This window comes from Danio rerio, chromosome 11 (assembly GCF_052040795.2).
Source record: "Danio rerio strain M-AB ecotype USA chromosome 11, GRCz13ab, whole genome shotgun sequence".
NCBI classification, from domain to species: domain Eukaryota; kingdom Metazoa; phylum Chordata; class Actinopteri; order Cypriniformes; family Danionidae; genus Danio; species Danio rerio.
In genome coordinates this window covers 8,608,666-8,752,844 of record NC_141031.1, presented here as the reverse complement: position 1 = coordinate 8,752,844, position 144,179 = coordinate 8,608,666, and the positions used below count along the sequence as shown (strand labels likewise).

Here is a 144,179-nt window from a genome sequence, read left to right as displayed (position 1 = left end):
CATTTAGTTGTGAGTGCAGTTGCTGAAATGAAGAGATTGGTTTTGAAATTAAAAAAAATTCTGTTGTTTTGCATCGCGTTTGGTGCAGACGACCAAATTATATGTATAATTAAATCAATTATGTTATATATGTATTCTCTTTTTTGTCATGTAAAATAGCACCAAAAGGGAAGTAAACTTAACATATATATATTTGTTTTACGTAATATTTGATGCTAAATTGAACTATTTCGTTAAATACACTATTGCTTGTTTCTGAGACATACTGTCCAATCATTTTGTCGTAAACTAACAAATTAATCTAGTGATTAAATATTTTGCTGCCATCAACAACAAAGCCACGCATGGATTAATTTTGGCGTTATGAGTGTTCCCATAGCAACAAATCATTTCTGAGTTCAGCTCCGAGTAGAATCTCATAATTACATTAATTCAAGACACGAACGGAGCATTAATCCTTGGTTATCTGCTATATGAGGTGGGGGAGGGGGCATGGATTCCTCTGAAACAAATGCTAAATGTCATGATTATATAATTATTTAATTAATCACATGACCATGTGTAAAAAAAAAAATTATTTGGTTGCCATAGCAATCATGTTGGCCGAGTCCAAAAAATGCTGCTTTTCTTGGCAGCAAACTAAGGTAGAAATTCGAGTAGCTTTCATCTGCTTGGTTTTTGAAGGCAAGGCAACTGTATGGCTTCGGTGGTTAATGGAATGAATAAAAATATGCATATCAGTGTTCTATCACCTTAAATGTCATTACATATTTTACTGGACATTGCTAACGCTCATTTGAATTTGCAAAGCTGTCTGTTGAGTCATTGACTGACTGGTTTCAAATCCAACCACTGTGTTCTTTTTCCTGTTCTCATTCATTTCAGACTCTCCTTCTGTGTCCTGGACAATCGCGGCGTTAGGGGTGGAGGGTTTGTGTCTGTTTGGCTGTAATCTTATCAAACCTCGAAGTGTGTAAAAGCCTTGAACAGAAGGACACTCCTCCCACCTTCTCTTGTCCTCTCATCTTTCCACTTGAACATCTGTTTATTCGGTTCTGCATCTCGAAGCAAAATCACTAGAAGAGGAAAACAGGTTATTTAGATTAATCGTCAACTAAAAATATTGATTCCAGCCATGAGAATATCGATATAGTAGCATGAGGTAAAATATTGCAATACATTTAAATATTGATTTCCCCTGATGCCTACTAAATACCAAACTAATTTCTTTTCTTTTTAAAGGGTCAGATCATTTCATTCATTTGTCTATAAGATGCTATAAATAACACAAAGATAATTGGAGTATGGTTTACAAAATAAACACTAATTAAGTGTTTTTGCTGTTCATTTACACAACAATACCATATTTTGGCATACTTTGTGTTAATTATGAGTATTTAATTGCCAAAATATTAATGGCTAATTATAGGACCTTATGCTTAATCATTACTTTATCCTTATTAATAGCCCTTTTCACACAGTGATACTGTTAAATATCCTGAAAATTTCAGGAACAACTTTACCGGTAATTTTAAAAAAGCGCTGTTCGCACAGGCAAGGACGCTACGGAATTTTTCCGGAAAAGACTATTCACACATCCATTCCAAAATACTGGTAAATTCTGACATCATAAACCAGAAGTGACCTTTAAACGGCTGCGCTTGTATTTGACTACAAACTCTGTGAATGGATAAGTATTGTGAACAACTTCGATGAAAACATAGTGGAACACTTTCACATGTCGAGATGTACATGATATGTGTGTGTGTGTGTGTGTGTGTAATGGTGCTCATCAGCTGCTTCATGTGCACACACGTCAAGCAACTGAAGCAGAGCTTGAAGGCTTATCATAAGCATTTTATCAATTTTACACAGTTGGCATTAATAAGGACATTATCTGACAAATATCTAGCAGCTAAATGTGTCTGAAAAAATATTCAAAGGCTTTTATTTTCATAAACAGCATGGATGTGAATGTGTCTGAATGTTCTGATTGGCTGGAGTACACATCTCACGTCAGCGTGTTCTAAGCGTGAACGCGCTCTTTCCAGCAAGTTTTTCTTCTGCGTTCACACAGCGCAGCATTCCGGCAAATTACCGGTAATGTTAAAACTTTTCTTTCCGGAAAGTAGCCAGAACTAATTTCCCGGTATTTTTAAAAATGGCCAGCTCACACATACAGACCTTTCCGGATAGTTCCAGAAAGGTCTGTATGTGTGAAAGGTACTAAAGTCTACCTAAATCCCTAAACCTACCTCTCATGAAAATGTTAAGAAATAGTAATTATTGTACATAAAAATCATGCCATATTAATGTGTGCATGCCGCAACTGTATGTCTTCTAGATTTTACCCATATTCATGCAGATCTGTAGTATTTAATTTTATTATTATTTCATAGAATACATCACCACCTACTGGCCTGGCATGCATAATACAGCTTTTTTTTGTCGTTTTCATGAATCTGTAAGAAAGGGGTAGGATTTTAACAATGTTTTTATCTGCATAAGCAGTGGAAAAAAATTTTGTTTTTATGTTCCCATCCAAAAATCCAGATTAACTGCATAAAAGATTTGCAAATAAAGCAGCGTTTCCATCCAACAAGTCAAAGAGAACAAAATCGTCACTTCCTGATTAATTGGCGCCAAATATCAACAGTAAAAACGGAATTTGCTGCACTCAGACAAGCTGCGTGAATCTTTTCTGACACGCAATGAATGTTTGGTGGCGTTTCAAGGCTTGAGACGCGAAGCACAGTAGCTCTCGACAGTTCTGGAGGTAATTAATAATATAATACACATATACTGAAATGGTTACAGCGATTTAGAATGACCAAAACAACATTGCAGTTGTTTTACAATGTGCTCAACCTGCTGGTTTGCCCATTCACACACATTTTTATCACCACATGGTCTCTTATAACAAAATCACATGACCTTTTTGTTCGGTAAAAGTGTTTCCACTGTAGTTTATGCACATTTTTTCTTATAGAATAAAAAGTTTATCCTACCCAGTTATGCGCATGTTTATGCGGATTTTCAAAATTTATGTGCATCTTGGCGTTTCCATCAGGGAATGTTTACGCGCATATTAAAAATGCGCATAAAAATACATGGATGAAAATGTAGCTACTGTCCTGCTAAGTAGAAATTGATTTGTTTTATTTAGTGCATAAAGAAAATCAAAATTAAAAATTTTTTGCTTGAACAATTCGTTTTCAACTTCAAAAACAAATCCTTTACTTGAAATGTTTTAGTAAACTCAATTAATGTAATAAATAAAACCAAAAGTAGCCACAATAACAATTAAGTTATATAGTTGTCCAAAAACATCGTGATTAGTTCCGCACTAACACTATATGCTATGTGATACCAAAACCTACATATTCGTCATCATAAAAAAATTAATTAGTCAGTCATGGATCCAGTCGTGGAGCTGCAGACAACAAGATGGAGACTGGGAGTCTCTCCCATGGCTAAGGTTTCAATGGCTATGCTAACAAACAAAGCTGCATCCGAAGCCTTGAAAACAAGAGCAGGGCAGCCATCTGGTCCTCCCTCACAAGGGACGCTGATAAATTTCAGCGGATTCAGAAGGAGAGAAAGACAGGGAGACCGGATCAAGCTCAATTGTTCAGAGCAGGGCACAAAAGAAACTCCTCGGTGAGCTGTTGGAAACAAAGCCGGGAGAGGATGGGTGTCAGTGTTTAGTGTAGGGCTCTGGCTCAGGGACTGCAAGCTTCAGTGGCCATTAGTGTATACAACGTGGGAGGCAAAGGCAGGAGAGATTAGTGCATATTAAACAAATCTGTGTGTGGGTGTGCAGCCCAGGAGCATCTATAATTAAAATGCATGTTTGGACCAGAAAGGCTGTTTTGGTTAAAGGTGTGCATATGCGTGTGTCTGTGTGTGTGTGCGCATGGTGTGTTCTATCCCCCGCAATCTAGTCGTTGCCCAGTGGAAATGCGAAAAACAGTGAATGGATGTCAGTGTGGGACAAAAGGGCTCCTTGAATAAGCCTGATTAGGGATTAGGGGAAAGTGCCAAAAGTCAGATTTTAGCAATTGTTTGTAGTCTGTCCAGGCCTCATGAGCACACTGACAGGTTTATTAAAGAATTCATTACAGGTATACATTAGAAAAAGTTTAACTCTGTTTGCTGAATAAAAAAATGTAGGAACATACTTTTAAAAGTGCAGCAAAATCTAAATGAAAAGATAAAAAAACATGTAATAAAAGTCATTAAAAAAAATAATACAAAAAAAAATCCCTCTGAAGAAATTTGGAAATTTAGATGTTGGACAATTTATATATTAGACAGTCTTTGACTAAAAATATTAATTCTTGCCATGTGGGTATTGATAGAGATGTATGAGGTAAAATAATGCAACACATTTAAATTAAAATATTGATTTCCCTTCTAAATACCAAACAAATTTTTTTTAACACATCATTTCATTTGTTCATCTATCTACCCTAGTAAGACGCTGTAAATAAGATATTTGATTATGTTCTACAAGAAAATTCTTTTAATTTTGCTGGTCATTCACACAACAATACCGTATTTTGTGTAAAAAAAAAAAAGGGTTTCAAAAGTGATTCAAAGTGTAAGTTTTGAAAATGACACCATTATTGTCTCACTTTGAGCTTATTGAGCTTATTGTGCTATGTGTTATGTGTAATGGATAGCCAATATAATATTGGTGAATTATAGGACCTTATCCTTAACCATTACTATATGCTTATTAATGTTTTCCCCATCCCTAAACGTACCCCTCACGATAACATAAAGAAATAGTATTGTACAGTTTCATAAAACTGTATCCCTTCTAGACTTCACATATATCCGTGCAGATCCACAGTATTATTAAATAAAAAAAGTATTTATTAAAAAGAAAAAGTATTATTGTTTTATTAATATTGTACAAATTACATCGCCACCTATTGGCCGGGCATGCATGAGACAGCATTTTTTTGGTGTTGTTGTTTTCCTGAATCTGTGGTGTAGAATCGGTAAGTAGAATTTTAACAAGGTTTTCATCTGTATGCTATGGAAAAAAATTTCTGCTTTTAGTGCAACAGTAGCATCTAAAAATGCAAACTTTACGCGTAAAACTGGAATGATGTGCAAATAGGGTATATGCCGAGCTAGTGTTTTTCATTTAGTTGCTTAAGCGTAAAACGACACAAAAAGCCATTTACTCGCATGCGCTCGCCAGAATCGGCAGGCTAGCCCAGAAGCTCCATTGAATATATTGGGTTAAAATAAATGCTCATATTATAAAGACATGACGAGGAAAATGTAATTTAATGCAGTGCTTCTTGTACAATATGAGACCCACTTTATATCAGATATCACTGACCTTAAAGAAAACTGACCTTAAACACGACGATTTTACATTGGCCTACAGTTAACCGGAAGCGATTAACCCAGATTACTGGCAAATTAAAAGTCCTATTAGCATGTTTCTCCATATACCCTATAAAGCAATGTTTCCATCCAACGAGTCAAAAAGAGCAAAATAGTCACTTGCTGATTAACTGGCGCCAAATATCAACAGTAAAAACGAAAGTTGCTGCGGTAGGACAAGCTGCGTGAATCTTTTCCTTATTTAATAAATGACTTGTGCCTCGGAAGACAATATGCCGACACGCAATGAACACGAAATATGGATTTCCACTCACCCCTACTAAATACAATTTTATTTTTAGAAAGGGCCAGTCAATCCATCCCTATCAAATGAAACAGTAAATACCAAACATTTTGAGGTATTCCTACTTTAAAAATGTCTTATGAAATTCAATGCATTATCTCCACTTAAATTTTTGTTGCACATCTTTTGGATCTTTACACCTGATTTAAAAATAATTGTTAAATTTTTGTTTTTTATGCAACAATGGGTTTCTGAAGGCCTGAAAATGGAAGATTCTTGAAAGAGATATTGTTATAGGTTCATTTTTAAAAAGTGTGCCTATAGTGGCATTACAATACGTCGCTTCTTTCGTGTTAGTTTAAAAGTTAAATGTTGTTAAAATAGATCTTTATATGTAATTGTGCCAACATTTTCAACAACATTTGCCAACATTGGTCCAGGGATGTATCAAGCAGTTCATAAATCAAATCACCAATTATGCTAAAAGGTTAATGCTTTATTGCATATCACAAAAAGCAGCTGCATCTTACCCTAAACGTAACCGACATTGTTAGCCTTCCTGTCATTATTGGGTCAAATCTGACCAATTTACAGCTTAAAACACTTACAAATATTGTGTTTTACTTCTGATTGCCTCAAGGCCTTATGATATTCTCCACAGTTTGCACTTAAACATAATAAAGTTATGATCACCTCTTATTGAGTGTTTTAATCAACTGTGTTACTCCTCCGGTGTTCCCGGTTAAAAGTGAATGAGGATCCAGACTATATCCAACCATCAAACAGAAAACATCCCTATACACACCCCAAGCTCACTCACTCAGACACATTTAAGACTGAACAACGTCTTTTGTGGGTATACATCTCTTCCCCAGGCTTATGTGCTGATCCTCCCATATGATTATCTCCATTATATGACATGTTCATTTTGTAATACATTTTCAGTGCCTATTTCAATTTTCACTGCAGTTATTTTATGTCTGACTTTATAAATCCATGTTAAACACTAGTTTGAGACTTTGTTGACAGCTAAAGAATTTTGAAGAAAGATTTGGTGGTGAAAAATGCTTTTTGAGCAATTTATGAGCAGTTACATACACTCTAAAAAACATTGTTTAGATAAAACAAAACAAAAATTAATGCAACAGTTTGCATTAATATATTGAAGTTAAGACAACATCTAACAAAATTAAGTTGAGTACTCAAAAAAAAAGTTGTTTATTTTTATTAAAATTGAAAACAAATCCAGTTGTTTTTAAATTTACTGTACATGCTTGTAAAAAATACATCTAACAACAACATTTTTGTTTTTCGTTAGTTTTTTATTTGTATTAAACCACAGGTTTTCATTGTTTTACAAAACAAAATCTTGTACTGTCCCATATTATCAGTATAAAAAAAAAAAAAAAAACATCATTGTGTGGACTTTAAAATTCAAAACAACTCCATTAGTGTGAGTTATCAACCCAATTTCTTTGAGTTGCTAAAAATATTGTTTTAAAGTAACTGACAGATATATTTACCTTTAAATTAGCTGCATTTTTAAATTGATGTAATTTTCAATATCTTCCTGATTTGAAAGCTTAATAAAATTATTCTGGCAACTTAAAAGTTTTGATCTTATCAGCATTTTTTAATTTTTAGGTTACAATAATGTATTAAACTATGTAGTGGTGACAGACCTTGTGAGTTATTTTTAGAGTGTTGAGCGGTCAATTTTGACCGGGAACACTAAAGTAAGAGGAGAGAGGTGATCACGACAGGAGAGTCACAGGAACACTACTCATTTTATAAGTCACCAAGAGTTGAGTTTTACAATTTTAAATTCATTGAGCCAATCTCCGTTTCTGACGAGAGCACTTTTAGCTTAGCATTATTCATTGAATTGGATCATGCCAGAATGTGTTAGTTCCTAGCATACTGGCCTAGAAATAGAAACTTTTCACTTTTCATTTCTGCAAGCCTAAGTACACAATCTAACTACAGAAGGGAAGGGTCAAGTTTTAAATAAGAAAATTATCAGATTTTTGGCAAATGATCTAATCCGATTCAATGATTTATGCTAAGCTAAGCTAAAAGTGCTCCTGCCAGATCTGTAAATCAGCTGAATAGTTTCAAAAAGGGTAAAACTCAACTGTTTATCTCTAGTTGACTTGTAAAATTAAAAAAGAAAAAAAATACAGGTTCCCAGGGTTTAATGGTTTTTTCTATAGAAAAAACTTGACCTTAAAAAATGTTTTTTTTTTAATTAAAAACTGCTTTTATTCTTGCTGAAATAAACCAATAAGACTTTCTCCAGAAGAAAAAATATAATCAGACATACTGTGAAAATTTCCTTGCTCTGTTAAACATCATTTATGAAATATTTAAAAAAGAAATTTTAAAAGGGAAAAGGTTTAAAATAAATAAATAAATAAATAAATAAATAAATAAATGACTTTAACTGTCTGTCTGTATGTATGTATGTATGTCTGTCTGTCTGTCTGTCTGTATGTATGTATGTATGTATGTATGTACGTGTGTGTATGTGTGTATGTATGTATGTGTATGTATATATACATATGTGTATATATATATATATATATATATATATATATATATTTTTTTTTTTTTTTTTTTCTGAAGCAGCCATGTCATTTTTAAGCACATCTTCAAGCTATTATGTTAACTTTTTTTGTTGAAAGGTGTAGCCTACTATGTGAGCTACTTAGCAAGTTTATGTGGTATCAGCAATAGTACCATGCAATAACATGAGGTGAGGTGATAATATTGTATTGTGCAAGGAATTGCATAATCTAAATTAACTAAAAGAAGTATTTCATAGCACTTAATGTTCTTTTTAGCTGAAATCTGCAGCAAATGGTAGACATAGCATAAAACAGTTGCATGCCGATTAAAACAAAAAACATGCTGGGAATTAGATAGCATATGCTATTATTTTGAGAATTGTGGTTCATTATCATGGAGACAAAACACCAACAAAGATAAGATTATAATAGACTCAAGCACCACTTTCTAGTAGTTCTCCAGCACACTGAACACCTCTGGTGGGTAAAAGGCAATTACTTTTTAATGAAACTAATGTAGAGAAATTGACAGTATGAAGTGTTTATATGCACCTTAATGCCGTAGTGCTCAACTGGAGGATACTGACTTTACAGAGGACAAACAGTGATTCAATATTGTAGCAAAGTCATTTATTGCAAACAAAAAGGTCTAAGTATTTATTATTATTATTATTATTATTATTATTATTATTATTATTATTAATGTTATGATTATTATTAATGTTATTATTAATGTTATTATTAATGTTATTATTATTATTATTATTATTATTATTATTATTATTATTATTATTATAAATGTTATGATTATTATTAATGTTATTATTATTATTATTGTTATTATTATTATTATTATTATTATTATTAATGTTATTATTATTATTAATGTTATTATTATTATTATTATTATTATTAGTGTTATTATTAGTGTGCAAACAGAACAGCACGTTCTACTTAAAACAACTTAAATAAATAAATAAATCAATCAAATACAATTCATAATAAAAACAACATTAAATCAAGCATGTTTTGTGGTGCAAAAGTATATTTACATGATTTTACTTTGACAAGAAATGAATGCAGACTTCTGAAAAAGGGGAGGCATATGACACACAATAACCATTTTATCTCGATTGTTGTTCCTTCATAATCGGAATGGAGGCTAAAATCGAAACAAATATTTCATTAACTGCCCATTCACATTTACTAATATGGTGGACTTGTATCGAACTTGACTTCAAGTGACAGACACTTTTCTTTGAAATGTAGCTGATTATGTCCATGTCTCACCTGAGTCTTGCACAGTAAAGCCTGGTTTATACTTTTAAGTGAAGTGATTGGCGTGACTCACGGGGCATGCCTTGTTCGGTGTCGTACATTTATACTTCTGCACGCTGTTTGTGTTGCTCTGCTATAACACTTCCGAAACGCTAGCTGGCAGTTAGGCTTTTATCTTCCTCTGGGTCGAGTTTCTTCACTGGTTTTTTGTTTTTTTGAACGCTACCTTAATGTAGAAGTAGCTCAAATTCACTCATTTTAAGGTGGGGAATGGGGGACGTGCAACAACTTTAATCATAAGGTAAACACAAAACAAAACTTTACATTTGTACCTCCTTTATGGGACGCAACACTTTAAATACTCGCTCCAAGGGGTTCGTGCAGCTATCTGTCTCACCCACACTTGTCATCAATGCCAAGCTGACCAATCACAGGGCTTGCGCTAAGCGGTGCTTCTACGTGTAGTTACATGTTTTGAGAGGTGCGCATCAGCGACAGCCACGGCGAGGGCTTTGTGTCCACGCATACGCATTTAATCTCTAAAAACGTCGTGAACGTCAATGCCTTTTTGTTGATAAGAAAAAGAGAAGATATGAGCACTTTATGTTGCTAGGCAATGACTAAATTAGCTGGGTATAGTGCAGGAATGTTGCTTTTAATTTTATAATATTTTTAATAATTAATAATATTGTGATATTCAAGATTTGACAAGTCATAAAGGTCCAGATAACTCAATTCAGCAACCACAAGTCTCTCCTCCATCTTCAAATGTCTCTGCTGTTGTCTTGACAACACAAACACTGCTGGCACATCAATGGAAGCCCCGCCTCTGCTTTCATTTAATTGAATAATGAAAAAGACGCGACTGACGTGACATGCTTTTTCTGCTCAGAGTTGACTTTTTTCAACTGCGAGCACATGGCGGGCAAGGGCAAAAACGCGAGGCACAGCAGGCGGTTAAGACTTGAAAAGACGCACGCAAAACACTCTCGACCGTTAGTAAATCATTCAAAAAAGGTGCCTCTCAATGCAGAAATTGCATTTAGTGCCTTAAACCTGACTGGAAAATTTTGACAAAGCATTCATTTATTTTGAAGGTGATTAAATTATTGTTGGGGACATTTAATAATCTGTGGATTCATGCTTATTCCTTGCACAATACACAATGTGGTCAACATAAAGAAAGCTATTCTTACTGAAAAGCTGGACTTTAATCTAAAAGTTGATCTATAGCCCTGTCGTTGCAGTCGACGAAGCACCTCTCAAAAAATTTAACATTTCGCAACGATGTGCTGCGCAAGCTCTGTGATTGGTCAGCTTGATAGCGCTGATGAGTGTGGGCAGAGTTGGGCAGAGCCCATTGGAGCGAATGTTTACAAGTGACAAGTCCCGTGAAGGAGATTTAGATGGAAACTGTTTATTTGTGTTTGCCTCATGGTTAAAGTTGTTGCATGTCTGCCGATTCCCACCTCAAAATGAAACAGTTTGAGCTACTTTAACATTAAGTTAGCGTTCAGAAAAAAACAGCAAAGAAACTCAACACAAAGGAACATAAACACCTACTGCCAGCTAGTGTTTCTGAAGTGTTATTGCAGAGAAACAGAAACAATGCGCAAAAATATAAATGCACAGCTACGTGCATTGCATGCTTCATGGGTCACGCCGATCACTCAATGCAGAAGTATAAACCAGGCTTAAGTTGTACTTTCCTTAAATATAGATATATACTATAGCCCATGTTGCACAGATTGTCTTTTTTTTTTTTTTAAAGTGTGAAAATACAGTCTGATTGGACAAATACTTTAACAACAAAATATATGGAAAGCCTTGCTTCATATAAAATTTATATCAGTTGTTTTATAAACATGGATACATGCTAAATTAAAGTCAAATGTCTACTTTGTTTTCTTGCTGACAAAGAGGTAAAGAACAATAATGTCAATGTATTTTTGATTGTTTAATTATAAATTATTATCATTTTAATATGCCATCAAATGGTTCAAGTTGCACCTTTTTGACAAACTATTATTAAACTGAATGACATTAAACTGGGTTTTTATTTGATTGCTTAGAAAATATAAAACTAAGAAGTTCTAATGTTATTTTTAAAAACACTTTTGTTTTGATGTCAAAAAACATCTTTATCCTAATTTTATTTAGCAAATAGTTGAGAATTTGGATTAACAGTGCTAGTAACGTATCATACCTGAACTACAAGTTGTAATATTTAATTTCTATTTGCCCTCTAACTGATATTTGGAATGTTTTAGCACATGCTGTTACTGCAGTATTCGCTGTAGTCATTTCCCCTCAAAATGGCAAACATCAAGTCATAAAAAGAAAATCCACTTAAACACTCACTCGTCCCATTTCTGAGATATATTACATTAATATTACAGTAAGAATTACACCCCTATCAGCCATAAGTTACTCATAATGGCTGGTATGTGTAATATTTTACACAGACCTATTAATCGAGGGGAATGCTTAATTCTGTGTATGTATGTGTGTGTGTGTGGGTGTGTGATGGGGGCAGGGCACAAATTTAAAATCTTCCCCACACCCCTTCCCTCCTGTTATTTATACAGTCTAAGGCAGGCCTGTGGTTTTGGCAGAAACAGAAAAGTATTTCCTGTAAAAAAAAAAAAAGAACCCTTGCGTAACTCGCCACTTTTCAAATCCAGATTTTGCCCCTTCCCCCTATTTTCAAACAATAGAGTCAAAACGTACTTCCATCTTAGCAAATGCAAAAACTAGCGACCGTAGACTGCGATATCCGCCCCTCCTCGTCGTCCTAATTGAGTTTACATCAGAAAAATGGGGCGAGAGCGTTGTAAACTGAAGAAAAGCAGCACAGCCACAGTTTCGAGATGATGTCTGGGGCTGTGAGACTCTGCAGAATCCCACCCTTCCCCCACACTGGCTTGTCAACTCATTTTTGCCTGGCTGGGCATCGCCTGCAATAGATTCCACCCCACCCCCTCTCCTTTGCTCAGTCATTCAGACTTGGAAAGTCAATAACAAGCTGACATCATCATTGGTTTGTATATTACTCTGGTGCTCTCAGACCAGCTATCTACTAAAAAGCAGATCACCTTTGTTTAAGGAACAGGTATGGATGAGAAAAGCAGGAAAGCTTTTGTTTCAGGGAGCCATTTGTGGATGTACTTTCTGACCTTCACTTTTTAGATGAAGCATTAGTTTGACTGGCCCAATAATCCAGTTGCCTTGGGGCGCAAGATCAGTTGCTTTATTGCAGTCATAATTTGCTGATAAAAAAGGCAGTATTTTATTTTATTACATATTTTTTTCTCAGACCCCATGGGAGGGTTTAGTTGCAGTCGGGATTGTGAAGTTTCACAAAACTGCATTGCATCACTTTGAAATACGACGAGACGTTACCAGAGGAACTGTACGCATCAATAAACAATGTTTCTGTGATATATTCTTGGCTTCAGCTAGCGTTATCATGGCCACAGGAAATATGTCGTGTCATAACAGAGCAAGATTATCGCTGACCTACTTTTATGATCATGGCCAGAACTGAACTGGGAAGCTTGTTTATGTAACGCTGTTACCTAAATGCTGAGATGAAACTGACAGGGAACAAAGGGTAGTCCTTCGATTAGTGAATTATTATCGCTTGACGTTGTTTTTTCTCTTTTCTTTCCTTTTAGTTTTTCTTCACGGCCTGTAACCGCAGACAGTGTGGGGGAGGGGAGAGCAAGTCTATTTTGCTGTGAGACAGAGACATGTCAGTGAAACAGCAGAATTCTCGCTTATGTTTTGTTATTTTGTCAAATACACAAGGAAAGGAATATTTAAGATCAAACATTCTTTCAACAAAGAGACAGCTGACCCAAAAATGACCCATTTACTCATCTTTCACTTGTGTTTTTGAAAACAAAATAGATATTATTAAGAATGTTAAAAACCAGAAGCTATTGAGTTCCCCCGTCAATATAAATATCATATATACATCCTCATAATACCTGCAATAAAATTAAGCAGCACAACTAATTTTTCAACATTGCTAAAAATAAAAAAAAAGTTTTTGGGCTACTAGTCAGTAAATTATGATAATTTCTGAAGCATCTGACACCAACGACTGGAGTAATAAATCATTTAAGGGGTAAATAATGATTTATAATAAATTAGTAAAATAATTGTAATAATATTTCATAGCATAGTTGTAATTTTTTAGCAAAAAAAAAAAAGCTACATTTGGTTGTCAGTTCGTTCATATCAGTGCTTAATTTCGTTCTGTACACACTCAATAGTTTACGTTAGTAAAAAACACTTCCAACAACCAAATAAACTCCAGACAAATGCAGGTAAACCGCATTTACAAAGCATGTACAGAACTCAACTAGTTGCTAATGACATTGTTATGTAAATGTGATCAACAATTACCAAATGCAAAAATTGAATCATGTCAGTTGCCAGATCATTCTGGAGAAAAAAATAGCAAACAATATCAAGCTCAATAAACAATAGCAAAATATATCCAAATACCTTACTTTTTAAGCATATGTATCGGTATATACCGATCGGTATTGGTATTGGCTGTATGTACTGGTGGGAAGTGTGCGTTGGCCTTAGTGCCTTAGTGTCCCAGCCATACTGCACTGCTACAAGTGTAATAATGCTGTTATACAACAGTTCAACGGCATAATCGTGTATATAAAAAAGAAAATCATACACAGAGAGACTAAAAATCCTTTTGTATGAGGAACTACTTTCTTCCTCCACTTTAGAGCTAGTATTTAAATTATTCTCTAGTGTAATGTAACAGCATGAAATGCCATCAGTCTAGAGACATTTCCGTGTACTTCTCTGTTGTAATCGGGACATCACAATAATTAATCCCAAAAAAGCCAAAGCCGCGCAAGCCCTACCAGATTACTGTTTTGTTTGTGATAAGAAATTAATGCCAAACACATGCAGGCATTTCTTCTTTCTTTCTATTTACTGAACTAGTCTGCAGTAACGAAAACAGGAGACGTTTTAAATATGTAAAATAGGCGCTATCCTTATAAATAAACTGCATAGTTGCACTACACTCTTGCCTAAAAAAAGCCTTAATAGTACATGATGTTGCCCAACAGCTGCAATATTTGTCAAACTGTAGTGAGTTTGATCTGCTGTCACTCTATGGGTGGAGTAATACACAAAGGTGAAGAGGCTATGTATAATATCTCACGGCTTTCAGCCAGTCACAGATTCGAGAACCTGACAGAACTGTTATTGTGTGTGTGTGTGTGTGTGTGTGTGTGTGTGTGTGTGTGTGTGTGTGTGTGTGTGTGTGTGTGTGTGTGTTTATACACACACACACACACACACACACACACACACATATGACAGAACTATTATTGTCATACATATACACACACACACACATATATACATACACACACACACAAAACATACATACATACATATATACATACATATGTATATATATATGGCAACATTTGCTATTTGTGAAGCAACCTTTCAAATGTCAACAAAACATGACTGCTCTCATGACCATGGATTAGTTCAAATTGCAAAATACAATGAGGGATTGATGCTGTAAGATTAAAAAAAAGGAAGCCAAGCATGTAATCCAAATGTGTATGGTTACAATTGTGTCAATGATTACCTTTTCAGGAGTGCATCCATGTGAACACTTACTCAAAATAAAAAGGATTCACTCATATTTTTCTTTTTTTTTATCGAGATAACTATATTCCTGTTTTAAATCTGCCATTATGTTGACACATAGCCATTTGTAGCTCCGCCCTTTTTTGAAGAGAGAGAGTGAAGCACAATCTAATTCCAATTTAAAATCCGAGTCACCAAAACGGGACAGTTTGGACAAACGCTAGTAAGGGGCAGTTTCAAAGAGTTATAAAAAGTTATTCATAGGCTATTTTGAACTGAAACCTCCCTTACACTCTCTAGTCACATCTGAGACCAATTTTACATCCTATGAAAAGGAGCATAAAAGGTTAACTTTTAGTCTCAAAATAAAGTAATAGTAAAGTGTGTTGTATTTCAGTGTTTATGGAGCCCTGTTGTTCTCTTATTTGGAATAGTAATGCTCACTTTCGAATGGTTTTGTGCATACTGTAATCATTATATTAGATAATGTAGAGTATAGCATTACAACCTACAGATAATCCCTAACAGCTCACACCTCCCCCCCCTCACGACACATTCATTAGAATGAAGAGCACGTGTAGCAGTAGGCTGATCTAACCGAGGTGCAACAGGGAGCTACAGAAGGTCATTTGTGCCCACTGCTGTAAGACTCTACAACACATCGAGTATGTGCTTGAGCAGAGGAGTCTGTGGAAGACATTTGTGGAAATCAGCCTGAATCCAGGCTTGCTTATGAATACACAACTGCTTTCTTTGTATACTGTATTTACAGTAGGCACACTTTCATTTAATGAAAAGGACTGCCTGTCTATCTGTCCATTTATGACATATGTGGAAACAAATATTTCTATATATCTGTCTATCTGTTTGTATATCCATTTTTAAATATGTATTAACTATCTTTTAATTCATTTATTGCATATTTTTCAGCAGATCTATCCTTCCATGAATATCTATCTATCTATCTATCTATCTATCTATCTATCTATCTATCTATCTATCTATCTATCTATCTATCTATCTATCTATCTATCTATCTATCTATCTATCTATCTATCTATCAACATCCATCCATCCATCTACACACCTTTACACCCATTCATTCATCCATCTGTCTTTACATATATTTATCATCTGTCAATCCATCAATCTATCCATTCAATTATCCATCTATGTATATATCCATTTATCTATCCACCTATACATTTACACCTTTCCATCCATCCATCCATCCATCCATCCATCCATCCATCCATCCATCCATCCATCCATCCATCCATCCGTCTTTACATCCATTTATCAATCCATTCAATTATCCATCTATGTAGTCATCCATTCATCCACCCACACACCCACTTTACATCCAATGATTACCTAGCCGTTTATCCATCCACTTTTATATTCATTGATCATTCATCCATCCATCCATCCATCCATCTATCCACCCACCCACATTTATATCCATCGATCATCCTGCCATCTATTCATCCACTCTTAAATCGATCGATCATCCACCCATCCACACACCATACATCCATCCATCCATCTATTCATCTGTCTTTACATCCATTCATCATCTCTCCATCCATTCATCCATCCATCCAATTATACATCTATCTATTTATCACTTCATCCATCCACTTTCACATCCATCGATCATGCATCCATCTACCTTTACATCCATCGATCAGCTATCCATTTATTCATCTATCTTTCCAAAATCCATCCATCCATCCATCCATCCATCCATCCATCCATCCATCCATCCATCCATCCATCCATCCATCCATCCATCCATCTGTCCATCCACCCATCCATCCATCTATCCGTCTATCCGTTTATCCATCCATCTATTCATTCTTTCATCCATCCATCCATTTACCCCACCCACCTTTACATTCATCAAGCATCCATCCATCCATCCATCCATCCATCCATCCATCCACTTTTACATCCATCCATTTATCTATTCATCAATCCATCTGTCATCTCCATCCATCCACTCACCCATCGACTCACCCATCCATCCATCCATCCATCCATCCATCCATCCATCCATTTATCCTACCTTCTCTCCCTCTATCTTTTCTATTAAATTAAATATCATTGTTGATTAAGAATTTTACAAAAGTATGAATATACAATTGAACTTTTTTAAAACCACTGACAAGACAAGATCTTCCACTGAATCCAAAGAGAATTAGAATGAATTTGTGGCTCCAAAGAATAACAAATCTTTCAGTAGCGTCACAGCCAAAATTGCCGCTGGGTTTTTCAAACAAAAACACACCAAAATCCTTTAGATATGAGCAGTCTATTTACCCTGGCAACACGCACACTTCACCTGTAGTCTCTTTGACATCACCAATTCAGCAGAGCCAATCCACCTTTACACCAGGCCAATCTTATAAGAGGAGTCTCCTCTCTTCTGCTGTTTCCAGATGCTCCAGCCTGTACAAAGCCGAGGGCTGACACAGCGCCTGGAATGTGATTTAACACGGCTTACTTCAGCCGGCCCAGTGTAGACACACATGGTCAACAGAATTCCAATCAATTAGGCACAGTGGGGCTCAACATTCCAGTCTTTTGGGGTTGTTTTCTCACTCGAGCAGCAAGCAGGGGAGTCTTATCCTCTCAGCCCTGCCAGAGCCAGAGACGGCAATACATCAAGAGGCCCTAGTCTTGGGAACACCTGTTTAGGGCTATATTTAATCCTGTGAAAACCAGACCTTTTATTTCATTTTTTTTTCTTTTGAGGCTGAAATGCTGTGACACTCTCTTACCTCTTTGATCTAATTGCTAATTGCAGTTCAAAGCTCACCTCAAAGTCTGTCATACCGGACAGGGCAGATCTGGACAAGGCAGCGCAAAGGTGGTCATTGAAATGCATGAGAAATGGCTGGGAAATGAAAGGAGACATTGAACTAAAAAGCGGGGGGAATGCTCAATGTTTTTCCTTTCTTTTTATTATTAATTTTTTTAAATAGTTAGGAACTTTGCTAAAACGGTACAGTAAGGACAAATATTGAACTGCTGAAAAGTTTATTTATACACATGTAATTAGTTGTAATGAGTTTCCTTTTTAAATTTAGTTAATTAGTTCATCATTGCCGGTGATTACTTTAAATGTATTTAAGTGTATTTTAAATGAAAAAGAAATGATCATCTGTAAAAAATTAGTAATTCCTAATTATTGTTAGTTTGACTCAAAAAAATTAAACTAGTTAATTGAAACTAAAAGTGTATCATTATTACGAGTGATTTTGTTGTTTCAATTGATATTTTGTAAATAATATAATAAAGTATAATATTAATTTAACATTGATTTATGTTATGTTTTAACTTATTATCTACTTATTTTCCAAATCCCAGCGATTTTTGAGACCGATGGGACTGTGATATACAGTAGCAGTGTGGCTTCCTCACCCACTAATGTTGATTGACAGGCGCATATTACCATGTCTCAGTATTAACGCATACACATGACATGTCCACAAACAGGGTTTGCAAAGAAACTGGGATTAAAAGATCTCTTCTAACTGTCTATGATTCAACTTCACCTCAGTAAGAGTCCATCCATTCATTTGTTAAATATTTTTTAACAGATCTATTCATTCATCCATCCACCCTTACAGCCAACATCCATCCACCCATTCATCCATCCATTTAACCTTCTGTCCCTCCCTCCATCTATCCATCAATCCATCTATCCATATTTTCCAATAAATCCCATCGTTGTTAGTAAAGAATTTTAAAGATATTTTAATATACAATTGGTGAATATACAGTATAGTTTCCTTACCCACCAATATTATTTGACAGGTGCATATTACCGTGTCTTAATATTAACGCATACACATGACATGTTCACAAGACAGGATTTGCAAAGAAACTGGGATTAAAAAATCTCTTCCAACTCTCTGATTCAACTGCACTCAGTAAGAGTCCATCCATTCATTTATTAAATACTTTTAAACAGATCCATCCATCCATCCATCCATCCAGGCACGTGCACACATAGGGCTCAACCTGTGCAGTGCACATGCCTTTTTTAGTTTTGGATAGAAAGTGCCCTTCCAAAATGATCAAAAGTGCCCCCGCGACACCTTCCCCCCCACCGCCTTTCAGTAGGCGCGCGACATCACCGCTCGGGTACGCACGCATTCAGATATTCAGATAACCAGATATGTCCTTATTCGGTTTTAATTTGGTATGTGACTCTGGATCTCTGTTTGAGTTGTCTCTGAGTTGTTTTCTGCCATTGTGCTGTTTGAATCCGGTTCTCCTTCTTTCAAGCGACATGCCCGAAGAGTGGGCAGGGATAAGAAGCTCATTTGCAATTACAACCACAAGTGCAAAACAGCTAAAATTCCCTCAGACCCTAAAATGTATATTTTCAACAGGGTGTAATAAACGACCTGGCTATATTGACCTGAAACATCAGAGACACTTTCTGTAGACACAAAAGACTTACTTTACTTCATCATATTTGACTTATTTTACTTTTATCTTGTGAAATATTCAGCATAGGAGCATTTTAAAGTGGAAACACATCTTTACTGTTGTTGTATGGAAATTTTAATTATCAAGCATGTGACACATTTTTCAAAAAATAAATTCACAAATACTAACTTCAGCTTTAAGTGACTGAATCAGGGTCTTGATTGGGGTTTTTGGCTTTGTACAACTACAACAGTCATGGCATTTAGTTCTCACAAGGTACTTATTTAGCCCCAAAATTTGTGTTTTTAAGTCTGTGGACATACTGTAAGCACCTCTATTTTTCTTTAATCCAGTAAAAGACCAACAATTAGCATCTTAGGGTTTTTGTTTGAAAATTGTTACAGCACAATTCTCAAAACATTAATTCTTCACCATTAGGCTACCATTCAGTTTGGAATGGCAATGCTTGAAAAGTAAAATCCAAAACAAAGATCTAAAGCACTTACAGGTCACATTACACAATACAAAGTTTATAATCATATGGTTAATTATGGATTTCAGAATGCTGCATGCATGTATTGAACTCTATTATAAATTTAAACCTTTAAAATGTAAACATAGCAAGCCATGTGTCTTGCCAAACTGCTAAACAATTTCCACAATAATGCTACTCATAAAGCATGAGGAAGTCACATTTCATTGTAGAGCAGGAAAACACACTATTGAATGAGTGGGTCACAGATGACAATCAATAGTTAGAGACCTCTCGGCTAGAGGCCTTTTGTCCCACCTCCACCATTACACACACATATGTCTTCACATTATGAAGTGAATATTGCATACTAATTGGAGAGTATTACAAATATTGATATTGTTTAGCTACTGGATAATTGGCCATATTATCTCAATACGAAGTGCAAACAGAAATGGGAGGGTTCTTTCAAATGTGTTTCAGTAGAAAAACTAATTCATTACTAAAAACCCAATCAGTATCCTAAAAGAAAAACTGATTATCTGACTACGATAAAGTCATCAACTATATTTATTCGGTTGGTTTCTCCTAATGAAGTGGCAAGAGAAAATAATAAAATTCCTACTTTAAAGAAATGCCAACTTATGAAAGTATTTAAAAATAATTTGTGACAAGATTTTATAATATGCTGAAAGCATTATGTAAATAATATATATAATATGTAATCAGTATAACTTATTTCTAAGACAACAACAAACTCTGTACCGCATCAGGGGCCTGTTTTAGTAAGGAGGTTCAACCAACTCAGAGTTTAAACTTGAACTCTGAGTTGATTTACCGAGAGATTAAAAACTCAGAGTTTTCGGTTTCATAATAGCTGATCTGAGTCAGGTTAATAAAATTTGAGCAGACCAACTCAGAGTTAAGCGCGCACACCGTGACTATAAAAAAGCATTATCAATGGAGAGTAGATATTACGCGTGACTATGGCAACATCTTAAAAAAGGAGGTGACCCCAACCAATGTGTGAGCACTTTATTCTTACTTAATTTAAGACAATTTGTTTCACACCAGTAAGCAAAACTTTAAACAAAACTTAAAAGCATCCTATACTCTATAATCATGATCCTTTATGTAACGACAATTGCAGAGTCATCAGAAAACCTCTGTATATGACAATTTTTGGAGCTGTATTAAAAAACTGACGTATAAAACGTAAATAAATATGGAGCTAAAACTCATCACACACAGTTACGCATCCTGACATACTGTGGTTTATCGGAAGTGGTGTCAATCTGAACTAACAACAAATACAAAATGTGCCAATTTCTACATTTTTAAATGAAAATAATCCTCTTAAATGTGCCTTTCAAGATATAACAATATGTATGCATCAGTATGCCTCGCAGGAGTTTAATAACACATGCATAAATAATTATTTAACTTTTCAAGGAGGCACGTCCATGATGAATAACAGTGACCAGACTAAATGATGGCTAGATGTTGTTAAAAAATTACAGACAATGCCTTTCTGAGAGTAAATGAAGATTGCACGAAGATGGATGTCTTCCGTGCGCTCTCTCAAGCGCTATGTATCAAAATGGCTGAACAGCACATTGCTTGATTTAATAAAATAAATCACCACTAGAGGTTGCGTATAGCATATCGAGGAGGGATCAGAACTTACTATGTGTCTGGGACTCTTAATTTGAAAAGCAGACAGGCTTTATTGATGAGTAAAGGAGCAGATGAAACAATCACAATGATTGTTTCATAATTTGCATGATCTCATCTGTTCACAGCGTCTCCGAACCATAGTCAGATTGCAAAAAGCAGAATATACAGGTTACAAAGTTATTCAGCGCCACCCAAAAAGGCATAAGGTCTGTCTAAATGTACCGTTTGTTTTTTTTAAACATGCATGTCATGAAATTTGCCAAATGTTTGTAATGAGGAAACAGACACACGGAAACTAATGAATGTTTAATGTACATTTCAAGAGTTCACACTTAGCTGATGATTGTTTATAAAGCTTGTTTGGCATGCTGTCCCGGGAGAGAGCCCTGAGCTCATACGATCCTCGAGCCCGTGGCTTCCTTCCGTTTGCAAGGCGAGAGGGGAGTTTAAGCTCAGGTAGATTTCGAGAACTCCCTTGCTGTAGTAGCTAATGAACAGATAGTGATTGCTCTTAAGAGAGAACTTTTTACTAGGAGCATGTCTATGGTGCCAATTTGGATTAGTCAGGTGACTTAGGTTGCATGTTTTTTTTTTTTTTTACGGAGGGAGGAAACCAGAGAACCCAGGGAAAAACACGTGAGCAAGGGGAGAACGTGTAAACTTCGCACAGAAACGTCGGGTGGCTTGGAAAGGACATTCTTGCTGTGAGGCAACAGTGCTATCCACTGGGCCACCGTGCCACCCATTTAGGAAAGAAGTAGAAGTAGGTGTGGAAGGGAGGATTCTTGAAAACGAAGTTGGCTGTGATATTTAACTTGGGATACTTATAGTGGCTTAGGAATTGTCTGTTTGGTAAATCATAAATTGAATAATGCGGGGCCGGCTGCAAGCAATCATAAGCACGTGATCCTCTCGAAATTAGTTTAGAAATAAACTTCTTATGAATTGTCTCACATCATTCAGCTCTTACTGTGATTTTCTTTCTGGAGTGACATGATGCTGCTGGAGCACCAGAGGAGAGCTCATTAATATTCACAACCTTTCCAAATATGGTAAAAACCAACCATATCATAATTGGGATAATTCCTAGGACTGAAAATTAACCAGTTAAATCCATTTCTGGAAACTTTTTTTTTTTAATCACTTACCCAAGCCCTATACCTTATGAATAGATATCAGAGAGCAATTTGATATATTGTTTTCATTCATTAATGCAGCTTTACATTTTAAACAAATAAGAAAATATGTACTGATAGAAAAATTGGGCTGAAACCATACAGTATGTGCATACTGGTTTAATGACGGGATACATGTCGCATTGTACATTGAGGGTACATTGACCCTCAGACACACTCAAATTACCTCATAAAACTCATTATAGTTTATAAAAACAAGCATGAAGATGTTTAATTGCTTCGAAGATTGGTAATGAAAAAACACAGACTCTGGAAAAGGTTGATTTTTATTGAATAACTTTGGGTTAATATAAAGTACATTCAAAAGCTGTGTGTGTCCAAAGAAATAATACATTAATTCAGTGCTGCAAAGTAAAGCTCAAATTACTGCAACTGAGAAGTATTTCTCTGGAATTGTAATTGAGTAGTTGTTTAAATGTGTACTTTCACTTTCCCTTGAGTACGTTTTTAGTGCTGTATCCGTACTTTTACTCCACTACAATCCTTCAACCTGCAGTCACTACTTTATTTTTTTGTCTATGGGGGTTAGAAAAATCAGTCCTGTGATTCCTGTCCAATCAAACCGCACATAGAAGGTAAATCGGAAATCACATCATAATGAACTTCCTCAAGTTATGGGTGATTTATGATTGCAGTAAACTGGAAGCATTGAAAGTGACCAAGAAGATGGCCAAAATCTTTACACACATTGATCTAGAGACTGTTTAGATGCATGTCACTGATGAGAAGATGATGAATGTTTCTGTATGATGACCGAAATGGCCTTAAACCCCCAGCAAGCACAAGACATCAACATGATGTTAGATTGATGTTGTACCTCAACGTTGTGGGGACGTTGCATTTTGTTTGGAAATGAAAATCGGGTTGATGTCAGAACCCAACATCAGGTCTACGTCAACATCCAACCTAAAATCAACCAAATAGGTGACCAAATTCAAACGTTGGCCTAATGATGTTACAGCTTGATGTTGTGTGGACGTTACCATTATGACATCAATCAGACGTTAGATTTTGGTTGCCATACCAGACAAATGAATGCCATTTTTTGATGTCAATATGATTTAAGATGTCGGCTCGACATTGAATTTTGGTCACTTTCCAACACGTCGTTATTGATGATCAAAATAACATTGTCCTTAGACACTGGCTAGACATTGAATTTTGGTCGCCTGACTTCAACCTAAATCTAACCTTATATCTTATGGCATCATGTGCCTGCTGAGCTATAACTTACTGTACTACAGGATGTTACGTTTTCACACATCCACAAATTACATGGCAATGCATTAGCTTTTTATAGCGTAATAATCACTTATCGCTAGTCTTGAATATTTTTAAAAGGGCTCATAACCATACTATGAGTAATATTCACAACAGACACTTTTACGCTACCTGCACTACATTTTTAGGCAAATATTGGTACTTTTTCTTAAGTATGATTTTTCAGTACTCTTTCTATCACTTATAACATTAAATAAAAGTTGTGTGTTGAAAGAAATAATACATTTTATTAAAGTTCATTTTTTTGGTCATTATAGTATATCATATTAATGCATTTTATGGGACTATTATGTATACTTGGTAAATTGTCAAGAATGTAAAAAATCTTATTATTTATTTATAAAATATGCATGTAAATGTCTTAGTAATTATATAAAATAGTACTCTGTAGCCCTAAAGCCCTGAGTCTCACTCCCTAAACAAGCAAATGTCGCACACTTCTAGAATTAATGGTATGAAAATACAAACACAGGCAGAAATGTGTGTGACAGGTCATTTGGCAGGAAGAAGCCCATTTTTGCATGTTTAAACAAGGAAACCCAGAGGGGACTTTTGGTGCGATGGGATGTCGCTGACTTGTGGATCAGATTTCATGGATCCCTGTCTAAAGCGCCAAGCGTGGCTGTATGCACCCATACAAAAACTATCAAAGGGATTCTTGCGATTATGCATTGCTGGGGAAGCGTGATGCATGAGCTGTGGGGTTCTTATTCTCCCTCATCCCATCATCCCTGAAATGGGGCAGGGGGGTCAGCCGCCCTCCATGTCCATCACGGAGGAGATGGAGGATGGAGATTGAAAAGGAGCACTCAAATGGCGGGCTGCCAGCTCTGGCCATAATGAGGTGAGGTACCTCTCGTGTGGGTCAATGTGTGTGTGTGTATATCGCACTAGCAAATGGTGCACTCTGCATACTGATAGACCTCTGAAAGGCTTTACATTATAGTAGAGCGTCATTCAGAATTGAATTGAGAAAGTCGTAGAAATGACAGTTCAACTGAGGTTAAATATCCTGTAAAAAACATTGTTTATGAGCCACTATCATGAAACTTTACACACAACTACAAAGTAGTAAAAATGTATATCTGATACAGGTTTCTAAATTCTGGGTGAATGCAGTGCAAAATGGGTCAATGGCTTGCCAGCGCCACCTAGAAAAGTATAAATTCTTTTATTCTTCATACATGTTCGTAATTTGGTTGACATGTCACTTTGCCCTAGAAATGAACAGAAAGTCAGCCATTTTGAATATCCTTTAAACATTTTGTGCAGTTTTTGCCAGTTAAGAAGTTGCACTTTCACAAACTATTATCAGATCAGCAGCTTCTCCACGATGGATGTCCAGCATTTTCCAGCCTCTGGTGCCTAGACTGCAGCTCTGCACAAAAAGTTTGGCCAAAGGAGAAATGGTCGTCCACAACTGAGCCTGGTTACTCTCTAGTTTTTTTTTTCCTTCGCTTCCGTCAATTGGTAAAGTTTGTTCCTCGCCGATGTCACCACTGGCTTGCATGGTTCAGGACTTGTGGAGCTGCACATTGTGGATTTGCTCTTCGGTGTTTGGACTTTCAGCAATGAAAATTACACTGAACTGAACTAAACTGAACTTCAACTCTGAAACCTCCAGTTGGTGTTGATTGTCCTGTCTCTACGGATTTGGTAAGTGAGCTACCAGTGGTTTTTGTTTATTCAGAGGCAAAGTTAGTTCGTATCATCAGCAGTACTCTTTCAGAGTTTAAAGATGGATCTCAGTCAAATGATTTCTAAATTACTAAAGTTTACCGTGCATTAATATCACTACAATATTACGGACTGAAAAATCTGCTGTAAAATCTGCTCTCCAAGTGTAAACATGTATGCTTATAATCACCACAATCAAACTTACCGTCGTGTAGGATTTGCGCCACATTCTGTGACAGGAACAACACATAAGACTTTCTGACACTACCTACCAAGTGGGACGAATTTTTTCTCTCATCCGCCATGCGGTAACAAACATTGCATAAAAAAAAAACGCGCTTCCAGCAGCCGATTTGAATCAAATATTTCGTTTGTCACGAGGGGGCATGAATGAAATTTCTGAATGAAAGAGCCAAACTGCAGTTAAAGTCCACCATTTAATAATTTGTCAAATAATTTAATTACTAATGTCCATGTAAACACAGTCACTGTCTTTCTGCCCTGCTTCTGTGTGTTAGTTGTGCCTCTGTGAAAATCAGTGCGTGCCCAAAACGGCACTTCTATTTTTATGCAAATTTTTACAAACCTTCCCTCTTCCCCTCCTCCGACACTCCCCCTAAACAGAGCTGGACACGCCCACTTTCCTGACTTTTTCCAAAGTAGAGGTGTGGAAAAACCCTGCTGAAACAAGGGGGTTTCATGGCCCTTTAACATTGTAAATTTCTTTGACGTTTTTCTCAACACTTATTGTTTTCTCTTTATCTTTATCGCAGCTTTAATTGTGTTTTGACATGGTTGAGGGAATAATTCAATGACTTATCCTAGCAGGCTCAGGACGTCAATATTACGTCAAATTGACAATTTTCTCCATTGTTGTGGGACATTGCATTTTGTTTGGAAATAAAAATCGGGTTGACGTCAGAACCCAACATCGGGCTCAAGTCAATGTCCAACATCGGACAGATGTTGCATTTTGGTTACTTTTCAACGTAAACTAAAATCAACCAAATATCAATGTCTATTGATAATACAGCTTGACGTCATGTGGACGTTACTACTATAACATCTAGCAGACCTTGGATTTTTATTGCCATACCTGACGAATAAATGTCAGTACTTGACTTCAATATAACTTCGGTTTAAGATGTTGGCTCGACTTTAGATTTTGGTCAGTTCTAACACAAACTAAAATTAACAAATATCAATGTTATTGGACGTCACAATAACATTATACGCGGGCGACCTAAATCTAAACTAACATTAACGTCTTATGATGTTTTGTGTCTGCTGGGATGAAGGGTATATGAACGTATGACTTTTACATTTCTTTGACTTGACCAGTTCTGTAACGTCCCCTTCCTGTCATTCATATTGAAATTCCATTATGACATCCCGCAGAGCGTGAAAAATTTAATCCAAATTCAAACTGAAAGTGATTCTACTCTTAAATTATGTTTGTTTCCGCATTACAGCGCATATAGGCAAAGCCGCTTGGACAGTCTCAACTGCATCTTGCTCTATATTAATAATGATACAGTTTGAGGCCATGTTATTCGATCATGCCGTCATTCATTTTTCATTAAGCCGGGCTGGCAGCTCGCACAATATCTATCGCAACAGTGACCACGGCAGCCTGGCTTTAAAATGAAGCATTTATATTACAGCGCCCACTTTCAGCGAGCTGCTGAGTAAGCTACATGAGGAAGGCTGGTAATTTCATGGTTGAAGGATTCAGACTTCTTGCTGTTTGCATACTTGGGTTTGGAGGCCACAAAAATAAGCCCAGATAAACACTGACTGCTGCAACAGCTCCGGCGGGGATTTGCGAAGACGTCGTGATGACGGCACGGCACGCTCCCAATGTAGAGGAAACCTCAGACAGCAATATGAATACATAATAGGAGTGCCGTGTGAATTCATTGGACCACAATCATTTTCTGCCTAACAGGTCGTAGCGTGCGCCGTTACGTAAAGCTCCCTTTACTCTGTGACAGCAGAACTGTGATGGGACACGACTCGTCTATATGCAAACTGAAATCTCCACAGATGGCATTTCTGCGCTGACCTAGTTAAACAGGATCTGAGAGTGTGTGAGCTCCCATGTGCCTCCTCAATTAAAATCCATCCTCCGACTACTTTACTTCCAAGGCTGCAACTTTTCGTGTGTGTCTGTGTGTGTGTGTGTGTGTGTGTGTGTGTTTATGTGTGTGAGAGAGAGAGTGAGAGAGATTAAGGAAACAATGGTGAGTGAATGAGACAACTATGAAATACATTTTAACTTTTAATGGAATTGAAAAAGATCTAAATGGCTTGCAAACGAATGGTGCTTGAATGGGAATCATCTACAAACTGAGCTTATCATCATGCAAATGTACCATAATATACACATGCTTTTGGTTGTTGAATTGTGTGCACTTATGTTTTTATCTTATCTATTTTTTTTTCTAGCTCTAAAGCATCTTAAGAGAATTTTTTGGCAAAATAATTAACTATTAATTATAATAATTAAAATAAGTGAAGTTGATTTACAAACTAATTTCGAGAGGATCACGTGCTTATGATTGAGTCAAGCTAATATACGAACCACCAATCAGACAATTCCTAACTCAGCATCTTACCTTTAAGGCTGATTTATACTTCTGCGTCAAACACCGGCGTATGCTACGGCGCTGACGCATAGCCCTTCGCCGTGGCTGTCGCCGTCACTGACGTGCACCTCTCAAAAAATGTAACTACACGTCTCAACGACGCGTAGCGTAAGCTCTGTGATTGGTCGGCTTGGTAGCGCTGACGAGTCTGGGCGGGACTGAGAGCCGCGCGAATGGCGCGAGCGATTGTTTACAAGTGTGGAGTACCGTGAAGGAGCTCCGGATGGAAAGTTTTGTTTTGTGTTTACCTCATAGTTAAAGTTGTTGCACGTCCGCCGGTTCCTGCCTCAAAATAAGCGAGTTTGAGCCACTGGTACATCCTGGAAGTGTTCAGGAAAAGCAAAACAACAACGAAGAAACTTGACACAGAGGAACATTTACACCTCACTGCCAACTAGCGTTTCGGAAGTGTTAATGCAGACCAACAGAGACAGCGCGCAGAAGTATAAATGCACAGCCACGCGCGTTGCATGCGCCGTGGGTTACGCCGGTCACCTGACGCAGATGTATAAATCAGGCTTTAGTCATCTTTGTCTTAAAGAATCCCCCCTCCCACCCCCTCTCCTCCTCTCTTTCTCTACAGGGCAGGATGGCGGCCCAGTGGCTTCCTTCTTTCGGATGAGACGTTAAACTGAGGTCCCGACTCTCTGTGGTCGTTAAAAATCCCAGGATGTCCTTTGAAAAAGAGTAGGGGTTTAACCCAGGCATACTGGCCAAATCTGCCCACTCGCCTCTGTCCATCATGGCCTCCTAACCCTTCCCTTATCATAATTGGCTTTATCACTCAGTCTCCTATTCACCAATCTGCTGGTGTGTGGTGTGCGGTCTGGCGCAAAATGCCTGCCGTCGCGTCATCCAGGTGGATGCTGCACACAGGTGGTGGATGAGGAGATTCCCCCCCATTGTGTAAAGAGCTTTGAGTGCCCAGAAAAGCGATATATAAATGTAAGGAATTATTATTTTGATTAGCACTGTGGCCTCACAGCAAGAATGTCTCCGGTTCGGCATTTCTGTGTGGAGTTCATGTTCTCCCCTTGCTCTCGTGGGTTTTTCCCAGGTCCTCTGGTTTCCTGCCACAGTCCAAAACATGAGACATAAGTAAATTGTCTCTAAAAAAACTAAATCAAATCAGCACTATAGACAAATTCCACCAACAACACACCCTCATAGCAATCTTTAAGCAGCAGGAGGGGGGTTCTCGAGATCTACCTGAGCCCAAACTCCCCTCTTGCCCTGCAAACGGGAGCAAGCCCTAGGCTCGAGGATGTCATGAGCTCAGGGCTCTCTTCTGGGACGGCATGCCAAACTAGCTATTACCAGTCATCAGCTAAGTGTGAACTATTGGAACTGTTTTCTTATTCTGAGCAGTTCAAGAATACAAAAAAATTGTATTTTATTCAACATAGTACTAAAAGTAATACTGGTGTATTTGTCTGCGGGCTGCAAGACAGGGACGTAACATGAAGGGGGCGTAACTTGTTGCAAGTTAGTTATCAAGATCCCATTGAACCATGCGGAATGTCACAATGAGATATTGTTTACAAGATTGCGGCAATACCAGAGAACATTTTCAGCAAATGTTTTCATGAGTTTTTTCCAAATTTATCCACAACCAATTCACATAATATAATATTACTGTATATTCATTCATTCCACTCGCTGACTTCTGAAGCTCTTTTGTCATGACAGTTAGCCTACTCGGCGTCGCCTCCTGTGGTTGCAAATAACAGTACATTGGCGAGTGTGTCAAGTATGAAAGCCTCTGCAACTTGCAGCTGTACATTAATAACTGTGAAGCTCGGGTTTAGGGTTGGGGAAGGTGTAGACCAGGGATCACCAAACTTGTTCCTGGAGGGCCAATTTAGCTCCAACCCTAATCAAACACACCTGAACAAGCTAATCAAAATCTTACTAGGTATACATGAAGCACCCAGGCACATGTTGAGGCAAGTTGGAGCTAAACCCTGCAGGGCACCGGACCTCTAGGACCGAGATTGGTGACCCCTGGTCTGGACGTTATTAACTGTAATGTTTGGGTTAAGGGTTGGAGAAGGTGTAGATATTTACTGTGATGGTTGGGATTAGGGTTGGGGAAGGTGTAGACGTTATTAACTGTGATGGTTGGGTTAAGGGTTGGGGTGGGTGTAGACATTAATAATTATGATGATTGGTTTAGGTTAGGGGAAGGTGTAGATATTAAAGGTGCAGTAGGTGATTGTCTTTAGAAACATTTTATGTTGTACTGGTTGAAAGTCTCTTCACATTCAAATAGTAACGATTAAAGTAAATTATATAAATGTATTTATATGTATTTTTTTATTCTGGGTAAGGCATAAAACAAAACAAAAAAATGTTCATCCAATCAAAATTTGTTCTTTTAAAATTCTTTTAGGTAGGCCAGTAGTCTGTCAACAAATGTAGATTTGATCATCTGTGCACTTCTGTTCACTCAGATCTACCGTTTGCATGTACACGTACGCTGAGTTTTTGACGTGCACATGACAGTGACAGTGGTAAATACAAATGCTCAATCATTTGAATGCTGATTCAAAATCTTGAATCAATATTAGAGTTACTTTTGCACACTGGAGGAAAGATGACACCATGGCTGAAGTATTTCTTTTAGACAGGTAATGCTATGCTTTAAAAGTATTTTAGTCCCCCAAAGCTGATGTAGATTTTGTTGTATTACAAATGGGTTATATGCACGGAAGTGTTGTTCAGCCACTGAAATCTTCCACTGAAAGATTGATGTGACTATTTTCATTTTCATAAGGTCCTTTTACAGCATCGATAATGTAGATTTTTATTTAGTTTAACTACAAAACATAAGTAAACAACACTATTCAGCCTAGCCTGCTTTACTGGCTTGAAGTTGGTTTTATATTCAAATTGGTTAATTTTTGAACAATTACGACTTGTGACACATTCCCTGTATTGTTTACCATGCTACTCTGAATATTCGCCTTGAAATAGCATGCAATTATGGCTTAGTAATAAGTGTAATTCCTGCACCCTGCTAGCCCACCACTACGCATACAGTGGTTGCTTTAGGACAAAGCACATGGGAGAGTAACACCAGCGATCCTTGCATGCATAAAATATATCATAGTATGACAAGGTTTTGCTAGTTACACAACTGAAAACGTGTATAATATAGTACAGTTCTTTTTTTTTTGAATTGTAGTATTAAAAAGTATATAAAGTTTTCTAAGTGGTGAATGACATGATCTAGTAGTGGATTGTCTACTGTCATTTTTAAGGTGCACATTTGTGATTTCAGAAGGCGTGGCTTTAGACGGCAGGGGAGGGACTATGTTTTCAAAGAAATTATGCTAAATGGTTAGCATTTTAGCAGATCACCTACTGCACCTTCAATAACTGTGGTTGAGTTTAGGTTTGGGGAAGGTGTAGACGTTTATATCTATGATAGTTTTGATAGGTGGATCTCCATAACTTCAGGTTATGCCTCTACTACAAGTTACGCACATTTCACTATATATACAAATTGAATTGTTGGATTTTTTGATATTTTTACGCCAATTTTAGTCACCAGATGGTTTTTGTAAACTGGATAAAGTAAGTTAGCCATAGTATAGTGTGTGAATGGGAGAGTGTGTGGGTGTTTCCCAGCACTGAGGATTGTATTCTGCAACTGTAACCCCGAACCGAAGACCTTCCGCATGGGAGTTGGTTGCTCTTCCAAGGAGGCTAAAGACCATGGCCTCTAGCGTCTGTCGCTAGAGCACCTTTAGAGGTCAGAGGAGTGAGGCTTTCCTGCACAGCACTTACTAGCTGGCCTCTGCTACACTCGCCCACCTAATCATCACTCCCATTCGGGTCACGGCACCAATGCAACCCCGCCGGTCCTACACCACCCAACCCGCTCCGAGCTGGTATCGAACCGGCAACCTTACGCATGGGAGTTGGTTGCTCTACCAAGGAGGCTAAAAACCATGGCCTCTAGTGTCTGTCGCTAAAGCACCTTTAGAGGTCAGAGGAGTGAGGTTTACCTGCACAGTACCTACTAGCTGGTCTCCATTACACAACATAGACTCATTCTGAAAACGTGCCCCTATATAAATTTCTGAAGATCGTGAATTATGTAGCCAAAAGTACGTATAGCTGTCTTTAAAATGAATGCTACGAGGCGGTTTGCACGCTTACCTCCATATTGACAGCTTTTCCGAAGTTACTAGTTTCTCCAGTGTTTCACTGTGTACGTTGGTGGACTTGAGATGTGGTGCGAGATTGACCACGGCGATGGGGTTCAAGTCTGGTAAAGAATGGTTTCAGAAAGCAGGTAAGACAACAACCTAAAAATAAAATAATCAAGTAAATAATTAGCCTTTGATAGTTTTTGAGAATTCTTTCAGTTGTGTTTAGTGAAGAAGGACAGTGAGTCAATCATTGCTTTCGATAAAACTGTCAGTTGGGTTTAGAGAAGGAGGACGGTGGGTCAGTCGATCAGTTAATCAGTCAGTCGACAGTGGCATCTGGTGGATTTCCGTGAGAACTGAAATTTGAGATCTCAAAAAGCGCGCACAGTGACTTCTGGTGGAAAAAAACATAGCAGGGATGTTTTAGGCACTCTCCAGAAATGTTTATAGAGGTATGAATCAGAATGAGCCTGGGTTGGTATGCTCAGTGCTGGGTTGTGGCTGAAAGGGCCTCCGCTGTGTAAAACATTTTCCAAAATAATTGGTGGTTCATTACACTGTGGTGACTACTGATAAAGCAGAAAATAGGCCAAAGGAATATCAGTGAGTAATAATACTGCTACCAATTTATACTTTTATTGATATATTAATTTAATACATAAAAATATATAAGATTAAAAATTACATTTATATTGATATTTAAATAAAACTGGTTATTCTATTTTGATTATTTTATCAATAGAGCCCTGTCGAATACACCTTAAAAATAAATTCCTTCGTTGTTTAAAACCAAATATGGACAAATATCAGAGTTGGGAAAGGTTACTTTTAAGCGTCAAGATTTTAATAAACATTAAAACATTAAAAAATGGAGAAACCAAACCATCATCATTAAAATATACTGAATTCAACTTTTAACCTAAAAATTCCAAAATCCAGCAAATTTAGGGAGTGTGAGAGACTTTTGTGGCATTCTTTAAACAGACATCTTTCTTAAAGTTGTATGCTTTCACAACGTGCACATTCTAAACAGCAAACACATCTGAGTTCTTTCCGATTGAATAAAAATACACTATATTCAACATGTCGAATTGTTGCTGCACCAGCTGTCAAGAGGAAGTCTCATCTAAAGAGTGTGCACCACGTCCAGCTCCCAGAGTGCTTTTTTTCAAGTTGATTTATGTCACCCTGAGAGGAACTGGGCGTCACTTATCCTGAGAGTGTGAAGAAGATGAGAATGTGAAGATAGACAGAACCCCTGCTGAGACAGGAGCCTCAAATATACCCTGACGTTCATTCACATTTCTTCAGTGTCTCCAAACTTTATCTGCACCAGCGCCGTAAATCCTCAGACAAAAGCATTCAGGTCAAAAAAAGCAAAACAAACACTCAGACGAATAACCTCTGTTTGTGACATTGTCCAGAATTGAACCAGACCCTCAAACTGTCTCATCGTCAGTCTTCTCCGCTGCAACAATACGCATGAAGGAACATTGTGTGACCTCAAAAGTAGGGATGATTTTGTTTCATCTGCAGGCTGTGTATGAATTATAGATGGAGCCTCATCTGCTCCAGAGGAAAGATCCAAAGCGGGATAAAAATACCCTACTTGTCTCATGTTGCGTGCAGGAAAAAACAAAAGGGAAGGCGTGTGCTGCCGTGTCAAGCCTTTCAGTCTGAATAGTTGACTCTATAGGCAAAGCCTGGCTCTTTTGTTTGGATTTATTTGCTGCCTTTTGAAGGGCATGAAGATGGAGCTGAACTCTCCATCAATGTGTGATGGTTTCGCCATTTTTGGAGTCATTTGTGAATGTATGTATATTTATTTGTCCTCATAATCTTCCAAAAATCTCCTGCAACAACATCTCTTTTCTGACTCGATTTAATGACACGAATCATGGCACAACACATTCGATTTACCAATAGCTAAGCACAACAATCTAATGATCTCATGAGGAACCGTAACTTTTTTGCATATTGTCAGGCTCATTATGAAAATGTACCGCTATATACATTTTTGGAGAGCGCCAAATATATTCCAGTACCCATGTTTGTTTTGCAGTTTTTATTTTCGCAAATCTGCCAGGAGGCCGATGTGTACGTTTTTTCAGATCTAATTTTTTTTTGCACCTGGTCTTCTCGAGCAAATCTACCAGAGGCCACTGACCAATCGACTGACCCAACCACCTCCTTCCCTAAACTCAACCAACAGTATTTTCAAAAGCACTAATTGACCCACCCACCCACTTTCCTAAACCCAACCGACAATTTTAAAAAGCAATCCAAAAAAAGAAAAGCCCTCACCTGATTTTTTTTACCACATTTTCAGATTTTACCACATTCTCACCCTGTTATGTTACTTGTTTATTTTAGTTTTTGGATTCTGTTTTTGTCTTACCTGCTTTCTGGAACCGTTCTTCTGTACTTGAACCCCGTTGTCATGGTCAACTCCTCTCTGCATCCCAAGACCACCAACATACATGGTGAGGTAACTGGACAAACTGGTAACAATGGAAAAGCCGTCCCCATGGAGGTGAGCAGTCAGCTGGTAAGCACGAAAATGATGGCTGTCATACGACCCCGTGTCATTCGTTTTAAAGACAAATTGCAGCCATACGAACTTCTGTCTACATAATTTGCGATCTTCAGAAACGTACATAGTGCTACATTTTCAGAATGAGCCTATGTTAGTCAGAAGAATGGCTAATTTGTAAACTAATATTTGTACAGATTTCATTTGTATAAAAACATAATTTTTTTAAAGGGAGGCAAGCCAACAATCCCCCAACCCTACCACTAATTGGGAGATGGGCAAATTGTAGTAAATTACAAAAATATATTTACAAATGAACACTTATTAGCCACTTAGATATTGTGTTGAATGAGGCAAAACAACCTGATAGATAAAATCAAGTCCTGTCCAACATTTGTTCCTTGTTTGAGAAGGAATATTAGTTATTTATATAGTAGTCAACATTCAAAGTGAATCCTAAAATGGACAAAATGAAGAGGATTAGGCAGTCGCGGAAGAAAGTGAAGAGTGGGCGGGCGGGCAAGGCGGGGATAAGTGTGAGGAAGAGGATCGGTAAAATAAGGTGCCAGATCAGATTTCAGAGGTGCCGGATCCGCCTTGTTCAAGCAGAATTTAAGCCCTGAAGTAGGAACTAAAGACAATTCTATCGTCTGTTAATTGACTTTAAAAGTACTAAAGAATTTTAGGTCCCACTTTATATTAAGTGTCCCTAACTACTATGTACTTACATCAAAAAATAAATACAATGTACTTACTGTGTTTATAATGTATTTGAGAACACCTGTGGTGCTTTTGAGTTGGAATAGAGGTTTGGTTATGGACAGGTTTGGTGGCATGGGTAGGTTTAAGGGTAGGTTAAGGTGTAAGGGATGGCCAACAGTGTATTTACAAATGTAATTACAAAAGTTAATTACAGATGTAATTACATACATGTATTTAATCAAGCATAAGTACACAGTAAATGCATATATTTACACAATAAGTACATTGTAACAAACTATTAATTCATTTGTAAGTACATATTAGTTAAGGTCACTTAATATAAAGTGGGACCAAATTTTACATTAAAATATCAGTCAAATATTTACATTATTTGCAAGTTTTTTATATAGCACATTTCATATACAACAGTAATTGAAAATGCTTAACATAAACTAGAATAAAAGAAAAAAGTGTGAGAAAATAAAAACAAACAAAAAAAAGAATAAAAATTATTAAAATGTGGTAAAACAGATTTTAAATAAATGAAAAATAAACAAAATAATAGTGTGATCTGTCGGACATAGCACAGTTCTTATTCAGTAAAGGCACACCTAAACAGATGTGTTTTTATTCTTAATTTGAATGTGCCTAATGTTGGAGCACATCTGATCATTTCTAAAAGTTGATTCCAGCAGCAGGCAGTGTAGTAGCTGAAGGCGGATTCACCCTGCTTTGACTGAACTCTTGCTAACTCATGATCTGTTATGTTTGCATTCAGTGAGCATATCTGTAATGTATTGATGTCCTAGGCTATTAAGTGATTTACAGACCATTAATAATACTTTAAAACCTATTTTGAATGTAACTGGGAAAAGACCTGTTCAGGTAAAGACCTGAGGACAGGTGTGATGTGCTATGATTTTCGGGTTCTGGTCAGATTCATGGCAACAGCGTTCTGGATGAGCTGCAACTGTCTGATTGTCTTTTTGGGAGGGCCGGTGAGTAGGCCGTTACAGTAATCCACTCTGCTGGTGATAAAAACATAAACAAGTTTCTCGAAGTCCTCAATGGGAACAAAGCATCTGATTCTAGCAATGTTTTTGAGATGATTTAGTTACTGCTTTGACATGACTACTGAAACTCGGATCTGAATCCAGAGTCACACCAAGATTCTTGACCTTATTTTTTGTTGCTTGACCCTTAGCACATTATCCTACATTTCCAACAATGTTTAAATTCAAATACGTCTGTGTTTTTAACCAATGACATTGTCTGTGTAATTGTGTTGCTTGTCAATGATGTCACATCCCTGTTAACCTACTGTATATAATCTATGAGCAGCAGTGACTCATGATGTATCAAGTAGAGCAGAATGTCAGTTGCCTGACTGAATGAAATTGTTTTTATTTACATAAAAAGATATTAGGCATAGTGGGCAAGTAATGTAATCGTCTGAATAGAATTTAACATTGGTAAAACTAGAAGTAGCAGAGTTATTTCCACAACCTTAAAGCTGACATCAGATGGCAATTTTATAAAAGTTACTATCATGCTTAGGGTTTTATTGAAAATTCTGTAACTTCTTTTGGTTAATTCTCTCAATGGTAGTATAAATAAACACAATTTTTACCCTGTCAAAAAAACCTTAGTCCACAGTGAGCCCTTTAGCTTTATATCTCTTTAAATGCTAATTATAGGTGCTGCTTTTTCACTCCTGCAGAATCACAGCTGTGTTTTAGCCTACTGAACCTTAACCAGCTAAACCTACATAGCACACACGGTGCCCAACCAAAACTCAAGCTTCTGCTGGCTTTTGTGTTAATGTCTGACATGAAAAATAATTTTAGGCTGTGGTGATGACAAAATGCATGATTGTGCCAGGCTGTCTCCCATGCATATAACTGTCAAGTATAATTTATCAATGATTGACATTGCAGCCAGCCATTATCAATGTAAATTGTATTCAAACAAACCTCTATACATACACTATATAATTTTTCATGACAAATGTTTTACTATAAACGATATACTATAAAAAAAGTTTTAGATTTATAGTTTAATAGTTTAGTCAGTTTGATTGATGTTAGTTGAAATGACTAAAAAAAGTTCATTTGATTCAACAAAAAAATTAAGGCAGCAATATCATTTTACAGTGTATGAAATATGACACTTAAATGACACTGGTGTATTTATCAAATGCTTATGTTGCAGTTACTGATCTGCCTAGTGTATAATCCAACAATACTGCAATGACAAACAGAACTCTGCACATTAAGCATGATGAACCCAATGTGAACTCAAACTGTTATTTGTTAACTACTGTATGACCAAACGAACAAATCCTAATTATATATAAATTCCTAATATATATATACATAAATACATTTACCTTCAAAACAAATAGTAAAATCCTTTAAAAGCAATTTTAAATTTAGCCCAGCTTTATATTGCCCAAGTTTGCAATGCAGTCTTGCAAAAAATAAAAAAAAATAAAAATAAAATGTTTTGCACACAGAAGTGTTCCCACTCTTTCTGGGACATTTCCTTCATATATCATACAAATCAATTTCACTGTTACCTCTTTTGAAGCTGGGATTTTGTGTAAGAACACCTGTGAACATCTGAAGTTACATCTGAACACACAGCAGAAAAACTAAATGCACCGTTGTTAGCCGCTTTGCTATCTGTTTACAAAAATAGGTGACATGGAGGTAGAGTCCATAGTTTATTTAAAGATGTACAAAATGAACTTTCTATGTATAAACCAGCTCAAACAGGTCTTTTTTTCACATAAACACACTCATTTTATAAAATCAAGCTTAATGTTTTCTTATCAACTTTTTGACAAACAAAGCAGAAATCTAACTAAACACAAAAATATTTTCCTGATTTCACCTTTAAGAATTCCTCCATGTGAGTTTTTAATACAGTATATTCTGTCTATGCATCCAAAATGCAGCAGAATCAAAAAGTATGAACATATTAGCCCGGTTTGTAAACACTGCATTGGCTCCCTGCATTGCACTGGCTTCTAAGTGGTGGATGACCACACTATAGCTCTTCAAAGTCTGTGAAGACATCAATGAGACATGCCCTCAGGACAGAATGTCAGTGAAGACCTTTGTAATGAGTGTCCTTGACACAGATCCCCGTGGCCAGCTTGAATGCATCATCCCAGTTCTGGCTCATTGTACTCAAGGCCACTGATAAGCCAGTTGTCTATTGCTGAGCAAACCAGAGCTTTACTTTCTTCATTCACATTGCAAGAAAAGAACTGCTCCTCCTGACTGAGCCTGGTGTCTTCAAAGGTTTTTCTTCTTCTAGAGTTTGGGGTTCTTAACTATCGTCCTCAGCTTCCTTATTTAGGTTTTAAATAGATCTGAAATATCTTTATTGAAGTGATCAGAATGAAAAACACAGAACTATTTTTTTTACACTTTACGCTTTCAAAAAAAAAAAAAACCTTTTACATTTAAATTACTTATGACTAAAATAACTCAATCTACTTATTTAAAATCAGTTAAAATACAGCACAGTTTAAAAAAAAAAAAAAGAGAGACAAATTTTTATTTAGTTTTTTTTTCATTCCAATTTTTGAAAATTATTAACATAATCTGTTTTGTGTTGGAACAACATGGAGGAACTGTGTGAAACCCAGCCTTTTCTAAGCCGTCTTTGAAGAAATAGTTCACCCAAATATGAAAATTACCCCACAATTTAAAGAAGGGCCAACATCATCATACATACAGCATGGAGAAGCCAGAATAACATTTACAATTACTGTGAATGTGTTCATTTGAAAGAAGAAAATCCCTGAAGATGGCTTGAGGGTGGCTAAATTATGGGGTAATTTTCATTTTTGGGTGAACTATTGCTTTAAAGTCAACAGAAATTTTAAAGGGGCATCAAAACAAAATGTTACCCCTTGTTATGTTCCACATGTGTTTTGTGGTGTTTTCTGTTTCTGTTTCCTTATCTTTACCTTTGTTTTCTGTTTCTGTTTCTTTATCTTCTCTTTCCCTTTGTGTATTCTGTCCTGCCCCAGGTGTGCGACCATTGGTGGATGACATCATCATGAGGCCACTCTGTGCACCAATCAGAAGCTGTTCCTCAGCATTTAAAAGGCGTCGCTTGTGCTGATTAAGAGAAGCACCTGATATAGCACTGATCTCATTTGTATCAACCAGCCTGTTCTTTTGTGTTCAGATATTTTTTGTTGTTGAATTTTTCTCTTGTTTAAGTTATGACAAGCTTTAGTTTCTCATTTTACCAGATTATGAGGAAGTTGAGAGAATCTTTATGAGAATTGGATTATCAGATAAGCTTTTGTTTTGTTCATTGATAACATTGTGTACTTTAGAATAAGTCTAGTAGTTCTGAGCAGAATTGTCTTTTGTGTTTGTTAGTTAGTTTATGGAGGAGTTGACACCTGTAATTTTGTTTTGAATAGTTATGCAGGTAAGATTTCGGTTTTGTTTATACATTTTTCTTTGGTGAGTTAGATTAGTGGGCTGGGGTTTAGTTAAATTGATTTGTTATACAGTGTAAAATCCAAAAAATTAAAGTAACTCAAACCATTAGAGGAAACTTACTGCAACAAACCCTTTAAGTTCAAAAATTAATCCTAATGAGTACTGTGAACTTAATCCATTTGAGTAAACGAAGCAATTTGAGCACAGTAAAATCCAATTAATTTAGAGAACTCAAACCAACTGAGTACTGTAAAACTCAATAAGTTAAGGCAACTTAAACCGTTTGAGGAAACCAATTGCTACAAACCATCTATATGAGAACTGTAAACTTGAAGTTGAAGTAATGATGTATTTAATTAACTCATTACCTTCAACATTGAGTTCAAAATTCCTTTCAAATGAATGAGTAGAATAAACTTTCAGTCAATTTTGAGTTAGCTACACCCATTTCTTTTGATAGTTGACTGTTGGGTTTTTACAGTGTATTTATTTCTTTATTTTGGCAACACTCTTGTTTTTCATTTGATTCAGTCATCTAAATTACATTCCAAACTCATGTATTCATTGTTTAACATCATTGTTTAATAAATTGTTATTTTGTTTCACATATCCGTCTGTTTTGATTTGGTTTCTGGTCGGCTGGTTTTAGCTGGTTGACCAGCCTGGTTTTAGAGGGGTTTTGGCAATTTCCAGGCTGGTTTCCAGCTAAGACCAGGCTAGAAAATGACCAGCCAAATCCAGCTAAAACCAGCTTAATCAGCCTGGTTTAAGCTGGATATAGCTGGTTTTGGCTGGACTCCCAGCTTGGCTAGGCTGGTCAAGCTGGTTTTAGCTGCTCATCTCCCAGCCTGACCAGCTAGGATCAGGCTGGAAATGGCTGGAAATCAGCCTGGAAGTGGCCAAAACCCCTCTAAAACTAGCCTGGTTAACCAGCTAAACCAGCCAACCAGCCTAGGCTGGTTTAAGCTGGATTTTTCAGCAGGGCAGTGTTGGGCAGTAGCATCGCTACAAGTAGTGACACTAGATTAAATACATTCCTCAGTAGCATGGCTGTAGCATCACTACTTTCTAAGTCAAACAGCTTTTCAGTAGTAAAGCTATTTTATTAATTAAGTAGCGCAGTAGCATCCGTACAACCTATGCTTCCTTTACTATTGCGAACATTACATATTCTGTTTTAAAACATAAAATCACTTACAAAAGCTAACGCGTATTCTAATTTTATAAATAAATCGTATAAGTAAATAAAAATAATGAGGGTATAAGGAATGAAATGTAATAATTATTATTTATTATGAAATTTAAAAATCATATTTTATTAATTATGATGATGATACTAATGATGATGATGATGATTTATTATTATTATTATTATTATTGTTTTTAAGTAGGATATTGTTTATTTATTTTTTTAAGTTTACTTTTACAATTGTACACATGTAAACTACTGCAAAAATTTTCTAAACAACAGGCCCATGTCATATACTGTACAGATACTTAATAAATAACCTACTATAAATTAAAAGCATTATTGTATGCCATGTTTTTTTGTTTTTACAAGCTTTAAAGACATGACATAAAATCAGCTTTTAAATAATCGATAAAGTGCAGTGCATGCTACATATTGATGGTGTGCAGTGAGGGGTATGGAAGAGTCTTTGTGGGGTGTGTTAAGTGTTTATCAGCCTGATAGTCTAAGGGAAGAAGCTTTCCTTTCGTTGGCTAGTGCATGACTGGATGCTGCGGAACCATCTGCCTGAGGGTAGCAGAGAGAAAAGTCTTTGGCTTGGGTGGCTGGGTGGTTTCAAACCTTTATGGGAGTCTTTGTTAAAACAAAATAACATTTTTAAAATATCTTAAAAAATTAATGGAGTATATGATAGTAAATTGCCACTATTTTCCAGCATTCTTCAAAATATATTATTTCGTGCTACACAGAAAAAAAAGAAGTTCTTTTTGTAGCAAGATATCTTTGAACAAGTGGAGGGTGAGTAAATGATGGCAGAATTTTTATTTTTTTTGGTGATCTGTTCCTTTAAAACTAGTATGTGTTGACACAGTGCGCTTACTTCTTTCTTACATTATGAAATAATTGGCACATATTTGGGTTTTCACTGATGCAAGATATAAAAAGCAGATGTAGGCGATATTGTTTTTTTTTTGGTTTTGTTATTTCTTGGCCTTGTCTGAGGATTCATTCGAGATGCACAAAGAGGCGTATTGAATTCTTTGTGTTGAGGAGATGCAGCAAGGCTTTAGTTTAGCCTACAGCATGTTCTATTTCTGAGTCTGCATTCAATTAGCTGAGAAATAAACCAGGGTTAATGGAAAATAATTAAAGCCATATTTTTCTCAATCTCTCCGTGATATCTCAGCATTATTGCTGCCTTGGGTAACATCATAACCTCATATTATTCACTCTGGGGAAAGTACAAAAACTCAAGCGTATACTCAAGAATCACCTGGCTTTAGACCACAGAGGTAAAGAAAAAATTACTGAACTCATAAAGATTTTCATGAAAGAGTAGGCGAATTCTGCGTCCTTTCTCTGCTAATATAAACTCAATGTTTCGTGTAATCAAGCCTCCATGTGCTGTTATGCAACTGTCACAAACATTTGTAAACAATTCATAGGGGATGATATGAAACACTGTAAACTGTGTAATGTGTGTGGGCTGATAGATTGATCTGCAATCGTTGCACACACACAAAATTGAGTGAAAACAGTTCAATTAATATTCAGCAGATAAGACGAGCTGTATTAATGAAGCTGAAAGATGCAGTTTGAGTTTCTCAGGATAAAAAAAAAAGTTCTCAACTCTTCTAAATTATAAAAATACCATAATAGGTTTGCAGTTATTTTAGAAACATGATATGAGAAAATTTTTGTTTATCTAAAAAAACTATGCTGAAGACTGATATTCGGCTTTGAAATGTGCATTACGTGCCAGAACGTCTGTCTTTGTTTTGGTCATTTAACCTGCCTGATGCCAGTTTATTCATTCATTCATTTTCTTGTCAGCTTAGTCTACAGGTGTCAAACTCAGTTCCAGAAGGGCCGCAGCTCTGCATAGTTTAGTTCCAACCCTAATTAAACACACCTGATCAAACTAATTGAGTCCTTCAGGCTTGTTTGAAACCTACAGGTAAGTGTGTTGGAGCAGGGTTGGAACTAAACTGTGCAGGGCTTCGGCCCTCCAGGAATTGAGTATGACACCCCTGGCTTAGTCCCTTTTTTTAATCCAGGGTTGCCACAGCGGAATGAACCGCCAACTTATCCAGCAATTTTTTACGCAGCGGATGCCCTTTCAACTGCAACCCATCTCTGGGAAACATCCACACACACATTCACACACACACTCATACACTACGGACAATTTAGCTTACTCAATTCACCTGTACCACATGTCTTTGGATGGTGGGGGAAACCGGAGCACCCAGAGGAAACCCACGTGAACGCAGGGAGAACAAGCAAACTCCACACAGAAACGCCTACTGAGCCTAGGCTCGAACCAACGACCCAGCGACCTTCTTTCTGTGAGGCGACAGCACTACCTACTGCGTCACTGCTTTGCCCTGTGTTGAGACAACATAAAGGAATTCAATTCAATTTCAATTTATTAGTTAAACTTTTTAGGGGACAACTTAATTGTTTTATGTTCAATCCACTTGCTTTTAAAATATATATATACTTATATTGCTTTACAATCGGAGACCAAATGTTCCCAAAGTCTACAGAAACACACATTCACACCTAAATTCACAGCAGAAATGCACTTATGACTTGAAACTCCATCTGTACTCAAGCTTTTTCAACAAAGCTAATATGCAACACAGCTGTATCAGACTCAACAAAACAATCCGCTGTTTACATGAAAACCACATTAAGGTCAGAAGAAAATGCAAAAGCGGTGACTCTGAACTATGAAGGAGTCCAGGGTTGAGCTGCAGTCGCAGGCAGACATGAGTGCACTCACAGGCCATATTAAGAGATGTGTTGTTCATGCTAAAAGCAGAGCACCTACAACCCCAGGGGAGAGAAAATGGGGTACGCAAACGTCCCTTCTCCTCAATCTTCAAATCTCGGGTCACTGCATTTCCACCCAATTGCATTCCAGTGCGACACAACAACAGTGTCCTGGACTGAGTTTTTCCGGCTGGCACAAACCTCTATTGTCTGACTGGATGATGGATGAGTAAAGTCTTCCACAACCATGCTTTTAAAGGTTATTATAGTTTTGCATTTTATACATTTGATTTTATTTCAGTGCTGTTTAAAAATTTGCTGTACATTTCAGTTTAGTTTTAGTTTGTTTCATTGATGGATTTCAAGAAGTCACACGTATTGCTTGATGCTATTAGCAGGTTTGGTATGCTGTCCCGGGAGAGCCTGGTCAGTTCGCTTGCAAGGGGGTCCAAGATCAGGTTGGTCTCAAGAGCTCCCCCTGGTAAAAGGAGGAATAGGACGACATGGGGTGGAAGCGTGGAATCTTCCAAAACTTAGATAAGGCCTTAGGGTGAAATCGGTCTATTTATTGTAAGCTTGAGATAACCTGATTGCATTATTGCTGATTACAGATGCGGTACAATCATATCAGGTACTCCTCTCGAAATGAGTTTGTAAAACTTCACTTAAGTCTGGCTCACACTGTTATTTTTTATAACTGCATAAACATGGCTCCTACAGTATGTCACACTGTAAGACCTCAGCTATCATAATGTCAGACTGTAGAACAATGAAAACGAGCCAAACACGGAAGAAAACTCCCCCAGAGTTTGACGACATCCGTGATGCCTTCACTAGGCTGTGGCTGGATCAGATATGGGTGTGGCCGAAGGTTAATGAAAATTACGTTATTAAATGTCCCATTAATTGTATTTTATTAATGTCTACCCCTACCCCAACCCTAAACCCAACCGTCACAGTAACGTAAAAACAGCAGCTGTACCAAATATTATTTATGTTATCTATCAAATTCTATTTTTATTGTCTACCCCTACGCTAACCCTAAACCCAACCATCACAGTATTATAAAAATATTAATTATTGATACACACTGTCTTAAAAATGTTGTTTTATTGATGTGTAAATCGCACTTTCAGCCAGCGATGTTTGCTATCTAGACTTTACCCCTTCTTTATTTCTTGTTTTAAATGATTCCTCACAGAAAATGTAAACAATCTGTAGCTGCAATTTTGCGCACGGCGCGCATCAAAAATAAAACCAGGAAGAAAAAAAAAACAGTTTTGACATTTCCCCACGGTCGTTTGAATTGTCACATGGAATGCATCATCAGGTTTGGCGCTCCTATTGGATTTCTCTAATTTGTCTCAGATGGCAAAATCATGGCTGAAATTAAACAGTGTGAGCAGAGCGTATTTCAGTTTGTATTTTGTGAACATATTTCTATTTCTGTTTCTATTTAGATTTAGTAATTCTAGTTAAGGCGTCACAGTGACTCAGTGGTTAAAACATATGCTGAATAAGTTGCCGGTTCATTCTGCAGTGGTGACCCTTGGTGAATAAAGGGACTAGCTGAAGGAAAATGAATGAATGAATGAACAAAGTATAAAGAAAACATCCCAAAAATGTCCCCACACAAAAGAGCATACAAAATAATGCACAGTTTTTATTCAATTATAAAGCAAAATCATTCATGAAGCAAATATTGTGCAAAACTGTTCCTCAAGGTGCATTATTTTGTACCACCGTGTAGTTTTTTTTTTTTTTGTCTGAGAGTGCACTGTACATTTTTTGGGCAGGTGAAAAAAACACACAACACATGCTTTATGTTTATCAAGAATTAAATTATTTTTGGCATATAATCTTGCTCTTGACTGTGTCCCGATCACCAGCAATCTAATCCTTGCAGATTGCTAAAGAGAACTACAATTCTCACTGGACTAAAAAATCTTGCATGCACCTTACAAACCAATCCGTGATCCCCCTGATTACTCACACACAGCTGGAAGCTCATGATTAACTGATTGCCATGACTATATATGCATGTCACACTTTGCTTAGTCTTGTTTACCTGTAACATCATGAAGTGGGTTTTGTTTGTCTAGTCTTTCTTGACTGTACGGTTCTTAATAACCTTATATATATATATATAAACGTTTGCTCCTGCGATTGACCAATGGCTGACTGATTAGTCTTGTAATAAAGACACATTTGGATCCACAACTTGTTCCCCGAACCATTTTGTGACAGACTGATGTGTTTGTCTGTAAAAGTTCATCTACAGGTGTTTCTCTAAACAGTCGCAGGTCAGATTTTACACCACCGTATGAGTGTGTATTAATTCTGAAAACTATTATTAATTTTTTGGTTTTTAGTTAGTTTTTCAGTGGCTGTTGTTAGTTTCGTTTCAGTTTTTGCATTTGTGGATTATTTCAGTTAGCAAAAATATCTTGTGACCAATAGTTTTAGTTTTCGTTTACTAATATCACCCTGTTTCCTGTAGACATCTTTTTGAAGTGAAGATGAGCTGGAATGGAGACAGTCGTTTTTGGCAGAACAGCCATGAAGCTATTCCAGGTTGGTTTGCCCACATTTTTGTCCTTCAGATTTGAAAGATAAAAAAACTAAGCACAGATGCAGGCTTTTATTATTAGGGGTGACTTTAATTTAGCTGCCATACAATGTGTTCCTCTTGTTTAAAAAAAAAACTGGGCGTCATTTCTCCATTTAAACAAAAGAGATGGGTGGAACATAAAGAGATGTGCCAAGTTTCCTATGGCCTGATGCAAGATTAAATAAAAAAAGGGGGGGGTGGGATGTGGGAGCGCCGTTAGATAGCACTGAGAAAATGTTTGCTTTTCATTTATAGAACATAGACTTTGAAAGTCACATTGAGTCTGATACAGCTACAATAAACCTCAAAGTTTTTTCTCTGTTTTACTCTTCTTGATTTCACAAGACAAACCCAGCAATAGCAAGGTTAAAAAATAGATTACTACAAACAACTGAAAGGAAATAGAGGCAGAGAGCACGTTTATGGTAATTTAGTGTTCATAGAACTTCAAAGAGACTTGTATTTAGTCACAAAAATAGGAATTCAGCATGACAAGCCTTTTGAGATCGTCATGCATGGCTCTGAGCAGGAATGTGGGTCAAATGCTGCAAACATGTAGGGTGTTTCAGAATTAACATTCTTCATGCTAATTATTTATGAGCTCAATTTAGCTTCTATTCATGACAAACATTTGTCTTATGACTAGAAAATAATAAATAAAAAAATGATTTGACCTCTTCAGGAACATAACTTTTTTTTGTGTGAAAAATACATGCTTCATAATTGATCTGCTATTATTGTGTATTTTGAAAGACAGCGTAACCTAAACCGCACATGACAGATTTTACAGAAAAACACCCAAATGGCTTGAAATTCAGGAAAAAGTGCAACTTGTCATGCAGAAAATTGACAACCTAATGACTGCCAGAAAACACTTGACATGTTCTGCAAACTAGCTGTCAAAAACTAGCTTAAACATGGTTTTGTTTTTCGTAACAGGGATATATTGTTTATCCTCTGATTGTTTAAAAAGTATTCTTGTGTACTGACAACCAGCCAATTGCAAAATTAAAAATGAACATGTTAATACACTAACCGTATTTTGGGCGACACTTTGTTTTGTATCAACCATCAAGTATCAGTTATCAATTTAAACCATTAAATCATGTTTCACTAACCTCCTAGGGCTTAGTGGCCGCATACGTGGACAGCACATTTTTAGCTCCTAAGTGACTATTTAAAATACTTTGAATGTTTTATATTATGTTACAGACATACAGTGTCATCCTGCAATTGTTTTGCAGCATATGAAATGTCCCAAATACTATTTTTAACTGTCTAAAATGGGGGAAAAAAATGTTTTTACTCTCTGATAGTCAAAACATGTTAAAAAATCTCTATGTTAAATATGCATTAAAAAACAGTCGGGTAAAAGTGTTTTATGCCCATTCGGACCATGAGTCCACATACATGGACATCATTTTTTTCTAAAAGTACATCATATCAAAAGATAATACTAAGGTTTTATTCTAATTAGGTTCCAATAAGCCTAAATAGCAAAGAGAAATAAAAAATGCTTGTAAAAAAAACCAAAAACACTTTGGGCCTTAAGAGGTTATACAAAAAATGTACATTGAAAAGTTCTCTAGATGTAGACATTTGTATATATAAATTCTTGGACAAAGCAAGGATTAGATCTAACAAAGTTTTTGTTCTTACATTCATTTTCCTTTAGCTTAATCTCTTATTTATCAGAGGTCACCACAGCGGAATGAACCGCCAACTATTCCAACTCATATTTTACATACCAGATGCCCTTCCAACTGCAACCTACTGGGAAACACCCATACACACTCATTTACACACGACAGCCAAATTTGTTTACCCAATTCACCTATAGCGCATGTCTGGACTGTGGGGGAAACTGGAGCACCCGGAGGAACCCCACATCAACACGGAAAGAACATAATAATATTAATAAGAATAAGAATAAGAATAATTCATTTTATTTGTAAATGGCGCCTTTCTAGACACCCAAGGTCGCCTTACAATAAGCATCAACAGCCATGCTAAAACGAATTAAAACAAATAAGAAATCATTACTAAACAATCATTGACCAAACAGGTAAAAACGCAATAGCGAATATAAAATAACATGATAAAAAAATGCAAACTCCACACAGAAACACCAACTCGTCCAGTCACCACTGGAATCTGCAACTTTCTTTCTGTGAACCACTTAGCCACCCTTCATAGCTTTATATATATATATATATATATATATATATATATATATATATATATATATATATATATATATATTACTTATAATATTTTAATGTACTTTAAGCCTGTTATCGATTTGTTTGTTTTATGTTTTAACATTTAAAAAATTAATAAAGTGATAATTGGTTAACTCGTTTATTTTTAAATGATACTTGTAAATTATAAAATCCTTATTTGACAAGTTTTTTCTCTCCAGCTATTGTGGTAAGTGGTTTTTCAAAGTTTCACAGGAAGCTGTTATATTAAGTGCTAACGCATGGACCTAAATAATGATGCATGCAATTTTCTTAGTTGTTTAAATTAACTTAAGGCATAACTGAATGTGTTTATGTGGACACTAAGCCCGATCTCACAAAGAAACATAACAAATTTATGTAAAAATGGCTAATTCGTACCATATGTTAAAAAACGTAGATTTAAAAAAAAAAAAGAAAAAAGCGGATCCTCAAACTAGGGATGTCCAGATCCCATCACGTGATAAGATATTGGGCAGATCACATGGTGTCAGACTCGATGACAATTGGACGTTACCTCCTGATCAAGAGGACTATATACTGTAAATATTCTCATCAGAATTATTAAACCCTCTGAATTTTTGAGCCCACTGTTTATTTTATCACCCATTTTCTGCTAAACAGGGAGAACGTTTTTTTAAACACATTACTAAACATTATAGTTTTAGTAACTCATTTCCAATAACTGATTTATTTTATCTTTGCCATGATGACAGCTTAAAGTGACATTTAACGGCTTAGCTAGGTTAATGAGGTTAACTAGACAAGTTAGGGTAATTAGGCACGTTATTGTATAACGATGGTTTGTTCTATAGACTACTGAAAAAAAAAATAGCTTAAAGGGGCTAATAACTTTGACCTTGAAATGGTTTTTAAAAATTAAAAATTGCTTTTATTCTAGCCGAAATAAAACAAATAAGACTTTCTCTAGAAGAAACGATATTATCGGACATACTGTAAAAATTTCCTGAATCTGTTAAACATAATTTGGGAAAAAACAAACAAAAAAAACAAAGGGGCTCTAACTGTATATCTACATTCTGGAGGTATTATAAAGTTAAAGAAGACAACATTGCCATAGCAAACTGTGAGATATGTAATCTTGGGATTGCCAGCCTGGTATTTTAAGTTGAGGTGCTATTTGTTTTTATTTTAGTTTTCTTTTATATATATAACTGTTGCACTAAAGTCAAAAAATGAAGAACTTATTATATTTATCACTTGATTGTTCAAGCTACCTCATAGAAGTGCTCTGTTTGTTCAACAACAGAGTTGTTGAATGTTAAAACAAGGCGAATTAAAGAAAAAATAAGGAGCATCCTGGGTGTTTATTTGCTCTTCTTTATTCTTTGTTAAAGTATTATAGAAGTATCGGATTCGGTTTTTATATCGGTAGATACTCAAAATCAAATGACTTGGACTCAGAGTTAATGGCAAAAAAACCTGATCGGGAAATCCCTTCCTCAAACCCCACCCCTAATCCTACCTCTCATTGCAGGATGAGCAAATCATACTAAAATGTATGAATGAGATCAAACAAATGAATCTGAATTAGCCACTAAACCAAGTATTTATGAATTGCAACGAGTTTGCATTGGAATTCTCAAGAGTTGTTGGTATTATCTTATATTTATGTGTCCATTCAAACTCAAAAACCTGAATAACACATGTGATGGAATATGATGATGTTGCATGCTATATACTTTAGTTTTTTTCTGATCAAGACTAGTTCTCAATGCGTAGCGTAAATCCTTTGACATTTTCCCCAGTATGAATATTTCAGTAAAAGGCAAGGTGACTTTAGATGAGTGCTGGAGAACTTGAACGAAACAGCAGAAGAAGTGCAGTGTATTAATGCTCCATGGACGTCGTCTTCTCTTTCTCCTCCAAACATTCCTACTAGCGCCTAATGGATCTTCATTACTGTCTTTAGAAACATTACACTGGTCTGCTACTGCTATTGTGAGATACATAAATTGACTGTAATGGAGAGAGACCTCTGGGGAGAGCGTTGTGGTTAGATGCTCTTAGCAGGTCAATTTTTCATTATTGCAAGAAGAGAAAAGAAGACTGGATGAGAAGCAGAGAGAAGGGTGGGATCTGCGTCTCATAAGGGGTCTGGAGACAAGCTGAGGAAACCTGACGTGAGTTTTCCAGTCACCAAGTCTCTGATGTCTCCCTAAATTGAATACTAGACACACACACACAGAGAAATCCAGACACACCGAAAAGCAAGTGGGCTGTTTTTAATGAATATATTGCGGGTGGTGGTGTAGGTCTGGTGGGGGAAGGTCGAGGGGTACTAGACATCTGCTCCTTTTTAACTTTGAAATGTCATCCAGACTTAGGCAGCTGTTTTTGAAGTAAATGAAGAACAACAACTGTATGTTAAGAAACAATGGAAAAGCTCCTGATCATGTGGTTAAGTGCTGATTCGTTCTAGCAGAGAGATGGCCTCGTCAAGAACTTCTCAGCCAGTCCTACCCAAGTTATTTTGACTTGATGTGAAATCTGAAAACCTCAATCAAGAGCACATTATCTTCTAAGCAAAGTCCTTCCCGACAGTCCAAAATGGCCCGCTACCAATGGAACAAGATCTGTTGCCACGAGATTACCTCAACAGTAGAGAAACTAAGAGAAGCCAACTAGAAAAACTAGGGTAATGGAAATCAATGTGATTTAACCATGCAGGACATGATCTTGACCTATTATCTACCTCAAATTCTTCAAGAAACTTCCAATTAAATTCACTGAACATTCTTTTTTTTTTTTTTTTTAATAAGTGGTTAGTTTTCAAATAAACAAAACACAAGTGTTTCCACAGCCCAGTCCAATTTTTAAATGAGCCCACTATTTGTGGCGGGTTAGTAACTAAATATCTTTATTGAATAAACTGCCAAGAGATTCAAGGGAAAATTAAGTTGATTTTATATATTTTATAATATTTTCTATATTTATATGGCATCAACACATTTTAAAAAGTTGGGTCGAGACTATAGTTCTTTGTTTTCAGAATGAGCCTATGTTGGAAAAAATGACAGCCGGCTTCTTTGTGTTTCTTTTTGACTTGTATTGTTTGCTTAGAACAAAAACTGAAGTGACAAAACTAACACTTGGATTTGTAGCTGAACAGCCAATCAGAACTCTCTCCATCACTGACAGCCATCACCAATTCTACATGCTTGTTTTTTTTTTTCATCAGATAATAATTGTTTGAATAAATCCAGTAAAAGATTGGACAGACACTTGGGGTGCTTTCACACCTGTGAATTGATTCATTTGTTCCGAAACAAGGATTAAAATTATTACATTGTTGCTCTTTGCTCTTGGTGCAGTTCGCTTTCTAAATGGACCAAAAGAGCTAAAACAAGTCACGTGTGAGTAAACTCTCCTCACATTGGTCAGTTTATTTTGCAGAGTACCGCTTAGCTGTCAGGGGAGGTAGTGGTTTGGTGGTGTTTGACAAGGTGTGCGTGACAAGTCTGAAGAGCGAGGAGGGATGTGGTGGGGTGGGGTGAGAAGGACGCGCAAAGTATTTGAGGACCAGGGGCCTCATGTATCAACGCTGCGTACGCACAAAAACTTTGCGTACGCCAGGTTTCACGCTCAGAATCGCTCACGTTTGGATTTACTAACAATGAACTGAACGTGGGAATGTGCGCAGGTTCACGGCAGCTTTCTGGCAGGCGTACGCACATTTTTTGTGCGTGTGTTTTTTATTTCCATTGGCGACTCCTAGAGGCAGTTGTGTTAAATTCTTCTCTACAAAGTGTCTAAGCCTTGCAATGGCAGCTGTATGAGACGGGTTCATCTAGTGAGTATGTAAGATTTCCATACCATACAGTTGAGCAGCTAAACATTAAAGCACAATTTGCAGCAGTCGCCTGTTTTCCCAATGTAATCTGAGCGATCTACCGCACGCACATTGCTATAAAGACACTATCTGAAGATGAATTTGCATGCGTGAATCAGAAACATTTCCATTCAATAAATGTGCAAATAAAATATGATGCACAAACTTATTGATGATTCCTACTTGTCTTTCTCGTGATAAATAGTGGGCAAAATCTGATATGTAGCGGGAAAAAAAAGAAGAAAGAGTTCATCAAACGCTGGATTCGAACCAAATTTTTGCTCGAACGTGTCAGTTTATGAACACATGCGTCGTATGAGCTGCGCCACTGAGACTACTAAGGGTAGTGCAACATTTTATAGATATAAACCACACTATCTCTTTCTTAAATGCACTCAGTGCGATGTTCAGACCCAACTGTGTTAACCGCATCAGCTAAACTCTCCCACTCTATTTTTCTCTTTTGTTGTTGATTCCGGAGAACAAACTTGCAAATAACACCGCTTTTCTCCGGTCTACCTCCGAAAGCAGCACCTCCAATTCACATTCTGTTCAAAGTTTCTCTTTTTGCTTGATTTTGCCGTTGCTTTTTCGTTGGGTTTTGCCATTAGCATAGTCATTAGCATATTCATACGGGGGAGGAGGCAGGGAGGGGTTTTGTGCTCGTGCATGTTGCGCTCAGTTTCACGTTCATTCAGATGTACAAAAGAATATGCGTGAGATTCGGCGTACGCAGTGTTTCATACATCTGAATTTTTTTTCTGCGTACGCACATTTACAGCTTTGTGCGTACGCAATATTTTAGTAAGATTTCCACGCAAGTCTTCGTACATGAGGCCCCAGGTAGGGGACACGCAATTTCTGGGAGATTATCACTTGTTTTCAGGCATCCGGGTGTCTCTGTGCATTTACGGGAGACTCCTGAAACATCCAGGAGACTTGGGATGTCTGGAATGACCTCCCTCCCTACTCATAATTCACTCTCCATATAGTTGTATGCCTATTACATATCCATAACACACTGTGATTTAACCGTGCTCTGATTGTATTGCTTTCTTACTACAATCGATCCGCTCTAGAGTTTGTTTCAATTGAGCCGAGACCACCTCATTCAAGCGATCTCGGAACGATTGTTTTGGTGCAGATCTGAGTGCGATTGCTGGGTTCATGTACTGGATTCAAATGAACTGCGCTAACTGTGCAAATGAGAAAGGTTTCAAAACATAAGTCTAGGTGTGAAAGCACCCTTAGATGTCTTGACCCATCAATGAGGACCTTGGATGCAAAAAAGAGAAAGAAGATAATCAAATCCAACTATATTGGTAGTTGGTAGGGTCGAAAGTTACAGCCTAATATTTCTGAAGTACATACAGTTTGTCTGTTCACAGAGTTTATTCACATATGGTCAGTACAAACAAAAACAGATACAAAATGTCAGAGATCTCCCTTAGCAGCCACATTTGAGAGGTTTTGTTGTGTTTTCTCCCCAACCAGCAAGGATCTGACTCGGTGACCAAAGCTGATGACCACAGGCAGGGCCACATAAACCTCTGCCCCAGCAGCCCAGAGCAGTGGTGACTCAATATTGTTGACCCACACACTTACTTCCATCCTGAACTCCCAGCATACTAATTCACAGAGTGCGAAAAGGCCCCAAAAAATGGCGGAGACGTCGGGATGTGTACGGCTCACAGCAGGTGGCATGACACATCGCACCAATCATTTCGCTGAATCAGTGTGGGCGTCCCGTGGCTCTCTCAGAGCTGTCATCTCTCTCCCCGCATGAGTGCTTTTTTTGTTTATGAAATGCGAAATTATCAGAATTCTGGTAAGCGGAGCAGAGTGTGGCTTTAACAGATAATGGCCACTTCCAGAAAGACATGAGCTCATTAGGGGAGCAATGACAAGCCGCACAATTCTGCAGTGGGACAGTGACTCTAATTTCAGCTGTTGTCTTACTGCTAATCCATCGCATCGGTTTTGACAGAAAAATACGAGCAGGGCTAAAGGTCTGGAATTGAAAGCGTAGAGATTCTAGAAAGAGAAAAGTGTCTACTAAGTACACATCTCAGCGGTTCACTCTCTAACCATAGTTATTACTGGGAAAAATCCCTCATGACATGAGCCTGATAAAGCCTCTCGTGGAGGATAAGGGGAAACTGGTCATGTGGTCTGTCTGCTGTTGGAAGAGCAGTTTTTTTTAGATTGGTTTGACTCGAGATGAGTAGAAGAAGCACAAGAATTTACTATTTTGTTGCATCTTCAAATGAGATGTGAAAGTATGAAGCTTTTTGTCTGATAGGAGAAACTCAGATAATGCAGTATGGATTAAATTGCTATTGTGTTGAGAGTCAGTTTCAGATTCAACTGAGAGTTTTCTTCCAATGAGTGTGGATGAGTATTGTCATGTCTATGAAGTCTATAATCTCTACCTTGAAAAATAGAATACTTGACAATCTGATTGGATAAAAGTAGATCACTTTTTTTTCAAATTACAGTCAGTTCAGTTGTTGAATCGAAGATCGAAGACCTTGAAGTAGTATTTGAAATTTTTGATTTTAGTGTAGGTTGTTTTCAATTATGTGATTCTGGTGATACGCAAAATTCAGATGGAGGGCAGGAGGTAAAAAACTGAATGGGAGACATTTCCGAGAAAGTCTGCATTTTTGCGATTTCTAGACCTTTTTCTGGGCTGTTCCATAGAGGGCGCCATAGTGACCAGCGTCTTCTGGTAGAATATTTAGAAGTTCCGCCTCCAGTGTTTACAACCAGTAATTTGCGATCTGAAAATGGCTTTCAGTAGTGTTTTGAGTGGATTGCAGAGTGTTTTTGCGACACACAATTTTGAAAGGTGTGTTAAAGCCGTTATAATCTGTAAGATGTGGTTCAAAAATGTTCTTTTAAAAAAAAATTGCTTAAAAGGGGCTAATAATTTAGTCCCTAAAATAGTTTTTAAAAAATTTAAAGCTGCTTTTATTCTGGGCAAAAAAAACAAATAAGACTTTTTCCAGAAGATAAAATATTATCAGACATACTGTGAAAATTTCCTTGCTCTCTTAAACATCGTTTAGAAAAAAATAAATAAATCAAAAGGGGACTAATAATTCTGACTTCATCTCTCTCTCTCTCTCTCTCTCTCTCTCTCTCTCTCTCTCTCTCTCTCTCTCTCTATATATATATATATATATATATATATATATATATATATATATATTTATATATATATATATATAGGCTTGGGCGGTAATATGGTATACCGCGGGATCTAAAAATATTGTGTCAGTTTCAATACTGTTATACCATCATAAAAAACAATGGACTTATATAGGAGACAAGTATTAAATGATAAATATTATTTAATGCCTACAAATGGGTATGCATGATTGTCATCACGGGACAGTGTGGGAGAGAGAGAGAGAGAGAAAGAGATAGATAAGGTAAGATAAGATGGCGAGTCGCTCACCAAGTGACCTGCAGTTTGGTATTTCCGGTTTCGACTGAACAAGAAGGGAGACGTGGTAAATACGAACTAGAGGTCTGCATTCCCGCTGTAAATTTCCGAATAAAGTGCGGGAGCTGTCGGTAACTCTGGTGTAATTTGTAAGGGAGCGGGCGTTCGGTGTAACAATATCGCTCCCGAGCGAGCGAGCACGGGTGCATCCGAGTAGATGCTGTTTATGTGTGTGTGTGTGTGTGTGTGTGTGTGTGTGTGAATGAGAGAGAGCATGATTTCATTTGTGTCGCTTGGTGCTCTCTCTCTATGTATGTGTGTGAATGAGAGAGAGAGGTGATGCTGTGCGCCGCTTGGTGCTGTCTTTCTTCCGTGCGTGCATGCGTGTTAATGAGAGAGAGCGTCCCGCGCTGATCTCTAATACGAACAAGACAAACAGGTGACCGCAAACCTAAGGTGGCATATACAGTATTCAGTTTCTGAATGGTTTAGGCACAAGACAAACCCTTTTTTTAATGCACATACTGTAATTTGTTCAGAAAAAGTGTTTTCATCATAGCTTAGGCGCATCTGTTCTATCGTATAAAAGTTTATCCTTCTCAGTTATGCGCGTGTTTTATTATGCATATTTTCAAAAGTTATGTGCATCATGACGTTTCCATAAATCGTTTTTATGTGCTTATCCAAAATGAGCATTAAAATAGGTGAGTGGAAACGTAAGGCTTAGGCCGAAGAACATACCACTAGAAATACGCTTCGACTTTAAAAAAGGGGAGGAGACCGACAGAAACTCCCAGTTTAGAGCATAAAACCTGCTCCCGACCAGGTTAGGTTCACAGAGTAAGTTACCACAGTAAAGGACTCTGAGTTAAAGTTACCTCTCTTTTAGAAACAGGCTTGACTTTCCCTGCTTTCTCAAGTTTAACTAACCTGCCATTTTGAAACGGAAAACCTAGAGTTTCTCTCATGTAAGGGTGAAAATACTCTGAGTTTTCACTTAACCTCCTTTCTGAAACATTCTTCGTACGTGGATTACTCAGTTAGCTGGATTTGGATATTGACGATCTGACACGATCCAGGATCATTTTGTTCTTCAAAGCTGATCCGAGAGTTGTTGTCATAGCAACAGTTCTGCTAGGTCAAACCTGATTGGGAGCAGGTTCAATTCATATAAACAGGATTAGATCGGGTCTGTTCAAGCAAAGATAATACAGAAAGTATGTTCTGAATTCTGATATTTTCTTACAGTAGTAGTTACACCTGGGAAAATGGTAAATATTTTTTACCATTTTAACTATATAAAGTTATGGTTATTAATAAAATAAATAAAGTTATACATATTAATAAAACTTATGCAATCTACACCCTCGAAATGAAAGTACAAAGACTGCCACCTGGTGGTGCAAAGAAAACTTTTTAGATCGCTTTAATACAAATTGTGTATAATAGAAAAAAATGCACAATATGTGACTTTTTAAAAAAAAGCAATACATTTATGCTGACATAAACATGTTTTGATAGTTAATATGCCAGTGATTTGATGCTTCACAATAGTTGCAGACGCCTTTTCCAATATCAAAATGCTTTTGTAAACAACCAGTTATTCTTTACACCGATTAAAAAACACGGCTACTATAATAAAGAAAATCTTTTCTAAATGTAGAACTAAATACATTAATATGCATTGAAATACATGATGAATACACTTGACACATGATAGTGTAAAGCCTGCAGCTCATAACAAATGTTGAAAGTTATTGCGTGTCATATTTAACAAACCGTTTACTGCTAATTTGATGTAATATTGCTCGCATGGATAATTAAATATTAATCAGATGATTTCATTACGCTGCTGTGCCGTCAGCCAATCGTTGCATTGCTGATCATGATTTCGAGGATCGATAGATCAGTCCTTCACAACACACGGAGCGATCTCAGATCAGTTTATCCAGACATTCTAATCTGATTCGCAAACTTGTTTGAAGAACCAAATTAGCCAGAGGTCAGTCATCAAGATGAACAGATCCAGGATCTGCCAAATCATCTTAGATCATTTAAGCGAGGTACGAAGAACAGACCCCTGTTCTTAGTGTATCATTGTTTGTAAACATAGCCTTGGTATGTAAAATGTTTACTATTTATCATGATAATGTTATTTCATATCTTAATTTCAACATTTCAAAATAAGAATGTTTTAAGGCTTTGTAATGCCATTGATTTACTAATCATTGATCTAAATACAACGCGAACATGGATCACCATTTAAATGTAAATTAGCTGGTAAATTTCACAGAGAAGTATTTTAATCCAATCTTGATACAGGTAATGAGCTGTTCTCTTTACTTTAGAGGATTCTAGAAGGAAATGCAATATTTTGCTCAGACTCCTTAATACGCTTCCGTCCCCTGAGTTCAACAGGAAAACAAGAGCACTGAATCAGCTATTCTCTGCTTCCTGAGACCAAATCACAGTGTGCCGACTTCTTTGTAATTATATATTAATCACAAGGTGAGAGTTTAACCATGTGATAACCCATTAATTATACATTTGTTTCCATAACATCATTCATTAAACCACAATGTAATTACAAGAGATACTTTGTGCAGGTTGTGCCCCCTGTGTAGTTTTAAAAGAGCCTGATCACTGATTATGTTTTTGATGAATATTCACAATACAGGGACACATATGAACATCGGCACTGCAATTGCAATGTATTTATTCCCCGGGTTCAAAATGTAAATAAAGCTCTCGTTTTAGTTAAAAATGGCCTGGGTTTTCAATGCCAACATTGTGAATTTTTAGTTTATATTCAGCAAGGCCTAAAGGAAAGATGGCGAATAGAAGAAAAAAGACGCAGATTGAGAGAAAGAGAGGGAAAATCTGTATCATTTGCATTCATCTGTTGATTTATCTGGAGAGGTTTCAATATTCCGCAATCACACATAAGTATTTACAAAGTGACTAAATCCTACATCACTTATTTCAGCGCTGCAATTAAAGGCTCAGCGTTATCTAAACATTTATCCATATTGCCATAACACTAGCTGATTTACCTCTGTGCATCTTTTAGTAGGAACGGCTGGTGCTTTTCAAAAAAGAAAAACTTATCATTGAGTCTACATCTGATTTATTATTTGGCTGTGTGTAATGTTGCCTATAAAGTATACCTCCCATCTAGTATACGACTTTTAAATGAACTTTACAAACATGTAAAGGACATAAAATGGTCCCAAATCAAATATTTGATTTCAAATGTAGAGTTCAGATGCAAAAACCTCCGAGTGCCAAGTGTATGTGTAGTTATTTTCATTTTAAAGGCAATGTAAACAACATACTCTGTGCATTTAGAGTAATTATTACTGAAACTACACACAACAGCCTGATAAAAATCCTCAACTTGCATGACAATTTCAGACGGCTCTTAAAGGTGTGTGTGTGTGTGTGTGTGTGTGTGTGTGTGTATATATATATATATATATATATATATATCAACAGAATCTGACTTGAAAAAGACCTTTCGATCTTAATCTATCACATTTTAAAATTGCCTAAAATCTTATAAATGTGCAATAAACAACCCAGGCTCATTCTGAAAACAGCCCTACATTTCTGAAGAGTGCCAGTATTCTTGAAAGCAATCCAGAAAAAGAAAAGCTCTCGCGACAACCTGTTTACCACATTTTACCACACTTTCACCCGGTTATTTACTTTTTTTTTTTTTTTTTTTTTTTTTTACTTTTGGCCTTTTTTGTCTTACATTTCTGCGCTACGTCACAAACCTACCGACATTACACTGTGAGCCATTGGGCAAACTGGTAACAGTGATAAAGCCATCAATATTAATGTAAGCAGTCAGCCGCTAGCACTGAAAGGAATGATGTTCTACTGCACCAGCGTTTATTTTTATTCGCGATCTCCAGAAATGTAGGACTATGGACGCATGTGATGGCAATAAAAAATATTAATAATAGCAATAATAATAATAATAATAAAAAAATAAACATTTAAAAACATGTATTTGTCCAAATATTTAATTTATAATTTCATTTTAGAGAATATTTGGAAAAAAGCTGTTAACATAATTTAAAAGCATATTTAAAATCACAAACAATTCGCACCAAAGAATTGAAATAAATAAAATGGATGGAATTTTAATTATTTTAAACTTATTATAATAACTCTGTAAAGATAATAATTTTGAAAACCTAAATATTTAGATTTAGATTTGATGAACTATTGCTTTTTGTTACAATAAACTACAATAAAGATTTTTTTTTTGTTATATTTTATTTTTAAAAGTTTTTTGTTATGTCTTAGTGTTGTTTTGTAATGGTTAATTACCTTCTTTTCTCTTTCTTTTCACTATTTTCTTTTCAGTATTCTCATACTTTGTCTATACTTTTTCACTTAAACTCTTCACGTTTTACTTTTTTACATCATTTTAGAAATAATAAAAAACAATAATTTTTGACACTTAAATATTTTCCAAATAACTTAATCCAAAATATTTTAAAAAAGTAAAAATAAATAAATAGATAGATAAATAGATAAAAAACAACAAACAAACAAACAAATAAATAAATAAATAAATTGGGCAGCTATGGTGGCTCAGCGGTTATCAGTCCATGGGTTTCCCCCACAGTTCAAAGACATGCCCTATGAGTCAGATATGATTTTGGTGGTAATTCCCAAAAGTTTGCAGACAATTTGTAATAAAAAAAGAATATATATATATATCATACATTTTAGGTGTGCAATTTGACACAATGACAATGTCACATCATAAGAAAAAGTTTATTTTGGTCTATTGTCAGGACCAGATCTGAAACAGTAGGAATTTAGCCAAATTATATAACACTTATTTTGATCCACAATCTTATTTTTCTATTTCGCTCCCTGGAACATCTGACATGTAACTCACCAATACAGTAGGACATGCGTTAGGGCTTTCCCTACCATAATAAACCTAAAACACAGATTGCCATAAAATTTGTCAATGTCAGGGAAGTGTTTTCTCTCGTGAACTGGAGGTAAAGAGTAAATCGAAATCATTTATCTCTATCTAAAATGTATCTTTATCTAACTATCAGTCATACATGTTAAGCAAAATAATGTCCTTTAATTCAGTCACATCCAGCGGCCATCACCTATGAACCAGTCTCTATCATTAAGCTGCTTGCTTTTCTGTCTGTTCCATTGCTCCATTTGTTAGATGTTTGCTCCCACTTTCTTTTTCAGTCTGAAGCGTTAGGGTTAGTCAAACACACAAAATGTCCAATTTGCGCCACAAGATAATATGCATCTTAGCATTAACTTAACATGTAAATCACTTGCACTTCATCTATGTCTGCTTACCACCCCCAACCCCCCCCCCCCCAATATTCATGTAATATGATTGTGAGGGTGTAGGTGGGATGTCATTTTTCGAGTGAGACTCAAATACATCACATGTGCTGCGTATGCAACATCTATAAGTCATGCAAAACAATTAATTGCAAACTGAAAATAATCTGATTTGATTATATGGTTTGGAATTTAAAGTTTTATAAGATTACGCACATTTTTGCAATACGTTTAAACTAAGAATTTTGCAGGATCACAATTATTTACGACTTTGATTTTGCGTTGGATTTAGCGATTGCAAATTCGTGAAAAACTGGGGGGTCTGATAAGTGAAATTGGCAAGTGTATGAGTGTGAATGTGAATGAGTGTGTGTGGGTGTTTCCCTGTACTGGGTTGTGTCTGGAAAAGCATCCACTGTATGCTATTTTTTATATTTATCAGCCTGAATTACTATTGTCCATTATGATCAGTCATCCTGGGTGCGATGTCCTTTTTACCACTGCTTGCAGTTTTAATTTTCATGTTGTAAGGGTTAATCTTGTTTGTTTTTCTTGTGTTTTTGTCACTGACATACTTTTATAAAAAGTTTAAAAATAACTATTTTTCACGCTTAAACTTCCAAATAATCTAATCTAAAATATCTTTAAAAAGTAAAAATAAAATACATTTAAAAATAATAAATAATACCTTTCAAAGTTCAAGCACTTTCTTTTAAGCAATTTGCACGCATTACTTCCATGTCAAACACAACCGAATATATTATGAGGCTTAAAATCGTTTCATATTTTTTAACAGACCTTAGCTAACAAGCTAAAAATGATCAGCATTGTAACAAAAAAAAAATACTGTCACAAACATTAAGATCATATAAGCTAATGCGCTAAATCTAAACTGACCTTTTTGTAAACCATACACATATTTGAGAATAAACTTTGTGTGTCTTTTGCCTGCATGATAGAACAAAGCCACCGATAATTTCAGCATTATCTTCGCATCAGAAGACTCGGGAAGATGTCTTTGAGCCCTAACAGTCAGCAGCGGTTCAGAGGAAGTGCTTTCTTACTAAAAATATGCCCGGGCTTTAGAGAGGGCTGTTCTGCTCTGGCATCTGAAAGATAAATCCAGCATGAGGCTTAACGTCTCTGAGCTCACCACGCTCGCTTTGATCTTCCCTTGCAATTATCGCCGCCCTCATCTGTGCCACTTTCAAATGCCTAATCAACAAATCCATTTGACTCGCCATTTTGACTGCACGATGGCTCCTCTGCAGGTCTTCTGGAGGCGCTGCGGAGATCGGCTGAAACTTTTAGATGTTGTGTACAGACGCATGAAAAGCATGAAGGTGATCTTTTTCAACTTGAGCACTTGTGCGCCATAGGATACACTGTTGTTGCATGACGATTTCGGGGAAAGGACTTAAAGGAACAGTTCAGCCATAAACTAAATATAGTGTCACTATTTTACTCACCCTTTACTTGTTTGAAACCTCATTGACTTTTTTTCTTCTGTTGAACACTGAAGATAATTTTAAGACAGCTGGAAACCTTTTTTTTTTATTTTATTTATGTATTTTTCTCTTCTTTTCCTCTGTTTCCTCTTCTACTTACTACTACTACTACTACTATTATTATTATTATTATTTGTCTCCCTGATTTCCCAACCTCCCTTTATCATTATTGGTATTACTTTTACTTTTGTTATCATTATTATTATTATTGTTTTGACTTGTCCTCCTGTTATCTCCTCATTATCTTTATTATATTTATATACTGTATTTATACCATTGTCATTATTAAGGTTGCTGTAGTTGTTGTTGTAGTAGTAGTAGTAGTCACTGTAGTAGTATCGAATGCACTTGTGATTATTGAAGTAGTTGTAGTAGTTCCTGTTGTAGTTGATGTCGTTGGTATAGTGGTATCAGTAGTAAAGGTGTTGTTGTAGTAGTAGTAGTAGTAGTAGTAGTAGTAGTAGTAGTAGTAGTCGTTGTTGGTGTAGTACAGGGGTGGCCAACCCTGTTCCTGGAGATCTACCTTCCTGCAGATTTCCCATATCAAACACACCTGAACCAATTAATTAGGACCTGAACACCTTGTGATAATTACAGGCAGGTGTGTTTGATATGGGTTGCAACTGAAGTCTGCAGGAAGGTGGCTCTCCAGGAACAGGGTTGGCCACCCCTGGTGTAGTAGTATCAGTAGTAGATTGTCGATGTAGATTTTGTAGTAGCAGTGATTGCGGTTATAGTAGTAGTAGTAGTAGTAGTAGACATGGTTGTAGTAGTATTAGTTGTAGCAGACGCTGTAGTAGTATCGGTAGTAGTAGTCATTTTTGTAGTAGTGTCAGTATTAGTAGACATTGTAGTAGTTGTGGTTGTGGCTGTAGTAGCAGTAGTAGTTGTTGTGATATTAGTAACTTTCTGTAGTAGTAGTTGGTGTATTTATGATTTATTATTATTGTTGTTGTCCGTTATTATTACGGTTGGCCTTTCTTTTACTGTCATTATTACTAGCATACATTACTAAGCATTGTTGTTATTCCTTACCACTGACTGGTTTCTTTCTATCTGTTTTATTAGGCTGGCTTGTGTAGCAAGCCAGACTACTGTTATCCTATTAAACTTATTATTATTATTAGGCTGGCTTGTCAAAGCCAGACTACTGAAATGCTATTTAAACTTATTATTAGGCTGGCTTGTCAAAGCCAACCTACTGTTATCCTATTTAAACTTATTATTAGGCTGGCTTGTCAAAGCCAACCTACTGTTATCCTATTTAAACTTATTATTATTTTTATTTATTCTTCTTCTGAGACTAAAATTCAAAATCTATCTGCTCCTTGAACTTTCAAACTATTACCACCAAACTCACACCAGACCTCCAAACTGGTCTGACTCTTTATGCTATATCTTTTCCGACTGATCCGACTTTCGGTTTTCCGAAAAACGTCCCGGGACTGTCGGAAAAATCCCATAGACTTAACATTGGATCAAACTTTGTGCCCTTATAACTCTGCGTCAGACTGTTGCACAGACTTCTAACTGGGCTCATTTAACTCAGACTATCAAACTGCCAATGACTGATCACCTTTAAACTTTCTAGCCACGCCCTAGCAACCACTTTTGGACCCTAGTAACTGTCCCATAGACTTCCATTCAATAGACTCTCATTGACTTAACATGGGATCAAACTTTGTGAGCTCATAACTATGAATCAGACTATCCTACAGACTAATGGCTGAGCTCATTTAACTCCGAATACCAAACTGCCAATAACTGATGAGCTTTTAACTTTCTAGCCACACCCCAAACTACCACATACTGCACCCTAGCAACTGTCCCATAGACTTCCATTACAAAGACTCTCATTGACTTTACATGGGATCAAACTTTGTGAGCTAATAACTCTGAAACAGACTATCCTACAGACTAATGGCTGAGCTCATTTAACTCCGAATACCAATCTGCCAATAACTGATGAGCTTTTAACTTTGTAGCCACACCCCTAACTACCACATACTGCACCCTAGCAACTGTCCCGTAGACTTCCATTACAAAAGACTCTCATTGACTTAACATGGGATCAAACTTTGTGAGCTCATAACTCTGCATCAGACTGTCCTACAGACTTATGGCTGAGCTCATTTAACTCCGACTACCAATCTGCCAATAACTGATGAGGTTTTAACTTTCTAGCCACACCCCTAACTACCACATACTGCACCCTAGCAACTGTCCCGTAGACTTCTATTACAAAAGACTCTCATTGACTTTACATGGGATCAAACTTTGTGAGCTCATAACTCAGCATCAGACTGTCATAGAGACTAATGGCTGAGCTCATTTAACTCAGTCTAGCCAGCAGCCAATCACTGATGGCCTTTTAACTTTCTAGCCACACCCCTAACTACCACATACTGCACCCTAGCAACTGTCCTATAGACAGTAATTAGCTGTGCTATCAAATGCTTATAATTCTAACATGCTAATGACATGCCAATCATGCTAGCAACATGCTACTCATATGCTAATCATGCTAATGACATGCTAACTCATACTGGAAACATGCTAATGACATGCTAATTTGTACTAGAATCATGCTAGTAACATGCTAATTCATACTAGACTCATGTTAATAACTGGCCTACATGCATATCTTTGCTTAGCATTGTCCTATTGACTTGGGGGATGGTTCATCTGACTCAGACAACCAATGAGCATCTCAATATGATAATGAAGCTCACAAGCCACGCCCCCAAATTGATTCCATAGACTTCCATTAAAATAGGCCAAGATGCATATCTTTGCATAGCAGTGTCATAGAGACATGGGGGTTGGTTCATTTGACTTAGACAGCCAACCACATTCAAGTGCACTTTGTAACCTCGCCCATAGCAACAAAACAAAGTACCCTAGCAACCATTCATCAACAGCTATATCTCAGCATCCGAACATCGTAGAGACTTGGAGATTGGCTCGTTTGACTCATGCTAGCAAACAGAACTTCCTATATGCTACACATGCTAGCAGTGATTAGCTACATGCTAATATTGACTAGCCAAGTACTGTAACTTGCTAGACATGCTTACTTAGTTTAAATGTTTTATCAAGCATGTATGTGAGGCTTGCCTAGTAACCACCCAGGGTACCCTAGCAACTGCCTAGCAACCACCCAAATTACCCTAGCAACCGCCTAGCAACGGCCTAGTAATGCCTTAGTAAGGGCCTAGCGACCACTCAGGACACCCTAGCAACCGCCTAGCAACGCCTTAGCAACCAATTAGAATACCTTAGCAACCACCTAGCAACACCTTAGCAACCACCTAGCAACCACTTGGGACACCTTAGCAACCACCTAGCAACCACTCAGAACACCCTAGCAACTGCCTAGCAACGCCTTAGCAACCACCTAGCAACCACTCAGGACACCCTAGCAACCACCTAGCGATGCCTTAGCAACCACCTAGCAACCACTCAGGACACCCTAGCAACCCCCTAGCAACGCCTTAGCAACCACTCAGAATACCCTAGCAACTACCTAGCAACCACTTAGGACACCTTAGCAACCACCTAGCAACACCTTAGCAACCACCTAGCAACCACTCAGAACACCCTAGCAACCGCCTAGCAACACTTTAGCAACCACCTAGCAACCACTCAGGACACCCCAGCAACTGCCTAGCAACGACTTAGTAACCACTCAGAATACCCTAGCAACCACCTAATCATGCTATGTGACATGCTAATTCATACTAGAATCATTCTAGTAACATGCTAATTCATACTACAATCATGCTCATAACATGCTAATTTATAATAGAATCTTGCTAATAACATGCTAATTCATGGTAGAATCATGCTAGTAACATGTTAATTCAAGCTAGAATCATGCTAGTAACATGCTAAATTTTACTAGAATCATGCTAGTAACATGCTAATTCATACTAGAATCATGCTAGTAACATGCTAATGCATGCTAGAATCATGCTAATAACATGCTAATTCACGCTAGAATCATGCTAGTAACATGTTAATTCATACTATAATCATGCTAATAACATGCTAATTCATGCTAGAATCATGCTAATAACATGCTAATTCATACTAGAATCATTCTAGTAACAGGCTAATTCATACTAGAATCATGCTAGTAACATGCTAATGCATGCTAGAATCATGCTAGTAACATGCTAATTCATGCTAGAATCATACTAGTAACATGCTAATTCATGCTAGAATCATGCTAGTAGCATGCTAATTCATACTAGAATCATGCTAGTGACATGCTAATTTATTCTAGAATCATGCTAGTAACATGCTTATTCATGCTAGAATCATGCTAATAACATGCTATTTCATACTAGAATCATGCTAATAACATGCTAATTTGTACTACACTCATGCTAATAACATGCTAATACATGCTAGAATCATGCTAATTCATGCTAGAATCATGCTAATAACATGCTACTTATACTTTTTCAAACTATTTTTAAACTAAATAAACTATTACCAACAGGCTTTGTCAAGCCAGCCTCAAAGTTTGTCTCGACGAACTTTACTGTCTAGTTATTATTAGGCTGGCTTGTCAAAGCCAACCTACTGTTATGCTATTTAAACTTATTATTATTATTTTTATTTATTATTCTTCTTCTGAGACTAAAATTCAAAATCTATCTGCTCCTTGAACTTTCAAACTATTACCACCAAACTCACACCAGACCTCCAAACTGGTCTGACTCTTTATGCTATATCTTTTCCGACTGATCCGACTTTCGGTTTTCCGAAAAACGTCCCGGGACTGTCGGAAAAATCCCATAGACTTAACATTGGATCAAACTTTGTGACCTCGTAACTCTGCGTCAGACTGTTGCACAGACTTCTAACTGGGCTCATTTAACTCAGACTACCAAACTGCCAATGACTGATCACCTTTAAACTTTCTAGCCACGCCCTAGCAACCACTTTTGGACCCTAGTAACTGTCCCATAGACTTCCATTCAATAGACTCTCATTGACTAAACATGGGATCAAACTTTGTGAGCTCATAACTCTGAATCAGACTGTCCTACAGACTAATGGCTGAGCTCATTTAACTCTGAATACCAAACTGCCAATAACTGATGAGCTTTTAACTTTCTAGCCACACCCCTAAATACCACATACTGCACCCTAGCAACTGTCCCATAGACTTCCATTACAAAGACTCTCATTGACTTTACATGGGATCAAACTTTGTGAGCTCATAACTCTGAAACACACTATCCTACAGACTTATGGCTGAGCTCATTTAACTCCGACTACCAATCTGCCAATAACTGATGAGCCTTTAACTTTCTAGCCACACCCCTAACTACCACATACTGCACCCTAGCAACTGTCCCGTAGACTTCTATTACAAAAGACTCTCATTGACTTTACATGGGATCAAACTTTGTGAGCTCATAACTCTGCATCAGACTGTCATAGAGACTAATGGCTGAGCTCATTTAACTCAGTCTAGCCAGCAGCCAATCACTGATGGCCTTTTAACTTTCTAGCCACACCCCTAACTACCACATACTGCACCCTAGCAACTGTCCTATAGACAGTAATTAGCTGTGCTATCAAATGCTTATAATTCTAACATGCTAATGACATGCCAATCATGCTAGCAACATGCTACTCATATGCTAATCATGCTAATGACATGCTAACTCATACTGGAAACATGCTAATGACATGCTAATTTGTACTAGAATCATGCTAGTAACATGCTAACTCATACTAGACTGATGTTAATAACTGGCCTACATGCATATCTTTGCTTAGCATTGTCCTATTGACTTGGGAGATGGCTCATCTGACTCAGACAACCAATGAGCATCTCAATATGATAATGAAGCTCACAAGCCACGCCCCCAAATTGATTCCATAGACTTCCATTAAAATAGGCCAAGATGCATATCTTTGCATAGCAGTGTCATAGAGACATGGGGGTTGGTTCATTTGACTTAGACAGCCAACCACATTCAAGTGCACTCTGTAACCACGCCCATAGCAACAAAACAAAGTACCCTAGCAACCATTCATCAACAGCTATATCTCAGCATCCGAACATCGTAGAGACTTGGAGATTGGCTCGTTTGACTCATGCTAGCAAACGGAACTTCCTATATGCTACACATGCTAGCAGTGATTAGCTACATGCTAATATTGACTAGCCAAGTAGTGTAACTTGCTAGACATGCTTACTTAGTTTAAATGTTTTATCAAGCATGTATGTGAGGCTTGCCTAGTAACCACCCAGGGTACCCTAGCAACTGCCTAGCAATCACCCAAATTACCCTAGCAACCGCCTAGCAACGGCCTAGTAATGCCTTAGTAAGGGCCTAGCGACCACTTAGGACACCCTAGCAACCGCCTAGCAACGCCTTAGCAACCAATTAGAATACCCTAGCAACCACCTAGCAACACCTTAGCAACCACCTAGCAACCACTTGGGACACCTTAGCAACCGCCTAGCAACACCTTAGAAACCACCTAGCAACCACTCAGAACACCCTAGCAACTGCCTAGCAACGCCTTAGCAACCACCTAGCAACCACTCAGGACACCCTAGCAACCGCCTAGCGATGCCTTAGCAACCACCTAGCAACCACTCAGGACACCCTAGCAACCCCCTAGCAACACCTTAGCAACCACTCAGAATACCCTGGCAACTACCTAGCAACCACTTAGGACACCTTAGCAACCACCTAGCAACCACTCAGAACACCCTAGCAACCACCTAGCAACCACTCAGGACACCCTAGCAACTGCCTAGCAACCACTTAGCAACCACTCAGAATACCCTAGCAACCACCTAAGCATGCTATGTGACATGCTAATTCATACTAGAATCATGCTAGTAACATGCTAATTCATACTACAATCATGCTCATAACATGCTAATTTATAATAGAATCTTGCTAATAACATGCTAATTCATGCTAGAATCATGCTAGTAACATGCTAATTCATGCTAGAATCATGCTAGTAGCATGCTAATTCATGCTAGAATCATGATAGTAACATGCTAATTTATACTAGAATCATGCTAGTAACATGGTAATTCACACTAGAATCATGCTAGCAACATGCTAATGCATGCTAGAATCTTGCTAATGACATGCTAATTCACGCTAGAATCATGCTAATAACATGCTAATTCATACTATTATCATGCTAATAACATGCTAATTCATGCTAGAGTCATGCTAGTAACATGCTAATTCATACTACAATCATGCTAATAACATGCTAATTCACGCTAGAATCATGCTAATTCATACTAGAATCATGCTAGAAACAGGCTAATTCATACTAGAATCATGCTAGTAACATGCTAATGCATGCTAGAATCATGCCAGTAACATGCTAATTCATGCTAGAATCATACTAGTAACATGCTAATTCATGCTAGAATCATACTAGTAGCATGCTAATTCATGCTAGAATCATGCTAATAACATGCTAATTCATACTAGAATCATGCTAATAACATGCTAATTTGTACTACACTCATGCTAATAACATGCTAATCCATGTTAGAATCATGCTAATTCATGCTAGAATCATGCTAGTAACATGCTAATTCATGCTAGAAACATGCTAACAACATGCTAATTCATGCTGATTTTACTACAATCATGCTAATAACACACTAATACATGCTAGAATTATGCTAGTAACATGCTAAATCGTGCTAGAATCATGCTAATTCATGCTAATCCGTGCTAGAATCGTACTAATAAGATGCTAATTCATGCTAATAACATGCTAATATATGCTAGAATCATGCTAATAACATGCTACTTATACTTTTTTAAACTGTTTTTAAACTAAATAAACTATTACCAACAGGCTTTGTCAAGCCAGCCTCAAAGTTTGTCTCGACGAACTTTACTGTCTAGTTTTTATTTATTCTTCTTCTGAGACTAAAATTCAAAATCTATCTGCTCCTTGAACTTTCAAACTATTACCACCAAACTCACACCAGACCTCCAAACTGGTCTGACTCTTTATGCTATATCTTTTCCGACTGATCCGACTTTCGGTTTTCCGAAAAACGTCCCGGGACTGTCGGAAAAATCCCATAGACTTAACATTGGATCAAACTTTGTGCCCTTATAACTCTGCGTCAGACTGTTGCACAGACTTCTAACTGGGCTCATTTAACTCAGACTATCAAACTGCCAATGACTGATCACCTTTAAACTTTCTAGCCACGCCCTAGCAACCACTTTTGGACCCTAGTAACTGTCCCATAGACTTCCATTCAATAGACTCTCATTGACTTAACATGGGATCAAACTTTGTGAGCTCATAACTATGAATCAGACTATCCTACAGACTAATGGCTGAGCTCATTTAACTCCGAATACCAAACTGCCAATAACTGATGAGCTTTTAACTTTCTAGCCACACCCCAAACTACCACATACTGCACCCTAGCAACTGTCCCATAGACTTCCATTACAAAGACTCTCATTGACTTTACATGGGATCAAACTTTGTGAGCTAATAACTCTGAAACAGACTATCCTACAGACTAATGGCTGAGCTCATTTAACTCTGACTACCAATCTGCCAATAACTGATGAGCTTTTAACTTTCTAGCCACACCCCTAACTACCACATACTGCACCCTAGCAACTGTCCCGTAGACTTCCATTACAAAAGACTCTCATTGACTTAACATGGGATCAAACTTTGTGAGCTCATAACTCTGAATCAGACTGTCCTACAGACTTATGGCTGAGCTCATTTAACTCCGACTACCAATCTGCCAATAACTGATGAGGTTTTAACTTTCTAGCCACACCCCTAACTACCACATACTGCACCCTAGCAACTGTCCCGTAGACTTCTATTACAAAAGACTCTCATTGACTTTACATGGGATCAAACTTTGTGAGCTCATAACTCAGCATCAGACTGTCATAGAGACTAATGGCTGAGCTCATTTAACTCAGTCTAGCCAGCAGCCAATCACTGATGGCCTTTTAACTTTCTAGCCACACCCCTAACTACCACATACTGCACCCTAGCAACTGTCCTATAGACAGTAATTAGCTGTGCTATCAAATGCTTATAATTCTAACATGCTAATGACATGCCAATCATGCTAGCAACATGCTACTCATATGCTAATCATGCTAATGACATGCTAACTCATACTGGAAACATGCTAATGACATGCTAATTTGTACTAGAATCATGCTAGTAACATGCTAATTCATACTAGTCTGATGTTAATAACTGGCCTACATGCATATCGTTGCTTAGCATTGTCCTATTGACTTGGGGGATGGTTCATCTGACTCAGACAACCAATGAGCATCTCAATATGATAATGAAGCTCACAAGCCACGCCCCCAAATTGATTCCATAGACTTCCATTAAAATAGGCCAAGATGCATATCTTTGCATAGCAGTGTCATAGAGACATGGGGGTTGGTTCATTTGACTTAGACAGCCAACCACATTCAAGTGCACTTTGTAACCTCGCCCATAGCAACAAAACAAAGTACCCTAGCAACCATTCATCAACAGCCATATCTCAGCATCCGAACATCGTAGAGACTTGGAGATTGGCTCGTTTGACTCATGCAAGCAAACGGAACTTCCTATATGCTACACATGCTAGCAGTGATTAGCTACATGCTAATATTGACTAGCCAAGTACTGTAACTTGCTAGACATGCTTACTTAGTTTAAATGTTTTATCAAGCATGTATGTGAGGCTTGCCTAGTAACCACCCAGGGTACCCTAGCAACTGCCTAGCAACCACCCAAATTACCCTAGCAACCGCCTAGCAACGGCCTAGTAATGCCTTAGTAAGGGCCTAGCGACCACTCAGGACACCCTAGCAACCGCCTAGCAACGCCTTAGCAACCAATTAGAATACCTTAGCAACCACCTAGCAACACCTTAGCAACCACCTAGCAACGACTTGGGACACCTTAGCAACCACCTAGCAACACCTTAGCAACCACCTAGCAACCACTCAGAACACCCTAGCAACTGCCTAGCAACGCCTTAGCAACCACCTAGCAACCACTCAGGACACCCTAGCAACCACCTAGCGATGCCTTAGCAACCACCTAGCAACCACTCAGGACACCCTAGCAACCCCCTAGCAACGCCTTAGCAACCACTCAGAATACCCTAGCAACTACCTAGCAACCACTTAGGACACCTTAGCAACCACCTAGCAACACCTTAGCAACCACCTAGCAACCACTCAGAACACCCTAGCAACCGCCTAGCAACACCTTAGCAACCACCTAGCAACCACTCAGGACACCCCAGCAACTGCCTAGCAACGACTTAGTAACCACTCAGAATACCCTAGCAACCACCTAATCATGCTATGTGACATGCTAATTCATACTAGAATCATTCTAGTAACATGCTAATTCATACTACAATCATGCTCATAACATGCTTATTTATAATAGAATCTTGCTAATAACATGCTAATTCATGCTAGAATCATGCTAGTAACATGTTAATTCAAGCTAGAATCATGCTAGTAACATGCTAAATTTTACTAGAATCATGCTAGTAACATGCTAATTCATGCTAGAATCATGCTAATAACATGCTAATTCATACTAGATTCATGCTAGTAACAGGCTAATTCATACTAGAATCATGCTAGTAACATGCTAATGCATGCTAGAGTCATGCTAGTAACATGCTAATTCATGCTAGAATCATACTAGTAACATGCTAATTCATGCTAGAATCATGCTAGTAGCATGCTAATTCATACTAGAATCATGCTAGTGACATGCTAATTAGGCTGGCTTGTCAAAGCCAACCTACTGTTATCCTATTTAAACTTATTATTATTATTTTTATTTATTCTTCTTCTGAGACTAAAATTCAAATTATCTGCTCCTTGAACTTTCAAACTATTACCACCAAACTCACACCAGACCTCCAAACTGGTCTGACTCTTTATGCTATATCTTTTCCGACTGATCCGACTTTCGGTTTTCCGAAAAACGTCCCGGGACTGTCGGAAAAATCCCATAGACTTAACATTGGATCAAACTTTGTGACCTCATAACTCTGCGTCAGACTGTTGCACAGACTTCTAACTGGGCTCATTTAACTCAGACTATCAAACTGCCAATGACTGATCACCTTTAAACTTTCTAGCCACGCCCTAGCAACCACTTTTGGACCCTAGTAACTGTCCCATAGACTTCCATTCAATAGACTCTCATTGACTTAACATGGGATCAAACTTTGTGAGCTCATAACTCTGAATCAGACTGTCATACAGACTAATGGCTGAGCTCATTTAACTCCGAATACCAAACTGCCAATAACTGATGAGCTTTTAACTTTCTAGCCACACCCCTAACTACCACATACTGCACCCTAGCAACTGTCCCATAGACTTCCATTACAAAGACTCTCATTGACTTTACACGGGATCAAACTTTGTGAGCTCATAACTCTGAAACAGACTATCCTACAGACTAATGGCTGAGCTCATTTAACTCCGACTATCAATCTGCCAATAACTGATGAGCTTTTAACTTTCTAGCCACACCCCTAACTACCACATACTGCACCCTAGCAACTGTCCCGTAGACTTCTATTACAAAAGACTCTCATTGACTTTACATGGGATCAAACTTTGTGAGCTCATAACTCTGCATCAGACAGGCATAGAGACTAATGGCTGAGCTCATTTAACTCAGTCTAGCCAGCAGCCAATCATTGATGGCCTTTTAACTTTCTAGCCACACCCCTTAGCAACGCCTTAGCAACCACCCAGAATACCTTAGCAACCACCTAGCAACACCTTAGCAACCACCAAGCAACCACTTGGGACACCTTAGCAACCGCCTAGCAACACCTTAGCAACCACCTAGCAACCAGTCAGAACACCCTAGCAACCGCCTAGCAACGCCTTAGCAACCACCAAGCAACCACTCAGGACACCCTAGCAACCACCTAGCAACACCTTAGCAACCACCAAGCAACCACTTGGGACACCTTAGCAACCGCCTAGCAACACCTTAGCAACCACCTAGCAACCAGTCAGAACACCCTAGCAACCGCCTAGCAACGCCTTAGCAACCACCAAGCAACCACTCAGGACACCCTAGCAACCACCTAGCAACACCTTAGCAACCACCGAGCAACCACTCAGGACACCCTAGCAACCGCCTAGCAACGCCTTAGCAATGACTCAGAATACCCTAGCAACCACCTAGCAACACCTTAGCAACCGCTTAGCAACCACTTAGGACTCCTTAGCGACCACCTAGCAACACCTTAGCAACCACCTAGCAACCACTCAGAACACCCTAGCAACCACCTAGCAACACCTTAGCAACAACCTAGCAACCACTTAGAACACCCTAGCAACCGCCTAGCAACACCTTAGCAACCACTCAGAACACACTAGCAACCACCTAGCAACATCTTAGCAACCACTCAGAACACCCTAGCAACCGCCTAGCAATGCCTTAGCAACCACCTAGCAACCACTCAGAACACCATAGCAACCACCTAGCAACAGCCTAGCAACCGCCTAGCAACATCTTAGCAACCACCTAGCAACCACTCAGGACACCCTAGCAACTGCCTAGCAACGACTTAGCAACCACTCAGAATACCCTAGCAACCACCTAAGCATGCTATGTGACATGCTAATTCAGACTAGAATCATGCTAGTAACATGCTAATTCATACTAGAATCATGCTAATAACATGCTAATTCATACTAGAATCATGCTAGTAACATGCTAATGCATGCCAGAATCATGCTAATAACATGCTAATTCACGCTAGAATCATGCTAGTAACATGCTAATTCATACTATAATCATGCTAATAACATGCTAATTCATGCTAGAATCATGCGAGTAACATGCTAATTCATGCTAGAATCATTCTAGTAACATGCTAATTCATACTAGAATCATGCTAATTCATGCTAAAATCATGCTAATAACCTGCTAATTCATACTAGAATCATGCTAGCAGTATGTTAATTCATACTAGAATCATGCTAGTGACATGTTAATTTATTCTAGAATCATGCTAGTAACATGCTAATTCATGCTAGAAGCATGCTAATAACATGCTAATTTATACTAGAATCATGCTAATAAAATACTAATTTATACTACACTCATGTTAATAACATGCTAATCCATGCTAGAATCATGCTAATGCATGCTAGAATCATGCTAATAACATGCTACTTATACTTTTTCAAACTTTGAAAAAACTTTTTCAAACATGCTAATTTATACTAGAATCATGCTAATAAAATGCTAATTTGTACTACACTCATGCTAATAACATGCTAATCCATGCTAATCCATGCTAGAAACATGCTAATGCATGCTAGAATCATGCTAATAACATGCTACTTATACTTTTTCAAACTGTTTTTAAACTAAACAAACTATTACCAACAGGCTTTGTCAAGCCAGCCTCAAAGTTTGTCTCGACGAACTTTACTGTCTAGTTATATTTTTTATTATTCTTCTGAGACTAAATTTCTGACTCTATCTCCTCCTAGAGCTTTTGAGCTATTACCACCAAACTCGCTCCAGACCTCCAAACTATTCTGACTCGTGTTGCTATATCTCCTCAGACTGATCCGACTTTCGGTTTTCCGAAAAACGTCCCGGGACTGTCGGAAAAATCCCATAGGCTTAACATTGGATCAAACTTTGTGAGCTCATAACTCTGCGTCAGACTGTCACACAGACTTCTAACTGGACTCATTTAACTCAGACTATCAAACTGCCAATGACTGATCACCTTTAAACTTTCTAGCCACGCCCTAGCAACCACTTTTTGACCCTAGTAACTGTCCCATAGACTTCTATTCAAAAGACTCTCATTGACTTAACATGGGATCAAACTTTATGAGCTCATAACTCTGCATCAGACTGTCCTACAGACTAATGGCTGAGCTCATTTAACTCAGACTACCAAACTGCCAATAACTGATGAGCTTTTAACTTTCTAGCCACACCCCTAACTACCACATACTGCACCCTAGCAACTGTCCCGTAGATTTCCATTACAAAAGACTCTCATTGACTTAACATGGGATCAAACTTTGTGAGCTCATAACTCTGCATCAGACTGTCATAGAGACTAATGGCTGAGCTCATTTAACTCAGTCTAGCCAGCAGCCAATCACTGATGGCCTTTTAACTTTCTAGCCACACCCCTAACTACCACATACTGCACCCTAGCAACTGTCCTATAGACTGTAATTAGCTGTGCTATTAAATGCTTATAATTCTAACATGCTAATGACATGCCAATCATGCTAGCAACATGCTACTCATATGCTAATCATGCTAATGACATGCTAACTCATACTGGAAACATGCTAATGACATGCTATTTTGTACTAGAATTATGCTAGTAACATGCTAATTCATACTAGACTCACGTTAATAACTGGCCTACATGCATATCTTTGCTTAGCAGTGTCCTATTGACTTGGGGGATGGCTCATCTGACTCACACAACCAATGAGCATCTCAATATGATAATGAAGCTCACAAGCCACGCCCCCAAATTGATTCCATAGACTTCCATTAAAATAGGCCAAGATGCATATCTTTGCATAGCAGTGTCATAGAGACATGGGAGTTGGTTCATTTGACTTAGACAGCCAACCACATTCAAGTTCACTCTGTAACCTCGCCCATAGCAACAAAACAGAGTACCCTAACAACCATTCATCAACAGCTATATCCCAGCATCGGAACATCGTAGAGACTTGGGGATTGGCTTGTTTGACTAATGCTAGCAAACGGAACTTCCTATATGCTACACATGCTAGCAGTGATTAGCTACATGCTAATATTGACTAGCCAAGTACTGTAACTTGCTAGAAATGCTTACTAAGTATAAATGTTTTATCAAGCATGTATGTGGGGCTTGCCTAGTAACCACCCAGGGTACCCTAGCAACTGCCTAGCAACCACCCAAATTACCCTAGCAACCGCCTAGTAACCACCTAGCAACGGCCTAGTTATGCCTTAGTAAGGGCCTAGCGACCACTCTGGACACCCTAGCAACCGCCTAGCAACGCCTTAGCAACCACTCAGAATACCCTAGCAACCACCTAGCAACACATTAGCAACCACCTAGCAACCACTTGGGACACCTTAGCAACCGCCTAGCAACACCTTAGCAACCACCTAGCAACCACTCAGAACATCCTAGCAACCACCTAGCAACACCTTAGCAACAACCTAGCAACCACTTAGAACACCCTAGCAACCGCCTAGCAACACCTTAGCAACCACTCAGAACACCCTAGCAACCACCTAGCAACATCTTAGCAACCACACAGAACACCCTAGCAACCGCCTAGCAAGACCTTAGCAACCGCCTAGCAACCAATCAGAGCACCCTAGCAAATGCCTAGCAACAACCTATCAACCACTCAGAACACCATAGCAACCACCTAGCAACACCCTAGCAACCGCCTAGCAACATCTTAGCAACCACCTAGCAACCACTCAGGACACCCTAGCAACTGCCTAGCAACGACTTAGCAACCACTCAGAATACCCTAGCAACCACCTAAGCATGCTATGTGACATGCTAATTCATACTACAATCATGCTAGTAACATGCTAATTCATACTACAATCATGCTAATAACATGCTAATTCATACTAGAATCATGCTAGTAACATGCTAATGCATGCTAGAATCATACTAATAACATGCTAATTCACGCTAGAATCATGCTAGTAACATGCTAATTCATACTATAATCATGCTAATAACATGCTAATTCATGCTAGAATCATGCGAGTAACATGCTAATTCATGCTAGAATCATTCTAGTAACATGCTAATTTATATTAGAATCATAATAATTCATGCTACAATCATGCTTATAACCTGCTAATTCATACTAGATTCATGATAGTAACAGGCTAATTCATACTAGAATCATGCTAGTAACATGCTAATGCATGCTAGAATCATGCTAGTAACATGCTAATTCATGCTAGAATCATACTAGTAACATGCTAATTCATGCTAGAATCATGTTTGTAACATGCTAATTCATACTATAATCATGCTAATAACATGCTAATTCATGCTAGAATCATGCGAGTAACATGCTAATTCATGCTAGAATCATTCTAGTAACATGCTAATTCATACTAGAATCATGCTAATTCATGCTAGATTCATGCTAATAACCTGCTAATTCATACTAGATTCATGATAGTAACAGGCTAATTCATACTAGAATCATGCTAGTAACATGCTAATGCATGCTAGAATCATGCTAGTAACATGCTAATTCATGCTAGAATCATACTAGTAACATGCTAATTCATGCTAGAATCATGCTAGTAACATGCTAATTCATACTAGAATCATGCTAGTAGCATGCTAATTCATACTGGAATCATGCTAGTGACATGCTAATTTATTCTAGAATCATGCTAGAAACATGCTAATTCATGCTAGAAGCATGCTAATAACATGCTAATTTATACTAGAATCATGCAAATAAAATGCTAATTTGTACTACACTCATGCTAATAACATGCTAATCCATGCTAGAATCATGCTAATGCATGCTAGAATCATGCTAATAACATGCTACTTATACTTTTTCAAAATGTTTTTAAACTAAATAAACTATTACCAACAGGCTTTGTCAAGCCAGCCTCAAAGTTTGTCTCGACGAACTTTACTGTCTAGTTAGGCTGGCTTGTGTAGCAAGCCAGACTACTGTTATCCTATTAAACTTAATATTATTATTATTCTTCTTCTGAGACTAAAAATTAAACTCTATCTCGTCCTAGGCCTTTCAAGCTATGACCATCAAACTCGGGTCAGACCTCCGAACTATTCTGACTCGAGTTGCTATATCCTTTCCGACTGATCCGACTTTCGGTTTTCCGAAAAACGTCCCGGGACCGTCGGAAAAATCCCATAGACATAACATTGGATCAAACTTTGTGACCTCATAACTCCGCATCAGAATGTCACACAGACTTCTAACTGGGCTCATTTAACTCAGACTATCAAACTGCCAATGACTGACCACCTTTAAACTTTCTGGCCACGCCCTAGCAACCACTTTTGGACCCTAGAAACCGTCCCATAGACTTCCATTGCAAAATACTCTCATTGACTTTACATGGGATCAAACTTTGTGAACCCATAACTCTGCTTCAGACTGTCCTACAGACTAATGATTGAGCTCATTTAACTCAGTCTAGCCAGCAGCCAATCACTGATGGCCTTTTAACTTTCTAGCCACACCCTAACAACCAGATACTGCACCCTAGCAACTGTCCCATAGACTGCCATTAAAGAGGTTCAGACTGATATTGTCATGCTGCAGTGTGATAGAGACATGGGGGTTGTGTTTAACTGTTCATACGGGCAAGAAGCTTTGATACATCATCAGTCTAAGCTGTCAATCAACTCCATAGCAACAAAACAGACTAACCTAGCAACGATATAATAGCAGCTATATCTCAGCATCAGAACATCGTAGAGAGGCGGGGGTTGGCTTGTTTGAATCAGGCTCGCACACCATCTATCTATCTATCTATCTATCTATCTATCTATCTATCTATCTATCTATCTATCTATCTATCTATCTATCTATCTATCTATCTATCTACCTCTACCTATCTATCTATCTATCTATCTATCTATCTATCTATTTATCTATTTATCTATCTCTAACTATCTATCTATCTATCTATCTATCTATCTATCTATCTATCTATCTATCTATCTATCTATCTATCTATCTCTAACTATCTATCTATCTATCTATCTATCTATCTATCTATCTATCTATCTATCTATCTATCTATCTATCTACCTCTACCTATCTATCTATCTATCTATCTATCTATCTATCTATCTATCTATCTATCTATCTATTTATCTATCTCTAACTATCTATCTATCTATCTATCTATCTATCTATCTATCTATCTATCTATCTATCTATCTATCTATCTATCTATCTCTATCTATCTATCCATCATGCTAACAACATGCTAATTCATGCTAGAATCATGCTAGTTACATGCTAATTCATGCTAGAATCATGCTAGTCACATGCTAATTCATGCTAGAATCATGCTAGTTACATGCTAATTTATGCTAGAATCATGCTAGTCACATGCTAATTCATGCTAGAATCATGCCAGTCACATGCTAATTCATACTAGAATCATGCTAACAACATGCTAATTCATGCTAGAATCATGCTAGTCACATGCTAATTCATGCTAGAATCATGCTAACAACATGCTAATTCATGTTAGAATCATGCTAGTAGCATGCTAATTCATGTTAGAATCATGCTAACAACATGCTAATTCATGCTAGAATCATGCTAGTAACATGCTAATTCATGCTAGAATCATGCTAACAACATGCTAATTCATGCTAGAATCATGCTAGTCACACGCTAATTCATGCTAGAATCATGCTAGTCAAATGCTAATTCATGCTAGAATCGTGCTAACAACATGCTAATTTATGCTAGAATCATGTCAGTAACATGCTAATTCATGCTAGAATCATGCTAGTAACATACTAATTCATGCTAGAATCATGCTAACAACATGATAATTCATGCTAGAATCATGCTAGTAACATGCTAATTCATGCTAGAATCATGCTAACAACCTGCTAATTCATGCTAGAATCGTGCTAATTTATGCTAAAATCATGCTAGTAACATGCTAATTCATGTTAAAATCATGCTAGGTACATGCTAATTCATGCTAGAATCATGCTAGTAACATGCTATATCATGCTAGAATCATGCTAGTAACATGCTAATTCATACTAGAATCATGCTAGTAACATGCTAATTCATGCTAGAATTATGCTAACAACATGCTAAATCATGCTAGAATCATGCTAACAACATGCTAAATCATGCTAGAATCATGCTAACAACATGCTAATTCATGCTAGAATCATGCTAACAACATGCTAATTCATGCTAGAATCATGCTAACATTATGCTAATTCATGCTAGAATCATGCTAACAACATGCTAATTCATGCTAGAATCATGCTAACAACATGCTAATTCATGCTAGAATCATGCTAACATTATGCTAATTCATGCTAGAATCATGCTAACAACATCTATCTATCTATCTATCTATCTATCTATCTATCTATCTATCTATCTATCTATCTATCTTTTCATACTTTTTAAAACTGTTTAAATAAACTATTACCGTCAGGCTTTCACAAGCCAGCCTCAAAGTTTGTTCTCAAACTTTAAGAATCTAGTTAGGCTGGCTTGTGTAGCAAGCCAGACTACTGTTATCCTATTAAACTTATTATTATTTTTCTATATTATTCTTCTTCTGAGACTAAAAATTAAACTCTATCTCCTCCTAGGCCATTCAAGCTATGACCATCAAACTTGGGTCAGACCTCCGAACTATTCTGACTCGAGTTGCTATATCCTTTCCGACTGATCCGACTTTCGGTTTCCCGAAAAACGTCCCGGGACCGTCGGAAAAATCCCATAGACGTAACATTGGATCAAACTTTGTGACCTCATAACTCCGCATCAGAATGTCACACAGACTTCTAACTGGGCTCATTTAACTCAGACTATCAAACTGCCAATGACTGATCACCTTTAAACTTTCTGGCCACGCCCTAGCAACCACTTTTGGACCCTAGAAACCGTCCCATAGACTTCCATTGCAAAAGACTCTCATTGACTTAACATTGGATCAAACTTTGTGAGCTCATAACTCTGCATCAAACTGTCCTACAGACTAATGGCTGAGCTCATTTAACTCAGTCTAGCCAGCAGCCAATCACTGATGGCCTTTTAACTTTCTAGCCACACCCTAACAACCAGATACTGCTCCCTAGCAACTGTCCCATAGACTGCCATTAAAGAGGTTCAGACTGATATTGTCATGCTGCAGTGTGATAGAGACATGGGGGTTGTTTTTAACTGTTCATACTGGCAAGAAGCTTTGATACATCATCAGTCTAAGCTGTCAATCAACTCCATAGCAACAAAACAGACTAACCTAGCAACGATATAACAGCAGCTATATCTCAGCATCAGAACATCGTAGAGAAGCGGGGGTTGGCTTGTTTGACTCATGCTCATACACCATCTATCTATCTATCTATCTATCTATCTATCTATCTATCTATCTATCTATCTATCTATCTATCTATCTATCTATCTATCCATCATGCTAAGGACATGCTAATTCATGCTAGAATCATGCTAGTTACATGCTAATTCATGCTAGAATCATGCTAGTCACATGCTAATTCATGCTAGAATCATGCTAGTCAAATGCTAATTCATGCTAGAATCATGCTAACAACATGCTAATTCATGCTAGAATCATGCTAGTAACATGCTAATTCTTGTTAGAATCATGCTAACAACATGCTAATTCATGCTAGAATCATGCTATTAACATGCTAATTCATGCTAGAAGCATGCTAACAACATGCTAATTCATGCTAGAATCATGCTAGTAACATGCTAATTCATGCTAGAAGCATGCTAACAACATGCTAATTCATGCTAGAATCATGCTAGTAACATGCTAATTCATGCTAGAATCATGCTAACAACATGCTAATTCATGCTAGAATCATGCTAACAACATGCTAATTCATGCTAGAATCATGCTAGTTACATGCTAATTCATGCTAGAATCATTCTAGTCAAATGCTAATTCATGCTAGAATCATGCTAAGAACATGCTAATTCATGCTAGAATCATGCTAGTAACATGCCAATTCTTGTTAGAATCATGCTAACAACATGCTAATTCATGCTAGAATCATGCTAACAACATGCTAAAATCATGCTAGTAACATGCTAATTCATGTTAAAATCATGCTAGGTACATGCTAACTCATGCTAGAATCATGCTAGTAACATGCTAATTCATGCTAGAATCGTGCTAGTAACATGCTAATTCATACTAGAATCATGCTAGTAACATGCTAATTCATGCTAGAATTATGTTAACAACATGCTAATTCATGCTAGAATCATGCTAGTAACATGCTAATTCATGCTAGAATCGTGCTAACAACATGCTAAATCATGCTAGAATCATGCTAATAACATGCTAAATCATGCTAGAATCATTCTAACAACATGCTAATTCATGCTAGAATCATGCTAACAACATGCTAATTCATGCTAGAATCATGCTAACATTATGCTAATTCATGCTAGAATCATGCTAACAACATCTATCTATCTATCTATCTATCTATCTATCTATCTATCTATCTATCTATCTATCTATCTATCTATCTATCTATCTATCTATCTATCTTTTCATACTTTTTAAAACTGTTTAAATAAACTATTACCGTCAGGCTTTCACAAGCCAGCCTCAAAGTTTGTTCTCAAACTTTAAGAATCTAGTTCTATATTATTATTCTTCTTCTGAGACTAAAAATTAAACTCTATCTCGTCCTAGGCCTTTCAAGCTATGACCATCAAACTTGGGTCAGACCTCCGAACTATTCTGACTCGAGTTGCTATATCTTTTCCGACTGATCCGACTTTCGGTTTTCCGAAAAACGTCCCGGGACCGTCGGAAAAATCCCATAGACGTAACATTGGATCAAACTTTGCGACCTCATAACTCCGCGTCAGAATGTCACACAGACTTCTAACTAGGCTCATTTAACTCAGACCATCAATCTGCCAATGACTGATCACCTTTAAACTTTCTGGCCACGCCCTAGCAACCACTTTTGGACCCTAGAAACCGTCCCATAGACTTCCATTGCAAAAGACTCTCATTGACTTTACATTGGATCAAACTTTGTGAGCTCATAACTCTGCATCAAACTGTCCTACAGACTAATGGCTGAGCTCATTTAACTCAGTCTAGCCAGCAGCCAATCACCGATGGCCTTTTAACTTTCTAGCCACACCCTAACAACCAGATACTGCACCCTAGCAACTGTCCCATAGACTGCCATTAAAGAGGTTCAGACTGATATTGTCATGCTGCAGTGTGATAGAGACATGGGGATTGTTTTTAACTGTTCATACTGGCAAGAAGCTTGTATACATCATCAGTCTTAGCTGTCAATCAACTCCATAGCAACAAAACAGACTAACCTAGCAACGATATGACACCAGCTATATCTCAGCATCAGAACATCGTAGAGAGGCGGGGGTTGGCTTGTTTGACTCATGCTCAAACACCATCCATCTATCTATCTATCTATCTATCTATCTATCTATCTATCTATCTATCTATCTATCTATCTATCTACATCTTTCTATCTATCTATCTATCTATCTATCTATCTATCTATCTATCTATCTATCTATCTATCTATCTATCTATCTATCTACATCTTTCTATCTATCTATCTATCTATCTATCTATCTATCTATCTATCTATCTATCTATCTATCTATCTATCTATCATGCTAACAATATGCTAATTCATGCTAGAAACATGCTAGTTACATGCTAATTCATGCTAGAATCATGCTAGTCACATGCTAATTCATGCTAGAATCATGCTAGTCACATGCTAATTTATACTAGAATCATGCTAACAACATGCTAATCCATGCTAGAATCATGCTATTCACATGCTAATTCATGCTAGAATCATGCTAGTAACATTCAAATTGATGTTAGAATCATGCTAACAACATGCTAATTCATGCTAGAATCATGCTAGTAACATGCTAATTCATGTTAGAATCATGCTAACAACATGCTAATTCATGCTAGAATCATGCTAGTCACATGCTAATTCATGCTAGAATCATGCTAGTCACATGCTAATTTATACTAGAATCATGCTAACAACATGCTAATCCATGCTAGAATCATGCTATTCACATGCTAATTCATGCTAGAATCATGCTAGTAACATTCAAATTGATGTTAGAATCATGCTAACAACATGCTAATTCATGCTAGAATCATGCTAGTAACATGCTAATTCATGCTAGAATCATGCTAACAACATGCTAATTCATGCTAGAATCATGCTAGTAGCATGCTAATTCATGCTAGAATCATGCTAGTAACATGCTAATTTATGCTAGAATCATGCTAGTAACATGCTAATTCATGCTAGAATCATGCTAACAACATGCTAATTTATGCTAGAATCATGCTAGTAACATGCTAATTCATGCTAGAATCATGCTAACAACATGCTAATTCATGCTAGAATCATGCTAGTAACATGCTAATTCATGCTAGAATCATGCTAACAACATGCTAATTCATGCTAGAATCATGCTAACAACATGCTAATTTATGCTAGAATCATGCTAACAACATGCTAATTTATGCTAGAATCATGCTAGTAACATGCTAATTCATGCTAGAATCATGCTAACAACATGCTAATTCATGCTAGAATCATGCTAGTAACATGCTAATTCATGCTAGAATCATGCTAACAACATGCTAATTCATGCTAGAATCATGCTAACAACATGCTAATTTATGCTAGAATCATGCTAGTAACATGCTAATTCATGCTAAAATCATGCTAACAACATGCTAATTCATGCTAGAATCATGCTAGTAGCATGCTAATTCATGCTAGAATCATGCTAGTAACATGCTAATTTATGCTAGAATCATGCTAGTAACATGCTAATTCATGCTAGAATCATGCTAACAACATGCTAATTCATGCTAGAATCATGCTAGTAGCATGCTAATTCATGCTAGAATCATGCTAACAACATGCTAATTTATGCTAGAATCATGCTAGTAACATGCTAATTCATGCTAAAATCATGCTAGTAACATGCTAATTCATGCTAGAATCATGCTAACAACATGCTAATTCATGCTAGAATCATGCTAACAACATGCTAATTCATGCTAGTAGCATGCTAATTCATGCTAGAATCATGCTAGTAACATGCTAATTCATGCTAAAATCATGCTAGTAACATGCTAATTCATGCTAGAATCATGCTAACAACATGCTAATTCATGCTAGAATCATGCTAGTAACATGCTAATTAATGCTAGAATCGTGCTTACAACATGCTAATTCATGCTAGAATCATGCTAACAACATGCTAATTCATGCTAGAATCATGCTAATTCATGCTAAAATCATGCTAGTAACATGCTAATTTACGCTAAAATCATGTTGTAACATGCTAATTCATGCTAGAATCATGTTAAAAACATGCTAATTCATGCTAGAATCATGCTAATAACATGCTAATCTATCTATCTATCTATCTATCTATCTATCTATCTATCTATCTATCTATCTATCTATCTTTTCATAGTTTTAAAAACTGTTTAAACTAAATAAACTATTACCGTCAGGCTTTCACAAGCCAGCCTCAAAGTTTGTTCTCAAACTTTAAGAATCTAGTTTATATATGTGATACTTGCTTCATTTATTGACTGTTATTGTCCTTTATGTATGTACTCTGACCTGTCCAACAAGTTACCTTTGCATGCACACACACACGCACACACACACCCACACCTACTATATTGTTGTTGTTTTTTTCTGTTTCTTTGTATTTGTATGATCCCAATTTATGTACCTTTTTGCATATTCTAATAAAAAAAGAAAAAAAAAAGCTAGAAATCTGTAACCACTGACTTAATATTTTTTTTTCCTACATGAAAGCCAATGGCCACAGATTTTCAGCTTTTCTCAAAATATATTCTTTTGTTTAAAAAAAAACCCAAATAAGGTTTAAAAAAAAAAAAAGGTATGGAACCCATTGAGGATGAGTTAATGAGTACATTTAATTTTTCTTAGTAAGCTATGAGTTTGAAATTCACTTTTTAGATTGACCTTTTTAGAGTGACTTCTTGGGGCAACCAATGTTTGTTATCACTTTAAGACTAATAGATTAGTCTTCTATTGTTCTATTCTGATTTCAATGTCTTAGTCACAAGAAATTCAAATTTCATGAAAAGGAACCAAAAACACAACATTGTCAACATTTTATGTGACTTTAGTGGTTCAACTGTAATCAAACAAAACTCTAAGTAGAATTTTGTGTGACAAAAACAACAACAACAACAACAATAACAACAAAAAAACGAACAGTCAGAAGAGCAACAAAGCATCATATTGTTCAATTTAATTCACCTTTATTTGTATAGCGCTTTAAGAATGTAGATTGTGTCAAAGCAGCTTCACATAGAAGATTATAGTAAATTGAAACAGTGTAGTTCAGTTTTCAGTGTTTAAGTTCAGTTCAGTTTAGCTTAGTTCAGTGTGGTTTAATAATCACTACTGAAAGTCCAAACACTGAAGAGCAATCAGTCGATGCGCAGCTCTACAGATCCTGAACCATGCAAGCCAGTGGCGACGGCGGCGAGGAAAAAACTTAACCAATTGGCAAAAGTGAAAAATTAAAAAACCTTGAGAGTAACCAGGCTCAGTTGGCCACGACCATTTCTCCTCTGGCCAATAGCCTTGTGCAGAGCTGCAGTCTAGGCGCCGGAAGGTGGAAAGCTGGACCTCAGTGTAAACTCGTCTGTCCCTCAAGCGTCGCAGGAATCAGACGCATGCTCTCCACTCCTCCATGACCACCACAGCAGCTGCTCATGATACGGCCTGGTCCAGGATATGGAAACCTTAGGATCCTCACGTTGCTGGTGTTGGATTGAATCAGTGGTGCTTATTAGTCTGATGGCCTCGGGATGAGTATCCCCAGGTGGAAATAGAGAATAATTAGCGTAGCTGCTGTTCATAGTGTATATAAATGAGATGCAGAAACCTGTGTGGAGCACATTCATGTATCAGACTGCTAAGTGATGCACTGAATGTATGCTTTACTAAAAAGATAGGCTTTAAAACTAGTTTTGAATTTGGAGAGTGTCTGAGCCTCAGACATGATCAGGAAGGCTATTCCAGAGTTTAAGAGCCATAAATGAGAAGGCTCAACCTCCTTTACTCGACTTTGCCATTCTGGGTAGTACCAGAAGCCCTGAGTTTTGAGATCTTAAATATCTAATATTTTCCATAGTAAAAGCTCACCCTGATCTCATATGGAAAAAAATGGTGCCCTTAACTGTTGCTGTCCATGATAGATCAGGAAGCTCTTCCATCTACATTAAAATATCTTCATTTGTGTTCTGATTATAAGGGAATGTCTCAGAAGATTAGAACAACATCTAATTAATTACATAACTTTCATATTTGGGTGAACTAAATCTTTACGCACCAATATTGACAAGCATGTACCTTTTAAAAACATACAAACCCACTGAAAGCCTGTCTACTTTGGTTTCTGACGGTGTATAATTGCAATATTAATTAATTTCTCTAGTGAACTATGGATCTGTGTGTGGGATTTTAGATGTTGATTCCTTAAAATCAAGTCATATATAAAACTAGTTTGTTTGGTACAAATATTATTATATGTTATCCATATATAATCATTCATTCAATCATTTTCTTTTCGGCTAAGTCCCTTTATTAACCAGGGGTTGCCACAGCGGAATATACCGCCAACTTATCCGGCATATGTTTTATGCAGCGGACGCCCTTCCGGCTGCAACTCATCACTGAGAAACACCCACACACTGTCATTCACACACATACACTATAGAAAATTTAGCTTACCCAATTCACCTATAGTGCATGTGTTTGGACCTGTGGGGGAAACGGGAGCACCCGGAGGAAACCCACAAGAACATTGGGAGAACATGCAAACTCCACACAGATATGCCAACTGAACCAGCCAAGGCATGAACGAGCGACATTCTTGCTGTGAGATGAGAGCGCTATCCAATGCGCCACCGCGCTGCCCATCTATATATATTATAATATACTTTTATTGTTTTCATATTAGTATATAGGTATTATATATGATGCCTACATATTATTATATTGCATTAAATAATATTCATAAGTAGTATTTGAGACTTTTTGATGTGTCTTTGCTAGTGATGAGGGGGGGGGGGGGGGGGTATCATGTTTCACATGGCTTTCTGAATTCCAGCAAAGCTTTTTTAAATCATCAAAGGCAATTAGTGTGTGATGTTTGTGCTGCCTTGACAAGCCTGAATTCACTGGCTGAAATCCTGAACCCTTTTTTTATGACAGAGGAAGGCAAATTACTTCAATGAGTGGGGAATTTAACACAATTTCCATTTACTTGCATGCACATGTTGTGTGCAAATTGTTGTGAATCAGGTATAATGCACCAGGTTCATAAAATGCGTAAATGTGTCTGGAGGATGAGAAAGGTGCAGATTAACACAAGCTGGATTGCTTTAATGTAGCACTTTTTAGACGTATGATTTAAATAAATAGATACATTTGAATTTAACATGGATTTGAATTTTATCTAAAATTTTGTATACAGTTACACAGTTTTTGACATAAATAAACTTAAAGCCACAAAGTATTTTTCACCACGAGAGGGTGCATATTAACAACAAACAACGTCAGGGTTTGACAATTCAATGACATGAGAATCATGGGAGTTGTCATCTTTATTACATTCGTCATACCGCCCCGTTCGTTTAAAAGAATAAAATGCAGCCATACGTACCTCCGGTTACATAATTCGCGGTCTCCAGAAACGTCCACAGGACTACGTTTTCAGAATTAGCCTGGGTTGTATTTTTGCCTAAAAATAGCTTTAAAAGTGCATTATGTTGTCCAACAGCTGCAATATTTGTCACATTGTAGTGAGTTTGTTAATCTGCTGTCACTCTTTGTGGGTGGAGTAATACAGAAGAGTGAGGAGCCTGTACGAGTGCTGTTATAGCAGAAGAATGCATGACTATCAACCAATTACAGTTTTAATACATATATTAAAGTTGTGTTAATATTACAGTACAGTTATTTAAACTAGGCAAACAGCAGAGTTTTGTTTATAACACAAGTCAAATGTAGGGTTAGTCACTGCCTGGTTTCACTGGTTTGTGGGTGTTTAGTGAATATAACACTGTATGAAAGTAGTGCAACTGTTTAGTCAAATGACTGTGTTTGTGTGTGTTTGATTGTTTCAGCTGTGCTGCTCGTTATAATATGATCATGATTATGGCGTGTTGAAGCCAAGCTCCTGAAAATGTGTGTGTTTGGAAACACAAGGTCTGATGTTCAGTCTGCCTGTGCAGGCACGTTTCTCTCAGTGAGGTACTTGGCATCAACCCTTCACTACCAAATGCCAAGTTCATGGGTTGGTGGAGACACACATGCACACACGCACACACACACAAACACACACACATGCTTGCACACAGAAGCGAAAAGCTGTGTAAATATGTTCACTGTATCGGCTGGTAAATATAGAATTGATATTACCGATTCTACCTCAAGATAAGAAAAAGGCTGGAGTTCACAGCTTGTTTGTTTTTATCTTTGTCAACTTCCTCGCACACTGGCTCATTTATTTTTAAAACTTGCGAGGAGAGGAAATGTCACTTAAGATGGAGTTTTAGCAGTGCAGTCATGTGTTGATGCCCTCAGAGACGAAGAAAAAAAGTCCAAATGAAGACAGAAAAAAAAAAAATACTGCAGTGTGACACACACAAAATAAGCTCTCTAAACTACCCACGCACACAGTACAGGCAAGATACGGCATAGATTACTCATTCAGTCAAATAACACACAGAAACGGCTCAAAGCTCTTCACCACCCACAAATGAACTAATCACCCATACTGAAAACCATGAATTTACCATCATAAATCAACATTAGAATTACATAAATAAGCTACTACAATGACAGAGAGAAGAGATAATGAACATTCAAACTGGCTCTCCGTGGTGTGACAGACATCAGTGGGGCAGATAAATTAAAAAGAATATATAAATGTACAAATTAATATTTTATGCATAGTATAAGATCTAAAAATCAGCAGTGTTGTGAATTATTAATTAAATTTAAAAATTTGTAAATATATAGTATTTTAAAATATTTTTCTATGATTTGTGAAAAAGACATCATGCAGTTTAAAAAATGAATTTATTATATAAAAAAAAAACAGTTAAGAGAGACTGAAACACTATATGCTTTCAGAATTATTAGTACGCTGTTTATTTTTTTCCTCAATTTCTATTTAATGGAGAGAATATTTCTTCAACACATTTCTAAACATAATAGTTTTAATAATTCATTTCTAATAACTGATTTAGTTTTATCTTTGTCATGTTGACAGTACATAATATTGGACTAGATATTTTTCAAGGCACTTCTATACAGCTTAAAGTGACATTTAAAGCTTTAAGTAGGTAAATTAAGTTAACTTTCGAAAAAAAAAATGGCCTAAAAGGGCTAATAGTATTGACTTTAAAATGTTTTTAAAAAAAAATAAAAAACTTTTTTCTAGCCGAAATAAAACAAATAAGACTTTCTCCAGAAGAAAAAACATTACCAGACATACTGTGAAAATTTCCTTGCTCTGTTAAACATCATTTGAGATATATTTAAAAAAGAAAAACAATTTAAAGGGAGTTTAATAGTTCTGATTTCAACTTTTGTCCTTATCTTAAAATCTCACTTGTTACTTCAGCAGAAAGCAGTTTGTCATGGCTTCACCTAATTACAGCAGTTTACACCACACACCGTGCACTCAATCTCTGACACTGACTCACCGGCAGGCCTTTTATAGTGATTCCCAGTGCACTTACAACATAAAAAGGCCTACTCTTTCTCTTTTACCAATTAAGGACATCATCTAATGAGCCATGAAGAGCATTCTTGACCACTGACTTGAAAAAGCAAATCCAGTACTGTGTTCTGATGTGAAGACGTGAAGCCCACAGACGGTTAATACTCATCAGAAAAGGAAACCGGCTAGAAGTTTTGTATAATTTATTTCTTGCTTTATTTTTTCTGAGCAGCAGAGTCAACTAGAAGTTTCAATTTCCATTCATGGTGGAAATTTCCCAGTCATAATCTGGCAACGCTTTCTGAATGACCTCCCTGAAGAGTCTGCACAAGAATAGATGAGTTATGTGTCCTAAAACTCAGAGACAGCAATGGCAGTTAGAGAAATAAGTATTTCCATTCAAGCGTTCAACCGTAGACACTAACATATTCATTGCGATTGTGTAGACCAGTATTGTTAACACCTTGCAATACAAGACACGTAGTTATTGTTAATGTATTCATGCATATGCTAGCAATGAACGATACATTTCTTACATTATTTATACAGCATTGTTAAAGTTAATCAAGGAAAATTGGTTCCTCACACACACCGTTCTTAAGACTCTGTGGTTGATTATATATTTTATTTACACGTATGATGTCAAACTGTTGTATAAAAGCAACATCACACAAGTTGCACCGTCACTTGGCCTTATATTAGCACTTCTGCAATTCACTGGTAATAAACTGTAAAAGTCAGTCTACCTTATTTAGTGATACATGGACTTCATTATGGTAGACATATGGCTATTTTCTATTTATTTGTGCTTTGATAACTTCTTATTATAAATAAGGAAAATAAAAGGGAGTTTTATTGTAATTTTTAGTAGTTTGAAATACGGTGGTCAGCATGTATGAAGAGTTTAGATCAGGGGTCACCAGTCTCGGTCCTGGAGGGCTGGTGTCCCTGCAGGGTTTAACTCTAACTTGCATGAACTCACCTGTCTGGATGTTTCAAGTATACCTAGTAAGACCTTGATTAGCTTGTTCAGGTGTGTTTGATTAGGGTTGGAGCTAAAATCTGCAGGACACCGGCCCTCCAGGAGCAAGTTTGGACCACTGGTTTAGATGTTTAAAATGAGCCTTTTTATCAGGCTCCTGAGCGTATGCTCGGTAACATCATTCTTATGGCAAAGAGTAAGTCCTTTTCCTGGGGCCTGTTTCAGAAAGGAGGTTAAGTGAAAACTCAGAGTATTTTAACCCTGAAATGAGAGAAACTCTGGGTTTTCTGTTTCAAATAGGCAGGTTAGTTAAACTGGTGAAAGCAAGGTAAGTCAAGCCTGTTTCTGAAGTGAAGTTTATTCATAAACTAATTTCGAGAGGAGCACGTGATTATGATTGAACACGGCTGGTTCTGCATTAGCATGCATGATCCACCAATCAGGCCATTCCTAACCCACTATAAAGAGCCAGGGTTTTTTCACTACAGTCATCTTCGATTTGAAGAATCCCCCCTTCCACCCCTACCTCTTCACCTTTGCCTCCATAGGGCAGCACGGTGGCCCAGTGATTAGCACTGTCGTCTCACAGCAAGAACGGCACAGGTTCTAGTCTTTTAACAGGCCGGTGGTCGTTTCTGTGTGTAGTTTGCATGTTCTTCCCGTGCTTGTGTGGGTTTTCCCCGGGTCCTCCGGTTTCCTCCCACATTCCCAAAACATGCATAGCAAGTAAATTGATGAATCTAAATTTTGCACAACAGTTAATCTCTCACGATGCAGCATATCTTTTCATAGCATTCAATTTTTAGTCATCAGTTTTTATCAAGGGGGAGTTGTCGAGATCTACCTGAGCTCAAGGCTCCCCTCTCGCCCTTCAAACGGGAGGGAGCCCAGGGCTAAAATAGGGCACCCACCTATTTTAATGAGCATTTTAGATTTGTGCATAAAAACGATTAATGAAACGTCATGATGCACATAACTTTTGAAAATAGGCATAAAAAACATGTTTATAACTAAGTAGGATAAACTTTTATTCCATGAAAAAAAATTTGCGCCTAAACTACAATGGAAACACTTTTACTGAAAAAATTACAGTATGTGCATTAAAAAAAGGGTGGGTATTTCATCGTTCGATGATGAAAATGTGTGTAAATGGACAAACCAGCAGGCTGAGCACACTGTAACACATCTTAAATGGTGTTTTGGTCATTCTAAAACACATGAACTGTTTCAGTATTGATGTTATTATATTATTAATGAGCTTGAGAGTGTCTGGAGCGTGTCAAGAGCGTCTGTTCTCTGCGTCTCATGGCTTCAAACGCCCCCACGCGTTCATTGTGTGTCGGCATTGTCTTCTGAAGCGCAAGTACATTTATTAAATAAAGAAAAGATTGACGAAGCTTCTTCTACCATAGTAATGTTTGTTTTTACTGTTGATATTTGGTGACCGTTGAATCAGGAAGTGACTATTTTGTTCTCTTTGACTCGTTAAATGGAAACGTTGCTTTATTCAAACATCTTTTATGTGTTATTCCACACTGTTAACCCTTACTGTAGATTATGCAGTAAATAACTGTAAAATAGCCAGTGTTTAGCTGTAATGAAAAGAAACAGTATTTTACTGTAAAAGGAGCAGGATTTGTATGAAATTCTGTAGTGCAAAGAATAAATTACAGTAATTTACTCTATGTACCATTACAGATATTTACTGTGATAATAAATGGTAAAGTACTGTTCAACCATTACTGCCCCATCTACTCTGATGCTTTATGTTGCTATTTTATATTTATTTTATCTCTGTGTTTTCTTTGGTTCCTTTTATGTTTTTAACATTGAGTATCAGGAGTCAACCAATGCCACAGAGCTTATTAAAAGGTAAGTGTAAGATATGGACGAAATGCATTTAAAGGCAAAAATATTCACACAGAGCAAAGAAATTGTCACAATAATTTTTATAACTTTGTTTACTTTTTCTGTAATTAATCTAATTTAATTGCCTAGTTTGACCTATAGTTAAGATTTTAAATTGCACTTTCAACTGAATATTAGTATTTTGCTAAATAACTAGTAAAAATGTGTTATTTAAAAAAATATATATATCTTAAACAACACGCACATACATTTTTGCAGAGACTCAATGAATTTGTCTGGAAAACTGGCAAGTAAAAGTGCCATTAACAGTATAAAGGCTTTCCTAAATAAATGTATAAATCATGATATTTGTTGTGTTTTTTTATTATTACTACAGATTTGGAACGACATGAGAATCAGATTATTTATTTATTTATTTTTTTCTATGGATGAAGTTTATATTATAGTATATTTTTATTGTTTTTATTAAACGATATGTGCATAACGGTGATAAATGAAGGCAGTTGCTTTGAAAATATGCTATGTACCAGGGGTGTCAAACTCCTGGAAGGCCACAGCCTAGTAGAATTTAGTTCCAGCCCTGCTTCAACACGTTATCTTTAGATTTAGTTTGATCAGGTGTGTTTAATTAGTACAACTGCACTGTTACTCTGTAGATTGTGCAGTAAATAACTGTAAAAAACAATGATTTAGGCATCACCACGCACTCCCACTGGCTGTCCGTCTTATTCTAAACAAAAAGGTGTTAGAAAGAGTTTTCAGAAAATGCTGGCCCTTTAAGAGAGCCAGGTGTTTGATTTGTTTACTGCTGAGTGTGCTCTAATCTCTGTCCATCAATTCAGATGTTGAGTCTGATATGTTTAAGGCTTTAAATAAGAATCTAAAATGAGTAAGTAAAATGTGTTCAAATGTTTTTGAGGGTTTATAAAATAAGGCTGTGTTTTAAGTTATATTGTTGTTATCTTGGACTGTGTACTTGAAAGCTACATTGTTAGCTAGTTAGCCTCTCCTCATATAACTTCTTACATTACTTTTGTTTAAGTATATGTATTTATTGGATATTGCATACTGCCATAATGTACAGATGCTAACAGTTGTATGTATCTTTCTGGCAACTAAGCCAAAATTAAATTCCATCATCTCAGTAAGGTAACTTGTGCACATCGTCACAGGGAATCACAAAAACATGATACACAGCCATCCACACACAAAAGCTCCACTGTCCGGTCCCAGGTTGTGAGTTTGTTGCCAAGTATTTTTCAGAGCTGTGTTTCCATCTATGAATTTATATTTGAAACAATAAAAAAGTTTGTTGTCATGAGATAATTATAACAATAAAAGATTGGATCCTTTGGTTTTTCGGTGTTGCCAAATTTATTTTAGTTTTTTATAATTATTTTAAACTTTTTGAGATTTGACAGAGCTTTTAATTATTTAAAACTTTAAAATTTAAAATAATTATTTTGTATTTTTTGCTGTTCAGTTTTTTTTTTTTTTTGCATGGTCTGCATTGAGGAGAGAGTAACACATTTCACTGCAGCACTTTGTGTGTGTGCGTGTGCGTGTGTGTGTGTGTGTTTATTGGATATGTGATTGTGATAAATGTTAGCAGTTGCTTTAAAAGTATGCTATATACCAGGGTTGCTTAATCCTGTTCCTGGAGATCTACCTTCCTGCAGATTTCAGTTGCTATCCATATCAAACACACCTAAACCAATTAATTAGGACCTGAACACCACGTGATAATTACAGGCAGGTGTGTTTGATATGGGTAGCAACTGAAATCTGCAGGAACGTAGATATCCAGGAACAGGATTAAGCACCCCTGCTATATACCATGGGGGTCAAACTCCAAGTTACTGGAGAACTGCAGGGCAGCAGAGTTTAGTTCCCACCCTGCTTCAACATTACCTGTAGATTTCTAACCAGCCTTAATTAGTTTTATCAGGTGTGTTTAATTAGAGTTACAGCTTAAAGTCCCGTCACACTGCACTTTTCTCCCTATAGATTTCCATTAATACGCATGTGAATGCTGCAGACCTGGAATGCATGCTCATGCGACAAATTTTACAGTTCGCAGCATTGGAAAGTTCAAGCTTGGAGAACTCTGAACTGCAAAATCACATCATGTGATTGCTTAAGACCACTCAAAGATCAAACCATGACCTCTCTGAACAAAAGTTATGGACCAGTTGCTTGCTTTTTCAATCTCTAAATATTTTGTTTAATCCCACTCCTTTTCGAAGAGCCATATGACAGAATTTTGCATGCTTAAACATTAGTTTGACTGCAGCCTTGCTGTGCAGACCTGTGGCTCTCAGTAAGATGATATTTATATCTGCTGATTTCTTAATTTTGTTATACATTTTCTGTTTTATATTTGTTTGCTGCCAAAACAATAAAATAAATTTGTCAGAATTTACAACTTAATTAACATAAAGAATTAATAACAGGTAGGAATACTAATTAATTTTAGTAACACCTTGACATACTATTGTGTATGCAGTATAATGCTGTGAGTTGTAACACTACAATACAGTAACTAACTGTACACAGTTTCCAGTTAGTTACCACTACTGCTCTATTACAGTAATTAACTGGCAACACTGTTGCCAGCTACTCACTGCAATGGTTCGATTACAGTAAATAACTGGCAACACTGTTGCCAGCTACTTACTGTAATGGTTCAGTTTCAGTAATTAACTGGCAACACTGTTGCCAGTTACTTACTGTAACCAAACTTTTACAGTGAGTAGCTGGCAACAGTGTTGCCAGTGTTCTACTGTAAAAAAGCCTGGTAAGGTCTAACAGTGCATGTTATGCACATACATTTAATTAATAAATTTAGATGGAAACAGCTATTGCCTACATTTCAGTCACAGAAAGAACAAAGTCATGTTCGAGAATGGCTAGTCCATTTTTAATGAAAGATGAAATTCACTGAAAGAAGAAATTTACTGACCTTCAACAGGGACATGCACTGTTAATAGATTAATGTGATTATTATTTTTTCTAAAAACTATTGTAAATGTTAAATTACCCATTAACTTGAGCAGCTGTTTTCTCACTCTGTCTCTGTTTCACTGATGCAGTGGTGTTGCTTTTTGTAAATATATGGTCATTTTTGATATAAGTTTGCATGAGCACATCAAGTTCACCTGGAGAAAGAAATGGTGATTTCTTTTTTAAGATGTTGCCATGGTCACTCGTAATGTCTGCGCTCCATCAAAGAGCTTAGAATGACCAAGAGGTGACACTCAATAGAACGTTTCATTGCAACAGCAGCGAAACAGCTCTGTATTCCGCCATTTTGGAGTGAAAGTGATCGGCTGTCCATTGGATCTCATTACTTTCGCAATGGCAATGAGCTGCTTTGTTTTTTATTTATCTATTTAAAAAGCGAATTAAAGCTGGAATACAACCTGAAAGACGACAATACAACACTTATTATCACAATCATCAGCACTTTTAATAGTTTATTTTACAGACTTATAATATGCTGTTGTTTTATTGGAGTTTTCATTCCAAAATGGCCGCCGCGCCCTCTAGTGGCTGTCTCCCAAATCACACTAGAGTGTCGCCTCTTGGTCATTCTAAGCTCTTTGGCTCTATTGATAATGCCTTTTCATAGTCGTGGTGCACACGCTTAACTCTGAGTTGGTCTACTCAAAGTTGATTGACCTGACTTAGATCAGCTGTTCTGAAACCTAAAACTCAGAGTTTTTAATCTCTCGGTAAATCAACACAGAGTTCAAGTTTAAACTCTGAGTTGGTTGATCCTCCTTACTCAAACAAGCCCCTGACTTTAAAGTGAAATATCTCAACATAAACAAAAGAAGCTGAGAAAAATGCATATTTTTGATGAAAATTTCAGACGACACTTAAAGTTTTTTGCATATGAACTCTTCATGTAAGTACACCCCTCACAAATCAAAGCAGGCTATACAAAATTGTGTTTGTGCATATACATTAGATTAGTCAGTAATGAAGCCAAATCTGGAGCTTATCTAACAAAATAACTTACGGTCCAAAAACTAGTACACCCAAATTTTTGTTTTTTATTATTTTTTTTTTAAAGAGAAAAATCTAAAGAAGCAAAAATATTGAAAAATTAAGTTGAAATTTTGTAGGTTGTAATTTTTATTTGCAATATTTTGCTTAAATTTAATTGTATTACTTCTAGATTTCTAAATATGGTTGATGATTAAAATATTATTTCAATAAATATATCTGTTTAATAAATCTACTTTGTCTAAATGCCCAAAAATACATTGCTTATATTCACTGAGAAATGGATAAAAATATACTCGTTTTCAAAATAGGCTGTACTAGTAATGAGCTGGGATTATCTTTTGTTATTTTACTGACTGGTTATGAATAAATATACTGTACAGTTACATTTCCATCATCGAAAGTTGTCATGCCAGAGATCAATTTGTCAAACTGACATAAAATGTCAGTCTCATGATGCAATTGGAATGTGTTAAAAACACCCATAAATCACTCATGGGAAAGATTTTCAGCAGCCTTAACTCTAGTCTAGAAATGATTCTAATATGCTAATCTAATACTTTCTTATTATAATCAATGCTGAAAAAAAATCATTAAAACATTTATTGAATTGTCATCTTTTCCAAAAGTCTTTACCGACTGTTTTTGTCATGTATTTACATGTATGTTTTGTTAATGTATTTTATTAAGGTATTCGTTAAGGTATTTTTCCAAAAGGGTGATACTATGGCTTAGTGGTTAGCACTATCAACACACAGCAAGACGGTCGCTGGTTCGAGTCCCAGCTGGGCCAGTTGGCATTTCTGTGTACAGTTTGCATGTTCTCCCTGTGTTGTTGTGGGTTTCCTTCGGGTTCTCTGGGATCCCCCACAGTCCAAAGAAATGTGGCATATGCGAATTGAATAAACTAAATTGGCCGTAGTGTATGTGTGTGAATGTGACAGTGTATGGGTGTTTGACACTATCGGGTTGCAACTAGAAGGTCATCTGCTGTATAAAACTTATGCTGGATAAGTTGGCAGTTCATTCTACTGTGGTAACCCTTGATTAATAAAGATACTAAGCTGAAAAAAATTAAAGAGTGATGCCCAAAAGGAACAAATCTGAATTTGTTGATAATTAAAAACAATAATAACAATTTACTGAGGGGCGAAGCAGTGGCGCAGTATGTAGTGCTGTTGTCTCACAGCAAGAAGGTCGCTGGTTTGAGCCTCGGCTGGGTAAGTTGGCGTTTCTATGTGGAGTTTGGATGTTTTGGGTACAGGTGAATTGGGTAGGCTAAATTGTCCAAAGTGTATGAGTGTGAATGGATGTTTCCCAGAGATGGGTTGCAGCTGGAAGGGCAGCCGCTGCATAAAACATGCGCTGGATAAGTTGGCGGTTCAATCCGCTGTGGCAAGCCTGGATTAATAAATGGACTAAACCCGAATGAAAATGAAGGACTGAACAATTTAACTTTGATATTTGGGATTGTCTGGAACAATTTTGTATTCCTGGACGATGTGAACACGCATTAATAAACATGCAATCAGCAACGACTTTACATTTCAAAAGTCTTGGTTTAAAATATTTGTGTTTACACTACCTAAATAAGTTACTGATGGTCGCTGGATATGATGACAGTGTTTGGTAACTTGCACAATTCGTTATTTACATAATTACAAATTGCCATCAGCTTAGACCCTTTATTCATCAGGGGTTACAAAAGCAGAATGAACAGCCAACTTATCCAGCATATGTTTCAGCAGCAGATGCCTTTCCAGCTGCAACCCAACACATGGGGACAAGATTTTATTTTTATTATTTAAATTTTATTTTATTTTAAATTCGAATTTTCTTTTAAAATTCTGAAGAGCTGATCACAATGTATTTACAATGCATTTGCATGATCTTTCTATATTGTGTACATTTAAATCTAAGCAATATGACACAGCAGCATGATTTATATGAAGAGAATTCTAAAAAAAATAATAATAAATTGGAGTTATTAAATTGTGAATAATTTACTCCCATTATATGATTATATGTAATCATGTAATTTATAAAAAGGTAACCGTAATCTGATTATAATCATTTTAAGATGCAATATACTCTAATTACAAGTACTTAATTTTCTGAAATCACATTATGTAATCACAATGACAAGTAATCAGCTACTACAGATCACTGCTGATGTGTTGCTAGCTTTAGCAAACGGAAAGCTCACGTTAATGTTCATGTTAGAATCAATCTGCTTTGAAAACAAGCATGAAAACAGTCAGCCTTTTCACTATTGTGTCAGTGGTTTATATTAGTGGCAAAATAAAATTACACATCAACTCCATTGCATGTTTTTATTGCACTGTATACTAAAAATCCACCCTAGCAAACCACATAAGAATAGCAAGATGAGGATATCTGTCATCTAATCACGATTTTACAGTCCAAAGCAGTATCTGATCGGCGGGCTGTGGAAATTCAGTATAATAAGCAAATGAAAATCCTAGCCGGATTCCAATCCCCCCTGATGTTTTTGTGCCAATAACGCAAGCGATTCACACAACATCCATTTCAAAGACTCCAAGGGCTCGACTCCATTCAGTTATCGTTTTTGTAGCGTCTCATTTAGCCGTATATTACTGAGCTGATCAGTGAATACACAGAGCTAAGCTTCAAAGTCTCCCTTCCCCCATGCTAACGCTAGTCTTGGCAGCCTCTGGGAGCTCACAGCAGTAATACATCATCTATATTTTAAAGCTGCCGGTGGAGAAAAGGCGGGGGAACCTCCATCTTAAGGTACAGCAAGCTTCTAGCTGACCCAAATTCTTCTCATAGTTCCCAAAAGCTGAAAAAGCGGGAAGATGAAACAGCGCGTCTGTTATGAACCCACTAGTAAAACACTGGTTTTTGATATGTTGGCATTTATGTTAGCCTCCTTGGCGGGTTTAAGCCTCATCCATCTCTACCCAGAGATCAGGATTCATCCTGGAAATAAATCAGTGTGAGTGACTGATAGCTAGTCCAGGCAATTTAATCTATTAGCGCCGAAGCTTGGAGTTAGCAAACACTTACTGGAAATGGTACTTAGCAAAGTCCTTTGTCCTGGAAATGTAAACAAAACAGTGTTTCTTAATAAAACCTATTTAAGATTTCACAAATAAAAAACGTTCAGCTTTTACATAATAAAATTAATTAAATGAATGAATGAAATAAGGATAATGAATGAAGAAATAAAGAATCAGCAACACTCTACATTATTCATTTAATCTACACATAAGAGAGTATATTGTAAGTCGACATTTGATGTTTAAAACTGTAGTTAAATGTATATGTGAGGGCGAAGCAGTGGCGCAGTGGGTAGTGGTGTTGCCTCACAGCAAGAAGATTGCTGGTTTGAGCTTTGGCTCAGTTGGCGTTTCAGTTTGGAGTTTGCATGTTCTCCCTGCGTTTGCGTGGGTTTCCTCCGGGTGCTCCGGTTTCCCCCACAGTCCAAAGACATGTGGTACAGGTAAATTGGGTAGGCTGAATTGTCCGTAGTGTATCTGAATGTGTGTGTGGATGTTTCCCAGAGATGGGTTGCGGCTGGAAGGGCATCCGCTGTGTAAAACTTGCTGGAAAAGTTGGCGGTTCATTCCGCTGTGGCGACCCCAGATTAATAAAGGGACTAAGCCGACAAGAAAATTAATGAATGTATACTTGAGCACATTTGTCTTATAGTAGCAAACACACAGAAAAGTCCAGATATATTGGGCTAGGACTTGTACATAATCTTTGTTTTGAGTCATATACTGAAGAAAAGACTGAATTCTTGATATTTAAAATGCTAAATAATATGAAAATTACTGTTGTTTAAAAGGGTGGTCCACTATGTAGTAATGTAGCTGTTTGAACATTAACAACATCTCTGAATTTAATATGCTTGAAGTTAAATGCAAAGGGAGACATTGGCTTTTACACAGTTTTGCAAAGCCTACAGTGAACGAATTTGGGGACTACAAAAAAATAATTCCGGGTTAGTGAGATCACAATCGCTTCAGCTTACGCGCATTCACCACAATCACCCAATGCAGCCAAGGGACGTGGCCAGAGGAAAATGTATAAAACCAGCTTAAATCAGCCTAGGCTGGTTGGCCGGTTTTAGCTGGTCAACCTTTCTGGTTTTAGAGGGGTTTTGGCCACTTCCAGGCTGGTTTCCAGCCATTTCCAGCCTGGTCTTTGTTGGTCAGGCTGGGAGATGACCAGCTATGTCCAGCTTAAACCAGGCTGGTCGAGCTAGTTTTAGCTGGTCATTGTCCAGGAAGTGGCCAAAACCCCTCTAAAACCAGGCTAGTCAACCATCTAAAACCAGCTTAGGCTGGTTTAAGCTGATTTTTCTTTTTTCTTTTCTGTTGGGAGAAAGCTGCTATTTCCACAGAGCTTGTTCTGTTTTTGTATTTGGGCTTCTAAAGGGGATGACACAAAGAGAGAAGTGCTCACAGTTTAATTTTAATTATGTTTCAGAGAGTTATAACAACTATATAGCTAGTATTTGACAAAGAAGAGCTTCCAGAATCTCTCCCAGTTCAGTTCTTGATTCGGCTAAAAACTCCTCCAACCAACGAAGCTGTGGATTGTGAGTGTGTTTTTATTTTTTAAAATTGGTCAACTACATGCATAGTTTCTAGCATTACTGATATGTTGTAACAAGAACGTAAACAACAATGTAAACAATAAGAATTGCTGTTTAGCACTGCTAACAATTTAGCTATAAATTCATATTCATCAGTCAAACTGCTGTAAAAACCCACAATTTCCACTAGCGCTGCAGTGTCTTACACATGCTTATTCCGAATATGTGAAAGACACGTCTTGTCAGATTTTATTTAGGGAGCAGGTGTGAGGTTTATTTTCTGTCTGACTCAGTTACTGTTTACACAGCGCTAAAGCATACCCTTTAGGTGCATGACATGCAGCCATTCCACAAATCACAGCACATTATGTTAGCTGACTAATCAGAGCCTGTTGAGGGCGCGCCTTTCAGAGGAACTAGGATGTATGACAGTCGTCTTCATGTTAGCCGAGTAGCAGTAATTAATTAAAATAAAATATATATATAAAAAATGACATGATTTTCTACAAATGAAGCATGAGCACACATTGTTTTGTATCTTAGAAACACAACCAAGCCTTAAAAATACACTGTGGATCACCCCTGTGAGTGAACTTGACGCGGAAATCTATAAAATGTACCGTTTAAAACAACAAAGTAATAATGAGCAATATATAATGGCTACTATTTTGCAATTCAGAATAAAAATATAAAACTAATTGTCATGTATTACTCACCTTTTAAATAAAAAATGCAATTTTTTATACATTGATACATGAAACAAATTTATTTCCGGAAAATATCAAGAGTGCAAAAATAAGCACACCAATTATAATTTTTTTTAAATGTAGGGGTGCTAATAAAATAAAAAGACATGCTTTTATGACAATCTGTGTTCATTAATGTTGTTAGCACGCTCGTATATTTGTTTATTTGCTGTCTGCTTTGTTTTAGCACCTGATTCACAAAACAACTACTGCGATCCAGACTTGAGCTGACTCCAAATCAACACATAACCTGTTAAAATCTGCCTCACTACATATGAAATATATCCAGCTATGATGCTTCTCCACATCTTTTCATCATTGTTTGATGAATTATATCCACTATGATTGAAATAAAACAAACACTGCTTGGATTGCGGGTGGTTTGTGAATAAGACACGGGTTTTCATGCTCCCTAATGTTTTTACGCTGAGTGCACCAACCACCTCCACCTCTTCCCCAGCCACTTCCTTTAGCAATATTACACTCTGTTTTTGGAGTAACAATGTGCGATATGGATCTTCATTGGCAGGCTTTAATGGGAGTATTGTCTTGAAGGGGTAAAAAAAAAACATCCCAAAAGTCAGACTTTTCCTGCAGCAAGTTTATCAAGTTCTACAGTAACAGCAGCCCACGTTTCTCAGTTTTACTGCTGGAAAAACAAATGTGTGATATCTTTCCAGACCACTGGAAGGTGGGAACAAAAAATCCTGGCTAATCAGATGAGGGCAGGCGCTCTGAATCAAAATATTTTAGGGTTAAATCGAATGTCGTTCAACCAGTGTTGCTTTTTTTTTGTCATGATAAGCATCTTGTGGAAAAAGAGGACAAAATGTCTAGGTGTGAAGTCACAGGGAAAGTGCAAATGAGATTCAAAGCAAAGAGAAAAATCGGTAAGAAAACAAAATGTTAGATTTGTTGTGCTATTCTGAGACAGGCAGAATTGTGAATATTTTCTAGTGTTTTTACTTAGATTCAACGGTTTGGCCAGGCTCATCACACTAAGTGCTCTGGCAAAGCGACATGCCGCTGTCACCCTGCTGAAAGTGTGTGTGTGTGTGTGCATGTATATATATAATGGAGGCTGACTCACCAGTGGGGGGAGGAAACACACGCCTTTCATCCTTGACCTTGAGACTGTGAACTAGTCTGAAACACACACACACACATTTGTAAAGGCAGCAGATATCCATAGGGACGTCACCTTCTTTTACTTCCTACTAAGGGTTGATGGACGGCCCGCTGACAGCCTCCGTCTGAGGGCCCAGTGTGAGGAATTGATTCCTGATGGGTCGTATCACTTTTGTTGAATTAGATTTGAAGATTAAAGAATCAATAGGTGCTCCATTCTCTGTATTTCCCCTTTCGTTGTTTACCTTTTCCCATACTTTTTTTTTTTTTAGTTCTTTTAACTTTTCCATTAATAAACTTTCATAAGGGTAATTTTAGAATTACCTTATTCTTTTATTTCTTTCTTCTATACTGTCTTATTTTTTAAGTATTTAAATATATCCAGTCAATTAGAATATTATACTGTACGCTACTATTAAAAATATGTTATGTCATGTTATAGAAAAAGTAATGACATACCTTGAGCCTTAAACCATTATTCCCTAATTCTCATGTAAACCCCAAGTCTGAAATTCCCAATAGTATCTGGATGCAGCCTTTATGATGCAAGCTGAGACTGAATCTCTCAGAGATTCAATGATAGACACGATGTTCTCATCGGAGCTAGTGATGTCACTGTAAGTTAATGGGTAAAGTGAATCCATTAAAAAACAATGCATACAGCTGAGATTGCGCTGCATCACGTCTGCATCCAGACCCCTCTCAAAATCCCAGTGAAAATGAGGCCAATCAAAATGATGATCCACATGGAATCATTAATAATCATTAATAAATAATTGTTTACTTATTTTTTAATTTATATTACATATAAATTTCATTTTATTATAATTACTTTGTATATGGAACTCTTACTTGATAGAATATTAATAGAATAATAGAAGCTTTAGAAATCTGTTAAGACATATGGAATACTGTTTCCAGGCCCGCTGTTCATTTGAATTGAGAAAATATTTGTTTATGACCACTTTATTGTCATATCACACATTAAAGTAATTTATGTAACAGTAAATTTTTTTTATGTCTCTAGATTTGCTGCATCACAGACACCAATGTTTTAACAACTAAAAAATAACAACTAAAAAATAATTCAATACTATATATATATATATATATATATATATATATATATATATATATATATATATATATATATATATATATATATATATATATATATATATATATACACACATACATACAGTTGAAGTCAGAATTATTAGCCCCCCTGAATTATTAGACCACTTGTTTATTTTTTCCTCAATTTCTGTTTGACATAGAGAAGATTATTTTAAACACATTTCTAAATATAATAGTTTTAATATTTCATCTATAATAATGGATTTATTTTTTATTTACCATGATGACAGTAAATAATATTTTACTAGATATTTTTCAAGACAATTCTATACAGCTTAAAGTGACATTTAAAGGCTTACCAAGGTTAATTAAGGTAACTAGGCAGGTTAGGGTAATTAGGCAAGTTATTGTATAACGATGGTTTGTTCTGTAGACTATCGAGAAAACAAAGCTTAAAGGGGCTAATAATTTTGTCCCTAAAATGGTGTTTAAAAATGTAAAACTGCTTTTATTTTAGCTAAAATAAAACAAGTAAGACTTTTTCCTGAAGAAAAAATATTATCAGACATGAAAATCGTGAAAATTTCCTTGCTCTGTTAAACACCATTTGGAAAATATTTAAAAAAGAAAAAAAAAATGTGAAGGGGGCTAATAATTCTGACTTCAACTGTATATAGTTTGATAGAGCGATTGGACCCAGAAGCTACTTTACGTGACACCACACTTAACCAGCCGATAGCTAGCAGTTATGTGAAACAAGCAGCCATGCATTACCACAAAGCGACTTGTCAGTTTACTGTGTGTCAGAACACAAATGAAGGATATACAGATTATGAATTTATTCAATGCCACCCCGATGAGGCATAATGTCCGTTTAAAAGTAGATTTTGTTAGTTTAGTCTGTATATTGTGAAATTTGTTGCGTATATTTTAAACGAGGCTATAAACATATGTATATAAGCGCTGCATATGTTTAATGTGAGTGTTTAATGCAAATGTAAGCATTTATGTGTCATATCACTCAGCTCTTACTGTAATAAATCAAGTGAGAAGATGCTGATATACTTGAAAATGATCTGTTTATGCAAAAGTTGATATTCATTTTTGCCTGTTTTTTCATTTGTGAAATGCACAATATACAAAGCTTAATACATCTCTGTCTGCCCCTTTTGTGATGTGTAATTATACGCGTAATATGCTTAATGCTTAAGTTTATTTACTGATTATTTTTTAAATTAAATGACATAATAGATGGTGTAAAAAGTATTCAATCAAGAGTATCTCATTAGCCTTTTAGTTTATCCATGGCTGAAAAATGCTTTTTGTGCATATAGTCTGTTAAAGGTAATGTCTGAATCTAAATTATTATTATTTTTTTATATTGTTTATTTGACATTCACAACTGCCGTAATAATATGAAAATATATATTTTTTGAACTATTATCTAAAATTTAAGCTGCATTTTTGCTTATTTTGGTGACATTTTTTGTCACCAAATTTCTTGTCTCTTTAAAACCTTTAAAACATTTTTAATGAAATGAATAGTTAATGTATAATTTCTGCGATTTAAAGTAACAATTTAAATCACCGCATTAGCCATATTCCCCAATGAAATACTTTGCTTAATGCTTATAGTTTTGATTCATCAGTAATCTTAGGGGTTGAGCATAGGTTATATAAATTTATTAGCTTCACTCATGAATATTAATTATGTGATAAGTAGGCCCTATGCGTAGCAGCATTTAGTCATTAATGCAAAATACTTTTTCATGATCCTAATGTTAAGCAGAGAGTCCTTGTTCCACAACAAAGGCGTTTAGTTTACAATGACTGTCTGACTTACTGTAACATGGGACATTTTTTTAGCATATAGATCTTGTTTATTTGTTGTCTGCTTTGTATTAGCACCTGTTTCAAGAAATACTGTAATCCTGACATGTGAATCAATGGTAAATTGGTAAACAGATCTTTGGATGAGCACTTTTAGCTTCAAAGTCAACATTTTAGTGGTTTAATTATACAGAATTTCAAGGATGTGTGTGAGACGTTCTTTAAAGGTCTGGGTATAAACTAAAATGTCACCAAATGGAATAAGAAAGCTGTTGTTATTTACAACTGTAATAGTGTGGCTTAGTGTGATGTTCACAGCATATAGACTCTTGATGACTGACGAATGCATACTTGAATGAATGAATCATTGATTTTTTATGCTCAACTTTGTTTGTGTTGCATTCCCCATCGGTGGCCTTTGGTTAATAAAAGCTGCGTTAATCTGACAATGTGTTAACTGACACAAAACTTGACAATTCACTACACCTCGTGTACAGATATGTTATCAGACATGATATTAAAACCACTTAAACTCCGCGGACGTCATGGACTTTTGCTTTAGGATTTAAAGGGCTAGCATTGCACCAGACACCCTTAAGCTGTTTCGTTTGAAAGTGTAGAATCTATGTTTTATGCACATGCATCACTTATGGTTTTTATTCTACTGTACAAAAGTTATTTACACTTAAATACACTGTTTTTTGGATACCAGAGCTGGGTATTTAACATGGGTTCATTATCAAATTTTTCATATGACACATGTACAAGTTATAGCTCAAATGAAAGCTCTTGCCAGTGCTCATACAGTTCTAGCATTCTTTATATTGAATTATATTCACATATCAAACAGTTGCCGAATGAATTATGGTGTTTCCATGGCGCAGAAGTGAAAACAATACATTTATGATCACTAAGCAGCCCCAGATGGCACAGACAGCTGTCATTTCTTACCTTATGCTGTGTGCTTCAGGGCCATTTCTCCTCTGTTTTTGAGGTGATGTGCAAAAGTAATCCTTTTATATGTCTGACGTGATCCAAACATAGTGAATTATGCTTGATCAAACCAAAAAATAGTGAAATATGAAAACAATGATCGATCCCTGTGGCTTGCACAGCACCTCTCATTAGTTGGAATACAATAACTTCTGCATAGATTATAGTAGAAACATTTTTCTTTTTTCCTGTGATTACAGAAATGTGAAGGAACCACCAAAGTTAATTACAGCACCCTAGACCACACAGAACCTAAAAGGTACACTTTTAAATTTTAAGTTTATAAAAAAAAGTTTTTTTTAGGTGTTTATTAAAACACAGACAACATATACAGATATTTTAAACACTTTCAATAGTGTTTTATGAAAATTCAAAGGGTTTTCTTTAAAATGATACCAAATTAGACCTCCCTACCCCTTCATGTGAACGTGCAAAACGAGGGGTAGGGGTAAGGGGAAGGGCTAAAGCCGCCTTTCCACTGTGACAGAGCAGAAGTCATTCATTTCCAATGAAGAGTAGTCCAGGAGCTGCATGTTTTGATTTCTGAGTCATTAGTTTTCGAGTTCCAAACATCTCCATGTGCGGAAAATTCGGATTTGATTTGAGCTGCGGTTCCGTTGAAATATTTTAACGTTTGCAACTACACTGTATGCAACTGGCCGACCAGATGTGATGTGTTACAGTGTTGTCCAAGCAAGTCTGTGTGTGAGAGATGTGAAATACTAGTTTTTTTCAGTATTTTTTCAGAAAAAAGTCTATATTAAAAAAAGACTTGAATTTATATTCATTAATGAGTAATAAAAAAATATATATATTAATAATTAAAACAAAATGTTTAGCGGTCTGAGTTTCTAGTATTGCATTCATTCAACCATGGTGAACTTATAGAGAGTAAAGGCTCTTACTTTTGCACTCATTTATTTTGGACACTGCGAGAACAGCTTCTCTCCCATGGTGCAGAACAAAACTGAAAATTCTGTGTGAAAGCCACAAGGGGGTGTATTCCGACAGTCATGTCCAAATGTTGCGTGCAGTAGAAAGGTGGCTTTAGGGGTAGAATTGGGTTTGGGTCTTAATTTCTATTTCACTGTTATTTAAACTTATGCCTTGGTCTGTTAAAATTCTCAATTCTGATTGGCTTAAACGTGTGCATTTTTTTATGCACAAGTTGTTCCTGTTCATTTTGATCACAGTTCGAAACAAACAAGCTTCCCCCAAACAGTAGTATTAACTATTGTACCTCAGAGCATTCGCTGATCTTTGCAATCTCGAAGACACTGACGTGCACTTTACCAAAAGCCAATGGAGATTAGCCAACTCAAAAATATGCTCAAAAATATTTGGCTAGTGGTGGCTAATATATGTTACTACGATGAGTTATTGGATATGTCCATGCTATTTATGCAGGAGATCTACCATGACTTTGAGCAAAATCTGTTTAAACTTGATGAAACTTCATCGGAAATCTGTTTGCATTGCGATGTTCTTTACCATCATGTCATGTATTTAAAATAGTTTAACAGAAACAAATAATAGATTATCCCTTAGTGACAAAACTTTTACAATAGCTTGCAACTGTGCTTATTTTTTGTCTACTATGTAGTTAGTTGTCACTATATGTATTATAGAACTGTTTATAACAACTTCAACAGATTCAAATTCAGTCTTAATTGAATAACTCTCATGTTAAGGCTGCACAAAATTTCAAAAAATCTTCTACTCTATGGAAGAAAAAGTTAAACAGCCTTGGAATAAAGGTGAGGAAATGATAAATCCCATATTATGCCTTCAAGCCAACAGATTGTACACAGATATCCAAATAATACAAAGTACTGTATTCTTTTTCATAACAAGACGTGTGGGCTACCGTGCCACATTTGTATTCTTTCTCCCCCTCTGGTGACTCATGTTTCTTCTCAGGCAGTGCTGGAACATAAATATGCACACAGACAGCCCACAGAAAGCGTGGGTGTACTGCCAGACCTGGACGGAGGACGGGTTAGAACATTTAAAAAAAAATAGCCTGAATATGAGGTGAGACTCATGAGGCAGCTAAGTGTGGGAGTTTGTTTCCTCTACAACTTTACTCACCAACTCTTATTCATTGAGACGCAGCTAGACAAAACCGTTCTCCTCATTTGCATGTAATTAAAAGTGATATCTCACCCAAATATTAAAATGATGTCATTATTTGCTCACCTCATGTTAACACCTGTAAGACTTTCTAAAATCTGTGAAAATGCAAAAAAAAATCTGTATAATAAAAGTCAATGGACAGAAAAGTGTGTTTTTGGGTTTTAGAGTAAAAAAAGAAAGTCATCTTGGTGTTGGATGACATTAAGGTGAATAAATAAAAACAGAATTTACCTATTTAATATAGTAATATGTCATATACCGGCCATGTCAAGTACTGTCCGTAAGCATACGTTGACATGCACAGTTCCATTAAGATCTTATGCCTATGAATCACAACACCTTGAGCAAGGACTTGAGATCTTTCTACGGAGAAAAAAAATTATATGTCAGCTTGGATGCTCTGTTTGGACAGAGATATGAAAGCCTGGAGGTGTTGTGAGGTGAAGGCTGTCTTGAAAAAACCCTTGAAAAAATTCAGTTGAATCCATAAAAATCCATGTTTTCTGTTTTTGACTGAGCTGTAAATTTAGAAAAGGAATCATTTTCTTTCAGGAGGTTACTATATAGGAGGTTACTATAAAGGCTGTATATATGTGTCAGTGGTTCTCACTGACCCCAAAAGAACTGCTTTGGATAAATATATACAGAAAAATATACTTTATGAATTAAATATTGAGAAACAAAAAACAAAAGGTTTTTCAATTTGGAAAAAGGACAGAACTCTGTTTGTCTTCTTTATCCAAACCAAGATCCTCACAGTTCTCAGATGCAGATATTATTATAGTTAGGTAAATTCTAGCAAAAACTACAGCACATTTACAGCTGTATTCCCATTTGCATAATAGCAAAAAATAATATTCTATAAAAATACTACTTTAAAATTGCAAAAGAGGAAAAAAATATTTGAGAGACAGATTACTGCATTTATTGTGGTAAGAAGAGATAAAGATGTTAAGTTTGCCTCCGCTCCTTTGTCAGTTTGAATCAGAAACATTCACACAGCGGCATTAACTAGTTTGAAATCTAATGGCAATGCAATACAACGCACGGTACACAGTGAAGAGTTCAAATCCAAAAGCCTCTAAATGCCATCTAAAATTCTTTTCAAATGAGCATTTTTCATAACCTCCTGAGTCTATGTTCAGTTATTTCATTTTTAACGCAATGAAAAGAACCCATTCATCACCAAATAAGTGACATGACTGAATCTACACAAGAATTTTTCATTTAAAATTTTTTTTTGATGCCATTTAGAGGCTTTAGCATTTGAACTCTTCAAGTGTACATTAAGGTACCCTTTATGCTGTTTACAAGGCTTGTAATCGTGTTTTGGAAGTCTTCCACAATAAGTGTACCTTTAAAGAAGATCAAAATAATTTTTATGTTCTCATAATATACATGTAAAAAATAAATTCAAAAATTTGGTCTTTCTAAATCCTCCTTTCTAAGAGCCTTTTTAAGTTAGCTGTCATGATTTGTTGATTATTAAAGTGAATGTAGGAAACCAGACATTCCTAACTCTATCTGAATTTTACAACCCAGGCTCGTTCTGAATATGTATCCCTATATACATTTCTGGAGAGCACGAAATACATGCCAGAAGTTTTTATTTTTTCACAGTTTTTGTTTTTCACGAATCCGCCTGAGGCCGTTGTGTATGTTTTTTTTAAGATTTAGGATACGTCTTTTGTGTCTCCAGAATGTGTCTAAAGTTTCAACTCAAAACACTCATTAGATTATTTATTATACATGTCAGAATATTGCTTTTTTTTGCTCTGAACACAATGGAGCTGTTTTGTCTGAGCCTTTAATGCTAGCTCTCTCTGCCCGCTTTTCCCACATGCCTGTCAGAATGTGTCTTAACCTCTGCCTCGGCTGTGTCAGATATGATCCCATGTAACGTTTGTGAGAAATACTACAGTAAGAACTTTCTATATTTGATGTATTTGTTGATTCAAGCCTTTCTGCAATGATGAGTCACACACAACATGTATTGTCTTTATATTACCCCAATATAAACACAGTACACCTGCACAATTTGTCCAAACTATGCTTCCAAAAGATGATTTTCATCATAGGTGCCCTTTAAATAATTATTATTTATGCTCAAGTGATCATAACAGGGCTTTTTTGTGCAACAATCATACTAGAATAGCCGTTTTATCTTGTAATTTTGTAATCTTTTCATCTTGACATTGATAACACAAACCAACTAAAGCATTTAAGGAACTCAGGTAGCAGACGAACGCCAGAGACTGGCATTATGCAAGCTTATAATAGCGAAGTGGAATCGAATGTCAAATCTAGTCCTTAAAGTAAGACCAATTGAAAGCATGGTATTAAATCATTCTGACATACTCCACTCTTACATAACTGTGCCATCATATATGATATAAACTTAGAAGCAACATCAAAACATTTTAACAAAACATCAAAGGAGCTGCTCTCTCTCTGTGCTGCCCTCCTCTCATTGCGTGATGCCAGAAACAGCAATGATGCAAACTGTCTCACTGCCTAGATACAGCTCAGCCAATCAAAAGCAGAGCCATGGTTTCCTTAGCAACAATGTCAGAGCTCACTCTAAATGAAATGAGTCATTCTCATGAAAATCAGGAGAAAGTTCTGCCAAAAGAGAAACCATTCAATGTTCATTTCCAAATGCCAGTCAAATCTGGAAAACTAAAACCAAACATGGTCATTATGTCCTAGCATGCAACAATAACAATCAAAGTGGCCGCACAACTGAACAAAGACATTTTTACCTCGCATCTGGTTGTGTGGACAAGACTAGAGCATTAAATTAAAAGCTGTGAACTGGCCTGGTGTATTGAAGGAAATGACAAGCCAGGTACGCTTTGCTTTCTCAAACTAGTTCCTGTTGAAATATGCTGTCAGTGAAAGGCAATAATAAATGACTGAAGTGAAAGATGGAGCCAAACTGATTTTAGCTCCACTGAGTGAATGTTCCTCATGTCTAAAGCTCTTAGAAAGTTAAATAAAGATGAAAGAGCAAAAACATAATTGAGAATTATGGGCGACTTATAAATGTTATCAGCATCAGTTTTATTGCCAAGTGTGCTTCACACACACAAGGAATTTGTTTTGGCAACAGAAGCTTCCAGTGTACATGGAGTGACAAGTGACAACACAAAATAAATATGAAAAAAAGACGATAAACATTAAACAGAGATGCAGTTAGTCAAGAAATCTGGATGTTTAATGGTATGTTTAGATTTGTTATACAGGTAATACGGTGCTCTGTACAAGTGCATATGAGAAAGTATTGCACATGTTTATTGCACAGTAGGGAAATATTTAACTATTCATGAGGTAGATGGCCTGAGGAAAGAAACTTTTCCTGTGTCTGACTGTTTTTGTGCTTTTGTGCCAGACGGTAACAGTTTGAACAGGTAGTGTGCTGGGTGCGAGGCATCCAGAGTGATTGAAGTGTAGGAAGGGTAGTGCCAGTAATTCTTTCAGCAGTCCGGACTATTCGCTGTAGCCTACGGAGGTCTGTTTTGGCAGCTGAGCCGAACCAGACGGTGATTGAAGTGCAGAGAATGGATTGGATGAGAGCTGAGTAGAACTGTACGAGCAGCTCCTGTGGCAGGTTAAACTTCCTAAGCTGACAACGAAAGTACAATCTCTGCTGGGCTTTCTTCACAATAGAGTCAATGTGAATGTCCCACTTCAGATCTTGAGAGATGGTGGTGCCCAGGAACCTGAATGACTCTACTGCAGACACAGTGCTGTTCGTGATGGCCAGTGGGGGGTAGTGCAGGGGGGTTTCTCCTAAAGTCTACTATCATCTCCACTGTTTTGAGCGTGTTCAGCTCCAGGTTGTTGTATCAGCACCATAAAGCCAGCCGCTCAACCTCATGTCTGTATGCAGACTCGTCACCATTCTGGATGAGGCAACAGTAGTGTCGCCTGCAAACTTAAGGAGCTTAATGGAGGGATCTTTTGTGTTGCAGGTGTTGGTGTACATAGAGAAGAGCAGTAGAGAGAGAACACATCCCTGGGGGGCACCAGTGCTGATGGTGAGACTGTTGGATGGGATTTTGCCCATTCTGACTAGCTGTTGTCTATCTGTCAGAAAGCTGGTGGTGATCCATTGACAGACAGCTAGGAACAGAGATCTGGGGCAGTTTGTACTTCGAGCAGTAATAGGACAGAGCTAGGATGGTGATAGGACAGTGATAAGACAGAGCTGTTAAAGGCAGAACTGAAGTTCACAAACAGAATCCTTGCGTAGTTACCTGGTTTTTCCAGATGTTGAAGGGTGTAATGCAGTCCCATGTTGACTGCATCATCCACAGTCCTGTTTGCTCTATAGGCAAACTGCTGGGGATCCAGCAGGGGTCCAGTGATGTCCTTCAGATACGCTAGCACCAGTCTTTCGAATGACTTCATGACCACAGATGTTAAGATGGCAACAGGTCTGTAGTCATTGAGTCATGTGATCTTTGGCTTCTACGGGATTGGGATGATGGTAAAGTGCTTAAAGCAGGATGGAACTTTATGCTGTTCCAGTGATCTGTTGAAGATCTGTGAGAAAATGAGATCTTGCCGGTCAGCACAGGTTCTCAGATAGGCTGGATCATTTAGGACTACAAGGACTGTTTATACACATCAAGATTAGACAATACTAATGGGAAGGTAGGTGCTCTAGGGGGTGCTGTTAACACTTAAGTGCAAAAAAATACATTTTTAATTAATGTACTTCCAAGACCCTGAGACCTTCAGTTCATCTTAGGAACTCAAATTAAGATATTTTGGATAAAATCTGAGAGCTCTCTGACCCTCCATGTACAACAAATGTTGTGAGACTTTCAGTGTTCCAGAAGATACCAAAAACTTCATTTGTCTCCTGGTTGAATCATATTGTTATAAATCTATGGTAGTTATTTTGTGTGCACAATAAACAACACCATTATTCTACACGTTCTTCACTTCAATATAAGTTCAAAGTGCTAAAAATCTAAGGCAAAATGAAATGCACAACAGAACATGATTCCTTCACAATCACTGCATCCAAAATGGTACACTATGCACTTAAGTGCATACTCAAAAATATAGTATAATAATAAATAATAATAATTCCTTACATTTTATATAGTGCTTTTCTTTGCGCTCAAAGCAATTTACACACAGGAGGACATCTCGTTCACCCCCAGTGTGCTGCATTCACCTGGATGATGCGACGACAGCCATTTTGCGCCACACCACACTCCAGCTGATTGGTGAAGAGGAGACAGAGTGATGAAGCTAATTATAATATGGGGAGGGTTAGGAGACCATGATGGACAGAGGCCAGTGGGCAAATTTGCCCCAAAAAACATTGCAGACCCTGCTGAGATATGGATGTGTTATTATGCCGTGACTGTTGCTCAGTTAAGTGATTGGTGGTCTTTGAAAGGTGAGTTGTTTGTTGTTTATTTTAATATCCTGATAACACGACATAACACATCCATATCTCAGCTGGGTCCGTCATGCTTTTGGGTCCCCTTGAAACATTTCCCAGACATCCCAAGTCTCCCGGAAGTTGCGGGAGTATGCCTAAAATGCATAGACACTCCCGGATGCCCGCAAATGAATCATAATTTCCCGGAAATCACGCGTCTCCTGCCCGGTCCTAAAATATGTTGCACACCCCTCTCTCCACTGCATCCCTACTAGCTCTTCAGGTACGTCTCCCGCAACTCACCCCCACCGTTCTTCAGGTACGTCTCCCGCAACTCACCCCCACTGTTCTTCAGGTACGTCGCGCGCAACTCACCCCCATCGCTCTTCAGGTACGTCTCCCGCAACTCACCCCCATCGTTCTTCAAGTACGTCTCCCGCACACGCCCCCCTTCACAGATAAGTCACCCCCTTCCCCCCCACCCTGCCCCCGCTCTTCATGTACCCACTAATCCGCTACCTCCCGCAAATCAACTCTGTATCCTCCGGAAATGACTCTTTCCAACTCGGGATGTCTGATTTCCGTTGTGTTACGTGGAGTATTTGCAAGTGTTGTGACCAATAAGCTGTGCGTTTCTTTAGTTGTTTGTGTTGTGACTAGATGCAACATGTGTGCTGTCAGGTTAATGAAGAGCGTTTCTTTATTTGGTGGTGTTTTATGTAATTGCAGGTGCTTTCTGAAATTGCACTGTGTTAAGCTCTCTCGGCCACCATAGAGGAGGCTGTATGAGTGCTGTAATTGCAGAATATCACATTGCTATTATTTAAAGTAGTTGCATATCTTTTAAGACCATCCAACAAGCGCTTGTCAACACAGCTGTGTTTTTTTGTTTATTGATGTTGTTATTTTTTTTATCTCCTCCATTTCTATAAAGTATCATTTAAGGGTAAACATGACACAACAGATTATTAACTCACTACTGACCACTAAAGGACACATGTAGCATCACAACAGATCAAAACGTTTAATTTAGTTAAAACATACTTTGAATTTCTAGAATGCTCAGCTTTAAAGCTGACATGAAAACAAGGGATACCTCGTTTCATCCAGTGCAAGACATTTCTGAAAATGAAACGAAACACACACATCTGCTGCGTCGAGCACTGATTTAGGCTTCAGGAAAAAATCCCTCATTCATGATAATCACGTTATGACGTCAACAACTTATGAAACATGTAATTCAGATGACAAAGAGTAGATTCTGCTTGATAATCACACTCATCCTTCATAGGAAAAAAAAAGAAAGTGCTGTGCTTCAAGACACAGTAGACAGTCATTAATCATAAGGAATGTTTGCATTATGATGAACATAGATAAACACTCTTGATTGTGGTGTCAAAGTCAGTTACAGACAACACGTACCTTTGATCGATTACATTTCGAAGCCACAGGCAATACAGGATTCATTCTGTTTGTGCAAGACAAGGGTGTATTTTAATCGGCAAGTGCTCGGATGACACAAAAAAAACCTTCCTTGATCTGTCAGGGCTTGTTCTTCATATTAAACGTTATCATTGTGACATTTTTTTTTTTTGTATGGGGATGCCTGACTTTATTAGGAGCACATGTGCTGTGACTCTCCTTGTGCAGACAAACCTGTCAAGCTGCCTTCAGTCAGAACTAAAATGGCCATGATCTTTCCTTCCCGCTTTTCCTCAGTACGCCACAAAGTCCCTTCCCCCTCTCTTTCCTTCCTCTGCGGGAGCCGCTTGGAGAGAGAAAGCCCTTTCACCTACATTCAGCTAAGCCTGCTTAATGTGGCTGTGCAGAGCGGGGCGGCGAAGGCTGTGATCGCTGTGATGTTTGAGTGCTTCCTAAAATGCATAGTGCTCGTCCATCTGTGCGGGCCGTTTATTCCAAACACGCACAGACAGCTGCTGGTTCAGTCCAGATTTCCTTCAAAATGACTGAAACGCTTTGAAACACTGTAATTGTCATTTCCCTGTTTATAGCCATCTTATACGCTAACCCTGGGATCAACATTTGTATGCTGATGTTGGATTCAGAAGTATTTCGTGTTTTTGTAGTTTAGTAGCAATCGTCCAAATGTTATGCATTAGCTAGTCTTCAAAGACTTTGTTTATGGAGCAAAATAAACAGTTGCCATGGAAACCATTAGCATTTATTGTTACATGAGAGATGAGTCGAAGCAGCAGCCGGTTCCTTTTATATATGTGTCACGGATCACGATAGAGCCGCTAATAGGATGGCAGCAACACAAAACAAGGTTGCGAAACGCCCTGTTTTGTTTGTGGGCCTTTTTGGTATAAAGGACTAGGTACTGGAGATGTATGATTTGGCCTATTTGTAAGAAATTTTGTGGGTGGGTATAAAACATCACACATTTAAAGAAAAGATTCTAGAACAGAAAGTAATCGAAATGAAAGTCGAAATGAAACTGTTACATTTCTTCAAACAACATTTCTGTCTGGTTCTTGAATCTTATTTGCTGATAGCCGTGCGATATTTTGCCAGTAACAGCACACAAAGGCCTCTTCACCTTTCACCTTTGTGTATTACTCCGCCCACAGTCAGCAACAAGCAGAGGACACTCTACAAATATTGCTGCTGTTGGACAACATTGTCCTTTTGAGACTTTTTTTAGTAAAGAATGTAGTTTTTTAGATTGCAACTATGCAGTTTGTTTATAAGAATAGTGCATATTTTAAAATATTCACAATTTCTGAAAGACGGTCATTAGCCAGCCATACTGATAGAACAAGGACGGTTGATGTTTTCATTCACAAGTTGGCGTTAATAAGCCCTTAGAAGATTTAAACAGCATAATAATCAAATGATTATTAAACTGATAAGTGACATTCCAAGTCGATCTCTCTCTTTTGCATGTTGTTGTGCTGTATTTATAATGTTACCATAAGTAAATGTAGTGCACTTAGTGTGAGATATGGGACCCACAAATCAGAAATGTGTTTTGTGTTGGCAGAAAGAAAGAAGAAATGCCCGCATGTGTTTATTGTTTATCCTTCTCGTAAATACACCAGCAGTCTTGTAGTTGTTGCGCTGCTTTTTCGGGGTTAATTATTGTCATATTGTAACAGTCGCTTATTGTTTGATATGCTTTGTATATAAATGTTATGTCCCCATTAAGAGGACTTCTTCTGCGGTTGTTTTGCCTTTGAGTTGTAAGCACGCATTTATGGGAGCTCAGTTCAGTTCTGGTGAGCTCTGTGAAGTGTGTGATGGTCGCTCTACCGCTGTATCATTCGTTTATTTCCATAATGTAACATTTTATTTTGCGACAGATGTTTGGGCGTCTTTTTCTTTTCTTTTTGCCTACTTAATGCCAAATTAAAGTTGACTGGCATGAATGTTGTCGACAGAACTTGGGAGAAACGCATAAAGGCCAATAGGAAGAGCGAAAAAGTTTGTCTCCTTTTTTTCCCTGCTAAAAGTCTTCGGGTAAATGCTGGGACACTTGGTACCCGTAACAATATACCGATTGCAACAGAGAAATACTGTAGTCTGTAATAGACTGTAGAGAGATATCTCTGTAGACAGATGGCATTTCAGGTCACGTTCAGTCTTATAATCTTAAAAATAAAAAAAATATTTAAAAAAATAAAAGCTGTTTTGTCATCACTTTAGACATTACGCTATAGAGCAGGGGTGGGCAAACTGGGAGGGCCGGTGTCCTGCACAGTAATACTAATCAAACACACCTGAACATGCTAATCAGTGTCTTCAAGATCACTTGAAATTTATAAGCAGGTGTGTTTGATTAGAGTTGGAGCTAAACTGTGCAGGACACCGGCCCTCCAGAACCGTGTTTGCCCACCCCTGCTATAGATAGTCATTCAACCACTAGCTGTAAAGTGATGTTGGTGAATTAGTAACGGTTTCTGCTGTTTTGACGTCAGCTGCAGAAGTGAATGAAGGGTGGAAGAAAGTAGTTCCTAATAAAAAAAGGTTTTTAGACACGATTATGCAGTTGAACTGTTGAATAAACGCAATATAACACTTGTAGCAGTGCGATTTGGCTGTATATCAGCCTGCAGCCTTGTGCTAATGCACGCCTAGCACCAATGCTGATATATAGCCATATCGCACTGCTACAAGTATGATATTGTGTTTATTCAACAGTTCCACGGCATATTGCTCATATATATATATATATATATATATATATATATATATATATATATATATATATATATATATATATATATATATATATATATTCAGTGTTTTTGAAATTATTATTTCGGATAGTCTATACCAGGGGTCACCAATCTCGGTCCTGGAGGGCCGGTGTCCCTGCAGGATTTAGCTCCAACTTGCCTCAACACACCTGCCTGGATGTTTCTAGTATACCTAATAAGACCTTGATTAGCTTATTCAGGTGTGTTTGATTAGGGTTGGAGCTAAAATCTCCAGGACACCGGCCCTCCAGGAGCAAGTTTGGTGACTACTGGTCTATACAGTACATGAAGTTCAAGCTTCTGAATCAAGTGCATCTAAAGCCATGCATCCAAGGCAAAGTGAAAGAAGTTATTGACTGTAATATACTTACTATACAAATTAACTGGATGGCGGTCAGAAAGTAAGCATCATTTTATATTTTAATATTTGCCGGTTTTAGTCTGAGACTCTTTGATGCACACACCATAACTAACCATAAACTGACATGAAAAATGAGACATTTATTTGGCTGTTTACAATAAAAAATGACATTAAATAATAAGATATATTTTTATTAATAATCCATAACATCTGACACAAACTATAACAATTTACAAAGTACAACAACATCAATGTCTTCACAGCTGATTGATAGCTTGTAGTACTTACCTCTATATGTAAAAAAAACCCCACAATAGTCTCTTTGCTGGAAGCATTAGTCTAGCAGATACATTTATACACATAATTCTCAAAGCATCATTATAAGCAAATAGAAGCTTTCGTAAGCTGTGTGCTCTGTAGTTAGACCATAATTGAGCAGGGCAAAGAGTTTAAAGTATGTTTTAAACAATTAAACTATGTAATGGATTCACTAACTTGAACAAACAATGAAGCAATAAATTTATTACAATATTTATCGTCTTCGTTAACGTTCAAGCTGTTCACTGTTAGCTTATTCCAACTCACAGTGCATTAACTAATGCTATTATACAGCTGTCTGAAATACTTGACTCTGATTGGTCAGTCTCAGCATTCCAAGGTATGTTATTCCGAGATAACAATCACTAAACACAAACTCATCTGGGAACTTAGAATCACCTTGAATGCCAGTAAATACCATCAAATCAATATATTTGCATCCACATTCATGTATATCTGCTTGTCTGTCATGCTGTGGTTTTGACTGTTTGGTGTCGTTTTGTGAATGAATATGGTGTAGGTTAGTCTATAATTCATCCAGTTAGTTTAGTTTGTGTTAGCTTTTAGTTTTTGACTGTTGCTATCTTGTGACTGAATAACATAGAAGTTAGTGTACGCTCCATCAGCTTAAATTTCTGCCAGCATTGCGTTTAATTAAGGAGTTAATATACTACTACAGCTCAGAACAATGTTTTATGTCTAATGTTTATGTTCTGTGGCAAGTAGCCATGTGATAAGTGTGATACAAGACATCCAGGATAGTTGATTTGTACAATTAGGCTCTTCAGTCTTATACAACAACCCTTCTTCAGACTTTGCGTCGGACCGCTGAAAAGCCGTTCGTGTTTTTTTCTGCAATTACAACCTTCTGGATGTACTTTATCCCTCACATAATCTTGAATTTAGATTTTATAAATACATTGTGGCGAAGCAGTGGTGCAGTAGGTAGTGCTGCCGCTTCACAGCAAGAAGGTCGCTGGGTCGAGCCTCAGCTCAGTTGCCGTTTCTGATTGGAGTTTGCATGTTCTCCCTGCGTTCGCGTCGGTTTCCTCCGGGTGCTCCGGTTTCCCCCACAGTCCAAAGACATGCGGTACAGGTGAATTGGGTAGGCTAAATTGTCCATAGTGTATGAGTGTGTGTGTGAATGTGCGTGTGTGGATGTTTCCCAGAGATGGGTTGTGGCTGGAAGGGCATGCGCTGCGTAAAAACTTGCTGGATAAGTTGGCAGTTCACTCCGCTATGGCGACCCCGGATTAATAAAGGGACTAAGCCGACAAGAAAATGAATGAATGAATGAATTAATACATTGTCAAATGTTGAACTACAAGTATTGTCCATTATTAGTTAATGTTGGTAAATACATAAACTAACCTAAACAAATGAAACTGGATTGAAAAGTTTGACCTTAATAAAATAATAAAATAAACAAACCGGTATAACAATTAACATTTTGTCCCCTCACCTTTACAATGATGGCTGCACTGCTTGTACACATTGTGATTTGTGTACTTAGTTAGTATTCCTGTAATAGTGGTGCATGGATGAACAAACAACAAATGTTTTGTTGTGTTATTCAGCCACTGCAGGGCCACAAAGCAACAAATCGCCAGCAGTTACAACAGTGGTGACCAAGGCAACGCTAGTAATGACAACCTTTTTTTGTCACCAGAAATGTAATTATTCATTCATTTATTCATTTACTTTTCAGCTTAGTCCCTTTATTAATTCAGGGTCGCCACGTTAGAATGAACTGCCAACTTATCCAGAACGTTTTTTACGCAGTGGATGCCCTTTCAGCCGCAGCTTATCTCTGCGAAACTCTCATTCACACTGATACACTATGGACAATTTAGCCTACTCAATTTACCTGTACTGCATGTCTTTGGACTGTGGGGGAAACCGGAGCACCCAGAGGAAACCCACGCGAACGCAAGGAGAACATGCAAACTCCACACAGAAATGCCAACTGACCCAGCCGAGGCTCGAACCAGCGACCTTCTTGCTGTGAGGCGACAGCTCTACCTACTAAGCCACAGCATCGCCCGAAATGTAGTTAGTAATTTGCAAAACTAAACATTTTTACTCAAAGACATAACTACAAACAAAAGTCTGGAGAAATATAGCTGTATCACGTCATGCTATTTACAAATTGTTCTTCTTTTGTGGCATTGATTACTTCTCTAATGTCCTCATTTGTAATTCGCTTTGGATAAGAGTGTCTGCCAAACAATTCCATGCAAGCATAATAATATAATACCCTACATTTTTTTTGATTGCTTGGTGTTCATTTTTCCATAGTCATTCAGGATAGCCCCACCCACCGTTAGATCATATTGGTCCAAATTCTTCCTCCACATAAGCATAAAAGCTTGTGATTGGCCATCCTGCATTACACAACATCATGACAGCGCGTATCTCATTGATTAAAAACAGTTCAAATAATTCACTTCACGTCTGCATTAAATAACACGCTTTGACATGTAATAGCATTATAACCAAGTTTATAAACACACCGCCAGTATTATATCAGGGGCTTCCCCAGTTAATGTGATTTAAATCCTGCAAACATCAGGCAACCAGTGACTGCAGATTTCATCACCAGCCTTGAGAAGGTCCACAAGTGCCATAATAACCTGTGAAAAATGGACTCCATGAACGATCGCGGCAAAGTATGTTATTTCTGGCCATCTGTGTGGAGGAACTGGCATGGAGACCGAAGCGGTAAAGCAGGTCATTATGGAATCACAGAGCGGGTGATGGATGGAGAGATTAGGGCACTGCCTGTGTCCCTACAAGCTAACAAGGATGGTGTGAGTCAGCATTTATTTCCCCTCGGGGGCCCATTCCATTGTCTAGACCCAAATAGCCGCAAAACAACCGGCAGCGAGTCGTGTCCGCCGAGACCAAAGCACATGTCACAATGGCTCTGCTGTTGTGTGTGTGATTCAAAGTCATTTCCAACCGAAACACACCGGAGAGTCTTACTTCTGCAATTTCCTGAGCCGCATCAATATTAGGTCATTAAACGTCTTATATTCTGTAATGAGGCATACTGTGATTTTTAAACCATCCAGACGGTTGATTTGTTTTCTTGGGAAGGCATTGGCGAAATCTCACCTCTCTCGAATTTATACTTAGAGACCAATTAATGGTCAGTGGCACACAAAACCATAAACCATATCCAGAGACTATAAGTGGTTTGTTTGTACGTTTATTGTTTGTTGTCATGGCTGGAGAAAGACTACGACTTGACTAAAGGTATCATCTTGCAAACCAAATACATCTGGTGCGAATGAAAACATGAGAACACGCAGACTGCACCTTTAAGAAGGGTTTTACTCCTTCTCTGTTGAGCTAGAACAGCTGCAGTGACAAAGTTGCGGCATGTGTCCAAACCACACTTCGCTTTTTCCTGGCAGACATTTTTTTTTTTCCGTACACCTGCAGAATCTCTCTCTATTTTTCTGTTGGGCTCCATATCTTAAAGTTAGATCAGATTCTTCATTTTGTATTGTTAATGTTGATACAAAACATTTTTTGTTCTTTTAAAGAGATGATGGACTGCCTTATTTGTTTGTGTACTGTTCTCTGGAGTCTATTTATAATGTTATTAGGATTATGAGCCCTATTATACACCCGGCACAATAAAGCACAAGATGTGTTTGGCACGATTTGTTGATATTTTTAGACCAGGGCAACTGTAATTTTTCCGTTTTGTGAAATGTTGTTTAAAGAGCAAATCTATTTGCACTAGTTTGTGGACTCATGGGCGTTCCGGTCTAAAAAGGAGGTGTGTTAAGACGCATTGTTGTCATTTTGAAGAACTAAAATGGACTGCGCCATTTACTAACTAAAACCTGGTCTAAAGTCCAGCGCATAACGCGTTAGTTATGTAAGACAGAATGTGCAGCAATACACAAATATCTTTACATATGACAAAAATTAAAGGATTAATGTTACAAAAATAATTATTTTCCACATCAATTTAAAAACCACTGCCTTCGTGTCATTTTTTTCTGTTTATTCATGACAATTTGCATTTATATAATGTTATTATTATTATTATTATTAGTTTTATTTGGTATATGCATATTCATTTTTGTTAATAAAAATAAGTTCAGATTTGTTGGCCTGCTAGGTTTTGGAGACAAATGCATCAGCATCACCATATGGGGCATAAGAATAGCCTCTGTGTTTGGATATAACTCCAGCTACACTTTGCTATTGTTTGACTACACTTTGTTATTATTGCTCATTTATTCATTTGCTAGAAATTAGAACTGAATTTAGAAATAGTTCTAAAACAAATCTTTGCGCTTAAACAAAACTAAATATGAAGGCTAATGGATGTCTTCAGTGGAGTGTGTACAACACCATTTCCTTATCGACAAAAGTAAAGGAGTAAAGTAAAGAGTAAAATAAAATAAAAAATTAAATAGACTGAATGAAGGAGGCTCATTCTTTATCTTGCCATTGCAGATGGTTTGTTTAACTCTTTTCCCAATGCATTTGGTTTGCTATTTACTAAATCTGCCATGTAAATAGCAAATGCGCCATAGAGTGACGTAACTGACTACTAAAGGCTGATTTATACTTTTGCGTCAAGCGCAAGCAAATGCTACGGCACGGCCTACGCATGGACGCATAGCCCTCGCCGTGGCTGTTGGCGCTGCTGATGCGCACCTCTCAAAAAGTATAACTACACATCGCAATGATGCGTTGAGCAAGCTCTGTGATTGGTCGGCTTGGTAGCGCTGAGCCCGATGGAGCGATTGTTTACAAGTGTTGAGTCCCATGAAGGAGCTCCGGATGGAAAGTTTTGTTTTGTGTTTACCTCATGGTTAAAGTTGTTGCACGTCCGCCGGTTCCTGCCTCAAAATGAGCGAGTTTGTATCATTTGTACATTAAGGAAGCGTTCAGAAAAAAAAAAAACACCAACGAAGAATCTCGACACAGAGGAACAAACACCACACTGCCAACTAGCGTCTCGGAAGTGTTATTGCAAAGGAACAGAAACAGCGCGCAGAAGTATGAATGCACAGCTATCTGCATTGCATACGCTGTGAGTCACGCTGATCACTTGACGCAGAAGTATAAACCAGGCTTAAGGCTGACTTGCACTGTGCGATTTATAATTATTATTAACATTTTATTTGCAGGGCTGTGTTAAAAGGTCAAACATGAAAGAGTTGCAAATCAAACCACTAAGTTGCAAATTAGACTTATGAATCATTTGCGAAACCATATGCTTGAGAAAGAACTAAAAATAGATCAAGGTAGAAAAAGCTGCTTGTGAAAAGCCAGAAAGCTGAAGAAGGGATACAATTCAACTCAGATGAACAAGATGAATAGCAGTACCAAATGAGAAGCATAAATTACAAGCTTTTTTATCCTTTTACTGAAGTATGTGAATCAGCAAAACTTGAGATGTTTGAACTGACCAATCAGAAGGTTAGAAACAAACATCTCTGCACCACAGCTGTGTCCTACAGAATTAAAAACAGTATTGTTGTATCATGGATGTGAAGTCGTCAAATGGTATATGTTGTAGCCCTACGGAAATTAAACATGTGGTGAGTGGTGCTTGCATTTGTAAAAAAAAAAAAATAAATAAAAAAATAAAAAAAAATAAAAACCATTACCCACGGGCCCTTAGCCAGGGAATCCTCTGATGCTTCGAACAACCCACCCTCAAATGAAAAAGATCCAGAGTTTGTTAATTTACTTGTCTTATACACATGTCTGTCATCATTGGGATGCCCCCCCCCCAAAAAAAAAGAAAAAAAAAGAAAATCACCAAATTACTATATATTTTCATCTGGAGCTGGGTCAGTAATATGCTTTATTATTATTATTATTATTATTATTATTATTATTATTATTATTATTTACAAAGGATAGAATAAATGGATACATTAGAAAAAAAGCTACAAATAATTAGCAAACAGTTTAGCCTATTACAATTTTTATTATAATATTATTATCTGTTAAGAATCAAGATATCAAATTTCATTAACATTTTCATCACTATATAACTTAAACATTCTGCTTAATGCCAATGAATCTCTCATTTAGATTTTTCGTTAAATTACATTGATTAACAAAGGTGTTGTCACAAAATGCCCAGATCTATAATAAAAACATTTGATTGCTTTCCTAACTGTTTATGCTCATTTTAGACAAAATTTGTTGTGTTTAAAAGAAAACCCACCAAGATCGACATGCTTATATTATATAATAATAATAATAATAATAATGCATCTGACGCTATTGCTGTGTCTTTAAAATAATGTAATTACCCCAGGGGTCCCAATCCAATCGAACTAGTAACTATAAGTTACTATAGTAACTATATAGTATACAGTACCTATAAACGACTATTTTTTTCTTCAGTAGGTTATGGATAAAATGTTCATTTGTATGGTTTAATAAAACTAAATAGATTTTTGGAAATCACCAGGCGACCTCGCTTCATTGTCCCGCGACCCCCACTTTGAGAACCACTGTGTTAATTAACAGTTTCCATAATATTTGAATTTTGTAATATTTTCCATTTATTTATGGTTGTGAATTGCATTATGTGATGTTGATCTCTGCGCTGTAGACTTTTGATGTTGAAAATTCAACTTTAACAAAGCGACTTTTATGGACATTTTAATAGTTTGTGATAATATAAAAAGAAATATGTTTGTTCAATAACAGCAAATGTATTAGCTCTGTTTTTGTACCATAATATACAAAATCAACCAGACAAAAAATCACTTTAAACTAATACAAATTTTTATTATAAGAGTCACTTTTTGTAACTTTTCAAGGTTAAGATCAAAGTGTCCTAAATGCAATTAAAAATAAAAACATGAATCATAAAATGTGGAAAATTGCTAATTTATGGATATTTGTTTACAGTGTACACTGATAAATCACGACAACTTGTTTTCATATTACTGAATCATGTTTAGGTTATTCAAAATGTATCTTACTGTTTTAAGTCAGTTAGCCACTATGCAATACATATTCCAGAGTAATAGGTGGTTCATTCCTCTGTGGCAACCCCTGGTAAAGCAGAGAATAAGCTGAAGGAAAGTGAATGAGTGAGAATGTTTAATGTGATAAATAAAATCCCCCGTAGAGTGACTTCCTTAAATTTCCATGAATTGCAATGCAGTACATTTCTCTTCCTGTCATTCAGATTTAACTTCCTCCAGGATGTGAATTCAACTCAATTCCGTTTTCAACTTATGAACTGAAAGGCAGCCAGTTCCTACAGTCTGAATTTCCGCACTGCTGTACTGAGATTTACAGTAAAACAACTTACGGTTGACATTTTGGCTTGATTCCTGTATTTTACGCAACGCTAAAGTTTAAGCCCCTGGCGATGGATATTACTTGGCAGAAGAAAGACCACTTAGAATGATTATGCTCAACACAGCAGGAAGAGACAGAGCACACAGATACACAAGGTAGCAACTGTTACTAAGGGGAGAGGAGGAATAAACGGCAAACAACAGAGCAAGACAGAGTAAAGGAAGAGAAGGAGCACAACAGAGGGAGAGTGAAGGGAGGGGAGGAAGAATGAGCTCTTTGTGCTCAGCCAGGGTGAATAATGAATTGTGACTATATGGAGGTTATCTGAGGGCATTCAGTCTCTATAGGCAGAGACCTTGGATTGCCAGTATTGTGCATGCAGCATTGCCAGCCATTGGTTGCTTACATAAATAAGTAAGATAGTTCTGTAAGTCCCCTCTTCCTTTTCGAGTGCTGCTGATAGGCTTTGTGTGTGTGTGTGTGAAATGGCACAGGCAATGACTCAGTATGAATCGCTTGTAATTCAGGTCACTGTGAGACGTGTGCTTTTATACAAGAATCTTCTATAAGCCATTAAAGTGAGAGGCGGATTCAGGGAGGGAGAAAAAAAATCTTTATTATTATTTGTTTTGGCTGCATATAAAAGGAAGGAGGACTGTGGCATTATATATATATATATATATATATATATATATATATATATATATATATATATATATATATATATATATATATAGTATATATATATATATATATATATATATATATATATATATATATATATATATATATATATATATATACATACACATACATACGCACGCACGCACGCACGCACACACACACACATATATATATATATATATATATATATATATATATATGTATATATATATATGTATATATATGTATATATATATACATATATGTGTGCGTTTGTGTATACACACACACACACACACACACACACACACAAACAATTCTGTCTGGTTCTCTGATTCCAGCGACGTTCCAGGGACAGACGAGTCTTCGCTGAGGCCATCTTCCTGCCTAAACCACGGCGAATGAAGCTCTGCACAAGACTTTTGGCCAGCGGAGAAATTAAAATGGTCGTGCCCAACTGAGTCTGGTTCCCTCAAGGTTTTTTTTCTTCACTCCCATCAGGTGAAGTTTTTTTCCCTCTCCGCTGTCGCCACTGCCTCACATGGTTCAGGATTGGTAGAGCTACGCATCGATGAATTGGCTCTTCAGTGTTTGAACTCTCAGTAATGATTAAATCACACTGAACTGAGCTAAACTGAACTGAACTGAACTTAAACACTAAAACCTGAACCACACTGTTCCAGTTACTATGACCATTTATGTGAAGCTGCTTTGACACAATCTACATTGTAAAAGCGCTATACAAATAAAGCTGAATTGAATTGAATTCTCGAATCTGATTGGCTGATAGCCTTCAATATCAGAACTCCTACAGCCTCTTCACTCTTGTGTATTACTCCGCCCAAAGAGTGAGTGACATCAGATCAAAAAACTCACTACAGTTTGACCAATATTATTGCTGTTGGACAACATAATGTACTTTTTAAGGGCATTTTAGACAAGAATGTAGTTGTTTAGATAGCAACTATGCAGTTTTTATATTTTATACTATCCTTATTTATAAGGATAGTGCCTATTTTAAATATTTATAACTTCAGAGATGCAGCATGTTGGTGGCCATTAGTCTGTCATTAAGCAAAGAGAGTTGACGTTGTCCATCGACAAGATGGTGACAGAGACCACATAATAGGAGGAGAAAAAACAGTTTTAAACTACAGCTAATTTTTAAACTACAGCTGATCAAATCATTATTAATCTGGTAAGTGACATTCTAAGTCGATCTTTCTCCTTTGGATGTGGTAGTGCTGTATTCATACCATAGTAATTGTAGTGTTTTGAGTGTGCGATGGGACTCGCATATCAAGAACATATGTATTTTGTGTTGGCCTCTCTTTGTAACCTTGAGTTACTTTTTGGTTATCAACCTGTTTTTGTTTCTACAGACTAGTTTATTAAACAGAAAGAAAGAAGAAATGCCTCCATGTGTGTAGAATTTTTCTTTCTCTCAAACACAACAGTAATCTGGTAATGTTCGGTTTGCTTTGGCTTTTTTGGGGTTAATTATTGTGAAATCCCAATTGCAACAGATATACTGGGAAATGTCCCTAGACAGATGGCATTTCATGCAGTACAGCCTTCACATCAGTTCACATCTTAATGTAAGCAAAATCAACTGTTTTGTCATCGCTTTACATATTACGCTAGAGAATCATTCAAAAACTCTGAAGTGACGTTTGTAAAGTAGCAATAGTTTTTGCTGTTCTGACGTCAACTGCAGATGCAAATGAATGGCGGAAAAAAATTAAATCCTCATATAAAAGTTTTTAGACTCTCTGTGTTTGATTTTCTTTTTTATATACACGGTTATGCGCTTGAACTGTTGTATAAATCCAACATCACACTCGTAGCAGTGCAGCATGGCTGTATATCATCACAATGCATGCCTCCCACCAGGGGCGCCACTGGCCACCACGGGCCCTCTGACAAGCTGAAAGTGAAGGCCTTTGCGGGGGGGTTGTGGGGACGGGGGGTTATTGCAGATATTGCAGATGAAAGTGAAGAGCGGCGCCCCTGCCTCCCATTACTGCCAAAATACAGGCATATCACACTGCAATCTTTTACCAAATATGTTTTATCATTGTTGTGTCACTAAAATATGCTAATTTTACTCACACTGGATTTAATAGCCTTGTTAGACAATCTTTGTACTATAGATTTTCTTCAACTGTGTTACAATTCCCAAAAAAAGGCTTTTAAAAGTCTTATTATATCAGTAAGTGATGGACTTAATATTTTTATAAACTGGTTTTCTTTCAGTTAGAACTGTTTTGAGTTTATTTTTAGAACCGGCTTTTGTAAGGCCAATCTTGTAATAGTCAATAATAAAAAAGCATGAGTTGAAATTGAATGGAGTTGAAAAAAAGACTGTATTAGCAATCGGAAAAATCAAGAAAAAAAAAAAAACACTTTTTCACTCAAGAAAAAAAAATTAAAAGAGAAAGATGCAAATATCTGTGATGTCTTTGATTAATCAGATCTAAAATGAAATTCTAAAACAAAACTTAATGAAAGAAAACAAGAAGACAAATTATGGAATTCAATATTTGTTATCTTATGGCATAATAAGCAATTGATGAGTTTTTATTTTTATTTTTTACCAAGAACATCACTACTGGGTTGTTAACAAAACACAAGGTGACCCAACTCTGTGTGCACTAGCTTAGAGAAATGAGAAATTATAGACTCAGACAAATGAAGTTAAAAAGCTTAAGAATAGAATAGAAAGCTTAAAACTGAAAACAAACATTCTTTTGTTATGTAATACTTAAAACCAATGTGAGGTACAGTGTTTCCTGTATCATCTCATTATCTGTCACCTATTTGCAATCCTGGCTATACACACTGTAATCATTCACATGAACAAGACTAAAAAAAAACATCACCATCATCTCTGTAAACAAATGATCAAGCTTGATCAGTTGCATCAACTTTTCTTTGTTTCCGGAAGCATATTAGAGGGAATATGTCGGAATTGACCTCATAAAAGAGTAGCACAATGCAATTCACTCTTATTCAGCAGATAATAAATTAAAGACTTTAAAGTCCAGTTCAACTCAGCTTCATCTTTATTTCTATAGCACTTTTACAATGTGTCAAAGTGACTTAACATAGAAGTTCTGGTAAACTGAAACTGCTTCAATCAAATTTCAGAGTTGGATCTTAATTCAGTTCAGTGAGGTTTAATTTTCACTGCTGGAAGTCTAAACACTGAAGAGTAAATCCATCCATGCGCAGCTCCACAAGCCTCAAAACCAAGCAAGTCAGTGATGAGGAACAAAACTTCACCAGTTGACGAAAGTGAAGGAAAAAAATCTAGAGAGGATCCAGGCTCAGTTGGGCATGACCATTTCTATTCTGCCCAAACTTCTGTGCAGAGCTGCAGTCTAGGCACTGGGGGCTTAAGAAGTCAATTGTGGAGAAGCTGCAGGTGTGAGATTCTTTCAAGAATCAGTCCCATGCTCTTCAGCCCTCCATGTCCACCACAGCCTTTGTTCTGGATACGGCCTGGTCCAGGATTATTGAAAGCTCGAGATAAGAAAAAACAGACTTAAGTAAGCATAGATGCCGTTCGACTTATGTTTTTTGAGAAGTGTTTTCCAGCTCTGGTTGCCCTAATTAATGTAGACTAACAATCCTTTAGAGGATTTGGGTTTCAAAATCATTTGTGTTGTATGTGTATGCTAATGCAAAGAGACATGTCTTTAATCTAGTTTTAAACTGACAGAGTGTCTGCCTCCCAAACTGTGCTAGGAACGCTGTTCCACTGTTTAGGTGCCAGATATGGGAAAGATCTATCGCCTACAGTTGATTTTGATATTCTTGGAGTAAATAATTGTTCAGAATTAATTGAGTGTAGTAGACGTGAGGGGCTGTAATACACCAGGAGCTCCCTCAAATACTGAGGAGCTGAGTCGTTCAGGGCTTTGTAGGTAGTCAATAAAATTTTAAAACAATAAATTGATTAAAATAGTAAAATGGGAGCCAATGCAATGTTGAAAGAAGTGGAGTAATATGATCATATATGTTCTAGAAAGCACTCTAGCAGCTACATTTTGAACCAGCTAAAGTTTGTTAATTGCATTAAGTGATAGTTCACTCAAAAATTAAAAATATCCCATGATTTGCTCAACCCTGGTGTATATCGCTCATGCTGTCCTGGGGGTGAGCAAAGTTCTCCTTTAGGAAAATCATGCATTTTTGCCATAAAAATAGCAACATTTATAACTTTATAAACAATTTTGTGTAACTTCTGGTGAGCACCTATTGTCATCTTCTTCTACTTCTATTTAAATGCATTGTTTTAGCGCATTAGCGCCATCAGCTGGACAGGAGCGCCACATTCAAGAGCCAAGTGAGGCACCTTTGATCACAGATAGATGCACTTTTTTAAACTTCTTTTGTAATTGCTAATAGAAATCAGCTAAACATTGCCATTAAAATAAAGATAGAATAAAATAATGTTTTAAATAACTCTTCCATTTTTGACTGGAAAAAGAACATCCCTTTCATCTACAGTAGGATGCCTTGAGGGTGAGTAAACCGACCCTTTAAATTAAAAAAATTTGTTGATCTTAACATTTCTGTGAACTCATCAGTATGTAGCAAATCTGCCTGTATTTGCAAACTCAAATCAAAGTTTTGAAGGGGCCATGGTGAATATGAGGGAAATGTAACTCCATTAAAGAGTAGATTAAATTGGGATTTGCTCCAAGCACTTGTTTAAATGAATACTGCAGCAAACACCCAAGTCGCCAGAGAGTTTGCCCTTCAGCTCAGCCGTGCCAGAGAACAGGCTAAAACTTATGATACTTTCAGTTTATTTGATACATCGGGACACTGGGGACTCTTTATGATCACCAAGAGAAGTCTGATATATTAATGGGGATTATGTTTTTACTTATCAGCGGAGCAGTTAAAATTACTCAATTTGGTAATATTACTTACACTTTACAGTTGAAGTTAGAATTATTGGCCCCCTTCTAGTTTTTTTTCCTCTTTTTTTTTTTTTTTTTTTTTTACATATGATGTTAAACAGAGGAAGGACATTTTCACAGTATGTTTGATAATGTTTTTTCTTCTGGAGAAAGTCTTATGTTTTATTTTGGCTAGAATAAAATCAGTTTTAAATTTTTTAAACACGATTTTAGGGACAAAATTATTAGTCTACAGATTATTAGAAATTATTAGATTCAAATTATTAGATAGTCTACAGAACAAACCACTGTTATACAATAACTTGCCTAATTACCCTAACCTGCCTAGTTAACCTAATCAACCCAGTTAAGCCTTTAAATGTCACTTTAAGCTGTACAGAAGTATCTTGAAAAATAGCTAGTAAAATATTATTTACAGTCATCAGGGCAAAGATAAAATAAATCAGTTATTAGAAATGAGTAATTAAAACTATTATGTTGAGAAATGTGTTGAAATAATCTTCTGTTTGTTAAACAGAAATTAGGGGGAAAAATAAACAAGTGGTCTAAATTCAGGGGGGCTAATAATTCTGACTTCAACTGTATATAGTTTTTTTTAGGGGATTAAAAACATAATAGAAAACCAGTGTTTTCTCATTTACTTTAATTACATTAGGCTTGCCCAGTAGTCTTTTCTAAATTTAGGCAGTAAATAATCCAAAATGCCTTTGAGTTGTGCAAATTCTACCAGTAATATTCACTATTATTTAAATTATTGATGTTTTTTTTTTTTTTTTTTTTTTGGAAAAGCCATTTCAGCAATATTGTATTTACCACTTGAGAAAATGCATGACATTCATTATGCTTAGTAGTGAATTTAATTTAATTTAAAAAATCCAAATTGTTCTTATTAAATTAAGTTTAACACTGAAGCTATGAAATGCTGTTTGTAAAAATATTATTGAGATCAAGTTAAATTGTCAAATCAGTGACAAAACATGTTGCACATGTACTGTAATTATTTATTGTGTTCAAGTACTTACATTCTACTATGCATCTTATTCAACATTGTATTTCTCACCTCAATGAGCAATAACTGAAGTTATGAGATAATGATAAATCACTGAAATTCAATTACTGAAAGTATTGACAGCTCTAGTGTCATTCCATCATTGCAATGAGACTTGTCGAAGATATTAATTTAAAGTTTAATCAATAAGTAACCAGTGTGTGTGTGTGGGGTGTGGCTTGGGGGGTGGGGGGGTGGGGGGGGGTCCAAACTCCACCCTATCCAACCCAAAATAAGTTTTAGCAGTTTGTCAGTCTGGAGCCTCCAGGTGTGTCTTAACACAATGCCCATTCGACAGCTACAACTTAGCTAAATTTGGGTCATGCAAAACGAGACAATGATCCCAATAACACCAGCAAATCTACAGCAGAACATCAGAATAGTAAAAAAAGAAGAAATCAAAGAGTTGCAATAGTCTAATCAAAGTCCAGAATAGAGATGCAACGATTAACCGTTTTCACTATTAACCGTGCTTTAATTCATCACAGTTAATTAATCGTGAAAGTTTCTTAACACTGTGTTTCTGCATGGAACAAAACTGCTGCAACTTAAAGTCATGTTAACTAAGTTCTAGTTCAAAGTTGCAAGCTTGTACACCATGCACACTGGATTAACTATGGCTGAGGCTATTAACTAAAGGCCAGTCATATGTCGTGTCTTTTACGCACGCAAGTTTGTTTTTTTCCAATGGAGCCGCGCAGCTTGCATATATGGAGCAACGGACTTGTGCTTTCCAGACACACATACTATTTGAAAGAAAGCCACGAGCGCCCTACACTGAGAATAAAAAATACAAATGAAAAATACAAAATGTAAAAAAAAACACAATTTTATTTTATAGCTAATCAAAAGGTTCAGCAGCCTTTGAATACATTCCTTCACTGTAAAAGGGAAATACTTAGCTGTGATGTAACTTAGATTTACATTACATAAATACTACTTTATTCATTTATTGATTGATTTTTATTTTTATTTATTTATTTTAATTCTATTGATTTATTATTTTAATTTTATTTGTTTTTATTCCAAATGTATTTATTAATTTATTTTGAATAAATTTATTTTAATTGTATTGGTTTTATACATTTTCGTTTAGTTTTAAATAACTAATTTTTATTTTATTTTTATTTTAATTTATTTACATTTAATTAATTAATTAATTTATTTATTTTCATTTATGAAAATTCATAATCATTTATTTTAATTTTATTTATTTATTGTAATTGTATTTAATTTTATTTATTTAAAATTAATTCATTAGTTTTTATTTATTTTAAATGTGTTTTATTATTTATTTACTTAATAAAATGTTATTTATTTATAATTTTTTTTATTTATTTTCAGTGTAAAATGATTATTTATGTTTAAATGCCAAAACTTTTTTCACTTATTTTTAAGTCCAGAAAGAATTGGACTTATTTGTTTTTTATTATTGTTTTGTGTCTTATTATTTAATAACTGAGCAGCAATAAATAACACTCTAAAATATATGGAGTTTTCATGTGATTTTTCTAAACTAGCACTGTTTTGAAATTATTGAATGCATAATAATCAGGATAACCGTGATTATTCCTTAGATTATAACCGCACAACCAAAATCTATAATCGTTGCATCCTTGGTCCAGAGCTGTGCAAAAAAACTCCAAAACACCTGCAAAATGACCTTTAAGACTGTTAAGGCAATACATAAAATAATTACTTTAAAAGTATCATGAAGCGCTTAGAAATTTTTATTCAATGTTAGACATAATCCCAACTGAAACATGAAGAGCGGGTGGAACTAAGAGTAGTCCCTCCCCTTTATATATATATATGGTCTCTCATCTGTAATCATTAGTAAGCCAATCAGTTTAATCCAAACTCTTGAAACTCCAAAAGCCTGTCTAAAACTATTCTCTTATCTTCGTTTTCCGAAGAAACCCCCCATCCACCCCATCTCCCACTTTCCTCCTTTACCAGGGGGAGTTCTCGAGAACTACCTGATCTTGTACACTCTATTGATCAGGCCGGAGCCCTGGGCTCAATCATCTCCGAGCTCAGAGTTCACCCAGAACAGATAATAGATAATAGACATCCTTAAAACTAACATACAGATTCTAGCATCTAAAAAGCTTTTAATTTAATAAAGTACTTAATGCTGACAGGCATCTGAATCATAGTGTAATAAGTATGACAGACACCCTTGGCTTTTTTTTGTTAAATACATTTTTGTTAAATAAACATTTATTCGTCAAGTATGACAACCACAATCCAACATCTAATAGATGTCATTTTGGTAACTTCCACACAACATCAAGCTGTAGCATCATTACACATTGATATTTTGTTGTTTAACCAAAATGCAACGTCTGTCCAACATTGGACATTGATGTTTGCCTGATGTTGGGTTCTGACGTCAACCTGATTTTCATTTACAAACAACATCTGACGTCATGTTGATGTCCTGTGCCTGCTGGGAAGGATCATATTGTTTTTTTTTTTTGTTGTTGTTGTATGTCCTCACATGGAAAACCACGAAATTCAATAGGGTGTGCTAATCTTTTTTACATTAGTGTATGTTTTGCCTATAGGTCGCTTTGACAGGTTATATTATTGTCAGGTTTACAGTGATAAATTATATTTCTATGCATTGTTTTTTTTCCCCAGTCCTTTACCTTAAAAGGCTGTAAAATCCCAATCCCACATTACTAAGACAAGCTACTTCAATCATTTCACAGCCTAAAAATCTAATCAAAACAAAAGGCTTGGGATGCAGTGTGCAAGAATCTAGTCTAAAGCTGCGGTCACACTGGGCTTTTCCTCCCATAGACTTCCATTCATGCGCACTCAAATTCGTCAGACCGGAAATGCAGGGTCATGCATCAAATTTCGCAGGTTGTTGCGGTGCAAAGGTCAAGCTTGGTGAACTCTGACCTGCTAAATCGCATCACTTGACTGCTTGAGACCAACCGAGGATCAAAACATGACCTCTCTGGACAGAAATTCAAAACATGGAGCAATCGCTCACTTTTTTTAATGCCTAATAATCTTGTTTATTTCCACTCCTTTTCGCAGCGTCGCACGACAGAATTTCACACACACAAACTCTAGTGTGACCGCAGCTTTACACAAAGCTTGAGAAGCAAAAAACTGACAAATATCTCATTGTTTTTAGGTGGGTAACTATTGATAAAGTGGGATAATTGATGATGTGGCTTTCCACACTATATGATTAGAGTTAATTATGCTTATAAATAGCAAGATCAAAATATTTTAGATCAAAATTCATGTAAATATGTGAAAAGTCTTTCTCCACTCAGATATACCCGAGTGTAAAATGTGTGAAATTTAGAGATACATTTGTACCCATGAGCGTCACTGGGAAATAAGAGCGATTCAGACGTATGACACAGAGATGAATGAGAGGAGATATTGAACTGTCCACTGTCCACCGCTGGAGCCAATGAGAACTGAAATAGAACAGTGCCTAACATTAATACTTCATGAGCTCATCACACAGAAAATAGAACAAAGGCTTGGAGAAGTAGACACACACACACACACACACACACACACACACACACACACACACAGAGATAGATAGATAGATAGATAGATAGATAGATAGATAGATAGATAGATAGATAGATAGATAGATAGATAGATAGATAGATAGATAGATAGATAGATAGATAGATAGATAGATAGATAGATAGATAGATGATGGATGGATGGATGGATGGATGGATGGATGGATGGATGGATGGATGGATGGATGATAGATAGATAGACTGAAAAAAATTATTCAAAGATGATTCCTTGGATTTACTTAATTTTTTTAAGTAAAGTGGTTGTAAACAATTTATTTGTGTTGAATTTAAACAAACAAATTAGGTTTAACATTATTAAACTTAATTTGTTTGTTTAAGTTCAACACAAATAAATTGTTTGCAACAGTTCTGCATGCAACACTTTTTTCAGTGAGATAGATAGATAGATAGATAGATAGATAGACGGATGGATGAATGGATGGATGGATGGATGGATGGATGGATAGATAGATACTTGCCTACTACTGATAAAACAAGAACACACACACACACATGTTTGTTTTTGTGAAAAGTGGGGACATTACATAGGTTTCCATTCATTTTATACTGTCTAAACCATATATTGTATTGCCCTCACCCCACCCCTAACCGCAACCATCACAGGAGACTGTGTACAGCTTTACTCTCTGATTAAACTCATTCTGTAGGATTTATAAGCTTTTTGAGAAATGAGGACGTCACCAATGTCCTCATATTTCACCTCCTTTTTGTAATACCTGTGTAACACATATGTCATTATACAGATTTGTGTCCTAATATGTCACGAACACACACACACACACACACACACACACACACACACACACACACACACACACACACACACACACACACACACACACAACTGAAACATTACTCACACACACTTTTAGCAGAGCAAAGGTTGATCATATTACCTGTAAGCAGATAATTGGCTTACGCAGAAGAGTAAAGTGCTATAAGTTTGATTATGTGGTGGATGAGCAAAAGAGATGAGATGATTAACCTTTGAAAAGACGTATATAAATCTGTCCTTTCTTACTTTCAGGGGACAGGGGGTTAAATTTGAAACAGCTGCTTCGATTACAGTATCCCTAATGTTTAAAGCACCTAGGTTTCACGCACCACTAAAATAAAACAAACAACCTCTTTTATAGATACTTTTCAGGGATTTGTTCATTGTGTAAATAAACTAGCTAATGTTTGAGAGTGGAAGAGCATTGAAAGCGCAGAAAATCTGAGCAGCTCTGAATGGAAACTGATGTCCTTGCGCACTAATGAGCTAAGAAAATGTTAGGTGTGACTTTAAATAAATTTCATCACTAGCTGTTTGGTTTGTCATACGTGATGCAGAGTGCAGTGCTTTGAATTAGAGGGATTTTTTTTTTTTTTTTAAAGGTCTAAGTCATAAAAAACTTTAAGTTAGATTTTTGTCTTTGTCCTAAATGATACCATGTGATATATTCTTAAAGGGACAGTTCGCCCTAAAATAAAAACTTACTATTTACTCTGCCTCAAGTGGTTCCAAATCTTTGAGTTTCTTTATTTAGAACAAAAATGAAGATAATTTGAAGAAAGCTGAAAAGTAGTAATCCTTCCCTTCCGTAGTATGAGAAATACAAACAATGAAAGTAAGTTGTTACTGGTTTATACATGGATGTATATCAGCACTGGTGGAAGGCATGCGTTGGCATTTTTTTTTTTTTTTTTTTGCTGGAAATTAGAATTAAATTTAGAAATAGTTTTGAAACAAATATTTGAACTTAACAAACAAAATTAATTATGTACAGGCTAATGTCTGTGCGTACAAGAAGTTTCCCTATCCACGAGAGTGAAAGTGAAAAGTAAATAATGAGGAGGCTTATCTCTCATTCTCGCGCTGTAGATGCTCTGTTTAATTGTTTTCTCTTTAGTGAAATGCTCAGTTTTTTCCACTTACAAAATCTGCCATTTAAAGAGCAAATGTGCTATAGACGATGCAACTGACTCTTAAAGGGAATGAGACCTGAGACTCTGATTGGTTTATTCTCAAAACACTAAAAATAAAAATAAAATGCTACAATATGAGCAAAATAATAATGAAAAAAACAGCATTTAGATGCGTATATTTACCTGCATTTATTAGAATGATGGAATGCATTATTTTTTGAAATAGTTACAGGAGAAAAGGATAGTAACATTGTACAGACAAACTCGGAAGTTTCTGCATATTGTAGAAAACACAGTTGAAGGCAAAATAGCTTTATCTTTACCAGACCTATTCTTACCTTCCCCATTTACCGTCTAATCCTAAAAGCTTTGCTCTGTACTTTGGGGCCACACTCCAAAAATATTCTAGAACATACATTTTGCGGTGATGTGGAAGTGGTTTGATATTTAGCTGTTGGAGAAGACCTGCAATTTAGAAGCCAAAATGACCTGTCATTGAACAAAAAAAGGGCATGTTGACAAACGTCTTCCCTCATAGACACTAATTCACTCTCAAAATGGCTGGGATAAACTGAGATTCCTCCTTCTCTGTTCTTTTTTTTTAAGGCTCAAATTAAGTGAAGTCTATTTATGAACCATATTCGAGAGGATCACGTGCTTATGATTGCTTGTGGCTGGTCCCGCACTATTCAATTAATGATTCACCAATCAGCTGATTACTAAGCCACTACAACTACCCTAAGCTTCATATCACAGCCATCTTCATTTTAAAGAATCCCCTGTCCATCCCTACTCCTCCTCCTTTCCTAGATGGGTGGCACGGTGGCCCAGTGGTTAGCACTGTTGCCTCACAGCAAGAACATCAGTGTTCTAGTCCTTATCAAGCTAGCCGGGGTTTCTGTGCGGAGTTTACATGTTCTCAACGTGGATTTCCCCCAGTTTCCTCCCACCGTCCAAAACATGCAACTTTAGTTAATTGACTTATCCAAATAGCCACCCTAGACATGCTCCTAGTAAGTAGTTATCTCGTAAGAGCGATCACATGAACTTCTTCATTAGCTATTACAGCAGGGGAGTTTTTAAGATCTACCTGAGCTCAAACTCCCCTCTCGTTCTGCAAACAGGAGGGACCCCTGGGCTCGAGGATCTTATGAGCTCAGGACTCTCTCCCAGGACAGCATGCCAAACAAGCTTTATAATACATCATCAGCTAAGCATGAACACTTGAAAATAGTTTAAAAAAAAAAAATTTTTTTAGGGTCAATAAATCAACAGCAGACATTCTGAAAAGTAACCCAATATTTTAAAATCTTTAGTTAAAACATCAGCTAAATGTATTGCAGAAAAAAATAATAATAAAAAAACCTATGGTGTATAATTCTGAAAATATACTACTAATATAATTAAAATATACCTTTACTTTAAAATATAAAATATACTATATTTATTTTTTACAAACATTTTACAGTTGTTATTATTGTTATCATTATTATTCACTGTACACTAAGTAGTAATTTACATAATAAAATACATATCATATAAAATAAATATAAAGTAATTACACAAAAAACTAATAGTTTTATTATTATTATTATTATTATTATTATTATTTGTACATGTTTTCCCAGTGATGGGTTGCAGCTGGAAGGGCATCCCCTGCATAAAACATATGTTGGAAAAGTTGGTGATTCATTCCACTGTGGCCACTCCAGATTAATAAAGGGACTTAGCCGAAAAGAAAATGAATAAATGCTTATTTGTACATGATGTATATTATACATTAATTTAAAAGTCAGATTTTTTTTTTTTTTTTTTTTTTTTTTACAAAGAGAGGATAAGTCGGAAAAACTACATTTCAAAAATTAGGCATAACATTTAAATGGTACAAACATAATAATGTGTCTGAATCAGTGCTCAGAACTGACCTTGGCATGGAGGTGAGTGCAGTCTCAAACTAACTGAACACTGAGAGCAGAAAATTGATTGGAATGACACAAGAGATCGATATTTGTAACACAACACTGAGATTCTGAGAA

General features: G+C 36.8%; 1 protein-coding gene and 1 long non-coding RNA gene across 13 annotated transcripts in view; both read left to right on the top strand.

Annotated features, from left to right (window-relative positions):
• Positions 1 to 41,009, top strand: part of si:ch211-51h4.2 — a 458,725-nt gene extending 417,716 nt beyond the window's left edge. For all 10 annotated transcript variants that reach the window (XR_015502345.1, XR_015502336.1, XR_015502339.1 and 7 more), the window contains one exon: positions 39,976 to 41,009. The gene's annotated coding sequence lies outside the window, so the exon portion shown is untranslated. The remainder of the gene's footprint in view (positions 1 to 39,975) is intronic.
• A 5,422-nt stretch (positions 41,010 to 46,431) lies between these two features.
• Positions 46,432 to 112,527, top strand: LOC147834645 (uncharacterized). 3 transcript variants are annotated; one of them, XR_015502351.1, is made up of 4 exons: positions 46,432 to 46,672; positions 46,870 to 46,943; positions 111,948 to 112,013; positions 112,177 to 112,527. It is a non-coding gene; the product is annotated as an uncharacterized LOC147834645 (long non-coding RNA). The 3 variants fall into 3 exon arrangements; XR_015502352.1 differs by lacking the exon at positions 111,948 to 112,013 and adding an exon at positions 110,457 to 110,515; XR_015502350.1 differs by lacking the exons at positions 111,948 to 112,013; positions 112,177 to 112,527 and adding an exon at positions 105,416 to 105,599.
• Positions 112,528 to 144,179: the final 31,652 nt, after the last annotated feature.